Here is a 111,730-nt window from a genome sequence, read left to right on the forward strand (position 1 = left end):
TTACAATTGTGTTTAAATTGTGTCTAATTGTGTTAAAACGACCCTTGTGTTTCAGGAGTCGTTTTTAAAGAATTGGTACAAAATTTAAACTTTAGTGTAAAGAGCAAAGTGTTGAAGAGGGGGCAGCCCCTCTCATATACGTAATAATTTATATTTGTTTTAAGTTTTAATGTTGCTCCTCACTTTCAGTTGAAAAAAAAATATTTTTTTTAATTTAATTTATGATCGTTTTTTAATTAACAGCACAAAATCTGGCCCCACCTACACAGAAAAATCCCCCTCCTCACAGAAATATCCTCTAGACAATTCAAACCCAGTGACAATTTAGCCACGGAGAATTACCCTTAACACCACCACACGTAAAATTGAGTCGATAAAGAGATAGGAAGACATTAAAGAAATTTCGTATAAGAATTTTGGCAGATTTCCACAGTATAAGATTTCCTCTGAAAAGTTCACCCCCTGGAATCTTTCCTATCCATGGCAAATTCTCCCCGAGCAGAAAATGCTTCCATCCCTTTCCACCTGAAAAAATATGCATACTTCCCAATAAAAATACTACGCGAAAACAACGGGTAAATTTCATAACTTAATTACCTTTCCCAGGGACTGTGAGGGGGTCATGTTATCTGAAAAGACATATTTATTTGGGCTTTCAACTATGCAGAACAAAATAGCTATCTCAAAATTTTGATCGGACGATTTTGTGAAAACAGTGGCATGGTTAGTAGTAGTATAGGCATTTAAGGAACCACCGCAGCCCTCCCCGGATTTCCACAACAGTCCTAAGACGTCACTACATCCCTGGCGGGATTCCTATGGGAGCCCTGTTTCTACCGGTCGGTTGGCAAGATTACTAGGGGAGTCCTGGCAAGATTCCGGCATGACCTGGCAAGATTCCGACATGCACTGGCATGATTCCCAGGTGTTTCAGTATTTTTTTATATGAATAATCAGAGGGTGGTCACTATAATGCACAAGTAACAATAAATGGAGTCCCTCGCACCTGTGCAATGCGGTCCCTGTTTCTATCGGTTGGCTGGCAAGATTCCCTGAGAGCCCCTTGCGCTTTAAATAGGTCCCTAGGAAATTAACATGGGATTTCTGGAAGTCAGGTAGCAGATTAACATGGGATTTCTGGAAGTCAAATAGGAAAATTAACATGGGATTTCTACAGGTCAGAGCGGGAAATTAACATGGAATTTCTACGGGTCAGATAGGGAAATTAACATGATATTTCCATGACACTCCCCATGTGTTCCAATTTTGTTTCAGTGTTTTTTTACATGATTAATCACAGTGTTGTCGCTATAATGCACAAGTAGCAATAAATGGAGTCCCTCGCACCTGTGCAATGCGGTCCCTGTTTCCAAGTGTAATATCCTTGACGCAATCTTATTTGAGATGATGAGATTCCTACGTTAGACCCCTCTGGACTCTAAGGACGTCACACAACTTATCCCGTTTTATACGGTCAGATATAATATAGATGACGCTTTTCTATGCAGCCTCGCGTCAGGACCCATGGTGAATCCACGCTTGTAATTTAACCACGGCACATACCTTACATAATGGCAGCACTCGTTTTACGTAATGACAGGGCACACATCATTGTCACACGATACCTTTTTCTGCAATTTAATTTTTTGCCGATACGTTCAAAGTGCTTTTTTTCTTTCTTTCAGCTTAATGACGGCGAACATTTTATGTAAGGTCAGCACATCTAGCGTAATGACGGTGCACATATTACCTAATAGCAGTGCGCACACCACTGTCACATAAAACTTTTTTGGCATTTATTTTTTTCTGCGAAACGTTCAACGTATTTTTCTTATAGTTTTCGACCTCGCTAGGACTTGAAAAATCAATTTTCTTCCAATGGGACAACACTCCAACCATCAGGACTAAACAGCTATTCCCAGTGTTTTGCATCGAGAACTACATTCTGAAATTAATCTATTGTTAGACACCTGAGAATTCTCCATTTTCCACACACGCTAGAACAGCGTGTTTACAGCCAAAATTTGTCACGCAGTCGGAAAACATCTATTTCCAGAAATTACACCTCTTCATTTAGTAATTCTTTTTAGGAAGTGATGCCAAATAATATAGTTTATTATTCTTAATTTATTTTTCAGAAATAAAAAAACAGAAGGGATGCTTAGATAGTGCAAAAACCTTGGTTGTCCTAAAAAATATATCTAAGGGACTTAGCTTATTGTTATGCTTAAATTGGGTGATTAGAGTTTTTGCAAGCCAAGCTTATCATAATAACTTCCAAAACACTCCAAACCACCATGGCATGACAAACCTCCGCCTCTTTCATCCATACGGCATCCTCCCTCATCACCCCCAAAGGAAATTTTCAACCTTCTCACTGAAAAAATAATCTCATGAATCTAAACTAAACACTGGTTTTACTTGAACAGTGGAACTCAGAATTTCATTGTCAGAACGTGGTGCTCCAAGCAATTCACGGTACATTGCCCGTTTTTGCATACGCTAGAATGTCATGTTTACAACCAAAATTTCGCACGCAGTCGGAAAATATCTATTTCCAGAAATTACACCTCTTCATTAACTAATGCTTTTTAGGAAGTGATGCAACGTAACATTGATGATTTCTCTCAAGATATTTTGAGTAATAAGGGGAAATTCATGCTAAATTTATGTAAACACATAGGTATTAGAGACGAATCCCAAACAGTAAGTCTAAAGGATTAGGGTTATTGTAAATAAAAGTTTTGTTAAATAAAACAAATTTACAAAAATATTAAAACATAGAAAAAAGACTTAAAAAACTTGAAAAACAAAAAATAAAACGTGCAAAACCTTATAAAGAATAAAGTATAAGCAAAAATAACCATGCATCAAAGAAAAACGCATTCTAGCAATCACTTTCAGACGGGCAAGATTGATATTAGGAATAAATTTTTATGCCCTATTAACAGTTATTAACGAAAATTCCCCGGTTTTCATCGAGCCAAGAATATGAATATTTCACACCACCGTGACAGTTTACTACCCCCCTCCACCGTCTTAGAAATCATTTCCAGAGGGCAGGCTTGATATTAGATACAAACTTTTAGGCACTATTGAGATATTTCCGAGAGCCATTAACGAAAATACATAATTTTTTGAGTGCAGGTTATATTTTCAGCTCCCCCCTCCGCGGTAAAAATTCTTTAACGCCTCCATCTTAACTTTTAAGCTATAGAACGCGTTACTCCATGCAATTCACGCCACAGTGCCCCACTAATGCTGCTCTCTGGCACCCTCTGACTCGTAGATAAAAAATTTTCTCCTAGAAGTAACACTTTTCTGTTAATGCTAACAAGTTTTCTGCTAGAAGTAGCAAGTTTTTCTTAACACTAACAAATGGTTTCTTGGATAAAACTAGTTTTTTCTTTAATAATAACACAGTTTTAGTTATTACTAACAAATTTTTTTCTTAAAAGTAAAAACTTTTTCCTTAATACTAAAGTACTTTTACTTAATATTATCAAATTTCTCTTGGAAGTAACAGATTTTTCTTAATAGTAAGAATTTTTTCTAATAGCAATAATTTTTTCGTCAAAGATAACAAATTCCTCTTAGAAGTAACAATTGTCTGTTTACGATAACAAGTTTTCTGTTAGAAGTAGCACGTTTTTTCTTAAAAAAAAACTTTCTGCTAACAGAAACTGTTACTTTCTTAGAAGTAGCACCTTTTTCCTTAACACTTACAAAGTTTTACTTAATACTATCAATTTTCTCTTGGAAGTAACACGTTTTTCTTAATAGTAAGGAATTTTTCTAAGAGCAGGAAGTTTCCGTCAAAGATAACACATTTCTCTTAGAAGTAACAATTTTCTGTTTACGCTAACATGTTTTCTGTTAGAAGTAGCAAGTTTTTCTTAACACTGTCAATTTTTTTTCTTAGAAGTAACAAGTTTTTTTCCTTAATACCAATAAAGTTTTACTTAATACTAACTAATTTTTTAGTAGAAGTAACTACTTTTTTCTCAATACTAACAAAGTTTTACTTAATACTACAAATTATTTCTTAGAAGTAACAACTATTTTCTTAATATTAACAAAGTTTTACCTAATACAATCCAATTTCTCTTGGAAGTAACAAGCTTTTTTTAACAGTAATAAATTTTTTTCTAATAGCAGCAAGTTTTTCATCAAAGATAACAAATTTCTCTTAGAAGTAACGATTTTTTGTTTATGCTCAGCAAAAATAAACAAGTTTATTCTTAACACTAACACATTTTTTTCTAGAAAGAACAAGTTTTTCTCTAATACTAACAAAGTTTTACCTAGTTCTAACAAATTTTTTTCTTACAAGTAACAACATTTTCCTCTAGTTAACTAAAAGTAGTTAACTTAATGCAGTTAACAAGTTTTCTAACAGATAACCTGTTAGAGTAAACAGAAAAGTGTTACTTTGAAGAGAAACTTCTTATCTGTGGCGGAGAATTTGTTACTATTTAAAAAAAGTTTCTTACTATTAAGAAAAAACCTGTTACGTCCTTGAGAAATTTGATAGTCTTAAGTAAAACTTTGTTAGTATTAAGGAAAAAGTAGTCACTTCGAGGAGAGAATATGTTAGTGTTAAAAAGAACTTGCTGCTTCTAACAGAAAACTTATTAGTTTAAACAGAAAATTGTTGTTTCTAAGAGAAATTTGTTATCTCTGACGGAAACTTACTGCTATTAGAATAAATTTCTTACTATTAGGAAAAACCAGATACTTCCAGGAGAAATTTGATAAAATGAAGTAAAAGTTTTTTAGTATTAAGGAAAAGTATTTACTTCGACGAGAAAATTTGTTAGTGTTAAGAAAAAGTTGCTGCTTCTAACAGAAAACTTGTTAGTATAAACAGATAATTTTTGACTTCTAATAGAAATTTCTTATATTTGGAGGAAACTTGCTGCTGTTAGAAAAATTTATTTCTATTAAGAAAAAACCTGTTACTTCCAGGAAAAATATGATAATATTAAGTACAAGCCTGTTAGTGTTAAAGAAAAAGTCGTTACTTCGAAGTAAAAATTTGTTAGTTTAAACAGAAAAATTGTTGTTTCTAGGAAAAATGTGTTATCTCTGACGGAAAACTTGCTGCTATTAGAATAAATTTCTTACTATTGGAAAAAAACCGGTTACTTCCAGGGGAAATTTGATAATATTAAGTAAAAATTTGTTAGTATTAAGGAAAAGTTTTTACTTCGACGAGAAAATTTGTTAGTGTTAAGAAAAAGCTGCTACTTCTAACAGAAAACTTGTTAGTATAAACAGATAATTTTTACTTCTAAGAGAAATTTCTTATATTTGGAGGGAAACTTGCTGCTGCTAGAAAAAAATTCTTTCCATTAAGAAAAAACCTGTTACTTCCAGAAAAAATTTGATAATATTAAGTACAAGTTTGTTAATATTAAATAAAAAGTTGTTACTTCGAAGTAAAACTTTGTTAGTGTTAAGAAAAACTTACTACTTTGAACATAAAACTTGTTAGCATAAACAGATGATTGTTACTTCTAAGTGAAATTTCTTATCTTTGACGGAAATCTTGCTGTTATTAGAAAAACTTTTTTACTATTAAGAAAAAACCTGTTACTTCCAAGAGAAATGAGATAGTAATAAGTAAAATTTTGTTAGTACTAAGGAAAAAGTTATTATTTCGAAAAGAAAATTGGTTTCTGTTAGGAAAAACTTCCTATTTCTAATAGAAAACATGCCAGCAAAAGCAGGAAATTGTTACTTCTAAGAGAAATTTGTTACCTTTAAAGGAAAACTTGTTGATATTAGAAAGAATTTCTGACTATTGAGAAAATCTGTTACTTCCCAGAGAAATTTGATAGTATTAAGTAAACATTTGTTATTATTGAGTAAAGTGTTCTTACTTCAAAAAAAATTGTTAGTATTAAGTAAAACTTTGTTAGTATTAGGGAAAACAGTGTTACTTCTAAGAAAAAAATTGTTAGTGTTAAGAAAAAATCACTAGTTCTTACTGAAAACTTGTTAGCGTAAAGACAAATTTTACTTCTAAGAGAAATTTGCTATCTTTGATGGAAATTTTGCCGCTATTAGAAAAAATTCTTACTGCTACGAAAAAGCTGTTACTTCCAAGAGAAATTTGATTCTATTAAGTAAAACTTTGTTAGTATTAAGTAAAAAGTTGTTACTTCTAAGAATAAATTTGTTAGTATTAAGTAAAAAATTGTTAGTATGAGGAAAAAATTTGTTAATTCTAAGAAAACGTTGGTTGGTGTTATGAAAAACTTGCTACTTCTAACAAAAAACTTGTTAGCGTATACTTGAAATTGTTACTTTTAAGAGAAAATTGTTATCTTTGACGGAAAAATTGCTGCTATCAGAAAAATTTCTTACTTTTAAGAAAAAACCTGTTACTTCCAAGAGAAATTTATAGATTTAAGTAAAACTTCAATAGTATTAAGGAAAAAAGCTGTTACTTCTAAGCAAAATTTGCTAGTATTAAGAAAAGAAATTAAGAAAATTTAATTACTTAATTTATTAAAGAAACAATATGTTAGTGTCAAGAAAAACTTGCTACTCCTACCAGAGAACGTTTTAGCGTAAACAGAAAATTTCTACTTATAAAAGAAATTTGTTATCTTTGATGGAATACATTTTGCTCTGTGAAAATATTCTTACTATTGAAAAAACATGTTACTTCCTAGAGAAACTTGATAGTATTAAGTAAAAGTTTGTTAGTATTAACGAAAAAAGTTGTTACTTCTAAGAAAAAAATTTTTAGTATTAAGTAAAACTTTGTTAGTATTAAGGAAAGAAAAAGTTGTTAATTCTAAGAAAAAAATTCATTAGTGTTAAAAAAAATTTCTACTTCTAACAGAAAACTTGTTAGCGTAAATAGAAAATTGTTACTTCTAAGAGAAATTAGTTAGCCTTGCCGGAAAACTTGTTGCTATTGTAAGAATATCTTATTATTAAGATAAACCTGTTCCTTCTAAAATAACTTTGATAGTATTAAGTGAAATTTTGTTAGTATTAAGGAAAAAGTTGTTACTTCTAAGAATTTTTTTTAGTATTAATTAAAAATGTGTTAGTATTAAGGAAAAAACTTGTTACTGCTTAGAAGCAAATTCTTAGTCCAATAGAGAACTTTTTAGCGTAAACAGAAAATTGTTACTGCTAAGATATATATATTATTCTTATTATAAAGATATATTTAGATATATCTTATTAAAGATATATTTATTATTTATTAACTTACTAAGAAAAACTGTTTATTCCAAGAGAAATTTGATAGTATTAAGTAAAACTTTTTTAGTATTAAGGGAAAATCTGTTACTTCTAAGATAAAATTTGTTAGTATTAAGTAGAACTTTGTTTGTATTAGGAGAAACTTGTTACTTCTAAGAAAGAAAATTTGCTAGTGATAAGAAAAGGCTTACTACTTCTAACGGAAAATGTGTTAGCGTGAACCGAAAAAATTTACTTCTCCGAAAAATTTGTTTCTTTGACGGAAAACTTGCTACTAAATACATTCTTAGACACATAGGTCTAAGGCTTTTCAGACACATATTCCATTTAGCAAAAACTCGTTTATCGGAAAAATTCTCAAAACTTGAATTTCAACAGTTTCAACAAACACGGATTTTCCTTCCTAGATTTTGTCCTGGCCCTGCTTTGGAAAATCTCTCCTCTAAGGTTTTTACATCCAAGGAGCTAAGTATTCTTTCAATAGGACCAAAGTTTGCAATGGCTGAAACACACGTAAATACATCAGAAATTATTACGGGCATGGAGCCTGCTTTTTTTAGCTCTCATGGTGAAGTCGAAAATCAAGACCTATTCAGAGGTGAAATTGTAAAGAGTATTCTTGATTATAGGCCATCTTTGTCACTTTCAACTCAATCAAAGGAAGAAATTCAAATACTCCGAAACTTAAAAAAAGACAAAAACACAGTGATTACGAGAGCGGACAAGGGAAACACAGTTGTAATTATGAATTCTGCAGATTATGAATTAAAAGTTAACACCCTTTAAATGGATAAAAATATTTACAAAGAAATGAAAATTGATCCCACGGACAAATACACACAGCAGTTGAGAAAAGAACTAGGAATTTTAAAAGATACTAGACTAATTACCCCTCAAATGTACAGGAAATTTTACCCCAAAGGTTGTTCAGCCCCAAAGTTTTATGGTCCATAAGAAAGATATCCCGTTACGTCCTATTGTAGCATGTTGTATAGCTCTCCAGCTACAGGTGTAGGAAAGTTTTTAGCCACCATTTTAAAGTCTCTTTTAAGCACACAGAAATCCTATATAAAAAACTCCATAGATCTTGTTGAGAAGTTAAAAAATCAAAGTACAACAGAAAAAACTATCTTATATAGTTTTGATGCAGTTTCTATGTACACTTCATGCGATGTCCATAAATGTGAGCAGGCCTTACAAAGAAAATTAGAGGAAAATTCAGCTTAGTCGGATTACAAAACTTTGGAAATTAATACAATAATGACCCTTGTTCGTGTTTGCAACAAGTTCTCCTCGTATTTTAAATTCCGAAAAAAATTTTTCCTTCAAATAATGGCTCTATCCATGGGCACTGTCTTGTCTCCTTGTTTGGTAAATTTTTACATGGATTTCATAGAACAGTCTGCTTTGAATAGTTTCCACTTAAAACACTCTATCTGGTTTCGTTTCGTTGATGATATCCTTTCTGTTTGGGAACATGGACAAGACTCTCTAAGAGATTTTTTGGCACATTTGAACGCCTTTGATTCAAATCTCCAGTTCACAACGGAACTCGAAGATTCGAGTAAGCTACCCTTCTTGGATGTTTTGATTATAAAACTACTCCTAGCCTTGAATTTTCTATATATAGAAAGCCGACTCATAATGATCGATATCTACATTTCTCTTCCCATCACCCTCCTTCTGTGAAAAGAGGGGTAATAATCTCTTTAGTCGACAGAGTTTTAAAAATTTGTTCCCGTAATCATATAAAATCTGAATTAAACTATGTCAAGGGTATTCTTTTCTGCAATGGTTACCCAATAAAACTTATTGAAAATATCATAGATAGACGATTAAAAAAGATAAAACAACAAAATAAGGTTCAGTTACCCCGGCAATTGAGAAAAAAAACTTTCATCGCTTTACCATACATCCCAAAACTTGGCGATAAACTTAAAATTTTAAAAAAAACATAATCTCTCCGTTTCTTTCAAAACCGAACAAAAAGTTGAACACTTTTTCAGCTCAGGAAAGGATAAAACTGATCCTGTACTGGGTAGTGGTGTCTACAGAATCCCATGTTCATGTGGGAAATTTTACATCAGTGGGACCCATCAACAACTAAGTGAACGTTTGCATGAGCACAAAATTTCAATAGATAAGTCCCTGAGATTAAAAAATAACAGTGACAACTTTGATTTGGCATTGGCTTCGCATATTTTCATAAATCCGACCCATCTGGTTCTTTTTGACGAGGCAACCTTAATATCAACTTTAAGTGGCCTACCACAAACTTTTAAATATGTAATTGAGATAAAACAAATACCTGAACCAAAATTTAGCAATAAATAGAGATACTGGAGATATTTCATTAAGCCCAATTTACGACAGTTTAATTTTGAAGGACTCAATCAGTGCTTTCACCCGGTATAACTTAAAGGAACCTATTTGCATATCTAATGAAAACCGAAACTGTAGACCAGCTAAAACTATTGCAAGGCAAAAGATCCTTGCTCAATCATCTTGGTAAATTCTTTTTCATTGATTCCTGCCTGGTTTTTATTTAGTGTCTGTTCTGTATTTGTCAGGTAAACTTCAAAAGGTTAGATTTTCCTTTTTTTATTTTTCTTTTTTGTTTGGCACTGAGGACGACTTAGTGGAAGTCCTTGTCGAAATATTTGCTTATTTCTTCTTCTTCATGGTTTTCCACTTGCTGACAAAATCCTTGTTTTTTCACCTTCTTTGGTTTTATTTTTCATTTTGTTATTTTCTTTCCTCTCTGAGTTTCATTTGTCAAACTTGCTGCTATTAGAAAAAATGTGTTACTATAAAATGTGTTACTAAAAAATGTGTTACTATAAAACCTGTTGCTTCCCAAAGAAATTTTATTCTATTAAGTAAAACTTTGTTAGTATTAAGAAAAACGTTGTTACTTCTAAGAAAAAATGTGCTAGTATTAAGTAAAACTTTGTTAGAGTTAAGGAAAAACTAGTTACTTCCAAGAAAAAATTTGTTAAGGATAAGAAAAAATTTCTACTTCTAGCAGAAATTTGTTAGCATTAACAGAAAATTGTTGCTTCTAGGAGACATTTTCTTATCTTTGACTCAGAGGGTGCCACAGAGCAGTAATAGTAAGGCATTGTGGTGTGAATTGCTTTAACGGGTTCTATAGTTTAAAAGTTAAGATGGATGCGTTAAGGAATTTTTACCGTGGAGGGGGGAGGCTGAAAATCTAAAAGGCACTAAAAAAATGATGTATTTTCGTAAAGGGCTCTTGGAAATATCTCAATAATTCGTAAACATTTGCATCTAATATCAAGCCAGCACTCTCGAAATGATTGCTAGGAGGGTGGAGGGGGGGGGGGGTCGTAAGTTGTCACGATGGTGTGAAACATTCAAAGTCTTGGCAGAATGAAAATGGGGGCATTTTGTTAATAGCTGTTAATAAGGTATGAATATTTATCTCTAATATCATTCTTGCCCGTCTGAAAAAGATTGCTAGGATGTGTTTTTCTTTAATGCATGGTTCTTTTTGCTTATACCTTATTTTTAATAAGCTTTTTCACGATTTATTTTTGTTTGTCGTGTTTTTTTGTCTTTTTTCTTTTTTTTTGCACGTGGGAAAAATGAGGATATCGCAGGTGTCGCGCAACAGGTTAGTTTTAGAATGTAATGAGTAGAACAAAATACCGGGAATAACAGTTTAGTCTTGACTGTTGGAGCGTTATCCCATAGGAAGGAAATTGACCTTTCAAGTCCCAGTGAGGACAAAGAACTATAGAAAAAAAAAGAATTAGAAAGAAATCGCTTTGCATCATTCTGGCTAAAAAACGAAATACCAAAAATGTATTACGTGACAGTGATGCGTGCATTAACATTACATGAGATGTGCACCGTCAATACATAAGATATTTGAACCCTGATTGCGCAAGATGTGTGCTGTTGTCGAGTTACAAGCGGGAAATCCCAAGGATACCGTTGCAAGGCTCCATAAAACTGCTTCATCCTTGTTACACCTGACCGTTAAAACGGGGTATGTTGTTTGACGTCATTAGAGTCCGGAGGGGTGGGTCTTGGTAATCTCACCATCTGAAATAAGATTATGTCCACACTCTGATTACTCATGTATAAAATAATAGCAGAATTCCGGGAAGCCTGCCTGGGTTGTTGCCACGTGGATGATGTAGAGGGAGCTGTGTAATGCCACGGTGGTTATAAGTTTTTTTGAGGATATTATGATAAGTATGGTTTGAGACAACTTTTTAGTATATTTTTAACAATTAATGTCTGAAAAATGTCTTGGGGGTGATGGGGCGGTGTCGGAGAAGGGTCAAAGAGCAGTAATAGTGTGGCATTGTGGCGTGAATTGCTTGGAGTATCACTCTCTAGCAATGCAATGCTGAGTTTTGCTGTTCAAGTAAGACAGTGTTTAATTTAGATTCATGAGCTTATCTTCTCTGGGAAAAGATTGAAAATGTCATAGGAGGGGGAGGGTGATGGAGGGGTAGGTTTGTAATACCACGGTTGTGTGGAGTGTTTCGGAGGTTTTTATGGAAGTCCAGGCTCACGAAAAACTTGAATCACTGGGTTGAAGTATAATTTTTAACAAGGAATGTCGTAAAAAATGTCTTGGGGGCTTATGGGGCGATGTCAGAGGGATGCCGCACAGCAGTAATAGTGTTGCATTATGGCGTGAATTGCTAGGAGTATCACGTTCTGACAACGAAATGCTGAGTTCCGCTGTTCAAGTAAAACAGTGTTTAATTTAAATTCATGAGTTTATTTTCTCTGGGAAAAGTTGAAAATGTCCCGGGGACCGGGGGGGGGTTGATGAGGGGGGGGGGCACGTATTTGATGTAGGGGGAGCTTTGTAATGTCATAGTGGTTTGGGGTGTTTTGGAAGCTATTATGATAATTTTTGCTTGTGAAAACCTGAATCACCGAATTGAAGCATAATTTTTAACAAGAAATGTCTTAAAAATGTCTTTGAGGTGATGATGTGATGTCAGGTGGGCAGTCACTTATGTCGCTGGTATGTTAATTGATTGGAGTATCATGTTCTTCAGCTTAAAAGTTAAGGTGGAGGTGTTAATGAATTTTACCGTGGAAGGGGGAGGGATGAAAATCTAACTTGAACTCAAGGAAATGCTGTATTTTCGTTAAGGGCTGTCGGAAATACCTCAATAACACCTTAAAAAATTAGAAATGAAACTTAGAGAGGAAAAAAACTAACAAAATGAAAAATAAAATCAAAAAGGGTGAAAAAACGAGGATTTTGTCAGCCAGTAGCAAACCATGAAGAAGACAAAATATAAGCAAATATTTCGACAAGGACCTCCGCCAAGGACCTACGACTTGGCGGAGGTCCTTTTCGAAATATTTGCTTATATTTTGTCTTCTTTCACCATTAGATAACAATGAGATAACAATAATGACTGAATTGCAATGCCTGAACATCGAAATACTTCTGATCATAATAATCCTCTCAAAAAGCACTTTTAAACACTATAAAACATAGCTTTTGTCCTGCGCTCTAAGAGCTGACTGACAATTGGCCCAAGTCCTGTGGAGGGGGCCGTTTTTTTGTAATGATGTTAGCAAACTCACTTCATTATGCGCATTGTTCGTCCCATAATTTGTTTGAAATGTATCTGATGATTAATCGTTATAACTTTAACTTCCTGAGAAAAAATCTGTCTAGCATCTCTTTTTTTACCCACTATCTTAGCGAAATTCAAAACTGAATAGCGTCGTTCTTTGGCTAAGGCTAAAATGCAATTTCTCTTTTTGCTGATTCAGTACTTTTCTTTTTTTTGAAACTAGATTTTAACTTAATTAGAGGGAGTCGGAATTATCTTTAGAAAGAAAAAGATTTTATTTTTTTTTGTATTTTAAATATATCACATTTTAATCACGGTACATATTACCCTTCCCATTATTTAATGACGTTCCTTCATTAGGACTTGCTTGCCCTCGGGATTTTGAAATATTCCAGATTTATTTACTATTTGTCCTACGTAATTTTAATTGACATTGTATTATTTTATACTTTTATATAAGCTTAATCAGGAGTGCTAAAAATTTTCTCTATTACTTTTCTTATTTTATTATACATCCTTATCTAAAATTCATCTACCGGACTAAGATTATTTATGGTTCTAGCCTAGCTACTATACAAAAGATTTTTTTTTCTACATCTAACACTGATTACTTTTACATTTTCAGCAGGGTTGGGGCTATTCTACCTTTACATAAGATTTTTTTTGAGAATTTCCCTTTTACAAGTTTTTTTTTTATTTTGCTGCCTATAGGGCACACTGCTTCCTATCTACGCTACATTAAATAAATAGTTCGACAACGCTACACCTAACTCTATCTGAACATCTAACACTAAATACAAGAACGATTTAAAATACACAGTATTGGGTTCACCATGTTCACTGGTAACATTAGAACACTTTCACTGGGGATGTTTGCTACGAAACATTACTGATAGGATATTGGAATTTTTGAGTTTTCGAAGTTATTAAGATGTAACGTATGTAAATTTACACCTGTTTCATCACCTTCGTTTCTCTTTAGCGTATTCAATCCTTCTGTTGTAAATTATGGTCCTTTACTCTTTTCGTCTTGGCAAAATTTTTAAAGCACTTACAATATAGTTTCTTCATGGAACAGTTCGAGCATGATTGTGTTCACACGACAAGCTTTCTCTAATTGTCAAATGGGAAATGATACTTCCAACTACATGTGTGGGAATATGCTATCAGAGTTCATTCTCACCTGTTTTTTGATAGTTCATAGGGTGCCTTATCATTAAGGGGTTGAACACTGGGATTGCGTTCATTTTCCTCTCAGCATATCATTTTTGGGGTATTTTAAAGCACATTGAGAATGTATTTCTCGTATAAAATTGTTCATTCGTGCACTTAGGGATCACAGTTCTCTTATAAAATTGTTAGTGCATGGCTTGCGTCTATTAACCTTTGTGGTGATTCCTTAGTTAATCACAGGGGAATTGAAGTTTGGATTTGGAATGGGTCGACATCAAACTTTAGTGACTCCTTCGACATATTGGCCTTAGCTTGCGAAAGGAGTATATTGTCACTAAGGGGTTAATCACTGGGGTTAATTTTGGTTTCTGTAATTCAATTGTTGGTTTCCAGGTCCATTTTTCAGAAATTTTCTAGTAACATTTATGGGACAACGGAGATATGAACTTTTCACATAGAGGGGATAGGATGAATTCCGAGAGATGGTCGAAAGGATTTGACGCTTGAATGCGCGTCATATAAATAATTTTTGGGATCATCAAATATCATAACTATACAGTCCTATGTTACATGGGTCCATAAGGATTATCAAGGGTGATATTTAGATACTTATATCTTGTACTGATCGATGGGTTTCTCAGGATTTATGTCATTATATAGTTCGATAATGTACTGGATACCGAGATTCAAATATAGTATTACCTGATACGTTATATGGTTCGTGGTCGAGGAAACAGCGATCAAAGGTAACTACTATTTTCGTAAACGAAGCTGGGATAAAAATAGCCTGGGGTCTATGGCTAGTACTCTTCGTTGGTTGAGGTATGATGAAAATAGATGTTACTAGGTTGTATCTGCACTGGACTATTCATTGTAATGATTGATCTCTAATATGTCAATCAACTTCCAGTAATAAGAATAACGAGGCAGAATCAAACGTTCTTTAAAACAAATAGTCATAATATATAATAAACAATACGATTAGGTGCATTTTAGGGTGAAGATTACCCTAAAAGACAATATAAAAATATACACTGATATTACTACATAAAAATTGGTTTTAACAAAACGACATTATTATCATGTTGGTTTCATATGCATATACTTCCCATTGGGAAATCTAAAATAGAGATGTCTTCAAATTTGTTTTGAGAAAGGAACCAACGATACAAGGCTTATTTAATTCTTCAATACTTTTTTGATTCTCCCTTAGATTTAAATAAATCCTTTAAACATAAGTTACTCTACATTGTTAAATTTGAGGTCTTTGTTTACAACATATTTCATGTATTCATTGTTCAGGCACGTCCGTGCTGTTTAAGAAACGCAGGTTGCAGCGTCATAACCACACGGTTTTACGTAAACGACACTTACAATGAGGGAAATAGACATAGCAAGGACGAGTGGAGACCTCTATATCCACTCGTTTTCTATTGTATTTTTTTTTTGTTTGCTTAGATGTTTTTATGACGTTCCAGGTTTAGCCTCTACATATTGGCCAGTTCTCAGCGTTCCTCTCCTAGTTTTCGATTTTATGGTCTCAGGAGTTTTTCATAATTAAAAGTCAGTAAGGTTTTCATGCCCAGGAAAGTCGCGAATTTGAAACATACGGTCAGTAGTATGTTCCACCAAAAATTGGTTGAGAATAATCTGTATCTATTATCCACATACGTTAATATCTGGTCTTCATTTGTAAATAGGGGGATCTGGGAATCTAATGCTTCTCTTATTTTTGTAAGCCTTAATGTCCCTTTATTTTTTTCTATTTTGGACCATAACGAGGCTTTCATTTCCTCACTTCCTATATTGGGAATAGTGTACGACAGGTTAATTACCTTGAAGTTGATTATTTTGGGACTTATTATCTTTGTGCTCGTGGTAATTAACGGCGTTCGAACAGTTGACTCTTTAGTTACAAGTCGACATCCTTGCTTTATGGTTATCGTACCCACGTTTTGTAACAGTAATTCTGTTTTGTAACTTGGGTCTATTCTTTCCGTATTATTGTAACAAGACGAAGTTCCAACAGTTTCTCTTGGTACAGAAAATAGCCAAGGATCATTTCTAAGGTGTATGAATATTTCTCGCTTAGTACTTTCTATCACGGCTTCTTTCAGTTGGACTGGATACATCGTACTGGAATGGTACGGGTAGACTTTTTTTATTAAAGGAAATTATTCGAATTAATTATATGCAATGTTACTTTTTAATTAGAATTTGTTTTCGGGAATTGATATATGTTGAAAAGACAGTATAAGACGGTTTTGATTCATGCGAAGCCATGATATATGTTGAACGAAATTTTTCTACAGCAGTTTTTATAATTGTATAATTTTTACTTATGAGCTAAAAGTTTTTTTTTAAATTATTATTCCTTTATGACGCCTATCCATTAAAGTCTTTTAGTCCTGTACTGACTAAGGGTAATTCCATCTATCGGGTTTTTTAACCTTTCTACCTGATTGTGTCGTTAATTTTTCTTGTGTTTCTTGCGGTTTTTTCCTTTTCGGTTCTGCTAGCGAAAAAAGATCAAAATTTTGGTATTGTTTTTTCAAAAATTCTTGCCCTTTTAATTTTGTTTCTTTCGCGTGTGCGGCTGCTGAAGTCGGTTTTGATTTCCCTATTTCTTTAACTACTATATGGTCTGATTCGCAGCCGGACTCTTCAGAACTGGTTTCCAATGATTCTGTATTATAATTTTTAGAAGTTGCACCTCGCATTTTTGAGGTATCACCTCCCCTTCCTTCGTAAATTTCTACTCCTCTGGAAGTCCTCGCTTTGAGTTTTCAACTCGGGAGATTTGAAGAATTCTTGAGAGCTTTGAGAGGAATCTAAAGTTTTTGCGGGGTTCCTCAACTGTTTAAATACCATGTCTTCAGGGGGATGGGGCATTCTTTGCACTAGTGTTTCCCTCCATGAAGTCCATTGATTAGGCTTGACCTTGGACACAGTTATATCATGATATTGTCCTTGCCGGTCATCCTCGGGAGTTTTATTCCTAGGCAATATACTTTGACTCGTCTTCATTGGGAAATTTGTTAAATCCATAGCTTCTCGCAGATTTGTTTTAGTTGAATCTTTGGGAGAAGTTTTCTTTACAGTAATACCTGGAGTTTCTACCTCTCTGTTTAATTCCTCCTGTAATGACAGGGGTCTCTCTATTGGTGTTGCAGGGGAAGCCATATCGTCTGGAAATCTTTTGGGGGGACAAGGGGTCGAAATTCTATCAGGGTAAAAATTGGGATTTTCGGAGATATCGTATAATCTAATGCTCTTGCGCTCTCTGATGATGAAATTTTTGGATCTTTTGGCGTTTTTACTCTATCTGGTATTAGGGTTTTTCTCTTGGGAATAACTAGATTTTTCATAGCTAAAAATTCTTCAAAGTTTTCCTCATCACTCTCATTTTCAAAATAATCTTGTTTAAAATTAAAGGGTTTTAGCTCTGCCAATCTTGATTTAGGGGGCTCATTTTCTGCATCTGACGAATCAGTAGACGAGGGACGTGATACCCATCTTTCTGGAAATTTGGCTCTTTTTATTCGGATAATATGCACCTTGTAAGTTCTTCCACTATCCGGGTTCTCCATTTTAAAAGTATAATCGTTATCGTACTTTTTGACTATTCTGTGCGGTGCAGAATATTTATCGGAAAGTTTTTGCCTTCCGTCTTTGCCTCGTTCTTTAGGTAGACGCAATCTCCTATCTTAAAATCTATGCTCCCCTTGACTTTGGGTTGGTTTCTTAACTCTTGGTTTATTTTACATTTTTCCAACTCTTGCCTAACTATTTTATAAGTTTTCCTCATCATATTTATGAATTCTTGTTTGTAATCCTCCAAGTGCTTGTAATATTGCCGGGATTCAATAATCTCATCATAGGCGATTTTAAAATCACAACCAAAAATTAAATAAAAAGGGTTGTCTTTGGTTGTTTCTGAATAAGCAGTGTTGATTATGTTGGTTAAATAAGGTAAGAATTGATCCCAATCGTTCCTGGTGTCTTTTGTATAAATACTTTATACATTCGAAAATATTTTATGACTATTTTCTATTTTACCATTAGCTTGTGGGTTATATGGGGATGTAAACAATTTATATATGTTAAGAAAACTCATTAAATCTTTTGTTACTTTTGAAAAAAAATTGCTTCCGTTGTCACTTAAAACCTTATTTGGGATGCCAAATTTTAAAAATAATTTTGCCAACGCCTTACTTGTGGGTTAACCGCCTTGATTTTTTAATGCTTTAGCAATAGTAAATCCGGAAAAGTGACTTATAACTGAAAGGACACAAGTATGGCCTGTGTTGAAAACATGCAAGCTTCTGCTGATGCAATATCGGACAATTGTTAACACGTTAACAGGGACTCTTGCAACTGGGAACAGAAGAATAGGGGAATTAGAATAGGCTTGGGGTTTTTTTCTTTAGTTAAACCCTCTGTGTGTATTTGAAAATTTCTTGAGTTTTGTTACTGAGAAAAGTGCGTAAATATATTGTTTTAATTTATAGAAAGTTTTCGTTACTCCTAAGTATCCACCTATATCTGAATGAAAATATTCGAATGCAGGTGTTATTAAGTTTTGGGGTAATCCAGGTATTATTGATGTTTGGTTTCTATTTGCCTCAGCGTTCACGATTCTCTATAGTATTTCTTCATCAAGGTCACAGAAAAAATTACCTATCTCTTTTCTAAGAGTTTTGAATTTATCTGGCAACGCATCTTCATTCACAAAATAATTAATAAGTGCTACACACATTTCGCCGTTGTTTAGATTTCTTTTTATATTTTCTAAAGACAAGGCATAATAGCTATCCTTATTCCCGTTTACTGTGTCTTTGTCTTTGTTTTTCTTACATTTATGTCTGCTCTTAGCATTGATAGCGTTAACTTCATTTTCCTCAGTTTCCGACGGCATATTTTCTGGGAATCTACTCAAAAAGTCACAAGCTGCATTTTTTTTACCTTTTAAATGTTCAAATTCGTAATCTAGGCCTTGGATTTTCATAATCCATCTAGCTAGAATTCCCGTGGGGTTTTTAAATGTGCGCAGGTACTGCAAGCTTTTATGGTCTGATCGTAGTATAAATTTTCTACCAATTAGATAGTGTCTAAATTTGTCCAAGTGGTGGATTATAGATAATAATTCTAAGTTTGTGGCGGAATAACTACTTTCGCTTTTTGATAAAGTTCTACTCGAATAGCATATAACTTTTTCAATTTTTTTTTGTTTAGGCGTTCTTTCTAGAGGATTAGGGTTTTGTACCGGGATTATTTGTGAAAGAATAGCGCCAATGCCCTTTGAACTAGCATCGGTTGTGACAAAAAATTGTCCGTTTTCGAAATCAGGCAGCGATAATATTGGTTCAGAAATGAGTGCCTTTTTGAGACGGTCTAGGGAAGTTTGAGCTTCCTGGGACCAGGTAACATTTCGGGAGTTCCCTTTAGTTAACTCCGTGAGTGGTTTCGCAATTTGGGCGTAATTACGCACGAATTTTCTAGAGTAGCCAGTAAGACCTAAAATTCCTCTTCATTCTTTCACAGTTCTTGGGGGTTTGAGGTTTTCAACACATTTCATTTTATATGGGTCTTGGGATATCTCTCCTTGCGTTACTACTACTCCTAAAAATTTAATTTTAGGTTGAAATAAATTTACTTTTTCAGGCCGGCATTTTAAATTGCCCTGTCTGAATTTCTCGAACACATTAGCTAATGTTGCTAAGTGTTGTTCAGCGTTTTCTCCCACGCATATGATATCATCAACAAAATGAATGATATGATATTCTTTAATCCTCTTAATAGAGGCAATAAGGGTCTACATAGTGCGCTTGAACTTGTCTTAAGTCCAAAAGGTACTCTTAAGTATTCATTTGAACCACATTCGGCTGTAGAAAATGCAGTTTTATGAACATCTTTTTCGGCTATTTTCACTTGGTGGTAACCTTGGGTAAGATCCAAAGAAGTAAAAATTTTGTTTTTTCTTGAAATGGAGTCAAGAATTTCATCTATTGTTGGTAAAGGAAATTTATCACTAACTACATTTTTGTTAAGTGCTTTATAATCTACTACAAGTCAAAGGTTGCCATTCTTTTTTGGTACCAAGATCACTGGTGCACTATACGGACTTATACTTGGGCGTATAATTTGATTTTTTTTCTAATTCATGAATTTTATTTTTTAACCATTCTTTGTGCTTATACAGCACACGATATTGCTGTTTTGCTACAGGATTACCAGTCGTTAAAATTGATTGTTCATAAAATGGTATCAGTCCGATGTCATAATCGGATGCGGAAAATACATCTTTAAAATTCCTTAATATTTCGCATAATATTTTCTTAAGATCTAAGTCCGTAATATGATCCATATTAAATTTGTTTAAGAATTGCGATTTAGTTAGAGGGTATTTGTTATTAGAGGTTTTAATGCCATTAATTAGGTTTCTTTTGGAATTTTCCCACCTATCTAAATCATTCTCCGATAAAACTTGGATTTGAACTAAACATGTCCCCTTTTTTATTGTAATTGTATCATTTTCGTGGTTATTAGTTACCCAAATAAAACCTTCTCCTTTGTCATAAGATATAATCTGTTCCTCGCATAACAGATTTTCAGGAATTTCATTTGACGGGATCGCGAGCCATATTTCGGATTTGCTATCCACAGGTTCTATCATCTGTGATATTTGAATTCTTTGCATGGTTTGGGAGGGACTTTTGTTTTCCTTGTCGCGAATCCGTAATATTTATCTTTATTTTCATTGTCTATTAGATTCATACTGGCACTATGTTGCGCCATTGCGGCATCTTGCGGCGTCACGTTGGGTTTTACTATGTTTTTTCACAATTCCTCTATTTTCTTAATTTTGTTTGACCTATACAGTCACATATCTCCTATTTTTATTTTTGCAGATTCAATACACTTATAATTTAAATTTACTTCATCTCTGCGATGTCTCTGAGAATAATTGAACAAATTTCTGGTTTCTTAAACAAATTTCTTAAAAAATTCGCGCCGATAATGGCTTCATACGGAAAATTATCGCATATTATAAAATTTGTCGGAAAAATTCTAGTATCCCTTTTTACGTCTAAGCGAATTGAACCTCTTGCATCCAATTTATGCCCTGTCACGCTAGTTAAATTGGGATTATTAAAATTTTTTTGTCGCCTAATATACGGAGGCAACATATTAAATACGCATGAGTTTATGATGTTTGTCGTGACACCAGAGTCAATTAAAGTTTTAAAGTAAACATTTGCCCCGCAAAATTCATTAAATACAGGTAAATTGTTATAGCTATCACTACAAGATGGCACTACTATTAGTTTGGACCTATAAGACATTCTAGGTACCCTCTGGGTCCAATTTATATTTCTGAGGGGCCTGACGCGTGTCCCTGCGGATTTATTTCATGCGTCGGTGCCTGCAATAGATATTCGGATATGTTCGTGGAGTCTCTAGCTGTGGCAGCGCCGGCTGCTGGCGCTGACTGCCAATGCCGTCGGCTTGAAAAGTTTTCATTTCCCGTCGGCCAATTAACTATTTGCCGTTGGCCTTCAAAATTACCATGTCTTGCCGGCAAGTTTTCGGGAGTTCCATAGAGCATTCTCGATTTATATTGGCTTTGGCGATTGTTTGGATTTTCAAATCGGTAATTAATTTGTCTATTGTGGGGAGGATTGTACAAATTTGGTTGATACGCGTTGTGAGGTACTGATTGCCGCAATCTTTCCTGGCTATAGCCTAGTGCAACACTGGCGCTAAAATTTGTTCTTCCGAAAAAATGGTTGCCATAATTTTGCGTACTACCGACAGCATTTCTTGGTGTGCGATTGGGGACATAACGGCACTCCCTCGCGATGTGCCCAGGTCGATTACAAATATAGCATCTTATTATTGTAGGGTTATTCTCATAACTAAATTGTTTGACAGGCTGAAAACGTACTGTTTTCTGCCTAGCGGGTTCTTGCGTTTTATTTCCTTGTGGCACTGGGAGTTATCCCTTGAAAAGAAATTGGGAGACGCCTGATCGCCCTTGAAGGTCAGGCTTGCGTTTGATTTGCCTAGGCTATTTCTTTTTTCTTTACTTTGCTTAGCCACCATCGTATCAACTTTGATTAATCGCTCTACCTCCTGAACCGCAAGATCTAACGTCTGAATATTTTTTGATATTACCATTCTATATAGTTTTTGGGGTAGCTCTTGCAAAAAGGTATTTAATATGACTTTTTTATACAGTTCTCCTGTACCTTTTCCGTATTTGGGTTCTACTGAAATCCATATATTATCAAGATATTCTCTTATGTTTTGTGAATGGTCAAAGCATACCATTCCGTGTTGAAATTTATTTGTAGAACTGGTTTCGATTAATCTATCTTTAAGTGCCGTTAACAATTTGTCCGCCGTATTTATTGGCAAGCTGGCGTCATCACCTATAGTATGTTCAATCTGCTTTAGAAAGGTTAAGGCCTGGCCTTTTAATCTTAATAGAAACATCCCGGCTAACGTTTCTAGCTCTGTTTTTGTTAATTCTACAAACTGGGCAAATTAGATATTAAATTCGTCGATATCTGATTGTCCATTGTACTGCGGAATAAACTTTGCTATTTCTACATTTTTCGCGACCAACTTTTGCGCCATTAATAGTTTGCTTAATTCTTCTGACATTTTTTTTGGCGTTTGAATAACTCAAAATAAATTTATATTTTCACTTAACCTATTTTGGGGAAGGCTATTATCTCCTCTGAGATATTTTAAAGGGTTTTCCTATAATAGCTTAGCGGCACTAGGTCTAATCACATTTCTTATATGTCTGTATTTTTCCAATGATTAAATTTAAATTACAAAGTTTATAGCCTAATTAGTTCGCATGATTTTCTCCAATTTCCGACCGCGCCATATGTAGCGATAAAAAAATTATGGCTAGACACTAATTGTGGTAATAAAGATTGACCGCGTCGAAGGTAATATTATACCTTAAACCTGTGAACTTACACCTTATAAATTCTTCGATAGCGCCACTTATAGCGCTAAAGACTGTGCCATATGTAATATTATGATTTAAAGCGTTGTACCGATCGCGCCAATTCTTCCGGGTAGATTTTTCCTAAGCCACTTAATAGGCTAGGTAAGCTATAAAAACAATGAGAAAATTAAGTTTATGATCGCGCCACAGCAATGGGGAGTAAAGTAAATTTATGACCGCGCCACCCTCACTCTTTGAGAGAAAATAAAATGTGTAACTGTATAAATGTAACCTCTTTTCCTTGAGTTATCTTGAAATCAATTACCTCAAATATTATGTAGAAATAGATTCCTGGGAACTTAACTTGAAAGCATGCGATCTAATTTAACAGTCGTGCGACCATATGAAGGCGAATAAAATTTTGTAAACGCGAATATGAAGGCGATGTATTTGTCATCATTTTCATGTAATATATAGAGAAGGGGTTCATTGCGATTGGCAACAATTTTAATTGAAATAACAAATAGTGAACGAAATGCAAAGCCTGAGTGCCGGAATAATTCTGATCATAATAATCCCTCAAACAACACTTTTACAACACTATAAAACATAATTTTTGTCCTGCGCTCTAAGAGCTGATGCACAATTGGCCCAAGTCCTGTGGAGGGGGCCGCTATTTTGTAATTATGTTCGCAAACTCACTTCATTATGCTCACTGTTCGTCCAATAATTTGTTTTAAATATTTCTGATGATTAAACGTTATAACTTTAGCTTCCTGAGAAACAATGTGTCTAGCATCTCTTTTATTACCCACTATCTTAGGGAAATTCAAAACTGAATAGCGTCGTTCTTTGGCTTTGGCTAAAATACAATTTCTCTTTTTGCTGACTAAGAACTTTTTTTTCTTTTGGAAACTAGATTTTAACTTAATTAGAGGGAGTCGGAATTATCTTTAGAAAGAAAAAGATTTCATTTTTTTTTGTATTTTAAATATATCACATTTTAATCACGGTACACCCTCCCTGATATATACCACTTAATTTCTTCACTATTTAAACCCACTTTAAAATAATTATCATATCCCCAGACCTCCTTCCATTGCCGGTAAACGCCGAGGGACACCGAGGCCGTGACTTCACACTGCCATTTCTGAATCTCCTGATCTTCAAGCACTCCCTTTACTAGTTTTGCTACATTTCCTACTTCCAGTCCTATCCCCTTCCCTTCATTCCAAACACCTGATAACCCACAACTGTTTAAGATTGATTTCACCTGGGAATCCCATGAACATTTCCTTCTATCCTGCAACACCTCCAGATAAGCTGCATTTACTAACCTATTATTCTGTAAACCAATCACCTTTTCCCAGGATCCTATCATTCTAACCAATCTCTTTACCCTCAATGAAAAAAACAATCCTCGATCGCCCTTTAACACCAGATTATTAAATTTCCCGCTTAGGCCTAAAAGTCTCCTGAAATGTCCTAAATAAATTCTCTCTATTTTTTCCCCTTTTTCAAAACCCCAAACTTCCTCACCGTAACTCAATACTGGGCCTACCTTCGTCTCAAAAATTCTCTTCTGTAGCTTAATATCTGCCGGTCCTAGATGCCTAAGGTGACTCTTCAATAACGCCCATGAAGCCTTCTGACCCTTCCAACTCGCTATTTGCACCTGATCACTCCATTTCCCTGAACTTGTGAACTTACATCCCAAATAAATAAAATCCTTAACTTCTTTCATCTCTTTCCCTTTAAAATAAAACTTATTCTTTTCCCTTTCATCATTTCCAAAAACTAATATAACTGATTTTTCAATATTTACAACTAATTTTTTACTCTCCAGATAACTATCAAAAATCTCTAAAATGTTTTGCAAATCCGGAGCCGATTTCGCAAGCAATACTATGTCATCTGCAAATAATAAACAAAACAGCTCCAGCGACATTAATTTTAACATAGGGACATTTCTATTTCTAAAATACTGCTCAATATCATTAATAAAAAGAGAAAACATTCGCGGTGATAGAGTGCATCCCTGTTTGAGGCCTATATTACTTAAAACTGGCCAAGAATAAGAAATACCTACCTTCACTACTACTTTAACCACCTCATACATTTTTATTATAACTTCTACTAACCTAATTGGCAAACCTAATTTCACCCACAACGCTTTCAACAAACTCCTTGAAACTTCGTCAAATGCTCCCCTAATGTCCAAAAACGCCGTATATAGCCTATTTTTCCTATGCCTCGTATATTTACTAGCTAAAGCCTGTAAACAAAATATTTGATCAATTGTACCTTAGTTTTCCCTAAACCCTGCCTGACATTCAATTAATATACCTTTATAGTGCAACCATTTATCCATCCTATTAGAAAGGACTCTACAAAATAGCTTACAGATAGAACTTCCTAAACTTATCCCCCTATAGCTCTTGTGCAGGTTTCTTTCTCCTTTCTTAAATAATGGGATCATAATCGATATCTGCCAATTTTGTGGCCATAGAGGTGTATTTAGAATTGCCGAGAATAGCAATGCAAGCACTGGCAGTATCCATGCTCTTGACCATTTCAGCAGCTTAGTTGGTACTCCGTCGATGCCCGGTGCTGAGTTCCCTCTCATCCTTTTCAAGGCGTGCCATATTTCCTCCTGTCCAACCGGTTCCAGTAGTTTAGCGTCCTCTGAATCCAACTCAAAATCGGCTGTTTCTTCTAAGCTATTCATCTCCTCATCAGCTCTCTCTTCGTCCTCTTAGGTGTATATCTCTTTATATTTTTGTTCTAAGTATTCTGGCCAGGTATTGGCGTGAGGGACTGAATCAGTCAACTTTCTATTTTCTGTTGATTTCCTAATCAACTTCCATAACTCCGTTGTATCATTCACGCTAAATTTCTCCCGTATTTTTTGGCTCTCTTCCTCTTCAGAACGTCTCTTCTTCAACTTAAGCAGCCTTTTATATTCCCTTTGCTTGTCCCTAAAAACCTGCAAATTATTTTCCAGATCAACTGTACTACTAGCCTTAAGCAATCTAAAAGCTACTTAAACCTCCTTCTTCTTTTCCTCACAATCCTTATCAAAAAAACCCATCAAACCAGTACTTCTACCATTTTTTCTCCTACATGCCACCTTAGTTCCAATCTTATACAAAACCTCCGACAAAAAATCAACAGAACCTGCTATATCCCCTTCCCTTGCCATATCCTCACTCTTCTGAATAAATGAATCCAGCCCTCTATCTTCAACTAGTACCTTTTTCAACTTCTCCTCACTATCATTCTCAAACCTTAAACCTTCCCTCCAATCAAGCTCATTACCCATCTTTCCCTTAGCCCCAAACTTATTTTTCCGGCTCTCAGCCCATCCTCCCCCTCCTAATTTAACCCTAATAGGCACGTGATCCGACCCAGCCAGTGCCATCACCTCAAAATCCACACAACAAGAAAGAAGCCCCAGACTAACAACCCCATAATCTATAACACTTGGAGATCTACCCGAGAAACATTTAAAATCCCCCACTCCTTTATCCTTCCCTGTCCTCCCATTTAAAATAACCAAATTCTGCTTACCACAAAAATCCAATAATTTGTTTCCCCAATTATTCTTTCTCCGATGACCGTCCTTACTCGTCCTCCTCCTAACCGACGGCTCAATCATATAAACTCCATTAGTTTTTCCGAGTTCAAGATCCACATCCTCCTCACGGGCTCCTTCGTCCTTCCCTGTATATCCGTTAAAATTCCCTAGAAAAATAAAATAATCGGACGGAAACTGTTCTGAAAAACGATCCATATCATTTTCTAATATCTCCCAGGTATCTTCATCACTAAAAGTGCTAGTTTCCGGCGGTAAATACACTGAACATGTTATACTTGGCCCTTTAAAACGGGGTAAGTTGTGTGACGTCATTGGAGTTCAGAGGGGTGTGGCGTGGGAAACACATCATCTCAAATAAGTTTGCGTTAAGCATATTAAATCTGGAAACAGGGACCCTATTGCAGGGATGCAAGGGACTCCATTTATTGTTACTTGTGTATTATTGCGACCAAACTATGATTAGTCATATAAAAAAAAACTGAAACAAAGTTGGAACATCTGGTGAGTGTCATGGAAATCCCAAGTTAATTTCCCTATCTGACCCGTAGAAATCCCATGCCGATTTCCCTATCTGACTTGTAGAAAACCCATGTTAATTTTTCTATTTGACTTCCAAAAACTCATGATAATCTGCTATATCACCCGTAGAAATCCCATGTTAACTTTCCTATCTGACTTGCAGAAATCCCATGTTAATCTGCTATCTGACTTCCAGAAATCCCGTGTTAATTTTCTATGGACTTATTTAAAGCGAGAGGGGCTCTCACGGGGAATCTTGCCCGCCAACCGGTAGAAACAGGGACCGCATTGCACACGTGCAAGGGACTTCATTTATTCCTACTTGTGTACTATAGCGACTACACTCTGATTAATCATATAAAAAATACTGAAACACCTGAGAATCGTGCCAGGGCACGTCGGAATCTTTTCAGGGCTCCCGTAGAAATCATGCCAGCCGACCGGTAGAAACAGGGTTCCCGTAGGAATCTTGCCAGGGATGTTGTGACGTCAGAAAGCTGTTGTGGAAATCCGGGGTGGGCTACGGTGGTTTCTTAAATTCTTATACCATTGTTAGTTGTCCTCTACTGTTAATTTATTGGTCATTTAAAAAGAGCACTAGAACTTAGGGGAGTCCCCCTTGTTTCCGAAAACCAGGCAAATTTTCTCAGTCTCTTAACCTTTAATGGGTAAGATTAAACTTAATGTAAATTATATATTAAACATCAGCATAAAAATATAATTCTTTTCGTTCTCAAAACATCGATTGCTCAAGCACGATTACCATTTGAATGGGGTATAAATTTTGCAATGGCTCAAGAATGGAATGGCTTGTTTATGTTCATTCGCTTTAAACAATAACTGTTCAGTTCTAATTCTCGAGTGACAAACGGCAATAGAAAATACTTAATGTTACCTACTACCTATTTTTGTTCCACTCAAAATGTTGTCGGTAAAGCACTATAAAACCTTTGTATAAAGAGGGAGGGTTGAGATTTGGGTCAATGTCAGTTTATTTTAACTTTTGATCTCGCTATTACTTTCATTCGAATACTGTTAGATCAACAACAACCCGATAGTGAAGACTTTGAAATTCTTAGCCCTTGGCTTTTGTAGTCATGTAATATTCTACTCAAGGGCTAAGGGAGGAGATAGCAGCATTATCACAAAGATGTATAGTTGAAGTATTTAATACATCTTAATCTAGATAATTTAACAAATAGATAAACAAATTATGTTAAATATACAATGACTTTCACTGATAATCTTTCACAACAATGGCTTTCACTGAGAAGTTCACAATCGTATAATAGATCATGCGCCACGATTATCTCACAGCCTATATGCCTTTGCATCTTTTCTTTCGTTTAATTTCTATTGAAAATATTTGCAGTAATATTTTGCCGTCTAAAAGTTTTTTTCTTTGTCTTTAATAGTCTTAATAATATTTGTAAAAAGTTCTGTTCTTGCATCAAAATCTTTGATTATTGTTTCGAAACTGTCAACAGCAGAATTTTGGGATCTTTTTTTTCTTCCAGCAAAGAAGGGTAGCCAAAAAGGAATAGTACCCACAGCAATAGATACTAGTCCAAATCTTATTGCTGGTGAAGCTGAACCTCTTATATATTTCCCAATAGAAAATGGTGTTGTACTCATAGGCACTAAGGGTGGCAGTGTTGTTGGAGTTGGTGTAGTTGTTGTAGTGGTTGTGGTTGTTGTGGTGGAGGATGCCTGTCTTTCGAGACTAGATGTCACAGTTTCATCACTGCCTTCATAATATTCATCTTCTCCTGGAAAAATATAATCATACAAGTAGTCTTGCTCTAAGTTTGAACTTGTTCTTCTTTCTAGTGTTTGAGGAGGTGTTTGCAAAATTGGATTAATTGTAAATTGCTGTAAAAGCTGTTGCAGTGGATTATCTGTAATTTGTTGCCCAATGTTTCCTCCATTAGGATATTGCAAAGTTTTTACGTAAGAATCTATTCCATTATTTTGATTTGATTGGTTTTGTTGTTCCTGTGCTTTTTGAGCCAAATATGATAAAATAGACCCAAGTGTTTCTTTCGGGTTGCTTCCTTGTTTACCAGCACTTGAGTACAGAATGAATGTTGTATGCCCATTGTCAAGTTTACTTGAATTCACAGTTTTTACCTTGTTTTTATTCGGCCTTTGTCTTCTAATTTTAGTGGTTAGAGGATGTAGGGTTGTTTTGGCTACCATGGGAGAATCTGTGCTGGAGACTAAAGATTGCAATGCAGACAAAATACTTCTGATTCCAGATATATCAGCCAAAGTTTTTCTTGTTGTTGTAAATTGAACTGGATTAGGTCTCTGAGTGGCTAGAAAGGGATAATGTCCGTAGTCGGAAGGATATATTGGGACCTGAAAACTGAAAATAACTTATTTCAATATATATATATTACTGGTCACAGTTTTTATAATGATGATGTTACAGTTGTTTATAGTTCGTTACAGCTAATATAAGGCTAACAGTTGTCGTGAAGTATCATTTTCACCTAAATAAAAATTTTTACGAATAAAGAATATTTAAATAGAAAATACTGATTTGTTAATTCTTTTTTGAAAAAGAAACATATTGGCTCAGTGCCAGATTTTGCTTTTTGGGAAACAAGTTGCATGAATCCAGTCAGCTCTATAAAACATGACAAATTCACTGATGGCTCAGTAGAGGTGCTAAGACATTGAACCCTTTTACAAATGTTTGCAAATTTTCGTTTTTGAGGCCTTCCTACTGACATCAATAACTGCTTGCGTTCAAAATTGTTTTCTACTTTAAGGTTTTTGAATTGTTGTAATCCCTTGTTAAATTATATACACATATTTTCAAAACTACCAGTTTTTGCTCTTTACGCAATTTAATGTCTTTTCATATCGCTGTCTTTTCAAAAATATTTGACTACTGAAGCTAGTCCGATTTCTAACAGCGATATGAACTAAGCTTGAAACTCTTGATTCTATTTCTGAAGGTTTTTGAATTGTTGTAATCCTTAGTCAAAATATCGTGTCATCATTTGTAATAATAAAATTACTAAAAGGAGAAAGCCTATGGCATTTTCTTTTTTAGAATAGTAAGAGACGAACTTCAAAGAATCAGCAGTAACTAAGTCCAATATGCTCTGTGGTTTATTCTTTCCCTTAAAGGCCATTCAACAAATCTCCGTGGCTCAACAACTTTTTACGAAAAAAGGCCATTGAACAACTCTCTACGAGGTTCCAGTGCCAAGCTATCTGTGGAAAACAAAAAAAAAGAGGATAAAAAGACGCCGTTTAGGCAGATTGCTGTGGTAGCTGCTACTTTTCTTGATCTTTAAGCCAATATATTTCCCTTGCTGTTCAAGCCAAGGGACGGAAAGTTTCCTACATAGGGGTTTCGGACAAGGCAGTTCTAGTCGTGTACTTTTTGTTTTGATCTGACTCTATTTTTTAAAAGTTATGGGCTATTATATTTCTTAACATTGGACGTGATCGTGCCCTACAAGGCGGTTAGCTACCGCTGCAACCCGGATTAATATTTCCTACATGGTCTAGTGATTGGGATAGCAGGCTCTCACCCAATTCGCTCGAGCTCGATTGTGATGATCTCTTAAGGAATATAATTTAAATAATCATGTATATAATGATTACTTTTATTACTTCAGTTACTTTGGGCTACAGTTCGTTCCATAATGTAATAAAAAAAATTGCGAACAGGAAAAAGCCTATGGCTTTTTCTTATTTGGTATAGTAAGAGACGAACCTCAAAAAGTTCGGCAGCTAACTTCCATTCAAAAGATGGTTTTATTATCTTAACTTTTAGTTACTATGTGCCGTTGTTTGTTCTTTACTAGGTTTTCATCCATATCCGATGAACCTAGCATAGGCCCCATTTATAAAGAAGTATACCTGTCTTTTATGTATACAACATAAACTATTTAAAATTGCCTCCTTAAAAGCCTGCGTGGTGCACTGGACAACGTTTTGATATTGTATTCCAAGGGTCACAGGTTCAAACCCTACCTCTGCTAATTTTTAGATATTTATCAATTTGAAGGCCAAACATACCTTCTATTAGTAACTACTACGTGATATTCTCTTGAACAACTTTATTTATGGTTAGATATTACGTCACGTCACTTATTACGTCATATATGGCTATAAGTAGGCAGTTGGGTCTTTTGATTCTTCTGATTTTCCGAAGCACGAAAATTTGAGAGGTAAGACTAAACTTAACGAAACTTAAATGTTTAAATTCACCATAAAAATCGAATTCTTTTGATATATCTATTGGTTTCAAAATTCCGCTTTTTAAAGTTTCGGTTACTATTGAGACGAAACGCTCTTACTATGCAGTTAGTTACCACGATGACATCAAAAATGCAGTTTTTTGTAAAAAGTGATTCTATTTTTAACCTTTTTTTTGTTTTTTAATTAAAAAGGGGCACTAGAACTTTTAATTTCCCTTCGAATGAACCCTCTTGCGACATTTTAGGACCGCTGGGACGATACGATCACACCTGGGGAAAAAACAAATAAACACGCATCCGTGATCTTTCTTCTGGCAAAAATACAAAATTCCTCATTTCCGAAGATAGAAGCCTTAAAACCTCTACAATACGGTTTTCTGATACGTTGAATCTGATAGGGTGATTTTATTAGGATTCTATGATTTTTAGGAGATATTTTCTCCTTTTTTCGAAAATAAGGTACATTTTCTCAGGCTCGTAAAATTTTATGGGTAAAGCTAAACTTATTGAAACTTTTATATTTAAAATCGGCGTAAAAATCCAATTCTTTTGATATATCTATTGGTATCAAAATTCTGCTTTTAAAAGTTTCGGTTACTATTGAGACGAGACGCTCTCACAGTTCGTTACCACGAACTGTTTGACAAATTTGACAACTTTCGCAAGTACCAAACTATTTTTGCAAATGACACAAATGAAAAAAATTAGCTGCTGCGCAATTGGCTGAGACTTGACGTTAACATCACAAGTTAAATACTAGAGGATTTCACTTGAGCTTGCCGAAACAGAAAGTCTAAAATATTCACAAAGGTGTTGTGTGGGCAGCGAAGTGTATGGCCGAACCACTGGAGTCTCTTTTGTCTAATTATAGTGGACAAATCAGAACGCTGATAGCCGATTTTGCGGAGTTTGACTTTACTGACACGATCACGGAGTTTAATGACAATAATTCTCCATAGATATGAGTGGTAAAATACGTTGAGGGCTTGGATGTCGGATGCTTTCTTAGTCCATGTCTCACAGCCGTAAAGTAAGACAGACCGAACAAGGGCCTGGTAAATCTTTATTCTTGTCTTCAGACGAACATTTTTCTGGTTCCATATAGAGTGATTTAGCTGAGTGAAGACTCCAATTTCTAAAGCAATTCTTGACTGTATTTATGATGCGCATCCTCTTATTGAGTCTACCAGAGAGCCTAGGTACTTAAATTCATGTAGCTCGTCTATGGGCGACTGTTCTAGTAAAATTGGGGAGTCTTGAGATGATATACCAGACGTCATTACTTTTGTCTTCGGGAGCTTATTTCAGGTCAACCAGAGAGGATTCTTCAGCTTCTTTCGATAGTATAGATTGGGCTTCTGAACGAGATTCAGCTAACAAGCAAATATCGTTGGCGTAGTCCAAATCGGTTATCACAAAATTGGACTTACTTCAACGCCTGAAACGGTCGTCTTTGCACCGTTCATAATCCAGTCGATCACGAAATTAAATAAGACGGGAGACAATATACATCCCTGTCGGAGACCAAAATCAATTTGGAACATCGAGGAGAGTTCTCCACCGATCTGGATTTGGGCTCGCGTATGCTGGTAGTATGCTTGGATAAGTCTGACTATCTTGCCTGGTACTCCATCCTCTGTCATGGCCTTCCAGATTCCATCCCTTAGAACAGAATCAAAAGCTGTAGTAAAATTCATGAACAGAGACACTATTGGTTTTTGGTGTTTTGCCCTGTGTTCAAGGGCAAAACAACTATGTCTTAAGACGAATAGTTGGTCAATTATTCCCATGCCTGGACGGAATACCGCTTTATTGGGCCTTGTCTTTACGTTGCGCTGGATACAAAACGATTATGTAGCACTATTGCAAATATTTTTGCAGCAATGCAGATGAGAGGAATCCCACAATAATTGCTGCATTTTGTCTTTAGCCCTTTCCTGAAGACTGGAAGGATGATAGAGTCTCCCCAAACCTGTGGAACCACCTTTTCTTCCATATACGACAGGTTAGTTTATGAAGCTTGCTGACAAGGGCTGTCCCTCCATACTTATAAAGTTCAGCCGGAATGGAATCAGGACCAGAGGCTTATTGCTTTTAAGCCAATTGATTGCTTGTTGGACTTCATTTAACGTGGGGGAAGCCACATTCACGTCATTGTAAATGCTGCTGGGTGAATTTAGTTCCTGCGGGTCATCGGGGCTATGGCTTGGATTATGGCAGCACTGATTATAATCCATTGCTGTGGAGAGTTGGTGCTGGATAAGTAGTTTGTGAAAGTTCGCCTTCCAGCGATTTATTATTTTGGTATTATTCGAGATTAACTTTCCGTTTTCATTTTCGACAGATGTACTAGTAGGCTTATGTGATTTACTCTTGATTGATTTTAGAAGCTGATACATATTGCTGGTGTCTGATCTAGAGGCAGCGGCTTCCACGTCTTCAGATATTTTCTCCCAGTACTGGCTCTTGTCATTCCTAGCCGACTGGTAGCATTCTCTTCTTAGGCGTTTGAATAACTCCGATTTTCTGTCCGATATCTGTTGCTTGTTCTCAGTCATCTGAATTGTGCATGTTGACATCTATTTTCTGGATAGTCTTTTGCGGTATCCTATCGTAGCTTCTGCAGCCTCCTGGATTGTCTTACATATGGAAACTCACCCTTCATCCAAACTTTGTGCTTGCACGTCGTTCGCTTGCCATTGGAGTGCTTCAAAACGGCTAGACAAATCTAAGCAGAATGCCTGTCGTATATTGGGATCATCGAAGCGATTGGTATCAAATCTTCATGGAGGTTTCCTCTTGGGGCGTGCTGCAAGTCGTAACTTTAGATCTAACTTGACTAGAAGATGATCCGACCTGTGTTTCGAGCCAGTATCTGCTCCAATGTACGATCTACTATTTGTAGCCATTGATTTCCAACGGCGGGACATGAGGATGTAATCAATCTGGCTTTTTCTCTACCATTGTTTGAATGTCATGTGGCTCCTTGGCTGGGCTTGTGTTTGAATGAGGTATTGATAATGACCAAATCATTCGTCATGGCATATTGAAGAAGTCTTGATTCCCTGCTACATCTAGCTCCAAGACCGAAGTGGCCAACGGCAGACTCAGTATTGGATGCTTTTCCCCCGATTCTGGCATTAAAGTTGCCTCCAATAAAGATGAGGCCTCGTTTTGGGACTTTCTTAAGCGTGCAAGTTAGAACTTGGTAAAAAAAAATCTGCTTCGCTCTCTGGTGCGTCTCTGGTTGGAGCATACACTACAATAACTGATATGTTGAATAGGTGGCCTTTGAATCGCGCTCTTGATGCTCTATGTGAGACAGGTTCCCACTCTAGAAATGACTTCGCTGATAGGGGGCTTAAAATGATGCCCATTCCACTATATACAGATCCATCAAGGGATCCGGAGTTGAAAAAGGAGAAAGAGGCGTCGTCCTCAGGAGTTCTAATCTCTGAGCCTTCCACAATGCTGTTGATTCGAATTTCTGAAACGCACATTATGTCTTAGTTGTAACGCAATAATTCCCCAGCGATAAACGATCAGGTCGTTAGGCATTTCATCGAGCAGACGTTCCAGCACCCTACACTGAGGGGTTCTCTATGTTTCCCGAGTAGTACCTCAGCGTGACAATTTTTCGGAGAAGGCGCTGATGAAACCTTCAACGCATCGCTTGCCGGGGATGCCGTAGTATGGGCTTGCCAATTTTTCGGAGAAAGTGCCGATGAAACCTTCAACGCATCGCTTGCCGGGGATGCCATAGTATGGGTTGGACTCTTTACATTGACTTGCATTTGGACGTTTCGTGTAAATATATTTAACCATGCAGGTCTCCACTCCCTGATGGAACCCTCTGCAGTTTGGCCTACCAAGAATTGGGATAGGCAACTCCGGGCGTTTCCACCTGACTACCACGACGAGGAAACCGCTGTAGGATTTATCCTATGTTTAACTAGGGACGGAAGACTAGATTAACCTGATGGGGGGACCACACCTCCCGAACCATCAGAACCATAAGACTATTTTAAACCCAACCTAGTTCACAGTCTTTAGTCACTTTGGTCTATGTTTGGCTATTAAGCGTAATACAGGTGTAATAACCCACGTAATACCTGCAGAGAAACCCTTTTTATTTCCCCTCATGTAAGAATTGTTTTCATGATACAAGATTGTCCCTTTAAGGGTTAAAGGGAGTCGAGAAAACAAAGTTTTATTTTACCACGTAAGAAGTTCGTACGGAGGCCATACCCTTCCCAACATCTTTTATGTACTAACATGAAAGTTTATATATATTTAATCTTTATTTAATGCCAATTCAGAATAATTGGAGGTGATATTGTCACGTTGGGCTTATTCAATCGGAATGGATAAATATAGGCTCTAGAAAAAAAACAAGGTCTAGTTTTTGTAAAAGTCTTTGTAGACTAGCCACATACCTCTGAAATACTGAGTTTCAGGCTCTTCATATCAGATTTTATTATGATTACCAACCACCACCACCCTCAATCCCCCTAAAAAGAAGGCCGATTATTTTTTTTCCTTTTAACTCTACTTTGAAAGATAATTATAACAAAGATATTTCGGTTTTCTTGTTTTTTTTTTAACTCTATTTAAAAATAAAAGATAATTTGCCCCAAAGGCTAGACAAAAGTATAGAAAATTATGTTTTCCTTTGGTAAAAATAACATATATTTAAATTTTTACATATATTTATGTTTAAATTCCTCTCCCAAGGAATCTGCCCCTAATTTTTTCTCAGATGTAACCCCGTAAATTTACTTTGGCTTTATTTTAACTGCTAAATTATGACATGATTATTTAGGTTATTTTATTTTTTGCCCAGCTGTGATTTTCATCGACAAAAATTGAGAATATATACGACGACAACAGAAAAACAGTGGTATCTTTGGGACAAAATTACACAAAGGTGAATCGATTCATCTACTGCCCTCTACACTCATGTTTTAAAATAGCTTTGAAAGAGGTTAATTTAGACGAGATTAGAGTGAGATTAATTGACATTTTTTATTGCGAAAGCTGGCACAAGAACACTGAAATAAAAAAAAAAACAGTTATTCTTGAAGTTTGAAAGGCTTAGTTATAAAATCCAAAAAAAACAAAGGTTAGTAGCCCACCCTGGAATTCTTAAGAAAATTGGGAATCTTTTGAAAAAATCAATAGTTTTGCTATTTAAATTTATCTTTTAACCGCATATTTCTCTGTTATTCACTTTTGATTTTGACTTAATATAATTATCATTTTCGGAAGTATTCTAACCGCACATTTCTTTGTTTTTCATTTTCGTTTGTCATTGCTTCAAATATTTTTCAATGCCCTTTACACTAGCTGCTTGGATTGGTTTTGACCCATTTGGTGGTCTAGGCTGTTCATTTTCATAAATTATAAACTTCTTAGGTCCCATCTTGATTAAGTCTCATTTGATGGTCCAGTTTGTTCTTTTTAAGCAACTGTTAATTTACGATTTTGTCCCCTATGCACTATGAAAATGCTGAAAATGCCTTTTGCATAAAGACCCGTTACGCTTGTTGTTTTATGCTTAGATGTGTTTCTTGTGTAGTTTTGCCTGCATCATAGACACTAAAAAGGATACAATCACTACTGAGGAAATGCAACGTATGCATGCTCTTGAAATGTGTTCCTAAATATGACGTTACTCACGGGACTTTTTTTTTCCAAAACTAAGGCTCTTAACGAATTTTTCTCTAATCAATACAGATCGTTTTTTCAGGCCAGAACATCCCAGGATGCCAATTTTCAGAAAAAACAAAAAATATGGAGCCGTTTTCGAGAAAAAATAAACACATAAAAAATGCATATACAATTATTGCTCGTTTAAAGAGAAAAGATATACACACACATATATATATATATATATATATATATATATATATATATATATATATATATATATATATATATATATATATATATATATATATATATATATATATATATATATATATATATATATATATATATATATATATATATATATATATATATATATATATATATATATATATATATATATATATATATATATATATATATATATATATATATATATATATATATATATATATATATATATATATATATATATATATATATATATATATATATATATATATATACTCTATGTTACCATACCTATTGTAGTCAACTGCACCAAAGTGAGAATTACCCATAGATGGTCGTTGGAAAAAGTTTGGATTTGGTAATTCATCTACTGCATCTTCAAATACCGCTTTGCTTGGTTTCTTTTTCTTTTTAACTCGTGTTGATGTCTTCAATGTGCTTGGTAATGTCGAGATTTCAGGTAAAAGTTGAGGTACTAGAGCTTGTATACTTTTAACTATTTTGTCCTCATTCATCTTGGCATTATTTAGAACCCTTACAGCTCCATTTGCTTCAACAATGACGTTAGGTGGCCGAAAAGTAGGGACTATGTTTACAGAGCTTTGTCGGCCAATTTCATCTTGCCTAGTAGCTTCTTTTTCTTGATTATTTGCCAACTCTGGAGACGAAATGCTTATATTTGATCTATGAAAGATGGAAGTTATTAAAGCAGACTTCTCTATTTTATTTACTTTTTTCTTAGTGTTAAAAATTACTAATACGCTTAATAATATGATTCTAAAATTCATAACTGGATGGCCAGAGTTCAGTTTTTCCTTGGCAATTTACATTCACAATCTGATTTTGTTTGACAATTCGAGAGTCAGTTTTTGGTTTAATCGTTAACTTGACAGTGTTCTTTTGATCAAGATTATCAATTCAGGATTACGACACATTTAAATGTCAGCACATGGACCAAAATACATTTGTTAATTCGGGGTAAATGGGGATTTTTTTGTAGATTTAAATCTTTAAATAATTTATATGACTTGCTTACAAACTTTATGTGTGGTATTAGTCTATTAAAATGTGGTTTGACCCCAAGCAGCGAAGTTTGATCTGCTTGCATCAGATATTGTATGCGATAAAACACGTTACTGCAGCTTTTGCATCCGGCAAGAACCTCCCTTTGAAACAAGTAAAATGGGGGGTGTTACTCCGGAACGAACACCAAATATGGGCATAGAATACGGAACGAACTCCTTATATGGGCATAGAGTCATTAGGGAGAAAGATTACGTAATGGGGTCAATGACCTCTTTTTCCAAGATCGATTTATTTGATGTTTCTATGTGTAATAACTCCGGGACGAAGGTTGCACATGCGCATTGAATTCTAACGGGAAACAATGTTATTGATCTAGGACTCGAGGGGGAAGTGAATTTCCGAGAAATTGATTTGCGTAATCAAAGTGTGTCAACAACAACAACATCGACCTTGACATTCACTGAGAGCGTGCACTTACAACACCGGTACGAACCACGTGGTTTATGGTCCATATATGGGCATAGAATACTGACGGGGCTCCAAATATGAGCATGGACTCATTAGGGGAAACACGTGGTTAATGGGGTCAATGACCTAAATTTCACAACAACAACATCGACCTTGACATTCGCTGAGAGCGTACACTTACAACAACAAAAACCCGGAATTTGGAACACCTGTGCTGTCGACCTCAATTCACCTATCGTGAATCAATAATTCCCCTTAGAAACAACAAATTAATTTCCCTTTCTTGACAGATCAATCAATCAATGACACCATCTATCAGACTTTAAAAATTTCTGCCTAGAAACATTTCTCCAGGAATAGATCCCAGTCATTAATGTCTTTGTCTCGGAAACAACTCTTTTGGTCGAACTCCAAAAGATATTAATAACCGAAGGCCATGGAAACAATTAGGCAACAAACATCTTAGTGATGAATTGTTTTAGCGCGCGAGAAGGTTTCCTATTAATTTGAAATGCGTTAGCACAGAGATGCCAATAACAAAGGAACGCGCTGAATTTACGTTTAGGGATAATTTGGGCGAAACCGTTCTAGACAGGTTATGGAACTATTTTGGCGAAACAGATAGAGACATTTTAAAAGAAGATTTTTGAAGAGATTTTAGAAGAGAATTTGAGTGTGGTCGTTATAATACACAAGCTTCATTTGAACAGTGTTGTGAGGTCCTCTAACCCAACCCCAAAGGGTTCCGATCCTCCTCCCCCCACCCCCCAGGCCGGCCCCGGTCCGCCAAGCCCCCCCAAGCTCCCAAAGGGACACCGGCACCCCCAAAGGCCCACCCAGACCCCCAACTGTCCCCCCGGACCCTCAAAGGCCCTCCCTGTGCCCCAAAGGTCCTCCTCCGGTCTCCAAAGGCCCATCGAGCTCCCAAAGGACCAATGGGGTCCCAAAGGCCCTCTACCGGTCCCCAAATGTCCCCCAGGCATCCAAAGGCCCTCCCTGTGCCCCAAGGGCCCTCCCTGTGCCTCAAAGGCCCTCCACTGGTCCTCAAAGGTCCCCAAGCTCCCCAAAGGGCCACCGGCGCCCCCAAAGGCCCACCCAGACCCCCAAAGGCCATCCCCAGGCCCCAAATGTCCCCCAGACCCCCAACTGTCCCCCCCGCCCCCCAAAGGCCCTCCCTGTGCCCCAAAGGCCCTCCCCGGCCCCCAAAGGTCCCCCGGGCTCCCAAAGGACCAACGGGGTCCCAAAGACCCTCCACCGGTCCCCAAATGTCCCCCAGGCACCCAAAGGCCCTCCATGTGCCCCAAAGGCCCTCCCTGTGCCCCAAAGGACCTCCTCCGGTCCCCACCGGCCCAGCGAGCTCCCAAAGGACCAACGGGGTCCCAAAGGCCCTCCACCGGTCCCCAAATGTCCCCCCGGCACCCAAAGGCCCTCCCTGTGCCCCCAAGGTCCGCCCACGGGCCCCCAAGGCCCATCGAGCTCCCACAGGACCAAAGGGGTCCCAAAGGCCCTCCACCGGTCCCCAAAGGCCCATCGAGCTCCCAAAGGACCAACGGGGTCCCAAAGGCCCTCCACCGGTCCCCCAAAGGCCCCCCGGCACCCCCAGGCCCTCCACCGGCCCCCCACGGCCCCCCCAGCGCCCAAAGGATCACCGGCGCCCCCAAAGGCCCACCCAGACCCCCAAAGGCCATCCCCGGGGCCCCACAAAGGAATTATTTACTGACCTTCAGTTGTTGTGATTTTAAAAGTTCTGCTTTTGTTTTCTAAAATCATCGCCTAAAATGCCTCAAACTGTTTCACCCAAAGAGACACATACACAGAGACACACACACAGAGACACAAACAGAGACAAACACACAGAGACACACACACAGAGACAAACACACAGAGACACACGCACAGAGACACACACACAGAGACACACACACAGAGACACACACACACAGAGACACACACAGGTTATGGTTTACCTTGTCACAGTTACATTTTCTTGATTTTTCAAAGTTCATTTTGAATTTCTTTAATTGAAATGCAAGAGTTGGAATATTTCAGCAGGGTTTGGTTGTGGTTTAACTTGTCAAAGTTACATTTTCTTGATTTTTCAAAGTTCATTTTGAATTTCTTTAGTTGAAATGCAAGAGTTGGACCATTTCAGTAGTGTTTGGTTGTGGTTTACCTTGTCACAGTAACATTTTCTTGATTATTCAAAGTACATTTTGAATTTCTTTTGTTGAAATGCAAGAGTTGGAATATTTCAGTAGTGTTTGGTTGAGCTTTACCTTGTCACAGTTACATTTTTTTGATTTTTCAAAGTTCATTTGAATCTCTTTCGTTGAAAAGCAAGAGTTGGAATATTTAAGAAGTGTTTGGTTGTGGTTTACCTTGTCACAGTTACATTTTCTTGATTTTTAAAAGTTCATTTGAATTTCTTACTTTGAAATGCAATAGTTTGAATATTTAAGTAGTGTTTGGTAGTGGTTTAACTTGTCACAGTTACATTTTCTTGATTTTTAAAAGATCATTTTGAATTTCTTTCATTGAAATGCAAGAGTTGGAATATTTCAGTAGTGTTTGGTTTTGGTTTACCTTGTCAAAGTTACATTTTCATGAATTTTCAAAGCTCATTTTGAATTTCTTTCGTTGAAATGCAAGAGTTGGACTATTTCATTAGTGTTTGGTTCTGGTTTAAATTGTCAAAGTTACATTTTCTTGATTTTTCAAAGTTCATTCAGGATTTCTTTCTTTGAAATGCAAGAGTTGGAATGTTTCAGTAGTGTTTGGTTGTGGTTTACCTTGTCACAATTACATTTTCTTTATTTTTCAAAGATCATTTAGAATTTCTTTCTTTGAAATGCAAGAGTTGGAATATTTCAGTGGTGTTTGGTTATGGTTTACCTTGTCACAGTTACATTTTCCTGATTTTTCAAAGTTCATTTTGAATTTCATTCGTTGAAGTGCAAGAGTTGGAATATTTCAGTGGTGTTTGGTTATCGTTTACCATGTCACAGTTACATTTTCTAGATTTTTCAAAGTTCATTTTGAATTTCTTTCGTTGAAATGCAAGATTTGGAATATTTTATAGGTGTTTGGTCTTGGTTTACCATGTCACAGTTACATTTTCTTGATTTTTCAAAGTTCATTTTGAATTTCTTTCGTTGAAATGCAAGAGTTGGAATATTTCAGTAGTGTTTGGTTGTGGATTACCTTGTCACAGTTAAATTTTCTTGATTATTCAAAGTTCATTTTGAATTTCATTCGTTGAAATGCAAGAGTTGGAATATTTCAGTAGCGTTCGGTTGTGGTTTAACTTGTCACAGTTACATTTTCTTGATTTTTCAAAGTTCATTTTGAATTTCTAGCGTTGAAATGCAAGAGTGTGAATATTTCAGTAGTGTTTTTTTGTGGTTTACCTTGTCACAGTTACATTTTCTTGATTTTTAAAAGTTCATTTAGAATTTCTTTCGTTGAAATGCAAGAGTTGGAATATTTCAGTAGTGTTTTGTCGTGGTTTACCTTGTCACAGTTACATTTTCTTGATTATTCAAAGTTCATTTTGAATTTCCTTTGTTGAAATGCATGAGTTGGAATATTTTAGTAGCGTTCGGTTGTGGTTTAACTTGTCACAGTTAAATTTTCTTGATTTTTCAAAGTTAATTTTGAATTTATTTAGTTGAAATTAAAGAGTTGTAATATTTCATTAGTGTTTGGTTGTGGTTTACCTTGTCACATTTACATTTTATTGATTTTTCAAAGTTCATTTTGAATTTCTTTAGTTGAAATGCAAGAGTTGGAAAATGTCAGTAGTGTTTGGTTGTGGTTTAACTTGTCACAATTACATTTTCTTGATTTTTCAAAGTTCATTTTTAATTTGTTTTGTTGAAATTCAAGAGTTGGAATATTTCAGTAGAGTTAGGTTGTGGTTTAACTTGTCACAGTTACATTTTCTTGATTTTTCAAAGTTCATTTTGAATTTCTTTTGTTGAAATGCAAGAGTTGGAATATTTCAGTAGTGTTTGGTTGTGGTTTAGCTTGTCAAAGTTACATTTTCTTTAATTTTTATAGTTCATTTGAATCTATGTCGTTGAAAATCAAGAGTTGGAATATTTCAGAATTGTTTGGTTGTGGTTTACATTTTCACAGTGAAATTTTATTGATTTTTCAAAGTTCATATGAATTTCTGTCGTTGACATGCAATAGTTGGAATATTTCAGTAGTGTGTGGTCATGGTTTAACTTGTCACAGTTACATTTTCTTGATTTTTCAAAGTTCATTTTGAATTTCTTTCATTGAAATGCAAGAGTTGGACTATTTCAGTTGTGTTTGGTTATAGTTTACCTTGCCAAAGTTACATTTTCATGATTTTTCAAAGATAATTTTGAATTTCTTTCGTTGAAGTGCAAGAGTTGGAATATTTCAATAGTGTTTGGTTGTGGTTTACCTTGTCACAGTTACATTTTCTTGATTTTTCAAAGTTCATTTTGAATTTCTTTCGTTGAAATGCAAGAGTTGGAATGTTTCAGTAGTGTTTGGTTGTGGTTTACCGTGTCACAGTTTCATTTTCTTGATTTTTCAAAGTTCATTTCGAATTTCTTTCGTTGAAATGCAAGAGTTGGAATATTTCAGTGGTGTTTGGTTATGGTTTACCTTGTCACCATTACATTTTCCTGATTTTTCAAAGTTCATTTTGAATTTCATTCGTTGAAGTGTAAGAGTTGGAATATTTCAGTAGTGTTTGGTTGTGGTTTACCTTGTCACAGTTACATTTTCTTGATTTTTCGAAAGTTCATTTTGAATTTCTTTCGTTGAAATGCAAGAGTTGGAATATTTCAGTAGTGTTTGGTTGTGGTTTACCTTGTCACAGTTACATTTTCTTGATTTTTCAAAGTTCATTTTGAATTTCTTTCGTTGAAATGCAAGAGTTGGAATATTTCAGTAGTGTTTGGTTGTGGATTACCTTGTCACAGTTAAATTTTCTTGATTATTCAAAGTTCATTTTTAATTTCATTTGTTGAAATGCAAGAGTTGGAATATTTCAGTAGCGTTCGGTTGTGGTTTAACTTGTCAGAGTTACATTTTCTTGATTTTTCAAAGTTCATTTTGAATTTCTACCGTTGAAATGCAAGAGTTGGAATATTTCAGTAGTGTTTGGTTGTGGTTTACCTTGTCACAGTTACATTTTCTTGATTTTTCAAAGTTCATTTTGAATTTCTTTCGTTGAAATGCAAGAGTTGGAATATTTCAGTAGTGTTTGGTCGTGGTTTACCTTGTCACAGTTACATTTTCTTGATTATTCAAAGTTCATTTTGAATTTCCTTTGTTGACATGCATGAGTTGGAATATTTAAGTAGCGTTCGGTTGTGGTTTAACTTGTCACAGTTACATTTTCTTGATTTTTCAAAGTTCATTTTGAATTTCCTTTGTTGAAATGCAATAGTTGGAATATTTCAGTAGTGTTTGGTTGTGGTTTAACTTGTCACAGTTAAATTTTCTATATTTTTCAAAGTTAATTTTGAATTAATTTTTTTGAATAGATCTATTTGGAATATTTAATGATTGTTTTGATGTGGATTACCTTGTCACAATTACATTGTAATGATTTTTTAATGTACATTTGAATTTCTTTCGTTTAAATGCACGAGTTGGAATATTTCAGTATGGTGTTGTCGTGGTTTAAATTGTCACAGTTAAATTTTATTGATTTTTCAAAGTTCATTTTTAATTTATTTCGTTGAAATGCAATAGTTGTAATATTTCAGTAGTGTTTGCTTATGGTTTACCTTGTCACAGTTACATTTTCTTGATTTTTCAAAGTTCATTTTGAATTTCATTCATTGAAATGCAAGAGTTGTACTATTTCAGTAGTGTTTTGTTGTGGTTTACCTTGTCAAAGCTACATTTTCTAGATTTTTAAAATCTCATATTGAATTTCTTTAGTTGAAATGCAATAGTTGGAATATTTCAGTAGTGATTGGTTATGGTTTACCTTGTCACAGTTACATTTTCTTAATTTTTCAAAGTTCATTTAGAATTTTTATCGCTGAAAAGCAAGAGTTGGAATATTTCAGTAGTGTTTGGCTGTGGTTTACCTTGTCACACTTACATTTTCTTGATTTTTCAAAGTTCATTTTAAATTTCTTTCGCTGAAATGAAAGAGTTGGAATATTTCAGTAGTGTTTGGTTATGGTTTACAATGTCACAGTTACATTTTCCTGATTTTTCAAAGTTTATTTTGAATTTCTTTCGTTGAAGTGCAAGAGCTGGACTATTTCAGTAGTGTATGGTCGTGGTTTACCTTGTCACAGTTACATTTTCTTGATTTTTCAAAGTTCATTTTGAATTTTTTTCATTGAAATACAAGAGTTGGAATATTTCAGTAGTGTTTGGTTTTGGTTTACCTTGTCACAGTTACATTTTCCTGATTTTTCAAAGTTCATTTTGTATTTATTTAGTTGAAATTCAAGAGTTGGAATATTTCAGTAGTGTTTGGTTCTGGATTACCTTGACACAGTTACATTTTCGTGATTATTCAAAGTTCATTTTGAATTTCTTTCGTTGAAATGCAAGAGCTGGAATATTTCAGTAGTGTATGGTCGTGGTTTACCTTGTCACAGTTACATTTTCTTGATTCTTCAAAGTTCATTTTGAATTTCTTTCATTGAAATGCAAGAGTTGGAATATTTCAGTAGCGTTTGGTTGTGATTTACCTTGTCACAGTTACATTTTCTTGATTTTTCAAAGTTCATTTTGAATTTCTTTCGTTGAAATGCAAGAGTTGGAATATTGCACTAGTGTTTGTTTGTGGTTTACCTTGTCACAGTTACATTTTCTTGATTTTTCAAAGTTCATTTTGAATTTCTTTCATTGAAATGCAAGAGTTGGAATATTTCAGAATTGTTTGGTTATGATTTAACTTGTCAAAGTTACATTTTCTTGATTTTTCAAAGTTCATTTTGAATTTCTTTCGTTGAAATGCAAGAGTTGGAATATTTCACTAGTGTTTGGTTGTGGTTTACCATGTCACAATTACATTTTCTTGATTTTTCAAAGTTCATTTTTTAATTTCTTTCGTTGAAAAGAAAGAGTTGGAATATTTCAGTAGTGTTTGCTTGTGGTTTACCTTGTCACAGTTACATTTCTTGATTTTTAAAAGTTAATTTGAATTTCTTTCGTTGAAATGCAAGAGTTGGAATATTTCAGCAATGTTTGGTTGTGGTTTACCTTGTCAAATTTACATTTTATTGATTTTTCAAATTTCATTTTGAATTTCTGTCGTTGAATTGCATGTGTTGGAAAATTTCAGTAGCGTTTGGTTGTTGTTTTCCTTGTCAGTGCTACATTTTCTTGAATTTCAAAGTTAATTTTGAATTTGCTTTTTTGAAATGCACGAGTTGGAATATTTCAGTTGTGTTCGGTTGTGGTTTAACTTGTCACAGTTACATTTTCTTGATTTTTAAAAGTTAATTTTTAATTTCTTTCATTGAAATGCAAGAGTTGGAATATTTCAGTAGGGTTTGGTTGTTGTTTACCTTGTCAAAGTTACATTTTCTTGATTTTTCAAAGTTCATTTTGAATTTCTTTCGTTGAAAAGCAAGAGTTGGAATATTTCAGTAGTGTTTGTTTGTGGTTTACCTTGTCATAGTTGCATTTTCTTGATTTTTAAAAGTTCATTTGAATTTCTTTCGTTGAAATGCAAGAGTTGGAATATTTCAGTGGTGTTTGGTTATGGTTTACCTTGTCACAGTTACATTTTCCTGATTTTCAAAGTTCATTTTGAATTTCTTTCGTTGAAGTGCAAGAGTTGGACTATTTCAGTAGTGTATGGTCGTGGTGTACCGTGTCACAGTTACATTTTCTTTATTTTTCAAAGTTCATGTTGAATTTCTTTCATTGAAATGCACGAGTTGGAATATTTCAGTAGTGTTTGGTTGTGGTTTACCATGTCACAGTTACATTTTCATGATTTTTCAAAGTTCTTTTTGAATTTCGTTCGTTGAAATGCAAGAGTTGGAATATTTCAGTTGTGTTTGGTTATGGTTTACCTTGTCACAGTTACATTTTCTTGATTTTTCAAAGTTCATTTTGAATTTCTTTCGTTGAAATACAAGAGATGGAATATTTCAGTAGTGTATGGTCGTGGTTTACCTTGTCACAGTTACATTTTCTTGATTTTTCAAAGTTCATTTTGAATTTCTTTCATTGAAATGCAAGAGTTGGAATATTTCAGTAGCGTTTGGTTGTGATTTACCTTGTCAAAGTTACATTTTCTTGACTTTTCAAAGTTCATTTTGAATTTCTTTCGTTGAAATGCAAGAGTTGGAATATTGCACTAGTGTTTGGTTGTGGTTTACCTTGTCACAGTTACATTTTCTTGATTTTTCAAAGTTCATTTTGAATTTCTTTCGTTGAAATGCAAGAGTTGGAATATTTCAGTAGTGTTTGGTTGTGATTTACCTTGTCAAAGATACATTTTCTTGATTTTTAAAAGTTCATTTTGAATTTCTTTAGTTGAAATGAAAGAGTTGGAATATTGCACTAGTGTTTGGTTGTGGTTTACCTCGTCACAATTACATTTTATTGATTTTTCAAAGTTCATTTTTGAATTTATTTCGTTGAAAAGCAAGAGTTGGAATATTTCAGTAGTGTTTGCTTGTGTTTTACCTTGTCACAGTTACATTTCTTGATTTTTCAAAGTTCATTTGAATTTCTTTCGTTGAAATGCAAGAGTTGGAATATTTCAGCAGTGTTTGGTTGTGGTTTACCTTGTCACAGTTACATTTTCTTGATTTATCAAAGTTCATTTTGAATTTCTTTCTTTGAAATGCAAGATTTGGAATATTTCAGTAGTGTTTGGTTGTGGTTTACCTTGTCACAGTTACATTTTCTTGATTTTTCAAAGTTCATTTTGAATTTCTTTTGTTGAAATGCAAGAGTTGGAATATTTCAGTAGCGTTCGGTTGTGGTTTACCTTGTTACAATTACATTTTCTTGATTTTTCAAAGTTCATTTTGAATTTCTTTTGTTGAAATGCAAGAGTTGGAATATTTCACTAGTGTTTGGTTGTGGTTTACCTTGTCAAAGTTACATTTTATTGATTTTTCAAAGTTCATTTTTAATTTCTTTCGTTGAAAAGCAAGAGTTGTAATATGTCAGTAGTGTTTGCTTGTTTTTTTACTTGTCACATTTTCATGTTCGTGATTTTTTCTTTGTTCTTTTTTATTTGTTTCATTGAAATTCAAGTGGTGGTCTATTTAAGTAGTGTTTGGTTATGGTTTACCTTGTCACAGTTACATTTTCTTGATTTTTCAAAGTTCATTTTGAATTTCTTTCTTTGAAATGCAATAGTTGGAATATTTCAGTATTGTTGGGTAGTGGTGTAAATTGTCACAGTTCCATTTTCTTGATTTTTCAAAGGTCATTGTGAATTTCTTTCATTGAAATGCAAGAGTTGGACTATTTCAGTAGTGTTTGGTTGTGGTTTACCTTGTCACATTTACATTTTCATGATTTTTCAAAGCACATTTTGAATTTCTTTCGTTGAAATGCTAGTGTTGGAATATTTCTTGAGTGTTTGCTTATTGTTTACATTGTCACAGTTACATTTTCTTGATTTTTCAATGTTCTTTTTGAATATCTGTAGTTTAATTTCAAGAGTCGTACTATTTAAGTCGTGTTTGGTTATGGTTTAACGTGTAACAGATTAATTTTATTGATTTTTCAAAGTTCATTTCGAATTTCTTTCGTTGAAATGCAAGAGTTGGACTATTTCAGTGGTGTTTGGTTATGGTTTACCTTATCACAGTTACATTTTCTTGATTTTTCAATTCTCATTTTGAATTTCTTTCGTTGAAAAGCAAGAGTTGCAATATTTCAGTAGTGTTTGCTTATGGTTTACCTTGTCACAGTTGCATTTTCTTTATTTTATAAATTTAATTTGAATTTCTTTCGTTGAAATGCAAGAGTTGGAATATTTCAGTAGTGTTTGGTTATGGTTTACCTTCTCAGAGTTACATTTTCTTGATTTTTCAAAGTTCATTTAGAATTTATTTCGTTGAAATGCAAGAGTTGGAATATTTCATTGTTGTTTGGTTATGGTTTACCTTCTCACAGTTACATTTTCTTGATTTTCAAATTTATTTTGAATTTCTTTCGTTGAAATGCAAGAGTTGGAATATTTCACTAGTGTTTTTTTCTGTTTTAGCTTGAGACATTTACACACATTTATACACATGTTTACACACACACACACACATACACGCAAAAACAAAAACACCCACACATACACACACACACACACACACACACACACATACACACACACATACATACACACACACATACACACACACACACACATACACACACACATACACACACACATACACACACACACATACACACACACGTTAGGTTAAGTTAGGTTAGGTTAGCCAATGTACGCTTCACTTAGGTTAGCTTAGGTTAGGTGAGAGACAGGCAAAAAGTTAGGTGTATGATTAGGTTAGGTTAGGTTAGAATAAGTTAGGTTAGGTTAAGTTAGGTTAGGATAGGTTAGCCTACGTAAGCGCGCATATAGGTTAGGTTAGGTTGGATTAAGTTAGGTTAAGTTAAGTTAGGTTAGGTTAGATTAAGTTAGGTTAGGTTAAGTTAGGATAGGTTAGATTAAGTTAGGTTAGGCTAAGTTAGGTTAGGCTAGGCTTAGCCTAACTTAGCCTAACCTAACTTAATCTAACCTATCCTAACTTGAATTTATCAAGTATTTTGGGCATCGGAGCCTTGAGCCTAGAAGACCCTGTTGAGGGGGGAACATGTTCCGGCACCTAGGTTGATCTAAAATGTCAGAAAGTTTCTGACCTAACAGAATGTTTCTGATCTAACAGAAAGTTGTCTGTAATGTCAGAAAGTGTTTCTTAGCGTTAGCTAAGGTGTAGGGACATGATTGGAACACCTTTATAAGCACTAATATGCAATCCTATGATGTTCTGGGGTGTCTGAGAGGCCCCCTCTGAAAGGCCCCCAATTGAATTGAAGTTCTCAAGTATTTTGGGCATTTGAGCCTTGTGCCTAGACGACCCTGTTGAGGGGGGAACATGTTCCGGCACCTCGGTTGATCTAAAATATCAGAAAGTTTCTGACCTAACAGAATGTTTCTGACCTAACATAAATTTGTCTGTAATGTCAGAAAGTGTTGAAAAACCACTGAAACAGTCCAACTCGTGCATTACAACGAAATAAATTCTAAATTAACTTTGAAAAATCAAGAAAATGTAACTGTGACACTTTAAAACATAACCAAACACTACTGAAATATTCCAACTCTTGCATTTCAACGAAAGAAATTCAAAATGAAATTTGAAAAATCATGAAAATGTAAATTTGACACTTTAAACATTAAGCAAAAACTACAGAAATATTCCAACTCTTGCATTTCAACGAAAGAAATTAAAAATGGGCTTTGAAAAATCATGAAAATGTAACTGTGACAAGGTAAACCACAACCAAACACTACTGAAATAGTCCAACTCTTGCATTTTAAAGAAAGAAATTCAAAATGAACTTTGAAAAATCAAGAAAATGTAACTGTGACAAGGTAAAACACCACCAAACACTACTGAAATATTCCAACTATTGCATTTCAACGAAAGAAATTCAAAATGAACTTTGAAAAATCAAGAAAATTTAACTGTGAAAAGGTAAACCACAACCAAACACTTCTGAAATATTCCAACTCTTGCATTTCAAATTAAAGAAATTCAAATGAACTTTGAAAAAAAAAGAAAATGTAACTGTGACAAGGTAAACCACAAGCAAACACTACTGAAATATTCCAACTCTTGCTTTTGTACGAATGAAATTCAAAATGAACTTTGAAAAATCAAGAAAATGTAACTGTGACAAGGTAAACCACAACCAAACACTGCTGAACTATTCCAACTCTTGCCTTTCAATGAAAGAAATTCAAAATGAGTTTTGAAAAATCAAGAAAATGTAAATGTGACAAGTTAAACCACAATCGATCACTACTGAAATATTCCAACTCTTGCATTTCAACTAAATAAATTCAAAATTAAATTTGAAAAATCAAGAAAATGTAACTGTGACAAGGTAAACCACAACCAAACACTACTGAAATATTCCAACTCTTGCATTTCAACGAAAGAAATTCAAAATGAACTTTGAAAAATAAAGAAAATGTAACTGTGACAAGTTAAACCACAACCAAATTCTTCTGAAATATTCCAACTCTTGCATTTCAACGAAATAAATTAAAATTAACTATTAAAAATCAATAAATGTAACTGTGACAAGGTAAACCACAAGCATACACTGCTGAAATATTCCAACTCTTGCTTTTCAATGAAAGAAATTCAAAAATGAAATTTGAAAAATCAAGAAAATGTAATTGTGACAAGGTAAACCACACCCAAACACTAGTGAAATATTCCAACTCTTGCATTTCAACGAAAGAAATTCAAAATGAACTTTGAAAAATCAAGAAAATGTAACTTTGACAAGGTAAACCACAACCAAACACTACTGAAATATTCCAACTCTTTCATTTCAACGAAAGAAATTCAAAATGAACTTTGAAAAATCAAGAAAATGTAACTTTTACAAGGTAAACCACAACCAAACGCTACTGAAATAGTCCAACTCTTGCATTTCAATGAAAGAAATTCAAAATGAACTTTGAAAAATCAAGAAAATGTAACTGTGACACTTTAAACCACGACCATACACTAATTAAATATTCAAACTAGTTATATAAAATGATATAAATTAAAAATGAAAATTGAAAAATAAAGAAAAAGTAAATATGACAAGGTACACAATAACCACACACTACTGAAATAGTTCAATTATTGCATTACAACAAATTCAATTCAAATGAACTTTGAAAAATCAAGTTTCAGTAACTTTGACATGGTAAACAAAAACCAAACACAACTAACATATTCCAACTCTTTCATTTCAATGAAAAAAATACAACATGAACTTTGAAAAATCATGAAAATGTAACTTTGACAAGGTAAACCACAACCATACACTACTGAAATAGTCCAACTCTTGCACTTCAACGAAAGAAATTCAAAATGAACTTTGAAAAATCAGGAAAATGTAACTGTGACAAGGTAAACCAAAACCAAACCCCACTGAAATATTCCAACTCTTGCATTTCAACGAAAGAAATTCAAAATGAACTTTGAAAAATAAAGAAAATGTAACTGTGACAAGGTAAACCACAACCAAACACTTCTGAAATATTCCAACTCTTGCATTTTAATTAAATAAATTCAAATGAACATTGAAAAATCATGAAAATGTAACTGTGACAAGGTAATCCACATCCAAAGACTACTGAAATATTCCAACTCTTGCTTTTCAAAGAAAGAAATTCAAAATGAACTTTGAAAAATCAAGAAAATGTAACTGTGACAAGGTAAACCACAACCAAACACTACTGAAATATTCCAACTCTTGAATTTAAACTAAAGAAATTCAAAATGAACTTTGAAAAATCAAGAAAATTTAACTGTGACAAGTTAAACCACAACCCAACCCTACTGAAATATTCCAACTCTTTCATTTCAACAAACGAAATTCAAAATGAACTTTGAAAAATCAAGAAAATGTAACTGTGACAAGGTAAACCACGACCAAACACTACTGAAATATTCCAACTCTTGCATTTCAAAGAAAGAAATTCAAAATGAACTTTGAAAAATCAAGAAAATGTAACTGTGACAAGGTAAACAACAACCAAACACTACTGAAATATTCCAACTCTTGCATTTCAACGCAAGAAATTCACAATGAACTTTGAAAAATCAATTAAATGTAACTGTGAATAGGTAAACCACAACCTAACGCTACTGAAATATTCCAACTCTTGCATTTCAACAAATGAAATTCAAAATGAACTTTGAAAAATCAAGAAAATGTAACTGTGACAAGGTAAACCACAACCAAACACTACTGAAATATTCTAACTCTTGCATTTCAACGAAAGAAATTCAAAATGAACTTTGAAAAATCAAGAAAATGTAACTGTGACAAGTTAAACCACGACCAAAAACTACTGAAATATTCCAATTCTTGCATTTCAACGAAAGAAATTCAAAATGAACTTTGAAAAATCAAGAAAATGTAACTGTGGCAAGGTAAACAACATCCAAACACTACTGAAATATTCCAACTCTTACACTTCAACGAAAGAAATTCAAAATGAACTTTGAAAAATCATGAAAATGTAACTGTGACAAGGTAAACCAAAACCAAACACCACTGAAATATTCCAACTCTTGCATTTCAACGAAAGAAATTCAAAATGAACTTTGAAAAATCAAGAAAATGTAACTGTGACAAGGTAAACCACAACCAAACACTACTTAAATATTCGAACTCTTGCATTTCAACGAAAGAAATTCAAAATGAACTTTGAAAAATCAAGAAAATGTAACTGTGACAAGGTAAACCACAACCAAACACTACTGAAATATTCCAACTCTTGCTTTTCAAGGAAAGAAATTCAAAATGAACTTTGAAAAATCAAGAAAATGTAACTGTGACAAGGTAAACCATAAGCAAACACTACTGAAATATTCAAACTCTTGCTTTTCAACTAAAGAAATTCAAAATGAACTTTGAAAAATCATGAAAATGTAACTGTGACAAGGTAAACCATAACCAAACACTACTGAAATAGTCCAACTCTTGCATTTCAACGAAAGAAATTCAAAATGAACTTTGAAAAATAAAGAAAATGTAACTGTGACAAGGTAAACCAATACCAAACTCTACTGAAATATTCCAACTATTGCATTTCAACGAAAGAAATTCAAAATGAACTTTGAAAAATCAAGAAAATGTAACTGTGACAAGGTAAACCACAACCAAACACTTCTGAAATATTCCAACTCTTGCATTTCAACTAAAGAAATTAAAATGAACATTGAAAAATCTAGAAAATGTAACTGTGACAAGGTAAACAACATCCAAACACTACTGAAATATTACAACTATTGCATTTCAACGAAAGAAATTCAAAATTAACTTTGAAAAATCAAGAAAATGTAACTGTTCAAAGTTAAACCACAACCGACCGCTAGTGAAATATTCCAACTCTTGCTTTTCAACAAAAGAAATTCAAAATGAACTTTGAAAAATCAAGAAAATTTAACTGTGCCACGTTAATCCACAACAAAACACGACTGAAATGTTCCAACTCATGCATTTCAACAAAGGGAATTCAAAATGAACTTTGAAAAATCAAAAAAATGTAACTGTGACAAGGTAAACCACGAACAAACACTACTGAAATATTCAAACTATTGCATTTCAACGAAAGAAATTCAAAATGAACATTGAAAAATCAAGAAAATGTAACTGTGACAAGGTGAACAACTACCAAATACGAGTGAAATATTCCAACTCTTACATTTCAAATGTATAAATTCAAAATGAACTTTGTAAGATCAAGAGAATGTAACTGTGAAAAGGGAAACAACACCTGAGCTCTACTGACATATACCAACTCCTGCATTTCAACTAAAGAAATTCAAAATTAACTTTGAATAATCAAGAAAATGTAACTGTGACAAGGTAAACCACAACCAAACACTACTGAAATATTCTAACTCTTGCATTTCAACGAAAGAAATTCAAAATGAACTTTGAAAAATCAAGAAAATGTAAGTTTGAGAAGTTAATCCACAACCAAACCCTAATGAAATTTTCAAACTCTTGCATTTCTACTAAATAAATTCAAAATTAACTTTGAAAAATCAAGAAAATTTAACTGTAACAAGGTAAACCACAACCAAACACTACTGAAATATTCCAACTCTTACACTTCAACGAATGAAATTCAAAATGAACTTTGAAAAATCAGGAAAATGTAATTGTGACAAGGTAAACCATAACCAAACACCACTGAAATATTCCAACTCTTGCATTTCAACGAAAGAAATTCGAAATGAACTTTGAAAAATCAAGAAAATGTAACTGTGACAAGGTAAACCACAACCAAACACTACTGAAATATTCCAACTCTTGCATTTCAACGAAAGAAATTCAAAATGAACTTTGAAAAATCAAGAAAATTTAACTGTGACAAGGTAAACCACAACCAAACACTTCTGAAATATTCCAACTATTGCATTTCAACGTAATAAATTAAAATTAACTTTTAAAAATCAATAAAATCTAAATGTGAATATTTAAACCAAAACCAAACACTACTGAAATTTACAAAAAAATTCTATTAAGAGTCACTAATAAAAAAATATCATTTAAAAATCAACAAAATGTAACTGTGACAAGGTAAACCACAGCCAAACGTTACTGAAATATTCCAACTCTTGCATTTCAACGAAAGAAATTCAAAATGAACTTTGAAAAATCAAGAAAATTTAACTGTGACAAGTTAAACCACAACCGAACGCTACTGAAATATTCCAACTCTTGCATTTCAACAAAAGCAATTCAAAATGAACTTTGAAAAATCAAGAAAATGTAACTGTGACAAGTTAAACCACAACCAAACACTACTGAAATGTTCCAACTCTTGCATTTCAAAGAAAGAAATTAAAAATGAACATTAAAAACTCAAGAAAATGTAACTGTGACAAGGTAAACCACAACCAAACACTACTGAAATATTCCAACTCTTGCATTTCAACGAAAGAAATTCAAAATGAACTTTGAAAAATCAAGAAAATGTAACTGTGACAAGGTAAACCATAACCTGTGTGTGTCTCTGTGTGTGTGTCTCTGTGTGTGTGTGTCTCTGTGTGTGTGTCTCTGTGTGTGTGTCTCTGTGCGTGTGTCTCTGTGTGTGTGTCTCTGTGTGTGTGTCTCTGTGTGTTTGTCTCTGTTTGTGTCTCTGTGTGTGTGTCTCTGTGTATGTGTCTCTTTGGGTGAAACAGTTTGAGGCATTTTAGGCGATGATTTTAGAAAACAAAAGCAGAACTTTTAAAATCACAACAACTGAAGGTCAGTAAATAATTCCTTTGGGGGGCCCGGGGAGGGCCTTTGGGGGGCTGGGTGGGCCTGGGGGGGCGCCGGTGACCCTTGGGGACCTCGGGGGGCAGGTGGGGGCCGGTGGAGGGCCTTTGGGTGCCTGGGGGACTTTTGGGGACCGGTGGAGGGCCTTTGGGACCCCGTTGGTCCTTTGGGAGCTCGATGGGCCTTTGGGGACTGGTGGAGGGCCTTTGGGACCCCGTTGGTCCTTTGGGAGCTCGTTGGGCCTTTGGGGACCAGGGGAGGACCTTTGGGGCACAGGGAGGGCCGTTGGGGGCCTGGGGGCCTGTTGGGGACCGGTGGAGGGCCTTTGGGACCCCGTTGGTCCATTGGGAGCTCGATGGGCCTTTGGGGACCGGAGGAGGACCTTTGGGGCACAGGGAGGGCCTTTGGGGCACATGGAGGGCCTTTGGGTGCCTAAGGGACATTTGGGGACCGGTGGAGGGTCTTTGGGACCCCGTTGGTCCTTTGGTAGCACGGGGGACCTTTGGGGGCCGGGGGAGGGCCTTTGGGGCACAGGGAGGGCCTTTGGGGGTCCGGGGGGACAGTTGGGGGTCTGGGGGACATTTGGGGCCTGGGGATGGCCTTTGGTGGTCTGGGTGGGCCTTTGGAGGCGCCGGGGGCCCTTTGGGGAGCGGTGGGGCCGTTGAGGACCAGGGGAGGGCCTTTGAGGCACAGGGTGGACCCTTGGGGCACAGGGAGGGCCTGTGGAGGCCTCGGGGACCGTGGGTAACCGGTAGAGGGCCGTTGGGACCCCATTGGTCCGGTGGGAGCTCGATGGGCCGTTGGGGACCGGAGGAGGACCTTTGGGGCACAGGGAGGGCCTTTGAGGGTCGGGGGGACAGTTGGGGGTCTGGGTGGGCCTTTGGGGGCGCCGGTGTCCCTTTGGGAGCTTGGGGGGGCTTTGAGGACCGGGGGCTTCCTTCGGGGTTGGGGTAGGAGGATCGGAACCCTTTGGGGTTGGGTTAGAGGACCTCACAACACTGTTCAAATGAAGCTTGTGTATTATAACGACCACACTCAAATTCTCTTCTAAAATCTCTTCAAAAATCTTCTTTTAAAATGTCTCTATCTGTTTCGCCAAAATAGTTCCATAACCTGTCTAAAACGGTTTCGCCCAAATTATTCCTAAACGTAAATTCAGCGTGTTCCTTTGTTATTGGCATCTCTGTGCTAACGCATTTCAAATTAATAGGAAACCTTCTCGCGCGCTAAAACAATTCATCGCTAAGATGTTTCTTGCCTAATTGTTTCCATTGCCTGTGGTTATTAATATCTTTTGGAGTTCGACCAAAAGAGTTGTTTCCGAGACAAAGACATTAATGACTTGGATCTATTCCTGGAGAAATGTTTCTAGGTGGAAATTTTTAAAGTCTGATAGATGATGTCATTGATTGATTGATCTGTCAAGAAAGGGAAATTAATTTGTTGTTTCTAAGGGGAATTATTGATTCACGATATGTGAATTGAGGTTGACAGCACAGGTGTTCCAAATTCCGGGTTTTTGTTGTTGTAAGTGCACGCTCTCAGCGAATGTCAAGGTCGATGTTGTTGTTGTGAAATTTAGATCATTGACCCCATTAACCACGTGTTCTCCCTAATGAGTCCATGCCCATATTTGGTGCCCCGTCAGTATTCTATGCCCATATATGGACCATAAACCACGTGGTTCGTACCGGTGTTGTAAGTGCACGCTCTCAGTGAATGTCAAGGTCGATGTTGTTGTTGTTGACACACTTTGATTACGCAAATCAATTTCTCGGAAATTCACTTCCCCCTCGAGTCCTAGATCAATAACATTGTTCCCGTTAGAATTCAATGCGCATGTGCAACCTTCGTCCCGGAGTTATTACACATAGAAACAACAATTAAATCGATCTTGGAAAAAGAGGTCATTGACCCCATTACGTAATCTTTCTCCCTAATGACTCTATGCCCATATAAGGAGTTCGTTCCGTATTCTATGCCCATATTTGGTGTTCGTTCCGGAGTAACACCCCCCATTCTACTGAAACATGCAGGAAACATTGTTGACAGACCCAAAATGAAGAGAGATAGGAGAGCAAACATGAATCAAAAGAAAGAATTTGGAAAGTTGATGTGGTTCTTTGAAGCAACTGATCATAAATAGTTAACAGTTCGTGATTTGGTCAAGACGACGAGTGAGTTCCTCGGTGATTCAGAAGAGCCTATTTATAGAGAAGTTTACATGAAGTAGCTTGTCAAGGAGAGGTTTGGCGATGGAGCAGTTATTATAGAAACCCATTGTAAGCCTAGTGTTGTCACATTAAAGCCCACTGCTCATCCTATACTGCAAAACTTTTAGCGCACAGCCAAATGATAGAGACAAAACAAGAAGAAAATAAAAATTATTAGTGCGGCTGCTAAACTGTTGAAGGGTGACATAAAATATATTAGTCAAAATATGACTTTGCATGTTCTGACAGACGACCTGAACAATCTCGAAGAAAATTCAAACTACCTGCCCCTGTCTCTGAAGTTCTTCCTAAAGAGATTGTTCGAGGGCAAAGATACGAAACTTAAAATAGCTACCATTGGCAAAAGCATCATTCGGACTTGCTAGTCTTTTCTGTATGAAACATAGAGGGACTGTTAACAACTATTTCCCATTCCGAGTTAACACGGAAAACAGGAAGCCGTCTGTGAGATATATTGACAGCCAAACTGAAACTTGATGACCAACTTCTTTTTCTCCATTGTTTTTCGGATTTGATTTGACGTCGCAAATTTAGTGTATAGGAAAATCCACACCGCTGAACCACGCAAAAAAAAAAAAAAATACAAACCTACGGGATATCTCCGGACTATTCCTGGATTCAATTTCTACAACAGACGACGTTGGCAAAACTAGAGAGGAAAAGACTCTTATCTTGATTATGGCAGTAGAAAATATAACAAGTCATCCCCAGGTCTACTACAGGAAATTCTTCAAAAAAATTGGAAATTCTGAGAAGTAAGTAGATGCTAAAAATATCACCAACAAGCTATGTTTACATGTTTCATTCGCTTCGAGCATACTTCCAAGTATAAGCATGGGGAAACGTTGAGACTTCCAATGGATCGTTTGGAAATTGGATGGATTGTGCGGTAAAGAACCTGTGTCATCATATAGATTATTGGCACTGCCTTCCCTTCTCTTAAGGTTTCACTGTAATTGCAAGGGCGAGTGTGTGATGCATCGATGTTTCTGAAAAAATCATGGCTTAAAATGTACACAGGCTTGTGGCAGATACAAAGGATCAAGCTGTTCTAACTGTGAAATAGTTGGTGTGGAGACAATGAAGACAATGAAACTCTGAAGACAATGATAGCAAAAAAGAATACCAAATTTTCGAATAGCTTTACCACTGCCCCATGATTTTTTTCTGCCTTATTTAATTGATCTCTGCGTTACATTATACTTGAGTAGATTGATCTCTTATTTGAAAGACTCTTAGACTCTATTTAGACTCTATTGAAAGACTCTAAATTTATCTATTTAGACTTAAGACTCTTAGGTTAGGTGCCATGTAAATTTGAACCTGAGTCTAAGGAATTGGGCTCCATATCTATTAGTGACCAAGGTAATGATTTCAGAGTCGGACACTTCTCACTGTACATTCTATTTAGCATATTCAGAAGCTTGGAGCTACCAAGTTTGCATTCTTTTATAGGGATCAAGTAAAAAAAGCCAAATTTTTTTTTTGTTTTTTGATCTCTTATTTGAAAACAATTGTTTTGTCTCAGCTAAGAGACACTCATTGACAGAATGTATAATTTTCTGTCAAATATGACTTCCAACTTCCTCTTCCTTATTCTTACTCACTTTCACAAAATTGAAGGTTCTAGGTACACCGGACTGGCCTGGCTGTTACCACAGACTTGAGAATGCAAATTTTTTGCCATGAGCCAATTTCAGTATACGCCAGACGTCCCTGGTTTTCCCTAAGCCTCCCTCATCCTCAGAACTTTGAGGTACAATCAATTCTCTTTAATTAAAATATTTAGTTTGTTCATCAACAAAATAATCATAGAAATGGCATATCAAATTAAATTTGGTGGTGGTTACTCAGTCAATATTTTTTTTGCCTCAACCTCAAATTCAGCCCCATAAAATTCAAATTTTGGAGAGAGGTAGAGCGGCAGACTTTTGGGATTCAAATCAATGTATGATTTTTGGTTGGTTAGTGACGACATCATTTGTATAGCAATTTGATTGAAGTTGATCCCTATTTTTCCAAACATTTTCTCTCGGTCAACCTCTCTCTTCCTCAGAAATTTGAGCTCCAAACAATTTTCTTGCCTTAAAATATTTAGTTTCATATCAATCAGCAAAAAAAAGTTTAGAAATTACATATCTTACCCCATTTACTTGTGTTTAATCAGTCAACATTTGTTTTCTTGCGCGTCCAACTCAACCTCGAAAATTTGAATTTGCAAAAAAGCTAGGGTGGAAGACTTTTTGGATTCGGGATCAGCCCACAATTTGTTTTTGTTGTTTATTGAAAAATGATTTGTGTAGCAACTTGTTTGAGGCTGGCCCCTTTTTTCACAAGTTTACTAGACTATATTTGTAGTATCTGAGTAAGGCTGGCTGCAACTAATTAATTAGGAAGAAAACAAAACTTAAATCAAGAAAATTGAGTAAATTCAGTTTGATCATAGTTTTTTTTATTATTACTTCACAAATGTCTACTACTGAGCAGTGATGTCCTACCAACTTTAGTAATCTATCAGTAATTATGATGCATGACGTTAGTATTTAAAAATCTTTTATTCACCTCTTAAGAAAAAGAAACAGTTCCCAAAAAGAAAGTTTTCAAATAAGAGTAGAGAGTCATATTAAAACATATAACGAGCACAAATAAAGTCTTATAATTAACGTTTACGTTTGGATTCCGGCCCATTCATATTTTTCCGCTATGGTGGCGCTATTTGCAACTTTGATCATGTTCTATAGGTTTCACCCGGTACAGTTTATTGGTCAAAAGTAAGATATAGGGCGAACCCATGCCAATGAAATTCATTCTCGTTTAACGTCTAGACTTGACATTTCGCCAAAGTACGAAATATTAGCGGAGATTTGACTACGATATAAGGAGCCGACGACTTTTGGATAAGGTATATTTTGAAGTAAGATTGAAAAAAAGAAAGAAATGAAGGATCAGGAGTTTCTAGTGCCTGGTATATTTTACTTGTTTAGCTGTAAATATGAAATGCTTATTTTAAAATCAAATTGACAGTTGTTCCCCGTCGCGGATTCTTGCGCGATATAGTTGACTCGAGTAGGCTAGCCATCTCCGGGGTGATCAAAAAATTTCTTTCTAAAGAAAGAAAATTATTTCTTAGACCACACTGCCTTTTAATTTACAAAAATGAAGAAGATAAAAATGGGTTTAATTTAAATAAAGCTTGATCCCACTCAAGAATTACGCTGTGTAAAATTCAAGAACAAACCTAGAACCGGTTATTCTTGTGTCTGTATTAAAAGACAATTTGTTTATACTCAATGAAAAAAAAAGCGGCAGGTGACAGAATACATGAGAGTTATGTAATTTGGGCTATATGTTTGCATATTAGGGGGGGCTAAAGTATTTGGATAATTTGAAATTAGAAAACAATTCTTATTTCATAATATGCAGAGTAATTGCAGGTAATACATTTTGCATGCAGACCCGCTATATTTTAACCCCACCCCCTAGTGTGTAAACATATAGCCAAATTTGTTTCTAAAGCATTATATTTTCATCCCGTTTTTTTTTTTTAGGAACTGCCTAACTTTACTTCTTGAGTGGGGCTGCTATAACAGAAAAGTACTAACCTTTTTTTTCTCTCTCGAGTTTTTAACCGGAGAAAACATTTTTCTGCAATTCGAAAATTGTTTCCTTTTGTAACATGAAATATTTTATTTACATACGTACCAGAACAAAAGTAATTGAAATTTGAAATGCTATTTTTAAGTCAATAACCACTAGGTTGTTTTCCCCGTCAGTTAAGCTTGTACCATATTGTTGCCTAGCTTTTTTGGGGGTGATAGGTTTCTTATTGCAAAAAAAAGTATTTGTTGAAACATTCGTACCAGAACGCCAGAAACAGATCATTGCTTTTTAGAAATATCTAGATTTAGAAGTGCAGATCTCAAACAATGTGTCAAAGAGGGATTGACCGCATGTCGTTTCAGTGGGAGAATTTTTTTATTCATCTCAAATCATTTTCAAAAATGCAAAAATCACCTTTGTATCGTAAAAACTTGTTTACTTCATAAGAAGACAAGCATAGACGATATTGCGACATGTTATGCCTGGGACGCATCAAAGTCACGTTTGTCAACAAAAAAGCCGAATTTCATTAATGACCAAGGCCGTATTCAAGCGGGGGGACTTACAGCGTTTGAATCTCTGCCCCCATTAAATTTTTGTCCTACTCGGAAAAAGGTAACAAAAATTTTATATACTCATTTTTTTGTAACTCCTCTCCCCCCCCGAAAAATACTCTCATCCCCCCCTAACAACAATCCTGGATGCACCATTGTAAATCGTATGTGGTTTTTCTTTATTTTAGTGTCAAACTCATATTTCAGAAGCAGAAACCTAATATCTAGATTTAGAAGTACTGATCCCAAGCAATGTGGTAAAGAGGGATTGACCACACGTATTTCAGTGGCACAATATTTTTTCCAGTCTCAAATTATTTTTGAAAAGGCAAAATCCATCTTTGTATCGTGAAAACTTGTTTACTTCCTAAGGAGACAAGCATAGACGATATTGCGACATTTTATGCCAGGGCTGCATCAAAGTCACGTTTGTTGACTAAAAAGCAAAGTTTTATTAATGATCGAGGCCGCATCCAAGTGGGGAGAGTTACCAGGGTTATTACCCCTCCTTCGGCCAATTTGTTTTGGCTTACTCGCAAAAATGCAACAACAATTTTTACAAAATCAATTTGAAAGTTTTTGTAACTCCCCTCCTCCAAAAAATATTTCAGCCCCCCAAACAACAATCTTGAATGCGCCCTAGTTAATTATATATGGTTTTGGTACTTGTCTAAAATATAAAGCACACTCGAGAACTTGTGTTGCGATTACCCGGTTTTTCACGCTGTCTATACCAGACAATAACCTTCGGCTTGTTGAGAAACCAAATAATAGCTGTTATTTTAGTTTAATATTTAGTTGGTATTTTGGTTAGGTTAGGTTTTGTTAGGTTTTGTTACTAAAGCATTGTATTTTCATCATATTTGTTTTATTTCAAGCAGTCACCAAATTTCAATTCTCGAGTGTGTTTTATATAATAGACAAGTATCGTGGTTTTTCGTAATTTTAGCTTCTAACTCATATTTCAGAAGAAAAAACCTAAAATGATTCCTAAAGTTGAGAAGTTTCCCCACAATATTACCCCCTTTGGAGACACAAAGCGTAGACAGTAATATTATTTTTAGACCCAAGATATCTAGCTTCTCTAAGGGAGAGAGAGAGAAAGAGAGAGGGGGATTACAAAATTACCTTAAAAAAAGTTTCAAAAATTGATAATATAATGTTTAAAATTGTGTCGTAAAGCTATGGGAATCATAGTCACTAAACTCAGCATTTTCAGAACTAAATACAAAAGCTAAATAAATTTAAATGTAAAGCCGGACTCGATTCCTATAGTATTATCAAATAACCTGATACTAGACTGAAGGATAGCATGTAGAGGATTTAAACAGGATTCCAACTTAAAGATTTGTTTCTACAAAATCACCCCTTTCTTTTCATAAAGTTCACTGAAATCAGATATACAACTGGGGTATTGGGAGACGCGGCCTTACTGGTGCGCAAGGCCTTGTGCAGCCGGCACTACGTGGGGCCTGACGTTATGGTCGTCATATAGCGGGAGCAATAATAATGTAGTCTCTAGCGAGACTGATACCAATGTGATTCCTAGGGTTCAGCAGGAAAGTTGTGGTTTAGGGCCAAAAGGGTGTCTAACGAAGGAGGGTTTTGACAGTTTTAAAACCGCTGGCCCCGCTTAATATAAAAGGGGAGCGCAAATTTGGGAACTCAAGTCGTACATTCCACGGTTTTTTCTGTGTGTCCCCTCATGAAGTCACAAAATCACTCATGTGATTTTAATTCATAACATTTTTGGCCCTGGTAGCGCGAGGCCCAGTGCGGTAGCACCACTAGCCACCCCCAAAGGACGGCACTGGCTCTCAAAGGAGTTGGAATCGAAATTCCACTCTAGATACTTAAGACCAATAATAATCTAGTATGAAAAAAAATTTTGAGTTATCAGATTGTCCAGCTGTGATACTAGGTAACTTCATGTTGCTCCTTACTTTCAGTTGAAAAACTTTTTTTTAAATTTAATTTCTGATTGTTTTTTTAAACAATGCTGGAAAATCCAGCACTCCCTTCATAGCAATGTCCCTTCCCCCATGGAAAGATCCTCCCACATAACCCCCGATCCCCCCCACTACCAGCAAAAACATCCCCCCTGAAAACGTATTTATATTTCCCAATAAACAATACTATATGTAAACAATGAGTAAAGTCCATAACTTTCAGCCCTTCTCTGGGGACTGTGGGGGATTAAGTTATCCTAACTGACATAGGTACTATATTTTCGACCATGCGGAACAAAATGGCTGTCTCAAAATTTTGATTGGGTGACCATGGGAAAAATGAGCGTCCGAGGGGGCCTAGTTGCCCTCCATTTCTTTTGGTCACTTGAAAAGGGCACTAGAGCTTTTAATTTCCGCTTCAATGAGCCCTTCCACGATATTCTAGGACCACTGGGTCGATACGATCACCCATGGGGAAAAGAAAAAACAAACACGCATCCGTGATCTTTCTTCTGGCAAAAAATACAAAATTCTACAATTTTGCAGATAGGAGCTTGAAACTTCTATAGTAGGGTTCTCTGATACGCTGAATTTGACGGTGTGATTTTCATTAGGGTTCTATGACCTTTAGGGCGTGTTTCGCCTTTTTTCGAAAATAAGGCAAATTTTCATAGGCCCGTAACTATTGATGGGTAGGACTGAACTTGATGAAATTTATATATTTGAAATCAGCATTAAAATCTGATTTTTTGATTTATCTATTGGTATCAAAATTCCGTTTTTTAGAGCTTCGGTTACTATTGAGCCGGACCGCTCCATGCTTAAAGTTCGTTACCACGAACTGTTTGACAATATTGGCTTCAGTTTGATGGGAAACTATCACCTCTGGGAAAAAAAACTTCACCCCTGGGGAAAAAAAAACAAAAAAATAAACTCGCATCCGTGATCTTTCTTATTGCAAAAAAAACAAAAGTCCACATTTTTGCAGGTAGGAGCTTGAAACCTCTACAGTAGGTTTCTTTGATACGCTGAATCTGATGGTGGGACTTCCATTAAGGTTTTTTAACTTCCATGGGGTGTTTCTTCCTTTTTTCGAAAACAAGGGAAATTTTATCAGGTCCTTGACTTATGATGTGTTGGACTAAACTTGATGAAACTTATAAATTTGAAATCAGCATTAAAATCTTATTCTTTTAATGTATCTATTGGTATGAAATTTCCGTTTTTCCGAGTTTCAGTTACTATTGAGCTGGGTCACTCCACACTTACAGTTCGTTGCTACGAACTGTTTGACAATATTATCTTCAGCTCGGTGGAAAACGCCATTGTAGCTATATTTTAATTAAATATTTAGTTGTTATTTTTGTTAATTTAGGTCGTATTTTATGTAATGCGTTCTGGGCGCCCCCCTCCCATAATTTATTGTTGTAGTCTCCATAATTTTGTTACTAAACTATTATATTTACATCTTATTTTGGTACATTTCATTATGATTAACCCAACTTCACTTCTTAAGTGTGGTGGCTATAAGACACAAGTACCATAGTAACAGAGCAAACATTAGTTTGATCTGATTTTGATTTAGCTTTTTTCGCTTATATTGAGTCGGGAGGGGTGCTGTAATCAATTTTCCCCCCGAATCGCCAACCCCAGGAACGACTTTGTGATGGAGTGGGGGGGGGCTGCAGTCAATGTTATTGGTCAAATCTCATGGAAACATCTTAATAAAATAACAGTTGTACTACAAAATGTATTTTTCTACCTAACATGGTAGCTTTTTTTTAGCAATCCCCCCACCCTCAGATGGTTGCCGGTATAGTTCTAGGATATACAAAAAAAAAAAAAAAAAAAAAATTTAAAAAGGTAATTATTACTTAATATTTGCAGTAATTTTCTATTAATCGGAGTTTCATGCTTCCTTCCATTGTTACCCACATAGGCTATATTGGAATATATTCAAATAATATTTGGTGCTTAAATGTTATAGCGACCACACCAAAGAAGTGAAGTTAGGTTAATCATTTTGAGATATACCAAAATGTTAATGAAAATATTATACTTTAGTAAAAAAAAAAAATTATGGAAAATACAACACAGAATTGTGGGAAGCAGGACGGCCAGAACACATTATATTTAATACCTAGATTAGCCGCCTCTATATATTAAATATTTAGTTAAAATATACGCCCAAAATTTTTTCTCTCGCTCAGGCTAAGCTGATTATCTCCGAGTGCAGACAGAGAACTGATTTCATTACAGATCAAGAATACAGTGTGGTCGCTATAACACGTAAGTACCTAATATACTAATATAGTAATTATATTGAAATTTTAGCGGAAATTGTTTCATCAGGTCAAGAATGTGACAAGATTTTATTTATTTCACTTTTGTTGCTTTGACATTACGAACAAACTGTTGATGAGAAATAAGTGGAAAAAATATCAAACAAACAATATCTACAAAGTTAGTTTCTCAACTGGGACTGTAGCCAGTCTAGGCATTAGATCCCATTTTAACAGTAGTGATTATTATACTTTAAAAAGCTTGAATGGCAAATTTATAAGTATATTTATTTTTTTTTGCAAGCTAACTTTCAAAAGATCGCCCGTGATTCGTTATAATTTGAAAATAAATGAATTAGGAAGATTATATCATTTCCATGCTACGTTTTCATTACTTTTCTTGTGGATTGGTAATAAATTCACATAGATAAATTAATGAAACGTATATAAATAAATTATAATCGGATTTGTTAAACAACTTTGAACAAAACAATATCCAAAGACATAATTTCCATTTTACTGTAACCAAATACATCGAATGGGACATCCAAGATTAGATACTTTTAGAATTGCCTTGAGTTTCGCTTTATTTTCTTCTTCCGTTTTTATTTCCCGTGATGAAATTGTTTAAATCACTGAGTCCGATAAATTACAGAGAAGAATATTCCAAAGTAGTCTAGTCAAGAACTTTGCCTTGTCTTTTTGTCAGGCCGTAACTGTAAGGCAAAACTGCATTTTGTTAAACCACCCATAACCACCTACTCTAAAGGCATTACATTCACCCTTCATGACGGAACTGCCTTTATTTCTTTGAATGAGAAATAGCGAAGTAGAGTCCATCTAGCGGTAACAATTAATGCTTTTTCAAGCAAGTTTACATTATTTTGTACAGTAAATTCAAAGCAATTTTTAAAATCTGGCACGACGAATAAATAGATCTGAAGCTAATGAACAATATGGTGTACAAACTTTGTCAATTCGGTTGAAATAGTAGCTTCAGCTTAGTCGCAAAATTCCATATTTGAAAAAAAAATATTTTTCTTTAAAAAAAAAAAGTAAACAAATTTAAAAAAAGTAATGCGGTTAATTTATAAATTTAAATCTCAGCTATCGAATAATACCAAAAATTTTACCTTTCGTCGAAACTTGAAGACGGTACGCGATCTATTAAAAATCGGCCAAAAACATGCATGGTAAGCATAAACCTTAATCAAACTTAAAATAAACAGAAATTACTAGCAATGAATAAATTAAACTCAAAAGAAATAGGAATTAAAATGGATAATCACATCAGACACAAAGAAGACATATATTGCTGAAGATGAACAGCTGAATTTTAAAATGAACAGAAATGACCACAAACTACAGTAGCGTACCGCCTTCAGAACCTTATAATGACCAAAGTGTCGATTAGGCTTTAGTAGAAATGTTTTGCCTTTCAAGCAGTGAGTTTTTTATGTGTCCTAACATCATCATCAACACAACCCAAAAACAGTATAACAAGACTAATCATAGTTTATATATAACAACGGTGCTGCTCCAACCCCTCTCAAACCCACTAAAAAGCCTGAGACACTTGAGTGTCATTTTTGTTTTATTGGAAACGAAATATATTTTGAAGGGGCTGTCTCCTCCTCAACGCCTCGCTCTTTACGCTAGAGTTTTTTATTGTTTAACAAAAATATATTTGTGAGAAAGTAAAACTTTAGCGTAAAGAGCGAGGCATTGAGGAGGGGACAGCCCCTTTCATATACGAAATAATTTCTGTTCGTTTTAAGTTTTAATGTCGCTCCTTCCTTTCAGTTTAAAAAATTTTGTTTTTTTATTTAATTTCTGATCGTTTTTTAGTTAATGCAGCTTTTATTTTGGCTCACCGTCATTGAGTTAGTAAACAAAATTTGCATAAAAAATTTACTTTTCTTTTGCTAATTGGCTCTCTCTGAATTTGGTTCTGACGTAATTTACAAATTAACTTACGTAACGAACTTCTATATTCGTATATTTTTCTTCTGGCAAAAAATTCAAAGTTGCAGATTTTTGCCGATATGAGATTGAAACCTATGTAATAGGGTTTTCTGATAGGCTGAATCTGACGGTGTGATTTTCATTATAATTCTTTCACTTGTAGGAGATGTTTCCGCCCTCTTTAAAAAATCAGGTAAATTTTCTCTGGCTCATAGCCTTTGATGAGTAATGCTAAACTTAATAAAATTTATATATTTAGAATCAGCATTATAAGCCCATTCTTTTGATATATTTATTGACATCAAAATTCTGTTTTCAAAAGTTTCAATTACTATTGAGCCATATCGCTTGTTTTTGTTATTGTTTTTTTTTATTACGTATATGTTATTACGTATATGAGGCGGTTCTCCCCTGAGTCAATACCACGCTCTTTACGTTAAAAGTTAAAAATTTTTTTAATTCACAAACCCCTGAATCACAAAGGCCGTTTAATTAGAATAGATAGCTCTTTGGAAAGCACTAAAAAAAAACTGTAGCGTAAAGAGCGAGGTATTGACTTGGGGGCGAACCCCTCATATACGTAATATTTTCTGTTCGTTTTAAGTTCTAATGTTGCTTCTTACTTTCAGTTGAAAAAACTTGTTTTTCTTAAATTTAATTTCTGATCTTTTTTTAAATAATGCTTGGAAATCCGGCGCCCCCTTCATAAAAATGTCCCTTACCCCAAAGAAACATCCTCCATGGACAGATTCTCCCGAGTAACCCCCTCTTCCATCCCCTCCCCCCACCAGCAAAAAATCCTTCCTGAAAATGTCCGTATCCTTCCCAATAACCAATACAATATGTAAGCAATGGGCAAAGTTCATAACTTGCAGCCCTTCCCCTGGGAACTGTGGGGGATTAAGTCATCCTAAAAGACATATTTATTAGATTTTCGACTATGCTGAACAAAATGGCTATCTTAAAATTTTGATCGGGTGACTTTGGGAAAAAAATGAGCGTGGGAGAGGGCCTAGTTGCCCTCCAATTTTTTTTGGTCGCTTAAAAAGGGCACTAGAACTTTTAATTTCCGTCCCAATGAGCCCTCCCACGATATTCTAGGATCACTTTGTAGATACTATTATCACTGGAAAAAAAAAACAAAAAAAAAACAAATAAACACGCATCCGTGATCTTTTTTCTGGCAAAAATTGGAAATTCCATATTTTTGTAACGAACTTTTATATTCATATATTTTTAATACGTATATTAGAGGGTTCGCCCCCTAGTCAATACCTTGCTCTTTAAGCAAAAGTTCGAATTTTGTTCTAATTCTTTAAAAATGACCCCTTAATCACAAATGCCGTTAATTAGAATAAATAGCTCTTATGAAAGTACTAAATAATCTTTGGCTTAAAGAGCGAGGTATTGACTAGGAGGTAAACCCAATCATATACGTAATGTTTTCTGTCGTTTTAAGTTTTGATGTTGCTCCTTACTTTCAGTTGAAAAACTTGTTTTTTTATATATATAATTTCTGATCTTTTTTTTAAATAATGCTGGGAAATCCGGCATCCTCTTCATAGCAGTGTCCCTTCCCCCATGAAAACTTCCTTCATGGAAAGATCCTCCCACATAACCTCCAAACCACTCCCCCCCCCACTACCAGAAAAAATTCCCCCTGAAAACGTCTGTATCAAACAGTTCGTGGTAACGAACTGTAAGTAAGGAGCGACCCGGCTCAATGGTAACCGAAACTGTAGAAAGAGGAATTTTGATACCAATAGATACATCAAAAGAATCAGATTTTAATGCTGATTTCAAATATATAAAAGTGTGAGAAAGTTTGACTTTCTCACAACTCTATTTTTTTTAAACAACGAAAAACTTTAGCGTAAAGAGCGAGGCGTTGAGGAGGGGACAGCCCCTTTCATATACGGAATAATTTCTATTCGTTTTGAGTTTTAACGTCGTTCCTTACTTTCAGTTAAAAAAACTTGTTTTTTTTATTCAATATTTCCCAATAGCCAATACTATATGTTAACATTGGGTAAAGTTCATAACTTTCAGCCCTCCCCCCGGCGACTTCGGGGGATTAAGTCATCATAAAAGACATAGTTATCATATTTTCGACCCTGCTGAACAAAATGGCTATCTCAAAATTTTTATCGGCTAACTTTGAGAAAAAAATGAGCGTGGGAGGGGGCATTTTTTTTGGTCACTTAAAAAAAGCACTAGAACTTTTAATTTCCGTTCAAATGAGCCCTCTAACGATATTCTAGGACCACTGGGTCGATACGATCACCCCTGGGGAAAAAAACAACAACAAAACAAATAAACACGCATCCGTGATCTTTCTTCTGGCAAAAAATGCAAAATTCCACATTTTTTTAGATAGGAGCTTGAAACCTCTGCAGAAAGGTTCTCTGATACGCTGAATATGATGGTGTGATTTTCATTAAGGTTCTATAACTTTTAGTGGGTCTTTCCCCCTTTTTTCGAAAATCAGCCAAATTTTCTCAGGTGCGTAACTTTTGATAGGTAGGACTAAACTTGATGAAACTTATATATTTGAAATTAGCATTAAAATCTGATTCTTTTGATGTATCTATTGGTATTAAAATTCCGTTTTCTAGAGTTTCGGTTACCATTGAGCCGGGTCGCTCCTTACTTACAGTTCGTTACCACGAACTGTTTGATTAACTAAAAAAAACAAGTTTTTTTTAACTGAAAGTAAGGAACGACACTAAAACTTAAAACGAACATAAATTATTCCGCACAGGAAAGGGTCTGTCCGCACCGCAACGCCTCGCTCTTTACGCTAAAGTTTTTATTGTTTTAAAAAATAATTTTGTGAGACACAGTCAAACTTTGGCGTAAAGAGTGAGCCGTTGAGGAGGCGACAGCCCCTTCCATATACAGAATAATTTCTGTTCGTTTCAAGTTTTAATAACGCTCCTTACTTTCAGTTAAAATAACTTGTTCTTTTTTTTAGTTAATTTCTGAACGTTTTAGAATTAATGCAGCTTTGATTTTGGCTCACCGTACATGAATAATTAAAACAAAAATTCGCATATTAATTTTCCCTTTTTTGGCTAATTGGCTTTCTCGAAATTTTGTTCTGACGTAACTTAAGAATTAACATACGTAACGAATTTCTATAGTCGTATGTTTTTATTGCGTATATTAGGGAGTTCGCTCCCTATTCAATACCTCGCTCTTTACGCTATTAAATAAAAAAAACAGGTTTTTTAAACTGAAAGTAAGGAGCGACATTAAAACTTAAAACGAACAGAAATTATTCCGTATATGAAAGGGGCTGTCCCCTCCTCAACGTCTCGGTCTTTATGCAAAAGTTTCTTATTGTTTTAAAAAATAAAGTTGTGAGACAGAGTCAAACTTTAGCGTAAAGAGCAAGGCGTTGAGGAGGGGACAGCCCCTTTCATATACGTAATAATTTCTGTTCGTTTTAAGTTTTAATTTCGCTCCTTACTTTCAGTTTAAAAAACTTGTTTTTTTTTATTTAATTTCTGATCGTTTTTTAGTTAATGCAGCTTTTATTTTGGCTAACCGTTGTAAAGTATTTAACATCAATTCGAGAAGCATTTCCGGGTATCTCCTTTCCTAGTTAGTTGGGCATTTATGCGTCAACGATAGCGGTCCAGGGGGGAGCTCTTGGGACTAAAAGCTAGTCGTGGGAAAGGGGTCGTTCCCAGGGCTGGAACTTCCGTTCCAGGAAAGTTACATTCTTCGCTCATTTCTAAAGGGAGTCCATCTTTCGCCTCCGTCCTAGTTAGTTGTTCTTGTGCTACCTTATTTTCTCTATGTGTATTCTCACGTTATTTAATAAAGACCATGTACCAACGTTTATCGTCTATCTTTGGAATTTACGTAAACCATTACATCTGCCAATATAAAAGGGCATATAGAAAGAACTTAAATAGAGGTTTACAGAGTGGTGACAGCAGAACTTTACAGAGTGGTGGCAAGCGGTTAAAGCTAGTGGAGCATATATCACTAGTGGAAAACCTCCAAGTGACATTTGAGTGACCGTTATAAGTATTTACGACATCTTATGCTAATTACTGGCAACATATTGAAGAGTATTTCACCCGCTACCAGACTGTGATATTGAGCTGCAAACACTACAAAAGACTGATTAATAAGACATCGAAACGTTACGAGCTATTGAACTTTCTTCTTTTCAAAGCGCCTTCTTGAGAAACACTTTCTTTTAAATGAACATTTTGAAATAGGTTGTTACACAATGCCTAATATGGATTCCCTCGCGAGAGCTTCTACCTACTTATTAAAATTTCTACAACTGAGAGTCTCCGGTTGATTTCTACCTTCACTGAGCCATTCTACGGTTGGTGGTTTATTTTACCTGATTTTATACAGTCGACGTGTGATCTACATTTGACAGTTTCCAACCAAAATTTAACATTTTGAATTCAATAATCGAAAATTAATTCTCAATTGTGACTACATTTGACGCTAGTGATTTAATCGAAACCAACTACAATTGGATCTGGAAAGGACTATCTTTCGTAAGTGATTTACCACGATTAAACAACCCAGTAAATTTTTTTAGACCGTTGTTGTTAGAAGTGAAGTTATTGCCCAAAATTTAGCGTCCGTAATTAAAGAACGGTGTTTTAAACAAATATTTAAATTTTTAGAATAACTGCTTTTCAAATTTTAATCTCAATATGTCAGTTTTTATTCCTATTCTCGATCCGGCGGAAACTGGATATAACAAAAAGGTTGCTTTTGATTTTGTAAAACAGTGGAGGGGAAATGGCATATTTCCACCTCTTTTATTTGACCCAAATGATCCTGATTTCGATCAAGATGAACTTTATGATTACCTTCAAAAGATCAAGACATGGGTACCAACAAACCCTCCAACTCCCCTGAGTACCACCCCAATTAATCCTCCAATAGAACAGCCTCAACAGTCCCAAGTAATAGGATCGCTAATTGACCCTTTTTTTAGTAATAACGCCACCCACAAAGTCAGAAAGTGGAAAAATAATTAAGTTTGTTACAAAATTTGTTAAAAAGTTACAAAAATTGAGTTTGTTTCAAATTTAAAAAAAAAAAAAAAAAAAAAAAAAATTTCAGTTGTTGTTAAATTGGTCTGATTCAAAAGCTTTGCGCCATTTTTGGCCCATGGTTTGTTTCGCTCCTTTTTTGGGAATCTGGATCCCACGATTATAAATTTGTCAAGTTTAAAAGGTGGATTACTTGTAGTATATACCCCAGGCAAAATAGTAGGCAAAATGGTTGCAGGGTTTGTAGGCGTGGCTCAATTTAAGGAAAAGGGTATATCTATTCTATAGAAGGATGCAAAGATTAGGAAGGTCATTTAGGGTGTCCTTAGAAGCCAGGGATGATGGTGTAGTTCTTGGAAGATTTGCTCTAAATTTATTCAAGGAGTGGATCAGACCGTCCTACAAACGGTATTTGTTAGAGAATAGTGCAGAATTTTTTTTTGTTTAGGTGATGCGTATAAGGTTGCAATACAATATGAACAGATAGAACAGATAGTGGGGAAATGAGACACGTCTTCTTTTTCCGATGAATTTCTTTCTGCGCTGACGAGGGTGAAATTTGGACTCAATGTTAATGAGAAGGCACTGCGAGATGGTACTGATTCTTCGCAGGGTGGTTTGGCTACCCAGGAAAAGGGTGCTAGTTTTAAGGTCCCGTGGGATGGTACTGATGCCTCACGGGATGGTTTTTTTTTGTGGCACTGCGAGATGTTACTGATTCCTCGCAGGGCGGTTTGGCTACCCAGGAAAAGGGAGCTGGTTTTGAGGTCCCGTGGGATGGTACTGATGCCTCACGGGATGGTTTTTTTGTTGCACTGCGAGATGTTACTGATGCCTCGCAGGGCGGTTTGGCTACCCAGGGAGAGGGCGCTGGTCGTAATATCTCGCGAGATGAGGTTGATGCCTCACGGGATGGTTTTAATGCGTAGCGCTAATAGTTATGTAGAGATATCAACAGTAGTACTGCCATTTGTCGAACCACAAGTTAGTAGAGAAAAACCAAATAGGTCTAAACCGAGGCGTTCCACAGCGATAAAACCCCGAGGATTTTATTGGGAATAATATCTTAACGTCATTGCATCATGGTATGATTTTTAAAGTTTCTGCAACTTCTTTTATTTGTCGCTGGTATTTTCAGGATTAATTAGCCTTTCCCGGTCATTCCTTTTGCCCTAATTCAAAGTTTATACACAATCCCAACTTTCCTTGTCCTCATCAAATTCAGGGGTATGGGGAACAAGTCTATTTTAAAGTATACAAAGAAAAATGAAGTGTTAAAATATCCAGTTTCCGACTACTGTTGTTAGTGTGGTCCGTTTATACTATGTAAGTTTTTACTTATGCAAGTATTGTGTAGTGTTTGTATTATGTAATTGTTTACTAGTTCATGCTGTAGAATGTTAGTAGGCGAGAAGTGAATAATTTGGGAAGGGAATGTTTGGAATCCAATTAAAGTTTGGGGGTTTAATGAGAAGGGGATAAGCCAAATTTGGGAAATTTAACTTAAAACAGGGGGGAGAATCTGTAAAGTATTTAACATCAATTCGAGAAGCATTTCCGGGTATCTCCTTTCCTAGTTAGTTGGGCATTTATGCGTCAACGATAGCGGTCCAGGGGGGAGCTCTTGGGACTAAAAGCTAGTCGTGGGAAAGGGGTCGTTCCCAGGGCTGGAGCTTCCGTTCCAGGAAAGTTACATTCTTCGCTCATTTCTAAAGGGAGTCCATCTTTCGCCTTCGTCTTAGCTAGTTGTTCTTGTGCTACCTTATTTCCTCTATGTGTATTCTCACGTTATTTAATAAAGACCATGTACCAACGTTTATCGTCTATCTTTGGAATTTACGTAAACCATTACATCTGCCAATATAAAAGGGCATATAGAAAGAACTTAAATAGAGGTTTACAGAGTGGTGACAGTAGAACTTTACACCGTCATTGAATAAGTAAACAAAATTTGCATAAAAATTTTACTTTTCTTTTGCTAAATGGATGTCTTTACAAATTAACTTACGTAACTAACTTCTATATTCGTCTATTTTTCTTCTGGCAAAAAATACAAAGTTGCAGATCTTTATACATTTAAGCTTGAAACCTATTCAATAGGGTTTTCTGATAACTTGAATTCTAACAGTGTAATTTTCACTAAAATTATTTCAAGTGGAGGAGGTGTTCCCTCCCTCTGTAAAAAATCGGGTAAATTTCCTGAGGCTCGTAACCTGTGATGATTTATACTAAACTTGATAAGAATTATATATTCAGAATCGGCACGAGCAGCACATTCTTGTGATACATTTATTGACATCAAAATTCTGTTTTTAAAAGTTTCGATTACTATTGAGCCGAATCGCTTGTTTTTTTATTGTTTTTTTTATTACGTATATGTTATTATGTATTTGAGGGGGTTCTCCCCTTAGTCAATACCACGCTCTTCACATTAAAAGTAAAAAAAAAATTTGATTCACAAACCTCTGAATCACAACGGCCGTTTAATTAGAATAGATAGCTCTTTTGAAAGCACTAAAAAAACTGTAGCGTAAAGAGCGAGGTATTGACTTGGGGGAGAACCCCCTCACATACGTTATAATTTCAATTCGTTTTAAGTTCTAATGTTCCTTCTTACTTTCAGTTGAAAAAACTGGTTTTTTTTTATTTAATTTCTGATCGTTTTTTAAATAATGCTTGGAGATCCGGCGCCCCCTTCATAGCAATGTCCCTTACCCCAAAGAAACATCCTCCATGGCATAATTCTCCAGAGTAACCCCCTCCTCTAGCCCCCCCCCTCCAGAAAAAAATCCTTCCTGAAAATGTCTGTATACTTCCCAATAACCAATAATTAATGCTGGCAAGTCCGGCGCCCCCTTCATGGCAATTTCCCTTCCCCCATGAAAACTTCCTTCATGGACAGATCCTCCAACATAACCCCCGACCCACCTTTCCCTCCCACTACCAGAAAAAAAAACCTCCTGAAAACTCTTGTATATACTTCCCAATAACCAATACTATATCCCCCTGGGGACTTCGGGGGATTAAGTCATCCTAAAAGACATATTTATCATATTTTCGACCATGTTGAACAAAATGGTTATCTCAAAATTTTGATCGGGTGACTTTGGGAAAAAAATAAGCGTGGAAGGGGGACTAGTTGCCCTCCATTTTTTGCCACTGAAAAAGAGCACTAGAAATTTTAATTGCCCTTCGAATGAGCCCCCCCCCGCGATATTCTAGGACCACTGGGTCGATAAGATCACTCCTGGAAAAAAAAACAAAAAAAAAACAAACAAACAAAAAAAAAATCAAACAAAAAAAAACATATAAACGCATCCGTGATCTTTCTTCTGGCAAAAAATGCAAAATTCTACATTTTTGTAGATAGGAACTTGAAACCTCTACAGTAGGGTTCTCTGATACGCTGAATATGATGGTGAGATTTTCATTAAGGTTCTTTAATTTGTGGGGGGTCTTTCCCCCTTTTTTTGAAAATCAGCCAAATTTTCCCAGGCGCGTAACTTTTGATGGGTAGCACTAAACTTGATGAAAATTATATATTTGAAATCAGCATTGAAATCTGATTCTTTTGATGTATTTTCTAGAGTTTCGGTTACCATTGAGCCGGGTCGCTCACAGTTCGTTACCACGAACTGTTTGAAAGTTTGTATTTTGTTCGAATAACGAACCCCTGAATTACAAAGGCCGGTTAATTAGAATAGATAGCTCTTTAGAAAGTACTAAAAAACTTTAGCGTAAAGAGCGAGGTATTGATTTGGAGGTGAATCCCCTCATGTACGTAATAATTTCTGTTCGTTTGAAGTTTTAATGTTGCCCCTTACTTTCAGTTGTAAAAAACTTTTTTTTTATATAATTTCTGATCGTTTTTTAAATAATGCCGGGAAATCTGGCGCCCCCTTCATAGAAATGTCCCTTCCCCCAAGGATATATTCTCCATGGAAAGATCCTCACCCGTAACCCCTATTCCGACCCTGACCCCCTACTAGAAAAAAATTCCTCCTGAAAACGCCTGTCCTCCAATCACTTTCGACTATTAAAAAGGGCACTAGTACTTTGAATTTCCAATCGAATGAGGTGTTTTTGAAGTTTCTTCGACAACGCCTTCTATAAAAACCTTACATGCCCCCAGGGCATAACTTGCAACCCTTGCCCTGAGGGCTTTGGGGGATCGTCCTTCTCAAAAACATATTTTCTATTAGGAAATCAATTACGCTGAACAAAATGGCTATCTTAAAATTTTGATAGGATGTTTTTCGGAAAATGGTGGGCGTGGAAGGGGTGTTTGTTGCCTTTCAATCCCTTTCGACTATTAAAAAGGGCACAAGCCACTCCGATTTCCAATTGAATGAGTCCTTTTCGAAGTTTCTACGACAACTTCTTCGATATGAATTGCCCTGGTCTAAAGGAAAAAATAATAAATAATACATTGTGACAACATCGTTCTTATATGCCCCCAGGGCATAACTAAAAACCCTTGCCCTGAGGATTGTGGGGGAGTAACCTCCTCAAAAACATATTTTATATCTAGAAATCAACTACATTGAACAAAATGGCTATCTCAAAATTCTGATTGAATGTGTTTCTGGAAATAGTGGGCGTGGAAGGGGTGTTAAATGCCTTCCAATCAATTTCGACTATTAAAAAGGGCACAATCCACTCCAATTTCTAATTGAATTAGCCCTTTTTGATGTTTCTACGACAACTTCTTCGATACGAAGTGCCCTGGTGTAAAGGAAAAAAAATAATAAATAATGCATTGTGCCGACATCGTTCTTATGTGCCCCCAGGGCATAGCTTAAAACCCTTGCCCTGAGGGTTGTGGGGGAGTGACCTCCTCCAAAATATATTTTCTATCTGGAAATCAAATACACTGAACAAAATGGCTATCTCAAAATTTTGATTGGATGTGTTTTGGGGATGGATGGGCGTGGGGGGGGGGGCTAGTTGCCCTCCAATCACTTTCGACTATTAAAAAGGGCAGTATCCACTCCAATTTCCAATCGAATAAGCCCTTTTCAAAGTTTCTACGACAACTCCTTCGATACGAAGCGCCCTGGTCTAAGACAAAGAAATAAACAATACATTGTACCCACATCGTTCTTTACTTAGGCAGCACTATTGCGCTGCCTATGATATGGCTACTAAATAAATTTCCTTTCACCTTTTACGTAACACCTAAAACTTTCGCCTTTAACATACCACACAAAAATATCAAGTAATTTCTGAATGTTCCTTTGTTTTAGAAATCATGCGCTGACACATATACATTTGATTCTAGAGAAGCCATGTTAAAAATAGAATTGAGTAATTAGATTTTCATTATATGCCTAGAAAAGAGAATTTCCTAGAAAAGTGCTCTGACGTCACATTGTGTAGAAATAGTACTTCTCTTACTACTCATTGAACGCAATAAAAGCCTCGTGGATGAGACCTCAAAGAAAAATATGTATAAGCCAAGATGTAACAATGAATATTGTGTTGAAAACGAAGTAACAGAAGAGAAAAAGGGTCCTATGAAGAGAGAAAATAAGGAATCATTTTATGGAAGGGACTTTAAACATCCAAAGTTTGTTCAATGATATTAATAATATGTAATATTGTATATGATGTTGTTTCATTATATTTATTCATTTGCATTGAATTGTTATGATTCTTTTATTTTGGTATTAGAACTATTAATGGGATGTATAAAACTATAAAGAAATAACAATGTTAAAGACTAATAATGTTTAAGACAAAAAAACTTGATAAAACGTAAAAAAAAAACAATGTTAAAGAGCTGTAAAAGAAAAAAACCTTATTGGACATTAATATTACAAAGGCTTTTCATAGATATAGCTCGGTGCAGGAGTGTAAGCAAATTTGAAACTAAGGTTAGGAGTGTTAAAGGAGTGCACGATGTGTTAAGGGAATCGAGCTGTATGTTGCCCCCCCGACCCCAGAAGGGCCTAAAAAGAGAGTATAGACATCTTTCCTTGAAAAATGACCAAATCTGGAGAAGTTGTGCGTATACTCAATATTAAACAGAGAATTCTCGAAAAAGATAAAAATAAAGATTAAAAAGAACTTAAAATAAAACATGAAATATTAAAAGTTAGAACTACAAAATATAAAGCATAAAGGCCTAGTTCAAAGAAACCCGAACTAGGGGTCCCGTCTTATAACCCTTCGGAAATTGAGTGAACAGGAAGAGGCCTCAAAAAATCCCTGTGAAATAAGCTCCCTGGAATAGAAAAGTTCAAAAATACAAGAGTTCAAAAATACAAGAATTGTCCGTATACTCAATACTGAACATACAATTTTTTAAAAAGATAAAAATATGGAATGAAAAATCTGAAAAAATAAAACATAAAATATTAAGACTTGGAATTACAAAATATAAAGCAAAAAGGCCTAATTCAAAGAAAGCCGAAACTAAAAGCCTTCTGAAATTGAGTGAAAACGAAGGGCGCTCGAAAAAAAAAACCTGAAAAAAAACTGTGTACCTCACTGGAATAGAAAAGTTCAGGTTTATGACTTCAAAATAATAAAAATCGAAAAAAGCATTGTATTAGAGAAATAAAAACATGGAATCTTAGATTGATCAATCCATAAATAATAAGAATCGGAAAAGCTTTACCCTTGTCTCTATATGCAAGATCTCTAAGCCCCCCATGCTTTAATGCAATACTGTTAGGACTCCATTATATCCCAGTTAATTATAATTGGAAAAAAGCTCTTAATAATATTAAATTTTAAGTTTTGTCCTTACACCACCTTAAAAAAAGAACATCGAAATAAATTTTTAAATACTGCTAGTTCATAGGTAAGCCCCTACTCCACGTATATCCCCGCCCCCTTAACTCATGTCATCCTGACGCTAAAAATGTGTTTTCTAAAAATATATATTTTTGCCCTTAACCTAGCTTTATCGAGATATTAACTCAAATTTGATATGAAGAAACAAAATTGTCGCAAACATAGTTTTTTTGTTGTTTTTTTTTAAATTTCTAATAGTAAAGAAGTTTGGAGTAAATTGATAGCATAAAATTGAATAGCCCTAGTTCATAAGTAAAACCTTCCAAAATGCTGAAGTGTTCGTATATTTAATATAATCTACCGAAAATTACGAGAAAAGAGTGAAATACGTTTGGGCTCCTCCAGGAACTACCTACATAAAAAGAAATTGGCTCTCCATAGGAAATGCCTGAAGTGTAAAAACCCCCTGAAATCCGATGGAAAAGCCACACGCCCCATCTCTCAATGGAGTGTGTCAGAATACCCCCTATGTATCAATGGAATGTGTCCGCTTGTCCCCTATCTCTCAATGAAATGTTTCCCTATGCGTACTTCAACTACCAGTACTTCACCTTAAAAAAAAAAAGGCTGGGAGGAATGTCCCATCTCTAAAATACACTATCGTCGGAACTATTCTATCTTTTTATGTTTTTCGAATCCTCCTATGTTCTAATACAAGGTATCCACATATTCCCTATGCTCGAGTGCAATGTGTTCGGGATCTTCCTATGTTTTAATGCAATGTCTCTATATATCCCCAATGCTCCAATACAATTTGTTCGGAACCCCCTTATGTTCTAATGCGATGTATCCCAATGTCTCCTATGCTCCAAGGTAATGTGTTCGCATGCCCCTACCACTACTTCAGCTTGAAAAAACGGGGTTAGGAGGAATATTAAAAAAAGAAATTGTTCTGCAATGACACAATAAAGACTTTTGAAAAGTGCTGCTTCGTGTTGGGGCTCAAACTCTAGACGGCTCAGCGCCTTAAGATGAAGCTGCAACATCTGGGTTTCATCAGTATAAAAAATAATAAAATCGGAAAAGCCGGGTCAGCACTAGACGGGTCAGCGCTCTAAGATAGAGTGGCAAAATCTGAGTTTGATCCATTCAAAAAATAATAAAATCGGAAAAAAAACTTAAAGTAAACATAAATGAATACTCCGTTGAACTCTCAAAGCCTAGACGGGTCAGCGCTCAAAACATATTGGCGAATATCCGAGTTTGACCAATCCAAAAAACAATAAAATCGGGAAAAGCCTTATATTAAAGAAAAATAAAATCACGGTCAAAATCTCAAACCCTTGATGGGTCAGTGCCCTAAAACAAAGAAGTAAAATATGAATATCATCAATAAAAAAGAAAAGATAAAACCGGAAAAAGCCTTATATTAGAGAAAAATGAAATAACGGTCAAACTTTCAAACCCTAAATGGTTCAGCACCCTAAAACAAAATAACAAAAACTGATTTTGATCAATCCAAAGATAAAAAAATCGGAAAATATATTTTATTAAAGAAAAAACGAAAAAAACGGTCAAAAACTCTTCACTATGAAATATCAGTCATGTTATAGATATGTGAAGGGGGGGACACGTATTTGTTTTTTGTATTTCAACCATTATTACATTTTGAACGATAGTTGTGATCCTGAAAAAGAATGTTAGATTTCTGAAGTGGCACCCGCTCTGAAAGTCCTCGAATCTTGATGAAAATCATCAAACAAAAAGGAAAGTTAATTGCAAATTGGGTATCGAAAGCATTGGCTCTTTATTATGATTTTAAATACATAAAGTTTATTAAGTTAATATTATTTATTAAAGGCTGTCAGTTTGAAAAAATTTGCATGATTTTTGAAGGAGTGGTCTCGAGGAACACCCAATGAAAGTACGGTCAAAAATTAGAATGATTAATATCCTAGGACGGAGATAGGATTGGCTTTTTAGGATGATTCCAAATACATAAATTTCATTTACTTTAATATTATCCGTTAAAGGCTATGAGCTTGAGGAAATTTGCATGATTTTTGAAAGAGGGAGGTAGGGGAACACCCCATGGAACTACAGTTAAAACCTAGGATGATTCTCGCCATAAGACGGAGCTGCATAAGCTAAGTCCTTTCGAGTCGAATCGGTCACATGTCCATGATAAAACATAAAGCTCTTGAAAAATATAAAGAATGAGTAAAAGCTGAGAATGACATAAAATAGTACTCTAGGTTTTTCAAAGGTGTAAGCATCCCTTCGCCCAGGACCTGAGCGGGAGGAGGACTTATATTGACTCTACTGATCCCTGGACTATTTCAAGAAAATGGTTATCTCAAAATTTTGATCGGATATACAAGGTGTGATCTGGTAAATAATGTAGGGGGAGTTCCTGGGGGATGTTTAGAAAATGCATGGTTGTGACCACACGTGCAAAAAACAATTTTTGTAGAAACGGTAATATGATACCCCCCACCCCCATTAAAGTTAAAAGTTGGACTCTAAAATTTGATCGATTATAACATCTCGTAGAGAGGGTCGGAATAAAAGAATCGGACTTGCTGGATAGGATTTGCCGTCGGAAAAAAGGAATCGGACCTGCTGGATAGGATTTGGTTCCAGGAAATAAGGAATCGCACTTGCTGGATAAAAATTCCTGGTGTAAATACAATTTACTACTGCTACTCTTGTGATTAAACCAGATGAAGGAGTTTGAGTACATCAGGCATTTCGGACGTACTATTTGCCATAATAAAGGAAGTATTTTTTCCAATTAATATAGGCAGACTCTAAAAAAACAGAAATAGTGGATTCCATAAGTTAACTGTTTTGCTTCTCTATGCACTACACCAAAAGCTGATAAAAATAACTTGATCCAGTCTGTAGTTTGCATGGCACTATACATAAATGAAAAAAAAACTTTTCGTATAACATATTTAGCCCCGATTTTGGCTTCAGTCAAGACTGAGTCAAGCTTCTGCCTTGATTATGGTTATTTATAGTTTAATACAAAAACAATAAAGGTGACGACAATTGGTACTGGTGCGTAATACGGACAACTTTAATATATTGTAGAAGGAAACCAGTCACGAAAAACTCGTCAAACAAGCTATTCTCAAGAGACCGCAATACATAAATGACTGCAAAGCCATGGTTTCTCAATGAGTTACAATATTTAAACGATTGTTTTTAGGTTTAAGGGGAAAAAGGTACTTAGGTTAGGTTACGTATTTAATATATGCTATGCTTTACAGCCCCCCCCCCCCTAATGTGCAAATATATAGCCTAAATTTGCTTATAAACTATTAAATATTCATCCTATTTTACTTTATTTCATTAGCATTAACCGAACTTGACTTTTTAGAAGTGTCCGCATTATGCACCAGTACCCGACAATTCTTATTTGTTTCTGTCCAATTTGGTCAAAACTAAACATCTAGGGCAAGCAAATGATCCAAGGTCACGCGTTGATTAGTCCTCTTACAGAAATTTGATTTACTGAAATACACAGGCTATCATCATTTGAGCTTGATTAATTAAAGTAGTATGCATACATTTTGCCGTTCGATTAGCAGGCGAATCTGACCAAGAAAATAGAACAACTCTATATAATATTTATGGCTATTTTTCTGGTTTCACACTGATGGAGCAAGATAACATAGGAATAAGGAGATTCAATTTCAAGTATTAGAATTATGGTAATAATTAAATATTTAATACTTAGAAATATGTAAATGTTAAATAACTAAATTAAACATCTAATTAAATTAAGGTTCCACAGTGAACAACCATGGGTAGTGCACTGAAACAAACAGTTCGTTGTAACGAACTGTAAGTAAGGAGCCACCTGGCCCAATAGCAACCAAAACTCTAAAAAATGGAGTTTTGACACCAATACATACATCTAAAAAATCATATTTTAATTCTGATTTCAAATATATAAGTTTCAACAAGTTTAGTCTTACTCATCAAAAGTTACGAGCCTGAGAAAATTATCCTCATTTTCGAAAAAAGAGGGAAATACCCCCTAAAAGTCATGGAACCTTAATGAAAATTACACCATGATACTTAGCATATCAGAGAACCCTGATATAAAGGTTTCAAGCTCTTATTTGCAAAAATGAAGAATTTTGTATTTTTTGCCAGAAGATGCGTGTTTATTTGTTTTTTTTTTTCAGGAATGACCGTATCGACCCTGTGGTCCTAGAATATCGCAGGAGGGCTCATTTGAGCGAAAATTAAAACTTCTAGTGCCATTTTTAAGTGACCAAAAATGGAGGGCACCTAGGCTACCTCCCACGCTCTTTTCTTCCCAAAATCACCCGATCAAAATTTTTAGATATCCATTGTGTTCAACATTGTCGTAAAATACAATAACTATGTCTTTGAGGATGACTTAATCTCCCACAGTCCCCAGGGGAAAATCTGCAAGTTATGAACTTTGTCCTATGTTTACATATAGTAATGGTTATTGGGAAGTATACAGAAGTTTTCAGGGGGGATTTTTTATGGTAGTTGGGGGTGGGGTGGGTAGGGGGTTACGTGGTAGGATCTTTCCAAGGAGGAAGTTTTCATGGGGGAAGGACATTGCTATGAAGGGGGTTCCGGATTTCCCAGCATTATTTAAAAAAAACAAACAGAAATTAAAGAAAAACAACAATTTTTTCAACTGAAAGTAAAGGGCAACATCAAAACTTAAAACGAACAGAAATTATTACATATATGATTGGGTTCACCCCCCAGTCATTGCCTCGCTCTTTACACTAAAGTTTTTTTGTACTTTCATCAGAGCCATTTATTCTAAATAACGGCCTTTGTGATTAAGGGCTCATTCTTAAATAATTGGAAAAAAATTTTAACTTTGGCGTAAAGAGCGAGGTATTGACTAGGGAGCAAACAGCCTAATATACGTAATAAAAATATATGAATATAGAAGTTCGTTGCGTGAGTTAATTCGTAAGTTACGTCAGATCAAAGTTTCGAGAAAGCCATTTAGCCAAAAAAAGTAAAATTAATATGCCAATTTCGTTTAAATTATTCATGTACGATGAGCCAAAATTAAAACTGCATTAATTCAAAAACGTTCAGAAATTAAATAATAAAAAGTTTTTTTTTAACTGAAAGTAAGGAGCGACATTAAAACTTAAAACGAACAGAGATTATTCCGTATATTGTCCCCTCCTCGACTTCTCGCTCTTTGCACTAAAGTTTGACTCTGTCTCACAACTTTATTTTCTAAAACAATAAAAAACTTTAGCGTAAAGAGCGAGGCGTTGAGGAGGGGAAATCCCCTTTTATATACGGAATAATTTCTATTCGGTTTAAGTTATAATGTCGCTCCTTACTTTCAGTAAAAACAACTGTTTTTTTTTTTTTATTTAACCTCACCAAAAAGATAAAAGTACATTACAAAGCGTAATCAATTAGTTGCCTAAACCGTCGAGTGATCATTCAGCCGATATTTATAGCACTGTTATTTCTAGTACAAGGTCAATTTGGACCTGATCATATAACGTTTCTTGTCTCTTCTGACTTCGTAGCTTAGAAGACATTTAAAAAGGAACTACCCCAAATCTGTCCTGCGTACTCTGAAATACCCTGAATATTGATTTACTCTATGGCAATCTAAAACAACAACACAGGCCAAGTCTTTTTGGAATTAAATAAAAAAAAAAAAAATTTTTAACTGAAAGTAAGGAACGACGTTAAAACTTAAAACGAACAGAAATTATTCCGTATATGAAAGGGGCTGTCCCCTCCTTAGCTCCTCGCTCTTTACGCTAAAGTTTGACTTTCTCACAACTCTTATTTTTTTTAAAACAATAAAAAACATTCGCGTAAAGAGCGAAGCGTTGAGGAGGGGACAGCCCCTTTCATGTACGGAAATAATTTCTGTTCGCTTTAAGTTTTAACGTCGTTCCTTACGTTCAGTTAAAAAAAACTTGTTTTTTTTATTTAATTTTTGATCGTTTTTGAATTAATGCAGGTTTTGATATTGGCTCACCATACATGAATAATTAAAACAAAATTTGCATATTAATTTTACTTTTATTTGGTTAAATGGCTTTCTCGAAACTTGTTTAATTTTATTTACGAACGTTTTTATTAGTAATAAATATACGTAACTTACGAATTAACTTACGTAACGAACTTCTGTATTCATAGATTTTTAATACGTATATTAGGGGGTTTTCCCCCTAGTCAATACCTTGCTCTAAAAGCTAAAGTTCGAATTTTGTTCCAATTCTTTAAAAATGACCCCTTAATCACAAAGGCCGTTAATTAGAATAAATAGCTCTTATGAAATTACTAAAAAATATTTGGCTTAAAGAGCGAGGTATTGACTAGGGGGTGAACCCAATCATATACGTAATATTTTCTGTTCGTTTTAAGTTTTGATGTTGCTCCTTACTTTCAGTTGAAATTTTTTTTTTATTTATTTAATTTCTGATCTTTTTCTTTAATAATGATGGGAAATCCGGTGCCCCCTTCGTAGCAACTTACCGTCCCCCACGAACCCTTCCTTCATGGAAATATCCTCCCATATACCTCGACCCCCCCCCACTAACCAGAAAAAATCCCCCCTGAAAACGTCTGTATACTTCCCAATAACCAATACTATATGTTAACATTGGGTAAAGTTTATAAATTTCAGCCCTTCCCCCGGGGACTTCGGGGGATTAAGTCATCCTAAAAGACATAGTTATAATATTTTCGACCATGCTGAACAAAATGGCTATCTCAAAATTTTGATCGGGTGACTTTGGGAAAAAATGAGTGTGGGAAGGGGCCTAGTTGCCCTCACTTTTTGGTCACTTAAAAGGGCACTAGAACATTTAATTTCAGTCACAATGAGCCCTCCCACTATATTCTAGGACCACTGAGTCGATACGATCATCCCTGGGAAAAAAAATAAAATAAACACGCATCCGTGATCTTTCTTCTGGCAAAAACTGGACAATTCCACATTTTTGTAGATAGGTGCGTGAAACCTCTACAGTAGGGTTCTCTTATACGCTGAATATGATGGTGTGGTTTTCATTAAAGTTCTATAACTTTTAGGGGTTCTTTCCCCCTTTTTTTGAAAATAAGGCAAATGTCCTCAGGCACGTAACTTTTGATGGGTAAAACTAAACTTGATGAAACTTATATATTTGGAATCAGCATAAAATTTGATTCTTTTGATGTATCTATTGGTAACAAAATTCCGTTTTTTAGAGTTTCAGTTACCATTGAGCCGGGTCGCTCCTTACTTACAGTTGGTTACCGCGAACTGTTTGATATTTTTTTTGTCAGCGGCAGATACGAAGTTCTGTTCTGCAGTATTAATCAGAAACACAACACCGCATACAAAAGGTAGGCCTCTGGCATTGTGCCCGCCCCCAGGTATTTCACATTTTTTGGATATATCTTTGATTTTTTCGATTCGCAGCCTTTTTTTTTGCTTTAATTTACTTCTCCTCCTCAAGAATCAATTTACATATATCTGCAGTTGATTCTTTAAATTTACTTATTGGACTGTGGCATTCACCAAAAAGATCTTAATAATAATAATCGAATTTTCTTCTTTTTTTTAAAGATAATACGTACAAATCCCGAATAGTACGGTGAATCGGCAGAATTTCTTGGCACTGGGGTACAATTTTCATAAAAAGTTCAACTTTGTGGAAATGTTCGAAAAATTTTCTTTCCTTTATCGTATTATTTTATATCAACGTTCTATTTCCCCAATTTTAGAAACTAGATAATCTATTGTTCAGAATTTGAATGTTGTCCCTATATTTGCGGATATTCAATCGACCTCCTTTATTATTGGTCCTATGCTTGAACTAAAGACATAATCAAATTAAATTTGGATAAGAATTTGTGTTTTAACGCACTATCAGACAAATTTAGAACAAAAACTGCTAATTTTACGTGCTATTATAACACACATTTAAACCATAATTAAGTAATCATCAAAACTATTTAGTAAAATAAAAACGCTAATAAAACAATTGATCGTAACATTTGTGTTACATGCCCAGGGATAAACTGTTTAAGTTGGATAATTTCGTCAAGAGCTGTTGATTAGTAGTCCTACGCTAATTAGATACTAAGTAGTAGCACTACACTTTATTGCTTAATTTTTCGTCCATCGAATTTTTTACAATTTTGTACGGGCTCGAATAAACATAAAGGTGCACTAAATGCTTTAGAAAGCTTTGCCGTTTTGACAATCCATAGAAAGGCAAGTAAATTAGAGTTGGGATGAAGTAACATGGTCATAAATATTGTATTAAGCAATAAGCTAAGTGATATCTACAAATATCTTAAAAAATAAAAAGGTAAAGAATACGGCATTGGACTTCACAGTCCCTACCGGCGGTGCTGATCTCCGTTTCTTGGCCCTTCAGCCAGGAAGTGCAACGGGGGGATAGGGGCCAACCACCTTGTGCTTTCGCACACCCATCCTGTTTACCTTCCCCAGATTTCTCCAAGTACCCATTTAGAGCTGGGTCGACTTTGGTTGAGCTTACAGAGTCACGCCACTGACCCCCGTCCCAAACCAAATAATTAGATACACTAGGATTCGAACCCTCGCCCTCTTGGACAGAGAATCCTAAATCCAGCGCACCAATCGACTCGGCTAGGATACTACTTTAGTATATGTAATATATTGTTTTTTCGGTATTTATGCATTATGCGGGCACCGCTATATACTGTATTTGGAATGTCAAACGGGAAATGTTGCAGACACCCGACAAAACCCGTGAAACGACTATTTGCAAGACCTAAATTGTTTGCAAAGCGTTGTTTCTCATGGAGCTTACAGTATTTAAACGATTGTTTTTTGGGCTTTCGGGGGGGGGAGGGTGAAAGCTATCAAGGTTAGGTTAGGCTACGTATTTGATATATGCTATACTTTACCCCCACCCCCCAAATGTGCAAATATAGAGCCTAAATTTGTTTCTAATCTGTTATATATTCATCCTATTTTATTTTATTTCATTAGAATTAACCAAACTTGACTTCTTTAGCGGTACCCGCATAATGCATAAGTGCCGTTTTTTTTCTAAATATGTAATTATAATTGGCAATCAAATCACTTCTGTATTAGTATAATCTCTGGTTTAAACCATAATACTGTAAAGGCTTGATTACGAAAAGTTCACTTTGTATTTCCACTGCAGAGCAAATTCATTATGAAAAACAAAAACAAAACATAAAAGATTAACGAACATCGCGAGGAAGTCTTATCCCAAACCCAGACCTTCTATTAAACCCAGATATTTAAAAATTTGATAAATATATTTTTTCTCATAATGATATATTGCACATTGGGGTGATAAGAGTGATTTGGCTTATAAGATCACGTCACTTTCGAAGCAACAAATTATTTTCATTGACTAAGGGCACACTAAATTGGTAAAATTGAATTGCTCTTCAAAGTGAACAGCTCTTCAAAAATAAATGACAGCCCGCAGATTTACAACCGGCTAGTTCTATCTTAACCTATAGAAGCAAAGGTTTGCTCAAAAGTACAATTATATACATGATTTTATACTGTACATTACCGTTCTGATTTCCTTGGAAAGGCCTTGGAACTGGGCACTAATAACAACACTAGTAGGTAGCCTAAGTGCCACATGTTTTTATGAAAAGTAAAACTTAACGTTATCGTTCACTAGATTCAATTAAGATTGTCGGTTGAATCAGACTTGTAGGTCAGTGATGTAGATTCTTTGTTTTTAGTCATCTGTGCATCCGATCATGGTTTAGATTTAGGCTCAATTTAGCCTTTATTTTGACGAATCTATTTAAAATTAACACCGTTTATCCTATCATTAACATATCTATGAATTCATTCACTTTCACTGATGCTATTGATTTTCCAATATAGAGCTTTTATTATAAAAGAAATGTTTCTTAATTTTAATTATTCCGTTCAATGAACACAGCAGAGGTTTATTCATTCGTATAAAGTATCAACTTCATTAATTTGTTGTAATTGATAATTATTAGCCAATAAAACTTTCTAACGCCCTCTCTTTCTTGCGACTAAACTAAAAGATAACATGTTACTTTTCAATGAATGTAAAGAATGACGGTAAAACTCAAAACTGAAGTGACGGTAAAGTTGGAAAATATAATGTATGTGAAAGAATCTGCCACCCTTTTTAACCATAGGATCTTTATGCTGAAGTTTTTCTAGTTTTTTTTCTGAAAGTCATTTCTAATGCAAAAAACATAAAGAGTTTGCAAGAACGTATTTACATCTTGTGTTTCCAAAATATTTAAGCTGCATTTTGAAAGCAAATAAAACTAAATGGACAGTTTCAATTTCCAGGCTTCGTGGTGAAGAAGAGTTTTACTTTTTATCATCAAACAGTTCGTGGTAACAGTTCGGCTCAATGGTAACCGAAACTCTAAAAAACGGAATTTTGATACCAAGAGATATATCAAAAGAATAAGATTTTAATTCTGATTTTAAATATATAATTTTCATCAAGTTTAATCGTACCCATCAAAAGTTACGCGCCTGAGAAAATTTGACTGATTTTCGAAAAAGGGGGAAAAGATCCCCTAAAAGCTATAGAACCTCAATGAAAGTCACACCATCATATTCAGCGTATCAGACAACCCTACTGTAGAGGTTTCAAGCTCCTATCTACAAAATTGTGGAATTTTCAAATTTTTTGCCAGAAGATAGATCACGGATGAGTGTTTATTTGTTTTTTTTGTTTGTTTTTTTCCAGGGGTGATCGTATCGACCCAGCGGTCCTAGAAAATCGTTAGAGGGCTCATTGGAACGGAAATTAAAAGTTCTAATGCCCTTTTTAAGTGAACAAAAAAATAGAGGCCAACTAGGCCCCCTCCCACGCTCATTTTTTCCCAATGTCACCGGATAAAAATTTTGAGATAGCCATTTTGTTCAACATGGTCGAAAATATTGTAACTATGTCTTATAGGATGACTTAATCCCTTGAAGCCCCCGGGGGGAGGGCTGTAAGTTATGAACTATACCCAATGTTAACATATAGTAGTAGTATCGTAGTAATAGATTTCAAGCGTACATTCACGCCTACAAAAATATGCTCAAAAGTGTAATAGATATGAAGCGTACAGGAAAAACCCATGCCTTTCACACTATAGTTAGACATGGGCATTTTAAAAGATGGCACGCTACAAAGTACCCCAGCATGTTATGAAACAATAGTCAAGGTTCTATTGCACAAGAATGTGTCGTTTGACGTAGACATTTTAAAAAGCGATCTTTAGCTATAAAGTGGGCAAGCATGTTTCTCTGCACCTTTTCAAAGAGAGTGAGTATCTTCTCACATGGCCTTCCAATGTTATTCTATGGGACCTCTACACGTGATTAATTGCCTTAACTCGAGAGTAGTTTGTTATTAAAAAGAATTGGATGTTACAATCAGAATTGTTTGATTGACATTTGCAAAAAAGGGGTAAGGGATTTGCGAAATGGACTATACGAACGATCTTATTTGAGTAATAGGGAAAAAGAGCTAGATAACATTTGCAAACTGAAGATGGAGAAAAAAAAGAAAAAAAAAGATTAAAGTGATTAGCAGTTAAGGTAACCCTGAAGAGCATGTTAATTCATACCTTATTTATTATAAATTTGGAACAATATCAATCTCCGGAAATGGTTAACGATAATAAAATTGTCTTATGAGTTGACCCAGCTTCATCAGAAGCTTAGGATTGGAGTGGTGACAATTGAGGTATACGGAGTCATTGTCCCCTATTGTTGAAAAATAAGATTTTGTTCCCGTTAAACTGTAAAAAAATACAAAGTTCAATATTATAATCTATCTTCAGCAGGAGCTTAGGACAAAAGCGGCGACAATTGAGAGATAGAGATTATTTGCACCCTAGTTTTTGAAAAATACCTTTTTATGTTATTCTACTTTTAGAAAGTTAATATTCGAAGCTAGCTTCTGCAGTAGCTTAGGATAGTAGCGATGAAAATTGAGATATAAGGAGAAATTGCCCCCTAGTTTTGAAAAAAAACCTTTTTGTGGCATTTATACTTTTAAAAAATACAAAGTTCAATATTCGAAGCTATCATTAGCAGGAGCTTAGGACGGCAGCGGTGACAATTGAGAGATAGAGATTAATTGCCACCCAGTTTTTGAAAAATACCTTTTTATGATATTTTACTTTTAAAAAGTTCAATATTCGAAGCTAGCTTCAGCAGGAGCTTAGGATGGTAGCGGTGACAATTGAGAGATAGAGATTAATTGCCCCCTAGTTTTTGAGAAATACCTTTTTTGTGATATTCTACTTTTAAAAAGTTCAATATTCGAAGCTAGCTTCAACAGGAGCTTAGGACGGCAGCGGTGAAAATTGAGAGATAGAGATTAATTGCCCCCCAGTTTTTGAAAAATACCTTTTTATGATATTTTACTTTTAAAAAGTTCAATATTCGAAGCTATCTTCAGCAGGAGCTTAGGACGGTAGCGGTGACAATTGAGAGATAGAGATTAATTGCCCCCTTGTTTTTGAAAAATACCTTTTTGTGATATTTTACTTTTAAAAAGTACAATATTCTAAGCTAGCTACAGTACGAGCTTAGGACGGCAGCGGTGACAATTGAGAGATAGAGATTAATTGACCCCTAGTTTTTGAAAAATACCTTTTTGGGATATTTTACTTTTGAAAAGTTCAATATTCGAAGCTATCTTCAGCAGGAGCTTCGGACGGCAGCGGTGACAATTGAGAGATAGAGATTAATTGCCCCCCTAGTTTTTGAAAAATAACTTTTTGTGATATTTTACATTTAAAAAGTTCAATATTCGAAGCTAGCTACAGTAGGAGCTTAGGACGGCAGCGGTGACAATTGAGAGATAGAGATTAATTGCATCCTAGTTTGTAAAAAATACCTTTTTGTGATATTCGATGACAGAGTGGATGTCTTAGACTAGTTATAATGCTGTACTCTGGCATGAATTGCTTGCGAAAACCCGGATGAATTACTTGAAAATAAAGTTTCGACAAGAAATGTCTGAAAAGTGCTTTTGGGGAGATGGGGCGATGACAGAAGCGTGTCTTAGAGTAGTTATAGTGCTGTACTGTGGCACGAATTGCTTTCGAAAACCCCAAATGAATGACTTGAAAATAAAGTTTTAACAAGAAATGTCTGAAAAGTGTTTTTGGAGAGATGGGGCGAGGACAGAAGCGTGTCTTAGAGTAGTTATAGTTCTGTACTGTGGCACGAATTCCTTTTGAAAAACCCAAATGAATGACTTGAAATAAAAATTTTAAAGAGAAATGTCTGAAAATTGTTTTTGGGGGGATGGGGCGATGACAGATTGGATGTCTTAGACTAGTTATAGTGCTGTACTGTGGCACGAATTGCTTGCGAAAAACCCAAATGAATGACTTGAAATAAAATTTTTAACAAGAAATGTCTGAAAAGTATTTTTTGGGAGATGGGGCGATGACAAAGTGGATGTCTTAGACTAGTTGTAGTGCTGTACTCTGGCATGAATTGCTTTTCGAAAACCCGGGTGAATTAGTTGAAAATTAATTTTTAACAAGAAATGTCTGAAAAGTGTTTGTGGGGAGATGGGGCGATGAGGAAGCGTGTCTTAGACTAGTTATAGTTCAGTACTGTGGCACGAATTGCTTGTTAAAAACCCAAATGAATGACTTGAAAATAAGGTTTTAACAAGAAATGTCTGAAAAGTGTTTTTGGGGAGATGGGGCGAGGAGAGCAGCGTGTCTTGGAGTAGTTATAGTTCTGTACTGTGGCACGAATTCCTTTTGAAAAACCCAAATGAATGACTTGAAATAAAATTTTTAACGAGAAATGTCTGAAAATTGTTTTTGGGGGGATGGGGAGATGACAGATTGGATGTCTCAGACTAGTGATAGTGCTGTACTATGGCACGAATTGATTGTGAAAATCCCAAATGAATGACTTGAAAATAAAGTTTTAACAAGAAATGTCTGAAAAGTGTTTTTGGGGAGATGGGGCGAGGAGAGCAGCGTGTCTTAGAGTAGTTATAGTTCTGTACTGTGGCACGAATTCCTTTTAAAAAATCCAAATGAATGACTTGAAATAAAATTTTTAACTAGAAATGTCTGAAAATTGTTTTTGGGGGGATGGGGCGATGACAGATTGGATGTCTCAGACTAGTGATAGTGCTGTACTGTGGCACGAATTGCTTGCGAAAAAACCAAATGAATGACTTGAAATAAAATTTTTAACAAGAAATGTCTGAAAAGTATTTTTTGGGAGATGGGGCGATGACAGAGTGGATGTCTTAGACTAGTTATAGTGCTGTACTCTGGCATGAATTGCTTTTCGAAAACCCGGGTGAATTAGTTGAAAATAAATTTTTAACAAGAAATGTCTGAAAAGTGTTTTTGGGGAGATGGGGCGATGACAGAAGTGTGTCTTAGACTAGTTATAGTTTAGTACTGTGGCACGAATTGCTTGTGAAAAACCCAAATGAATGACTTGAAAATAAAGTTTTAACAAGAAATGTCTGAAAAGCGTTTTTGGGGAGATGGGGCGAGGACAGCAGCGTGTCTTAGAGTAGTTATAGGTCTGTACTGTGGCACGAATTCCTTTTGAAAAACCCAAATGAATGACTTGAAATAAAATTTTTAACGAGGAATGTCTGAAAATTGTTTTTGGGGGGATGGGGCGATGACAGATTTGATGTCTCAGACTAGTGATAGTGCTGTACTATGGCACGAATTGCTTGTGAAAAACCCAAATGAATGACTTGAAAATAAAGTTTTAACAAGAAATGTCTGAAAAGTGTTTTTGGGGAGATGGGGCGAGGACAGCAGCGTGTCTTAGAGTAGTTATAGTTCTGTACTGTGGCACGAATTCCTTTTAAAAAACCCAAATGAATGACTTGAAATAAAATTTTTAACGAGAAATGTCTGTAAATTGTTTTTGGGGGGATGGGCGATGACAGATTGGATGTCTCAGACTAGTGATAGTGCTGTACTATGGCACAAATTGCTTGCGAAAAACCCAAATGAATGACTTGGAATAAAATTTTTAACAAGAAATGTCTGAAAATTATTTTTTGGGAGATGGGTCGATGACAGAGTGGATGTCTTAGACTAGTTATAGTGCTGTACTCTGGCATGAATTGCTTTTCGAAAACCCGGGTGAATTAGTTGAAAATAAATTTTTAACAAGAAATGTCTGAAAAGTGTTTTCGGGGAGATAGGGCGATGACAGAAGGATGTCTGAGATTAGTTATAGTTCAGTACTGTGGCACGAATTGCTTGTGAAAAACCCAAATGAATGACTTGAAAATAAATTTTTAACAAGAATAGTCTGAAGTGTTTTTGTGGAGGTGGGGCGAGGACAGCAGCGTGTCATAGAGTAGTTATAGGTCTGTACTGTGGCACGAATTCCTTTTGAAAAACCCAAATGAATGACTTGAAATAAAATTTTTAACGAGGACTGTCTGAAAATTGTTTTTGGGGGGATGGGGCGATGACAGATTGGATGTCTCAGACTAGTGATAGTGCTGTACTGTGGCACGAATTGCTTGTGAGAAACCCAAATGAATGACTTGAAATACAATTTTTAAACAGAAATGTCTGAAAAGTTTTTTTTGGGAGATGGAGCGATGACAGAGTGGATGTTTTAGACTAGTTATAGTGCGGTACTCTGGCATGAATTGCTTTTCGAAAACCCGGGTGAATTAGTTGAAAATAAATTTTTAACAAGAAATGTCTGAAAACTGTTTTTGGGAAGATGGGGCGATGACAGAAGCGTGTCCACACACAGATACGAAACACACATAGAGACGAAACACGCATAGAGACAACAAACACACACAGAGACGACAACCACACAAAGACGACACACACACAGACACGACACACACACAAAGAGACGACACACTCAAAGTGACGACTTACATATAGAGACGACACACACACAGAGACGGTAAACACAGAGAGATGACACACATAGAGAGACGACACACACACACAGAGACGACAAACACACAGAGACCAAACACACAAAGAGACGACACACACACAGATACGAAATACACAAAGAGACGACACGCACAGAGACAACACACACACACATACACAGAGCTGACTCATACACAGAGAGGACAAACACACAGAGACGACAGACACAAAGAGATGACTCACACACAGAGAGGAGAAACACACAGAAACGACACACACACACACAGACGACACACACATAGAGACAACACAGACACAGAAACGACACACACACAGAGACGAAACACACACAGAGACGACACATACACAGAGGTGACACACACATAGAGACGACAAACATACAGAGAAGACACAAAAACAGAGACGACACACACACGCACAAAGACAACAAACACAGAGACTACACACGCACAGAGACAACACACGCACAGAGACGACAAACACACACACACACAGATGCGAAACACACATAGAGACGATACACTCATAGAGACGACACACACACAAAGACAACAAGCACAGAGACAACACACACACAGAGACAACGCACACAAACACAGACGACACACACATAGCGACGACACACGCACAGAGACGACACTTACACAGAGACTACAACACACAGAGAGAAGAAATACGCACAGAGACGACACGCACACAGAGACAACACACACACACACAGATGACACACACATAGCGACGACACACGCACAGACACGACACACACACAGAGACGACACACACACAGAGAGAAGACAAACGCACAGAGATGACACACACACACACAGAGACGACACACACACCCAGAGATGACACAAACACACAGACGAAACACACATAGAGACGACACACGCACAGAGACGATACACACACACACACACACACACAGAGATAACACATACACAGAGGCGAAACACACATAGAGACGACAAACATACAGAGAAGACACACACACACAAAGAAAACAAACACAGAGACCACACACGCACAGAGACGACACACGCACAGAGACGACAAACACACACAGAGACGACACAAACACAAAGACAACAAGCACAGGGACAACACGCACACAGAGACAACAAACACACACACAATGAGACGACACACACATAGCGACGACACACGCAAAGAGACGACACACACACAGAGACGACAACACACAGAGAGAAGACACACGCACAGAGTCGACACGCACACATAGACAACATACACACACAGAAATGACACACACATAGAGAACACACACGCAAAGAGACGACACACACACAGAGACGATAAAACACAGAGAGAAGACACACGCACATAGACGACACACACACACACACACACAGAGACGATACAAACACAGAGATGACACACACACAGACACGAAACACACATAGAGACGACGCACGCACAGAGACGACACACACACACATAGCGACGACACACACACAGAGAGAAGACACACGCACAGAGACGACACACAAACACACAGAGACAACACACACACAGAAAAGACACACACATAGCGACGACACACGCACAGAGACGACACACACACAGAGACGACACACACACAAACACAGAGAAGCCACACGCACACAGACGACACACACACACACAGAGACGACACAAACACAGAGATGACACACACACAAACAGAGACGAAACACACATAGAGACTACACACGCACAGAGACAATACACACACACAGAGACGATAACACACAGACAGAAGACACACGCACAGAGACGACACACACACACAGAGACGACACAAACACAGAGATGACACACACACATAGACGAAACACACATAGAGACGACGCACGCACAGAGACGACACACACACACATAGCGACGACACACACACAGTGAGAAGACACACGCACAGAGACGACACACAAACACACAGAGACAACACATACACAGAGACGACACACACACACACAGAGAAGACACACGCACAGAGACGACACAAACACACACAGACGACACACACACAGAGATGACACACACACACAGAGACGAAACACACATAGAGACGATACACGCACAGAGACGACACACACACAAAGACAACAAGCATAGAGACAACACGCACACAGAGACAACACACACACAGTGACGACACACCCACACAGAGACGAAACACACATAAAGACGCCACACTCAGAGACAACACACACATACACACGACCCCCACACAGATACGACACACACACAGATAATACACACATAGAGAGACGACACACTCAAAGAAATGACTTAAACATAGAGATAACACACGTATAAAGACAACACACACACAGAGATGACACACATAGAGAGACGAGATACACACACAGAGACGACAAAAACACAGAGACAACACACACAAAGAGACGACACACACACGGATACGAAACACACAAAGAGACGACACACTCACAGAGACGACAAACATACAGAGAAGACACAAAACAGAGACGACACGCCCACAGAGATGACACACACATAGAGACGACACACACACAGACACGACACACAAACAGAGTCATAGTGAGAGAGATATCCAAAAAGTTTGGTTGATCTAGGTTCACATAGAGTGGTGCGTCACTCTAAGTGACGTCTTCTCTGTATGTTTGTCGTCTCTATGTGTGTGCCGCCTCTGTGTATGTGTCGTCTCTGTGTGTGTGTCGTCTCTGTGTCTGTGTTGTCTCTATGTGTGTGTCGTCTCTCTGTGTACGTGTCGTATCTGTGTGTTTGTCCTCTCTGTGTGTGAGTCATCTCTTTGTGTCTGTCGTCTCTGTGTGTTTGTACTCTCTGTGTATGAGTCAGCTCTGTGTATGTGTGTGTCGTCTCTGTGCGTGTGTCTTCTCTGTGTGTGTGTCATATCTGTGTGTATGTCTTCTTTGTGTGGGTGTGTTCTCTGTGTGTTTGTCGCCTGTGTGTGTGTGTGTCGTCTCTCTATGTGTGTCGTCTCTGTGTGTTTGTCGTCTCTGTGCGTGTGTCGTCTCTATGTGTAAGTCGTCACTTTGAGTGTGTTGTCTCTGTGTGTGTGTCGTCTCTGTGTGGTTCGTCTGTGTGTGTGTGTCGTCTCTGTAGGGGTGTCATCTCTGTGTGTGTGTGTGTTGTCTCTATGCGTGTTTCGTCTCTATGTGTGTTTCGTATCTGTGTGTGGACACGCTTCTGTCATCGCCCCATCTCCCCAAAAACACTTTTCAGACATTTCTTGTTAAAAATTTATTTTCAACTAATTCACCCGGGTTTTCGAAAAGCAATTCATGCCAGTGTACAGCACTATAACTAGTCTAAGACACCCACTCTGTCTTCGCCCCATCCCCCAAAAAATACTTTTCAGACATTTCTGTTTAAAAATGTTATTTCAACTAATTCATGTGGGTTTCTTACCAGCAATTTTTGCCATAGCACTATCACTAGTCTAAGACATCCAATCTGTCATCACCCCTTTCCCCCAAAAACAAAATTTAGAAAGGTCCAGCTAAAAATTTTAATTCAAGTCCTTCTGATTCGTTTTTCAAAAGGAATTCGTGCCAAAGCACAGAGCTATAACTACTCTAAGACACGCTTCTGTCCTTGCCCCATCCCCACACAAACACTTCAGACATTTCTTGTTAAAAATTTATTTTCAAGTCATTCATTTGGGTTTTTCACAAGCAATTTGTGCCACAGTACCGAACTATAACTAGTCTAAGACACGCTTCTGTCATAGCCCCATCTCCCCAAAAACACTTTTCAGACATTTCTTGTTAAAAATTTATTTTCAACTAATTCACCCAGGTTTTCGAAAAGCAATTCATGCCAGAGTACAGCACTATAACTAGTCTAAGACATCCACTCTGTCATCGCCCCATCTCCCAAAAAATAATTTTCAGATATTTCTCGTTAAAAATTTTATTTCAAGTCATTCATTTGGGTTTTTCGCAAGCAATTTGTGCCACAGTAAAGCACTATCACTAGTCTAAGACATCCACTTTGTCATCGCCCCATCCCCTCAAAAACAATTTTCAGACATTTATCGTTAAAAATTTTGTTTCAAGTCATTCATTTGGGTTTTTCAAAAGGAATTCGTGCCTCAGTACAGAACTATAACTACTCTAAGACACCCTGCTGTCCTCGCCCAATCTCCCCAAAAACACTTTTCAGACATTTCTTGTTAAAAATTTATTTTAAAGTCATTCATTTGGGTTTTTCGCAAGCAATTCGTGCCACAGTACAGCACTATTACTAGTCTGAGACATCCAATCAGTCATCGCCCCATCCCCCCAAAAATAATTTTCAGACATTTCTCGTTAAAAATTTTATTTCAAGTCATTCATTTGGGTTTTTCAAAAGGAATTCGTGCCACAGTACAGAACTATGACTACTCTAAGACACGCTGCTGTCCTCGCCCCATCTCCCCAAAAACACTTTTCAGACATTTCTTGTTAAAACTTTATTTTCAAGTCATTCATTTGGGTTTTTCACAAGCAATTCGTGCCACAGTACTGAACTATAACTAGTCTAAGACACGCTTCTGTCATCGCCTCATCTCCCCAAAAACACATTTCAGACATTTATTGTTAAAAATTTATTTTCAACTAATTCAAGCGGGTTTTCTAAAAGCAATTCATGCCAGAGTACAGCACTATAACTAGTCTAAGACATCCACTCTGTCATCGCCCCATCTCCCAAAAAATACTTTTCAGACATTTCTTGTTGAAAATTTTATTTCAAGTCTAACATTTGGGTTTTTCGCAAGCAATTCGTGCCACAGTACAGCACTATCACTAGTCTGAGACATCCAATCTGTCATTGCCCCATCCCCCCAAAAACAATCTTCAGACATTTCTCGTTAAAAATTCTATTTCAAGTCATTCATTTGGGTTTTTCAAAAGGAATTCGTGCCACAGTACAGAACTATAACTACTCTAAGACACGCTGCTGTCCTCGTCCCATCTCTCCAAAAACCCTTTTCAGACATTTCTTTTTAAAACTTTATTTTCAAGTCATTCATTTGGCTTTTTCACAAGCAATTCGTGCCACAGTACAGAACTATAACTACTCTAAGACACGCTTCTGTCATTGCCCCATCTGTCATCCCCAGAAACACTTTTCAGACATTTCTTGTCAAAACTTTATTTTAAAGTAATTCATCCAGGTTTTCGCAAGCAATTCATGCAAGAGTACAAGCAATTTTCGCAAGAGTACAGCACAATAACTAGTCTAAGACATCCACTCTGTCATCAAATATCACAAAAAGGTATTTTACAGAAACTAGGAGGCAATTAATCTCTATCTCTCAATTGTCACCGCTGCCGTCCTAAGCTCCTACTGTAGCTAGCTTCGAATATTGAACTTTTTAAAAGTAAAATATCCCAAAAAGGTATTTTTCAAAAACTAGGGGTCAATTAATCTGTATCTCTCAATTGTCACCACTGCCGTCCTAAGCTCCTACAGTAGCTAGCCTCGAATATTGAATTTTTTAAAATTAAAATATCACAAAAAGGTATTTTTCAAAAACTAGGGAGCAATTAATCTCTATCTCTCAATTGTAACCGCTGCCGTCCTAAGCTCCTGCTGGAGATAGCTTCGAATATTGAATTTTTTAAAAGTAAAATATCATAAAAAGGTATTTTTCAAAAACTAGGGGTCAATTAATCTCTATCTCTCAATTGTCACCACTGCCGTCCTAAGATCCTACAGTAGCTAGCCTCGAATATTGAATTTCTTAAAATTAAAATATCACAAAAAGGTATTTTTATAAGACTAGGGGGGCAATTAATCTCTATCTTTCAATTGTCACCGCTGCCGTCCTAAGCTCCTGCTGTAGATAGCTTCGAATATTGAACTTTTTAAAAGTAAAATATCCCAAAAAGGTATTTTTCAAAAACTAGGGGTCAATTAATCTGTATCTCTCAATTGTCACCACTGCCGTCCTAAGCTCCTACAGTAGCTAGCCTCGAATATTGAATTTTTTAAAAGTAAAATATCACAAAAAGGTATTTTTCAAAAACTAGGGAGCAATTAATCTCTATCTCTCAATTGTAACCGCTGCCGTCCTAAGCTCCTGCTGGAGATAGCTTCGAATATTGAATTTTTTAAAAGTAAAATATCATAAAAAGGTATTTTTCAAAAACTGGGGGGCAATTAATCTCTATCTCTCAATTTTCACCGCTGCCGTCCTAAGCTCCTGCTGAAGCTAGCTTCGAATATTGAACTTTTTAAAAGTAAAATATCACAAAAAAGGTATTTCTCAAAAACTAGGGGGCAATTAATCTCAATCTCTCAATTGTCACCACTTCCATCCTAAGCTCCTGCTGAAGCTAGCTTCAATTATTGAACTTTTTAAAAGTAAAATATCACAAAAAGGTATTTTTCAAAAACTAGGGTGGCAATTAATCTCTATCTCTCAATTGTCACCGCTTTTGTCCTAAGCTCCTGCTGAAGATAGCTTCGAATATTGAACTTTGTATTTTTTTAAAGTATAAATGCTACAAAAATGTATTTTTTCAAAAATAGGGGGCAATTGCTCCTTATATCTCAATTGTCACCGCTACTATCCTAAGCTCCTGCTGAAGCTAGCTTCGAATATTGAACTTTTTAAAAGTAAAATACCACAAAAAGGTGCTTTTCAAAAACTAGGGTGCAAATAATCTCTATCTCTCAATTGTCGCCGCTTTTGTCCTAAGCTCCTGCTGAAGATAGCTTCGAATATTGAACTTTTTAAAAGTATAAATGCCACAAAAAGGTATTTTTCAAAAATAGGGGGCAATTGCTCCTTATCTCTCAATTGTCACCGCTACTATCCTAAGCTTCTGCTGAAGCTGGGTCAACTCATAAGACCATTTTATCATCGTTAACCGTTTCCAAAGATTGATATTGTTCCAAATTATAATAAACAAGGTATGAATTAACACGCTCTTCAGGGTTACTTTAACTGCTAATCACTTTAACCTTTTTTTCTTTTTTTCTCCATCTTCAATTCGCAAATGTTATCTAGCTCTTTATCCCTATTATTCAAATAATATCGTTTGTATAGTCCATTTCACGAATCCCTTACCCCTTTTTTGCAAATGTCAATCAAACAATTCTGATTGTAACATCCAATTCTTTTTAATAACAAACTACTCTCGAGTTAAGGCAATTAACCACATGTAGAGGTCCCATAGAATAACATTGGAAGGCCATGTGAGAAAATACTCACTCTCTTTGAAAAGGTGTAGAGAAACATGCTTGCCCACTTTATAGCTAAAGATCACTTTTTAAAATGTCTACGTCAAACGACACATTCTTGTGCAATAGAACCTTGACTATTGTTTCATAACATGCTGCGGCACTTTGTAGCGTGCCAACTTTTAAAATACACATGTCTAACTATAGTGTCAAAGGCATGGGTTTTTCCTGTACGCTTCATATCTATTACACTTTTGAGCATATTCTTGTAGGCGTGAATGTACGCTTGAATGTACGCTTAAAATCTATTACTACGATACTACTTATAGTATTGGTTATTGGGAAGTATACAGACGTTTTCAGGGGGAATTTTTTCTGGTAGTGGGGGATGGAGTATGTCGGGGGTTATATGGGAGGATCTTTTCATGAAGGAAGTGACATTGGGGAAGGGACATTGCTATGAAAGGGGCGCCAGATTTTCCATCATTATTTTAAAAAAATCAGAAATTAAATATAAAGAAACAAGTTTTTCAACTGAAAGTAAGGAGCAACATCAGTAGAAGTGACCCTATTGACCCCACCCCTCACCCCTGCTGCCACCTATAACTTTTTTTAACACCATATATTGGCACGAGAACCACGTGGTTTATGGTTTTTTTGTCAATGAGAATTTGAAAAACAGGAATTTTGTCACATTTATGCATGTTTTCTTGGATGGTTATGTGTGTTGGTCGATTTATTTGATGTTTTTCATGGATGTTTAATGATTTTTGTCAGTGAGAATTTGAAAAACAGGAACTTTGTCACATTTATGGATGTCAACAGCAATTCATGTCTGTTATATGGTTTTCTCAGTGAGAATGAAAAAACAGGAATTTTCTCACTTGGAAAAACAGGAACTTTCTCACTTGGAAAACCATAAACCACGTGGTCCTGTCACGACTAGCACCTGTGAACTTGATTTACATAAAGTTCGCTGAGAGCGTGCACTTACAACAACAACAACATCAACCTTGGAACACCTGTGCTGTCGACCTCAATTCACCTATCGTGAATCAATAATTCCCCTTAGAAACAACAAATTAATTTCCCCTTTCTTGACAGATCAATCAATCAATGACATCATCTGTCAGACTTTAAAAATTTTCGCCTAGAAACATTTCTCCAGGAATAGATCCAAATCATTAATGTCTTTGCCTCGGGAACAGTTCTACTGGTCGAACTCCAAAGGATATTAATAACCAAAGGACATGGAAACAATTAGGCAAGAAACATCTTAGCGATGAATTGTTTTAGCGCGCGAAAAGGTTTCCTATTAATTTGAAATGCGTTAGCGCAGAGATGCCAATAACAAAGGAACACGCTGAATTTGCGTTTAGGGATTATTTGGGCGAAACCATTTTAGACAGGTTATGGAACTATTTCGGCGAAACAGATAGAGACATTTTAAAAGAAGATTTTGAAGAGATTTTAGAAGAGAATTTAATGGTGAAACTCTGTGGTCGTTATAATACACAAGTTTCATTTGAACAGTGTTGTGAGGTCCTCTAACCCAACCCCAAAGGGCTCCAATCCTCCTACCCCAACCCCGAAGGAAGCCCCCGGTCCTCAAAGGCCCCCCAAGCTCCCAAAGGCCCTCCAAAGGTCCCCAAATGTCCCCCAGGCCCCCAACTGCCTCCCCCGGACACTCAAAGGCCCCCCAAGCTCCCAAAGGGTCACCAGCGCCCCAAAGGCCCACCCAGACCCCCAAATGCCATCCCCGGGCCCCCCAAAGGCCCAGCGAGCGCCCAAAGGACCAACGGGGTCCCACAGGCCCTCCACCCGGCCCCCAATGGCCCCCCGGCCCCCCCCGCCCCTCCCCGCGCCCCAAAGGCCCACCCAGACCCCCAAATGCCATCCCCCGACCCCCAAAGCCCAACCCCCGGTCCCCAAAGGTCCCCCCGAGCTCCCAAAGGACCACCGACCCTCAAGGGACCCACAGACCCTCAAAGGCTCTCCTCGTGCACCCGTCTTTCGTTGATGTGTGTTGTCTGAAACCTATGATTTGGGATGTGTAGTTTGCTACTTCAGGCTTTTCTGAGCTAAGGTTTCCTAGTATTTCCTAGGTGAATGTTGTCTGAAACCAATAGTTTGGGATGAGTAGTTTGCTATTTCAGGCTTTTATGAGCTAGGTTTCTTAGTCTTTCATTGGTGTGTGTTGAGTGAAACTGATGATTTGGGATATGTAGTTTGCTATTTTTGACTTTTCTGAGTTGGATTTCTTAGTCTTTCATAGGTGTGTGTTGTCTGAAACCTATGATTTGGGATGTGTAGTTTGCTATTTTCGACTTGTCTGAGCTGTATTTCTTAGACTTTCATATGTATGAGTTGTCAGAAAATTATGATTTGGGATGTATAGTTTGCTATTTCAGGCTTTTCTGAAATAAGGTTTTCTAGTATTTCTTAGGTGAATGTTGTCTGAAACCAATAGTTTGGGATGAGTAGTTTGCTATTTTTGACTTTTCTGAGCTAGGTTTCTTAGTCTTTCGTTGGTGTGTGTTGACTGAAACCAATGATTTGGGATCTGTAGTTTGCTCTTTTTGACTTTTCTGAGCTGGATTTCTTAGTCTTTCATAGGTGTGTGTTGTATGAAACCTATGATTTGGGATGGGTGGATTGCTACTTTTGACTTTTCTGAGCTGGATTTCTTAGCCTTTCATAGGTGTTTGTTGTCTGAAACCTATAGTTTGGGATGACTAGTTTGCTATTTTTGACTTTTCTGAGCTAGGTTTCTTAGCCGTTCATAGGTGAGTGTTGTCTGAAACCTATGATTTGGGATATGTAATTTGCTATTTCCGACTTTTCATAAACGGATTTCTTAGTCTTTCGTAGGTGTGTGGTGTATGAAACCTATGATTTGGGGTGTGTGGGGTGCTAATTTTTGACTTTTCTGAGCTGGATTACTTAGCCATTCTTAGGTGTGTGTTGACTGAAACCTATGATTTTGGATGGTTAATTTTCTATTTTTGACTTTTCTGAGCTAGATTTCTTAGCCTATCATATGTGTGTCCTTTCAGAAAATTATGATTTGGGAGGTGTAGTTTGCTTTTTGGACTTTTCAGAGCTAGGATTCTTAGTCACTCATAGGTGTTTGTTGTCTGAAACTTCGAGTTTGGGATGAGTAGTTGGCTATTTCAGACTTTTCTGAGCTAAGGTTTCTTAGTATTTCGTAGGTGAGTGCTGTCTGAAACTTATGATTTGGGATATGTAAATTACTATTTCGGGCTTTTCTGAGTTGGATTTCTTAGTCTTTCATAGGTGTGTAGTGTCTGAAACCTATGATTTGGGATGTGTAGTTTGCTATTTTCGACTTTTCTGAGCTAGGTTTCTTAGCCTTTCATAGGTATGTGTTGTCAGAACATTATGATTTGGGATGTGTAGTTTGCTATTTCAGGCTTTTCTGAGCTAAGGTTTTCTAGTATTTCGTAGGTGAATGTTGTCTGAAAAATAGTTTGGGATGTGTAATTTGCTATTTCCGACTTTTCATAACCAGATTTCTTAGTCTTTCCTAGGTGTGTGATGTCTGAAACCTATGATTTGGGATGTGTGGGTTGCTATTTCAGGCTTTTCTGAGTTGGATTTCTTAGTCTTTCATAGGTGTGTAGTGTCTGAAACCTATGATTTGGGGTGGGTGGATTGCTACTTTTGACTTTTCTGAGCTGGATCTCTTAGCCTTTCATAGGTGTTTGTTGTCTGAAACATATAGTTTGGGATGACTAGTTTGCTATTTTTGACTTTTCTGAGCTAGGTTTCTTAGCCGTTCATAGGTGAGTGTTGTCTGAAACCTATGATTTGGGATATGTAATTTGCTATTTCTGACTCTTCAAAACCGGATTTCTTAGTCTTTCGTAGGTGTGTGATGTCTGAAACCTATGATTTGGGGGTGTGTGGGTTAATATTTTTTGACTTTTCTGAGCAGGATTTCATAGCCATTCGTAGCTGTGTGTTGACTGAAACCTATGATTTGGGATGGTTAATTTGCTATTTTTGACTTTTCTAAGCTAGATTTCTTAGCCTTTCATAGGTGTGTCCTTTCAGAAAATTATGATTTGGGAAGCGCACAAAAACTTACACATGCACACGAAAACTTACATGCACACAAAAACTTAAATGCACACAAAAACTTACACACACACACACACACACAAAAATTACACACACAAACACACGAAAACTCACACACACACGCAAAAACTTACACACACAAAAAAAATTACACACACACACACACACACACACACAAAAAATAAAAAAATAACAAAAACAAAATCACACAACAACTAAAAAAAAATTAAACAAAAACAAACAAACAAAACTTAATCATAAAAACAATAAAACATACACACACACGCAAAAACTTACACACACAAAAACTAACACAACAACACTAAAACATAAACACACACACACACTAAAACTTACACACACACCCAAAAACTTACACACACACACACACACACACAAACTAACACACACACACACACAAAAAAAAACTTACACATTCACAAGAAAAAAAACAAGCACACAAAAACTTACATGCACACAAAAACTTACACACACAAACAAACACAAAACTTACACACACACACACACATACGAAAAGTCACACACACACACGCCAAAACTTACACACACACACAAAATCACACACACCAACACAAACAAATACAAACCATAAAAAAAATGAACACAAAAAAAACTCACACACACACACACGCAAAAACAAACACACACAAAAACACATACACACACACACACACACATAAAAACAAACAAAAAAATCCAAACACAAAAAAAAAAAAAAAAACGCACACAAACATCAACAAACACACACACACACAAAAAATACAAAAACACACACTAAAAAAAAAAAACAAACGAAAAAAAATAAAAACAAACGCAAATACACACACACACACACACACACACACACACACAAAATTACACACACACACACAAACATAAAACACACACAACATAATACACACACACACACACACACACACACAAACATACACAAACACACAAAAAACTTAAATAAACATGCAATATCTTAGACATACACCAACTTACACACACACATACAAACTGACACAAACGCTCAAAAAATAACACACACACACACAAAAAATTACACACACACACACGAACTATTACAAACAAAATCAACAAAATTCACAAACACACACAAACAAATACACAAACACAAACACACACACACACAAAAAAACAAACACGTTCACACTAAAAATTACATTCACACAAAAAATAATACACACACACACTAAAACTTACACACACACGTCAAAACTTTCACACACAAAATCTTAGACACACAAAAACTTGAACACACACACACAAAAAATATAAGAAACAAACTCACATAATTACACACACACACACAAACTATAAAACAAACACAACAATACACACACACACACACACACACAAAAAATGACACACACACGAACAAACTAACAAACAAACACAAAAATACACACACACACACACACAAAAAAACTTACACACACACACACACACGAAAACTTACGCACACACACACAAACTCACACACACACACACTCCAAAACTTACACAAACACAAAATCTGACACACTCACACACACACACACACACACACACACAAAAACAAAAACAAGCACACTAAAACTAACATTCACATAAAAAAAAACATTCACACAAAAACTTACACACACTCTAGAAAACTTAAACGCACGAACAAAAACTTAAACACACACACAAAAACTTACACACACACACACACGAAAACTTACACACACACGCAAAAACTTACACACACACAAAAACATACACACACACAAAAACACAAACACACACACACAAAGACACACAAACACACACACAAAGACAAACAAACAAAAACACACACAAACAAACACACACACACACACACAAACAAATACACACACAAACACACACACACACACACACACACACACACACACACACACACACACACACACACACACACACACACACACACACACACACACACACACACACACACACACACACACACACACACACACACACACACACACACACACACACACACACACACACACACACACACACACACACACACACACACACACACACACACACACACACACACACACACACACACACACACACACACACACACACACACACACACACACACACACACACACACACACACACACACACACACACACACACACACACACACACACACACACACACACACACACACACACACACACACACACACACACACACACACACACACACACACACACACACACACACACACACACACACACACACACACACACACACACACACACACACACACACACACACACACACACACACACACACACACACACACACACACACACACACACACACACACACACACACACACACACACACACACACACACACACACACACACACACACACACACACACACACACACACACACACACACACACACACACACACACACACACACACACACACACACACACACACACACACACACACACACACACACACACACACACACACACACACACACACACACACACACACACACACACACACACACACACACACACACACACACACACACACACACACACACACACACACACACACATGAATTTCTATCGTGAAATGCAAGAGTTGGAATATTTCAGTAGTGACTTGCTGTGCTTTACCTTCTCACAGTTACATTCTCTTGATTTTTCGAAGTTCATTTTGAATTTCTGTCATGAAATGCAAGAGTTGGAAAATTGGGGTCTTAGTGCACCAGCCCGAATGGTGGAAATCCACTAGCTCAATATTGGGGTCTCAGTCCACCAACCTGAATGGTGGAAATTCACTAGCTCAGAATTAGGGTCTTAGTCCACCAGCCTGAATGGTTAAAATTCACTAGCTCAGAATAGGGGTCATAGTCCACCAGCCTGAATGGTTGAAATTCACATTGGACGAGGTTACGTGTTCGCACTAACACAGACATAGAGACAACTAACACACGGGGATAACATACACTAAGAGATGACACACACAGAAAGAATCTGAATTACAATATGAACCTGATCAGGAATTGTTTACAAGTCAGGTTGGCCGAGTGGTTAAGGCGCTAGACTCAAGATCTGGTCCCCATACGGGGTCGTGGGTTCGAACCCCACACCTGGCAATTTTTTCTTATATACTTTTTTTTCTTTCATCATATCTTGTGATTTCACTAAATAACTTCTGTAAAAGGATTTATGCAGAACCTAAATTTTTAGGGTCTTTAATAGATTAAATAAAAAAAAACTATAAAAGTGCAAATGTTCAAATTCTCTTCTGAATTTTCTTAAAGAAGAGAAAAAATTTAGCTCAATTCTGAACTTTACCAATGAAACTGAATTACAATATGAATATGATCAGGAATTGTTTACAAGTCAGGTTGGCCGAGTGGTTAAGGCGCTAGACTTAGGATCTGGTCCCAATATGGGGTCGTGGGTTCGAGTCCCACACTTGACAATTTTTTCTTATTCTAAATCTTTGGAAACAGCCTATATTTCTGACCGTTTAAGTTTTGATGTTAGTGTTGTCAGTCAAAAGCTATGACCTTGAGAAAAGAGCTTGAGAAAATTGCCTGATTATCGAAAAATGGGGAAACATCCTCCAAAAGTCGACAGGAATGCACCCCTCCAGCGCTTTGTCGAATATGTTGAATAAAATATGCAAAGTCGACATAGCTTTATTTCATTTTTAAGGTTAATTTAGACGAGGTTCTGAATTTTCTTAAAGAAGAGAAAAAAGTTAGCTCAATTCTGAACTTTACCAATGAAACTGAATTACAATATGAATATGATCAAGAATTATTTACAAGTCAGGTTGGCCGAGTGGTTAAGGCGCTAGACTTAAGATCTGGTCCCCATATGGGGTCATGGGCTCGAGTCCCACACTTGACAATTTTTTTCATATTCTAAATCCATAGAAACAGCCTCTATTTCTGACCGTTTAAGTTTTGATGTTAGTGTTGTCAGTCAAAAGCAATGACCTTGAGAAAAGCGGCACGGTCGGGGTATGCACCCCCAGGATAGGTTAGGTTAGGTTAAGTGGTCTTAACCTAACCCAGGTTAGGTTAGGTTACCTAACCTAACTAGGGTTAGAAGGTTAGGTTAGGTTAGGTTCGGTTAAGTGGCCGGCCACGTACACTTCACTTAGTTTTGCTTTGGTTAGGTGATAGACATTCAATATGTTTGGTGTTTGATTTGGTTAGGTTTGGTTATATTAAGTTAGTTTAGGTTTTGTTATGTTTGGGTAGTTTAGCCTACGTACGCGCGCGTACGTAGGCTAGCCTAACCTAACTTAACCTAACCTAACTTAATCTAACCTAACCTAATCATACATTTCCGATTTGCTATTTCCGACTTTTCATAACCGGATTTCTTAGTCTTTCGTAGGTGTGTGGTGTCTGAAACCTATGATTTGGGATGTGTGGGT

At 36.1% G+C, this 111,730-nt stretch overlaps 1 protein-coding gene and 1 non-coding gene across 2 annotated transcripts; one reads left to right on the forward strand and one right to left on the reverse strand.

The window, feature by feature from the left end:
* Window positions 1-27,884: 27,884 nt before the first annotated feature.
* Window positions 27,885-89,739, reverse strand: LOC148950165 (uncharacterized). The gene is made up of 3 exons (XM_089091484.1): window positions 89,605-89,739; window positions 37,462-37,854; window positions 27,885-29,435 (listed from the first exon to the last, which is right to left on the reverse strand). Exons 1-3 carry the CDS (start codon window positions 89,676-89,678, stop codon window positions 28,454-28,456), a joined length of 1,449 nt encoding a protein of 482 aa, XP_088947610.1. The 5' UTR covers window positions 89,679-89,739; the 3' UTR covers window positions 27,885-28,453.
* A 20,939-nt stretch (window positions 89,740-110,678) lies between these two features.
* Window positions 110,679-110,761, forward strand: TRNAL-UAG (transfer RNA leucine (anticodon UAG)). Its single transcript has one exon. It is a non-coding gene; the product is annotated as a tRNA-Leu (tRNA).
* Window positions 110,762-111,730: the final 969 nt, after the last annotated feature.

Source organism: Artemia sp. Qi Xiang Cuo, chromosome 7 (assembly GCF_049724085.1).
Source record: "Artemia sp. Qi Xiang Cuo chromosome 7, ASM4972408v1, whole genome shotgun sequence".
NCBI classification, from domain to species: domain Eukaryota; kingdom Metazoa; phylum Arthropoda; class Branchiopoda; order Anostraca; family Artemiidae; genus Artemia; species Artemia sp. Qi Xiang Cuo.

Bases quoted from the DNA above. Each gene is read 5' to 3' on its own strand.
- LOC148950165 (XM_089091484.1), bottom strand. From the start codon at position 89,678: ATGTGGCACTTAGGCTACCTACTAGTGTTGTTATTAGTGCCCAGTTCC. The intron at 37,855-89,604 runs GTAATGTACAGT...CATCTTTCATAG, and splicing joins TTTCCAAGGAAATCAGAACG to ATCAAATATAAGCATTTCGT. The intron at 29,436-37,461 runs GTATGGTAACAT...AGTTATTTTCAG, and splicing joins GGTGCAGTTGACTACAATAG to TTTTCAGGTCCCAATATATC.